At 37.9% G+C, this 144179-nt stretch overlaps 1 long non-coding RNA gene and 1 other non-coding gene across 3 annotated transcripts; both read left to right on the top strand.

The window, feature by feature from the left end:
• The first annotated feature begins 62575 nt into the window (after positions 1-62575).
• Positions 62576-62682, top strand: LOC148044584 (U6 spliceosomal RNA). Its single transcript, XR_015697420.1, has one exon. It is a non-coding gene; the product is annotated as a U6 spliceosomal RNA (small nuclear RNA).
• Positions 62683-77490: 14808 nt separating this feature from the next.
• LOC148044583 (uncharacterized) lies at positions 77491-136650 on the top strand. 2 transcript variants are annotated; one of them, XR_015697383.1, is made up of 3 exons: positions 77491-77651; positions 132320-132533; positions 136060-136650. It is a non-coding gene; the product is annotated as an uncharacterized LOC148044583 (long non-coding RNA). The 2 variants fall into 2 exon arrangements; XR_015697384.1 differs by lacking the exon at positions 77491-77651 and adding an exon at positions 80011-80089.
• Positions 136651-144179: the final 7529 nt, after the last annotated feature.

Below are 144179 nucleotides of genomic sequence, written 5' to 3'. Positions count from 1 at the left end.
CAGGTGTGGATGTGGCCAGTACGTGACATATCCGGTCCTTGGGCTGGGAGTTTGACAGCCCTGCTGTAGATAGTATTGAAGAACGCTGGCCATTTGCACTTTGAGCACAAGCAAAATAAAAACCTCTAAGTCACTGTACCTAGACGTCTGGGTTAGGTTATAGTTCTCCTTGAAACCTGGAAGAATTTTGCCCCACAACCAGGGTGTGATTCTATTACAGACAGCTGCGGCTCCTCAAGCAAACTCAAAGAAAAAGTCTTCAGCAAATTCTTTCCTAGCTGTTTAACCTAAGGGAGAAATAGTGATTTGATTAAAGATAGAAGGAATTAGACTCCAGGTCAGCTGTGAGTACATTCCTGATGTTGTGGCAACTTCTTGAACTTGGATTTCTAGAACGCCCTGCAACAGAGCATTTTCCAGACCGTTTTAACAACTTGTATAGATTCAAATACTTGACTATGTAATTTCTTGACCAACTGCATCATGTGTTTTGACATAGAAATTAGTAACTAGAAATTAGTAGACTAATTCACTGTAGGTTCAAGCAAACGATTTCATGTTACAAAAGAGAACAAACTTTTAATGACTGGATTTATTGTCCTTAAGGTAAATGACAAAGGTAAATAAGATAAGGTAAAGGTTCCCCTCGCTCATATGTGCTAATCGTTCATGACTCTAGGGGGCGGTACTCATGTCCATTTCAAAGCTGAAGAGCCAGCACTGTCCGAAGACATCTCTGTGGTCATGTGGCCGGCCTAACAAAATGCTGAAGGTCCATGGAACACTGTTACCAAAGGTGGTTCTTATTTTTCTACTTGATTTTTTACATGCTTTCTAACTGCTAGGTTGGCAGAAGCTGGGACAAGTAACCGGAACTCACTCCATTGTGCGACGCTAAGGATTTGAACCGCCAAACTGCCAATCTTTCTGATCAACAAGCTCAATGTCTTAGCTACTGGGCCACTGTGTTCCTTGTAAATAAGGTATATATCCTTAAATTATCTGTTTTTATCAGCTTTTCTTCTTTTAAAATGACAGCTGTTGTGAAAAATGAAGCAGAAGCATCTTCCCTTTTCATATTACAAAATAGTGCTGAAAGATATTCTTCATCTTGGCAATAAAAACAAGCATAAAAGACCCTTGCCCTCTTCTGGACTGGGCCTTTAAAAGTGGTAGGTCCTTTATGGTCTTGGAATCTAAAGGAAATTCAAACATTTCTTATTTAGAGAGGACTGAAACTGCTGTTGCCTGTTATTAACTACAATCTGGGAAAGAATGAACAACACCCACAAGCAACCACTGTAATTATTACCCTCATATTTTTATATAAACAATGTTTATGGATAAAATTTTAAGATTAAAACAGTTTTAAAATTCACTGGCATAGTTTCAAATGTACGGAACAATATAAACCTCCCTTGCATAGACAGCCATGTGTGTTGAGGGGGGAAATTGCTTGAATGAAACACAGATGTTCCTTTGGTGATAGAAAAGAGAATTGTCAGAAGACTATTGTAAGCTTTACTGAACCAAAAGCCATTTCTTGGGAGCCAGCATGGTTGGAGAGCAACTTTGGTCTAGTGCAGGGGTGGGGAACTATGGTCATTTATGACCTGTGGACTTCAAGTCCCAGAATTCTTGAGCCAGCATGGCTGGTTCAGAAATTCTGGGAGTTTAAGCCCACAAGTTATAAAGGGGCCATAATTCTCCATTTCTGGTCTAGTGGTTAAGGAATCAGGCTAGAAATTTAGAAACTGTGAGTTCAGTTCGCATCTTAACCATGAAAACCAGTTGGGTCACTCTAAGCCAATCTTTTAGCCCAATCTATCTCATAGGTTTGTTGGAGGGAGAATTGGAAAACAATTGTGTATAAGTATTGCAAAAACACAAATGAGTGGTCAGATCAGGAGACCCATTGGTAGCCTCATATTTCAATGAATAAGGACACACATTTAAATTTGCAGCAGCAAAGGTCATAGGCCATGCAGGTACAAAGATAGCTGGGGAAATGATTGAAACCTGGGAAACAGCCCCTTTATCAGTTAATGGGAGTGCTGAATTACCACCACTTATCAAATGCTTAGGTTGGCTCCTAAGGGCTTGGTAGCACAAGGAAATGACAGCCAATTGCCAGCCATCAAGACACTAATAAGCCAATAGGAAGGCACTACATAAACACGACTCACAGAACAGCCCAAAGCACCTATTTCAGTAGAGAGAAATTCCTTGAAGGTGGGCTCCAGCATGAGTTTGAAAGCTCGGAAGAGTAAATCTCTGGTCCCAGTAACCAACCCAATTCGATCTTGCCGTATTGTGTGTGTTTTCCACATTGTATTATTTGTAAAATAAAATAAAATAAAGGTGGGATATAAATAAATTGCCTGAAGTTGGTGCAATTCAGACTGTAATAGAGAAGGCACCAACTAACTCAAATTTTCAATAAATTCTACACTTGAGAGTTATTCTTCTAAAGCCCAATAATAGGGAACTATGGAATTCTTTATTATTACTATTCCTAATCTAATTCAGAGGTGGGTTACTGCTAGTTTAGCTTGGATTGGCCGAACCGGTAGTAGCGGTGGCACGCCCACACGCCCACACGCTTCTACACATGCCTGTACTGGTAGTAAAATTGGCAACAAACCTCTCATCTAATTAGTTTCTTTGTTTATGTTTTTATATATAAGAATTATACTTTTCATGGATATTCTTTACACTTAAGCCTATAATCCATAAAATTATATATTCAAAGATGATTTTGTTCAATAATTGCCTAGTTGCAAAAGACTGCGCAGCAACTGATGTTTTCTTGATATATTATCTTGAGAGATGGTTTAAAACTTACATTTGGGTCCCTTTGTAATTGTGGATTAAAGTACCCTTCCATTTAAATCATTGCATTGGCAACTTGTTTTGTTTTAAAATTATGTGTGCATATTTTTATTTATTGTTTGTTTGTTCATCAAACATGTACAAGATAACAGGTATAAGTATAAACAGGAAATGGGTACGAATAAATGGGGATAATAGGTCAGGGATGGTAGGCATGCTGGTGCACTTATGCATGGCCCCTTACAGACCTCTTAGGAAAGGGATGAGGTCCACACTAGACTATTTAAGGTTAAAGTTATGGGGGTTTGAGGATGTAACAACAGTAGTGCATTCCAGGTATTGACCTTGCTGATGTCTTATTTTCTGCAATCGAGTTTGGCGCGGTTTACCTTCAGTTTGTATCTCTTATTTGCCAGTGTATTGTTGTGAATTGTGAAGCTTTTGTTGCAACTACAACTCTTGTCAGATGTTCTGGATTTTGTTTTGTTTTTACTTGGTTTATAGATCACTTGGGGTTGGGTGGTAAATAATAGTGATGCACTGAAATGTTTCTCTTCAACTGTTTCCCATAAACTTCCTTTTTCCCCTTTCTTCCTTGCCATGGCATCTGTTTGCCTTTTAAGCTAAACCTCTGCTCTGTATCCCATAGCCTATAGCGGTGTTTTTCCAAGTTGACAACTTTAAGATGTGTGGACTTCAACTCCCAGAATTCCCCAGCCAACAAGATAAAAGTTTCCAACTTTGAAAAAAATATTTTGCTCAATTCTTCTCCTTTAAATAGGTTTTATCTTATATTTCCCTACTCTCTTGGCTCTGTTTTCTTTGCTCTGAATTTGGCTCCATATTTTTATAGCCCCACAGTCTGTCTGACTATCTGCAAGCAACAACCTATTTCTTCTTTTAAACTCTGCCCCCTCACCTCCCACTCCCAGACTCCAGTCTCCTTAATTTTCACAACAGTTGCAACTTTCTGACAAGCCACAGGTAGTTTACTACAGATTGGATTTTTATCAAATATTAACTCTGTGATTCCCAAGCTGTAATAGCCAAGGCTTGCACTCACATTGTTTTGTGGGCTGATTCCTTATCTTTTAACTTTGTCTGTCTGTTTCTTCTTCTGTTCTGTTTTGTTAAATATATTTGCTGCTGATATCTCTTCTTCTCCAGTGGAGTTGAAATCTCACACAGTTGAAATTCCTCGTCTATGGGAATTTACAAATCTGACTTTTAGTGGCCTGTTTTCTAACATATACAGTACTTCCTTATATAAATCTCTGCAGCCTTAATTTGTTCTTAAACTATTTTAGATGGGAAAATATTAATGGCTCAGGAAACTGGTAGTGCCCTTATGATGAGACCCATGCAATCATGACAATACCCAAATGACCAGATTTTCAGATTGGTAAAGAGGGACACCTTTGACCGGAGGGGCGGGGGGAGCTTGATTAAAAATTTTATACGGAGCAACAAAAATTTTCATACAACGCAAAAATAGTATTGTAATATTTTTTTTATTTCAACATAACTACAATTTACAAATATAAATTGTAACTGTTGCCAAACATCAAAATTTTGATCACGTGACCATGAGGATGCTGCAATGGTCGCTAAGTGTGAAAATGGTTGCTAAGTGTGAAAATGGTCATCAGTCACTTTTTTCAATGCCATTGTAACTTTGGTCACTATACCACCTTTCTTGGCACAGTTCTTAAGTGAATAACTGCAGCTGGTATTTTGTATTTTGGATAGAATCTTTTTTTAAATAGTCTAAGACAATTTAAAATAAGAATCCATACAGAATAAAACTATTTTAAAAAATCCTATGCACAATAAATAAAATATTATTTTAAAATACATTAAAAAAATAAAAGAAAAAAACCCAGCTCACTTACCAGCAGGCAGGCACTCCAAGTCAATCCAGAATGATGTAGATGTTAATACAAAGAACTGAGCAAATTAAAATAGTGAAATTAGTCCCAAGGAAATATTTTTCAAAGAAACCTTGATAATGACGAGGAGCCACCATTTTTTCCCACATGAGCCGACCTCCAACCTCAGTGCCCCTCCCAACTCGAAATCCAGGAAGAAACAGTCGCTACTACTCTAGCCAAAGTATTTCCTGCAGCTCTATGGTACTGGGTCATTTTTTCTTATAAAAGGAGGTAAAAGGGAGGTGGGAGTTCCGTTTTCTTGCTTTAACATTTTAATATCTTCAATGAAAGTACTGAGACAGAGAGAGAGGTTAGACAGAGTGTCTTTTGTCTTGCCCCGGTTAGGATTTCTTAAGCAAATCCACTGGGCTTTCAACATGAAGCCAGAAAATCGGGACTTTTTTAAAACGCCCTGGACACGGGACAAATTGTTCGAAATCTTGACTGTCTCGCCAAAATCGGGACGTCTGGTCACCTTACAAATGGTGCCATTCATACTTGCACCCTGACAGGGGGCAAACATTTTGCTACCTCAGAATTACAGGGGTCTATACGTGTCATGACCATTTGTTGGGAAATGAGCCTTAAATTGTACTGGTTACCTATTGAACATAGAAGGAAAAAAATTGGTATGTCAGCCAACAAATAGTGCATACAAGAAAAAAAAATGAGGTCGATGGTGACTCATCTTGGGATCGTACTGGAGGGTCCAAAAATCAGATAGAACCTTGTCATACTAAATTACACCATAAAAATGAGAATTACAAAGTTTAATATTTTTTTTCAAAACAACACTGAATTTAAATTGATATTAACTCGAATTTATTTTTGTGACCATAAAATGCCTATAAATTATTATTTGAAGGTTCAGAATTAAATGTAAGATTATAAATGAATGTTTTAATACCGAGAATTACTATTTGACCAAAGTTTTGCATAACAGCTTCATAATGGTGCAGTAATATTCATTATCGATTTTAGGCATCCATTTGAGCATACTTTCTATGTCATCTTGTTTTGCTTTGGATAGTGTGGGTACCTGTAACTCTGTCTTAGGCACAGGCAATGTAACAGATTCAGCAGGTTGGCGAAGCAGGTTTTCCGCAAACCTTCCTCGTCTTCTTTTCAAAGGCACGGATGGTGACGTGTTCCAATCTTCCGCAGCAAAGGTTGTTTTGAACCTTACTGTAGAATGGATCTGGGTGAATTTGTGATACTTTAGCCTACAGCACATTACTGTACTGAAATTGCTTTGAACACATGGAGTAATTTTTAAAAGGTGTGGACTTCATCTGGATGACTTTGAATGGCTGGCGTCTCTTGGCTTTTTTCAGCAATCTTAAGAAAGAAACTGATGAAAAAATTCTGCTGGTAGCATAACATGTTTAATTATGCCATGCATATTATCCACTTCTTGAATGCAAGTGTAGCTGGTACAGAAAACTTCATTTGAAAGCTTTCAATGTTTGTGTGATTGGGTGACCTTCCTCACTAAAGGCTTATGCCTGCTTAAGCTAATATGCTGGAACATACATACATACAGCCATTCTTATGAATATAGATTATACAGGTCTAACTGCCCTTCAGTGCCCTGAAACATATATATTCTAGTGTGTCTCACAGCCATAATTATTACTAGGATCAAAATGCAGGGCTCCGGGCATGCATTACAATAGCGTTAGTGAATGGTATAGCCTTAAAGCACAGAATACTCGCTTGTTTTCAATTAAAAGTTCCATATCCAATTGGTCATCTTCAGTTTCTGGATCATACTCGGATCCACTCAGTTCATGTAAATCTGAACTTGCTTCCATATTGTGGAAAAGAGACTTTATTTCGGTATTCATGTGTCCTGAAACGGAGGCACTGCAGGCTCCACCCTTGCTCCACACATGGGAGCAGCCAAGCATGTAAATTGGCTGCTGCCAATAGAACCTTGTAGTTCTGAGTTTTCATGCAATAGTGTAGATAGAACCTTATAATTTTGCTATTTGTGGTGAATTTATTTAGAAATTCTGTGAAATAAGTTGTTAAAAAATTAAGTTATGCTATATAGAACTTTGTCACACTCTTAACTCATTTTCGACGAAAATGTCAGATAGAACCCTGTAATTCTGAGGTTGCGATTTGTGGTGATATTTGCATCATGGCAACATCACACAGATGTCATCTTTGCTCCTTCTTGCCACTCCTATGACATTCATAACTCAGACCTATTAGCATAGATCCACATTTCCTTGGAAATTAGATGCATTGTGTTCTACAGAACTGTGCCAAAAATGGAAATATTTTTAAAGGTTAAAAATCTGCATTTTGTCTCCTGAATCAAAATTTGGGGTTTTGTTGTTCTTCTTATAGATCATAATGTCCTTTTAAAGTAATTTTGACACCATTTGGTCAGTAAGACAAATCTTTATTCAAATTCTAACCATTTTGAGTTTTTCTTTTTTTCCAAAAAAGGGCTACAATGAATTTCTACACAACACATTTATGTGTCATACATCTGAAGAGAATCCTACTTGGCTACACACTGTGGAAATCCATTAAAATGCTTGAATGCAAGATCTTTGCATCGCATTTGCTTTGGCTCTAATCAGCAGTCAGAGAAAAGCAATGCACAAAATGTAGCAGAATATAATTTCAGTGAGATAAGGCATATGTATCAAATGTTATGCTTTTTGAAATTCAATTACCCATGTTGATTATGGCATCGGTAGTTCTGTTTCCCCTCTTATGTTTCTGAAGGTTTTGCAGATATGGTTCTGGCACTATTTCCAAATATTTCAGGCTTTGTTCAAAGTGCTAGTCTGTGGCCCCAAACGGGTTTTCTATTGGAAAGTTTTAGCTCTGATTACAATTCTAGCCAAGGGACGTGGTGGCTCAGTGGCTAAGAAGCTGAGCTTGTCGATCAGAAAAGTCGGCAGTTTGGTAGTTCAAATCCCTAACATCACGTAATGGAATGAGCTCCTGTTACTTGCCTCACCTTCTGCCAGCCCAGCAGTTTGAAAGCATGTAAAAATGTAAGTAGAAAAATAGGAACCACCTTTGGTGGGAAGGTAAACAGTGTTACATGCACCTTCGGTGTTTAGTCATGCTGGCCACATGACCATGGAGACATCTTCGGACATGGCTGGCTCTTTGGCTTTGAAACGGAGATGACCCCCCCCCTAGAGTCGGGAACGACTGGCACATATGTGCGAAGGGAACCTTTACCTTACAATTCTAGCCAAATACAGGTAGTCCTCGATTTACAACCAAAATTGAGCCATTTCTGTTGCAAAGTGAACTTTACATCATTTCTTGCCATTGTTGTTAAGCATATCACTGCAGTTGTTACATTATTAACATGGTTGTTAAGTGACTCTGGCTTCCCTATTGACTTTGCTTTTCAGAACGTCGCAAAAGATGATCACATGAACTTGGACATGGTAATGGTTATAAATATAAGTCAGTTGCCAAGCGTCTGAATTTTGATCATGAGATCCTGGGGATCCCTCATAGGTCATCAGTGTGGAAAAACAGTCACAAGTCACTTTCTTCAGTGAGCTTGTAACTTTGAACGGTCACTAAATGAACTGTTGTAAGTTGAAGACCACCTGTGTAGCTGGGCTCTGAGGAAAGGGAGCAGAATTCAGGATCTAGAAATGGAAGTGATTTTAGACTGAACATGATATTGGCCACCAGTAACAATCTGAGTTTTTAACAAAAAAAATAGGGGGGAGGAAAAGCAACATTTTATGATAACATAATGTTCCTTTGGGCAACATAAAGGACTTATTTAATGGCTCTTCATTTTGCATTCTGACTCGGCATACAGATGTCACACAGATATGATGGAGTAGATCAGGGCTGAAGTGCTTGATAGCACTTGTTTTGTAATTCACAATAAATACCCCAAGAACATCCTTAGGAGGAAAAAGGAGTTAAATTTGGCTCACTTTGTAATTTGTGGGGTTTTAAAGCAGAGAAATGAGTTAATTAAGTTTTGAAGAAGTCATAATCATATTCACTTCATGCCTTAAAACAGCCCCAGACCTTCAGAATATGACACTTGGGATTCTGTGTCTACACATGCCCTACAAAACTTGGAGTAACCCTCAGTCCGAAAGAAATTATACATCCTTGTTTATATTCTGCACCTCAAACATAAGCTGGTTTGGCAGATGTATTGCAAATCACTTCAAACTAGTAAATGCCAAAATGAAAATTGTCCAGAGTTGTGCTAACTGGACTAGACAAAGAGATTAAAGTTTAAGGTTGAATCTTCAAAGTATTAGAAGCAGCTCACAATTACCCATTGCAATGTATGGCTTTGAAAGTTGGACTAGAAGAATGGCTGAGTGCCAAAGAATTGAGGCATTTGAACCATGGTGCTGGAGAAGACTCCTGCAAGTCCCTTGGACTGCAAGGCAATCAAACTGGGCAGTCCTAGAGGAGATCAACCCTGACTACTCCTTAGAAGACCAGATACTGAAGATGAAACTCAAAATACTTTGGCCACCTAATGAGAAGGAAGGACTCACTGGAGAAGAGCCTAATGCTGGGAAAGATTGAGGGCAAAAGAAGAAGGGGATGACAGAGAATGAGGTGGCTGGATGGAGTCACTAAAGCAGTAGGTGTGAGCCAGTGATGGGATTCAAATAATTAAACAACCAGTTCTCTGCCCTAATGAGTTCTTTCAACAACCAGTTCACTAAACTGGTAAGAAAGTTAATAACCGGTTCTCCTGAAGTGATGCGAACTGGCTGAATCCCACCACTGGTGTGAGCTTAAATGGACTCCAGAGGATGGTAGAGGACAGAAAGGCCTGGAGTAACATTGTCCATGGGGCGCAATGGATCGGACACAACTTCGCAACTAACAATAACAATTACCCATAAATTGACTTTTTAAAATTCGCATATGTTTTGGCTTGCTTTAACTAAGCCTCTGAGAATTCAGAGATGCCAGGAAACATTTTTGCAAGGAAGGTTCACAAAACAGTCATGGGTGGGAAGTCATAGCAATGTGGAAGATCAGAGGTCCTCTAGACCAGTGATCTCCAACCTTGGCAACTTTAAGACTAGTGGACTTCAACTCCCAGAGTTGAAGTCCACAGGTCTTAAAGTTGCCAAGGTTGGAGACCACTGCTCTAGACTAAAGGACAATAAAACAGCCTAGTAAAGTGACTTGTACATACTGAGTGTAGGGGGTTTTGTTTTTGTTTCGCAAACCAATGGCAGGCCTCCACTAGCCATATAAATGCAAGGAAAAATATTTAACGTGTGTAATCAATTACAAGAAACACATGGACAAAGGTAAAGAATGAGAAGCAATGCCAGGGTATCTCAGAGAACACTGGGGCTGGTGTGCTGCCTGGGAATTAGTCAGATCCATAGCTAGCCTTGTGTACCCACTAAATCACAACCAGACAGTTATGATTACTTACTGATGGTTTTCAAATATAACTTCTAGAATGCTAGAATTCAAACTGAAGAATTATTAAAGAAATCAGAAGGGAAGAATGGCCTCAGGGATGAAAATGAGTTCCTTCATTTTCACTTTTGCTAATTAAGGCTGATTTATTGTTATTATTACTATTACTACTCTGACATGTTTCATGGTCAAAGACTTGCTTGCTTATTTGGAGTGAAGGTTCATGAAGGCTTCTATCTGATACCAAAAACCAAATTCTCTATCGGACATGTAAAACTCAGCCCTTGCTGTTCTGCAGATGTTTTTATCTTGCGGTGGAGATGAAAGAACATAATTAGGATTGAGCTGAGTAGGAAATATATTAACCCTGACTTCCCCAGCTGTAATCTCAATGAAAATGAGCTTCTGTTTTAGCTGTCCATCTTTGAGGGCAGGCTTGTTTGGGGTCCTGGCCTGAATAGACTAAAATATAGCATTAATTTGGTTGTTAATTTTAATTTAATTTTTAAAATTTTATTCTAAATATCAATTGGGTTTTTTGGATACTTTATTTAATGTCCCTTTTAATTTTTGTAATATGTGTTTTCTTTTATGTTGTACGCCGCCCTGAGTCCTTGGGAGAAGGGTGGCATATAAATCCAATAAACCTAAACGTAAACCTAAACCTAATCTTGGACCAGGTCCTCCTTGCTTTAGCAAAAAGACACCCCCTAACCATTTGTGGATGATGTGAATGTATGATATCACACTCTATCTGCTTCAGGTCCACAACATAGCCAGCCTCCAATTTGCTTTTCTTGCTCCTCATCCATGGTGGTGTTTTCTAATTTCTGTCTCCAGAAGAGGTGGTCGGTCTACTGTACTTCATTTCATTGAAGGCAATGGCTCTCTTCCCACCCTTTGTCTCCAGTTATTGGTAGTTGTTCTCCAAGGCCACTTTCTCTAGACTTCTGCCCTCTTCCCTTCAGAAAGCATATTTCCATATAAACTTTGAGCACACTTCACCTTGTGAGACATTATTTCAAGCTTTGTATGGACTCCCTATATTTCTGAAAATATTTGAATTTTAGAACACTGACACATCAATTACCAAGATCAAGAACACTGACAAATCAATTACCAAAATGAGTATATCAAGATCAAGAATTTCAGTGTGTGTCACAGTAATGAATAATAAGACATGTTGAAGAAGGAATAATTGTTATCAATTTTGTATGGGCAATGGAAAGGGCAGCCATTTTTACGCTTTACTTCAGCAGAAAAATGTCTCAGAGTAGCATTATATTCTATTGTCAAATTGCTATTAACTTTCTGTTTAGGAACAAAATACATGGGAATCCCAAGTAATACAAAATGGGAATAAAAAAGGGAGACTTTTTGAGAAAAAAAGGGAGAGAAGTAAATGCTTCACATAGCATAAATTAAACTCTTTGGAAAAGAGTGAGAAGTTCCTGTTTTCGTATATTAAAGGAAAAAAAATACCCTACTGCCTACATGTTTGACATATTCATACATAATGTATAAGCAAATGGTTTATAGCCGTATGTCAGATTAAGAATGGATTTCATCTACTGCCATCAATCATATTAGGTCAATGGATTATATAATTTTTATATATGATTATATGATATATGATTTTTAAAAAAGTGAGTCACTGCCTGATGACCAACAGATAGTTGTTACTCAAAGTAAGAATGACTTCAAATAGAGCAACATTTATATATATCCATTGCTAACAAGAATAACTGGGCCAAATGTTTGCAAATTCTTGGCTGGAAAAAACATTTCAGCTGATGATGTAGTTATTTTTAAATGGGTGTGTTAAAGTAAGGGCAGTAAAGCTTCAAAGTTTTATGAGAATAATTTGCCTAGTTAGGTATTTGCTTTGGAATTAATGCAATCTTACTTGATTTATTTATGTGTTACAGATTATTATTTCTTGCTATTAATAATTGAGACTACATGGTTAAATTGATTGATTTTGGTGCGATGCTGAGGAAGCCAATTGGGTGCAGTTGTTAAGGCACCAGGCTAGGAACTAGGAGATTGTAAGTACTAATCCTGCTTTAAGGACAAAAAATCTCCTGGTTGACTTTGGCCCAGTCACTCACTTTCAGCCTACCACACCTCACTGGTTGTTTTTGTTGGAAAATAGAAGGAGGAAGGAGTATTTGGTATACTTGCTTTGAGTTGTATATGAAAAAAGGTGGAATAAAAATCTAAAAACCTTGAACCTAGGTTTTGTTAGACAATAGTGCTATTTTGCACAATAATTTTCTGGATTGTGATTATGATTATAGAGAGATCAAAATCTGCTTGAACTAATTTTTAAAACATTGAAACATTTTTCTATGAGAATGGGCAGAGGTATTTGATGAAATCATACTGTCAAACATTTTCTGTACAAATAGAATGATAATTGCACAATAAAAATCTATTATCCCAAGAAGTCCCTTATGGGATATTAAGTATCTGGTTCAATGTGGTTTGCTTCACGTATAGGTAACACACAACTTGTATGCAACTCAAAGAAGCCTTCTGTATCATCTCCATTGCTAATACTCATAGTTAGTTGAAGGAAGGAAGGAAGGAAGGAAGGAAGGAAGGAAGGAAGGAAGGAAGGAAGGAAGGAAGGAAGGGAGTGAAGGAGGAAGGGAGGAAAAGCAGCATCACTAATAAGTTCACTAAGGAAAAAGAGAAGGCATTCTTAATGCCCAAGTACATGGGCGTATATGCAGATCTCAATCCATCACATGATGTAGATTTGCTTATTGATGCTTTATGCTGGCACATCCTAGTCAAAAATTGTCCCGCAGTGCTTCTTTGTGAATGCTTCCTAAAATCAACGGAAAAATCATGTTAGATCCAGATGATAGAATACAAAGAATTCCAATAAGCAATTTTAGGAGTTGAGCATTTCACATTGTAGAACTCAATAATCTCTCTCAATTCAATTCAATTCAATTCATTAAATTTATATGCTGCCCTTTTCCCCCGAAGGGGACTCAGGGTGGCGCACAACTCGAACCGGGGAGGGGAATACAGACAAAAAGATTTAAAAGCAACAAGATAATATATAATTTAAAAACTTACAACAGTCATACCATTCGAGACGAGGGCAACAGCTCTTTAGCCCCAGGCCTGTCGGAACAACCAGGTTTTGAGGGCTTTGCGGAAGGCCTGGAGGGTGGTGAGGGTTCGAATCTCCACGGGGAGTTCATTCCAGAGGGTCGGAGCAGCCACAGAGAAGGCTCTCCTCTGGGTAGTCGCCAGTCGACACTGGCCAGCGGATGGGATTCAGAGGAGGCCTAATCTGTGGGATCTAATCGGTCTAGTGGACTATATATGTAAAAGAGAAATATATTTCTTTGGATTCCCATATTCCAGAATAGGAACAATATGTTTTTCATGATTTTTCACTTGATTTAGGTAGGCAGATTAGATAAACTATTGGAGAGCAGAATTTCTGATCCCTCTCATAAATATACTTTTCCATTGATTTCCCTGGCCTTGTCATGTGAAATACTTATATGAAGACATTTCTTGGCTGAGGATTAGCCCATGTTTGTATTTAGTATTAATTTCCATTATTTTAAAAGGAGCAGGATAGTATCCCATTTCAAACAGTATATCTCAAAGCAGGAATGTATTTAGTTTGTTCAGCCCTCTGCCTCTCATACACAACATTTTGGCACAAGTAAAGGAGTTGTTTCTTAAGCTGTCATTTTTGTTGTGGGCAGATCCCCAATTTTAGAACAATTTGACAGGCAATAAAATATTTTCCCCACGTGCTAGTACTGTTAAAATCAGGATTTAAAAAATAATAGAAAGGGAGGAATTATTGTAACATGATAGAGGGTGGAAAGACCCTGATGAGATCCTTCCTTCCTTCCTTCCTTCCTTCCTTCCTTCCTTCCTTCCTTCCTTCCTTCCTTCCTTCCTTCCTGCCTGCCTGCCTGCCTGCCTGCCCGCCCGCCCGCCTGCCCGCCTGCCTGCCTGCCTGCCATCCTGCCATCCTTCCTTCCTTCCTTCTATCCTTCCTTCCTTCCTTCCTTCCTTCCTTTCTTCCATCCATCCATCCATCCATCCATCCATCCATCCATCCATCCGTCCGTCCGTTCTCTTTCTTTTAGTATTTAGTTGGTATTAAGTGGCTGGTAAGCACGCTCAGTCTTGTACTTTGAATATATATTTTTACTCTTAGGATTTTCTCCTGTCCTATAATCATATGCATATTATTACTTTCTTGACTATGGGTGATGCCATTTTGAATTCCATAAGGAATGACATTCGCTTCTGGGGCTCTCTGGGTTGCAAACAAGTTGTGTGTTGCCTATACACATGTGTATTGTGCACCAGTTGTGCCTTTTCCTAAGCTTTGCTCAGGGTCACTCATATTCTGGTCACCTCCCAATTGGATTACAGCAATGCACTGCATATGAGACTTGAAGAATATGTAGAAGCTTAATGTAGTACAAAAAGGAATGGTGCAAATAGTTATGTGTCCAGCAGAAGCGGCAAGCTAAGAGTCCAATCTGCTAAGGAGCTACGCTTGGTGGGATCCAGGAGGCTAGCCTTCTCTATTGTGCTCTGTGTCTTATGGAACATCTTCTCCCCCCCACATTCAAAGTGAAGTTAGCTCCATTCCTGTTGATTTTCTAGAAGTTCCTCAAAATCTGGTTATGTGATCATGCCTGGGGACCCCAGGAGACTAGAAAGTTACTGAGATGGCTCTGTTGTTGTTGACATCTGCTGCTTTTTGGATTTTGATTCCCCCCCCTAAATTAAAAAGAAATGTTTTTATACGTTAACTGTCTGTTGTATGCTGCCTAAAATCACTTTTTCATGAGATTGTGTGTGTGTGTCTGTGTGTTTATAAGTAAAGTAAAAAGTAAAGTAAAGTAAAATAATAACAATTTAAAAATGCAGCACAAGGTGAAATTAACCTACGGAATAACTGCACAACGAAATTAGGGATATTTATTGATGTCCAAGCATAACCAGATTTCCATCAGAATAAACATGACTAAGATTGGATTGCATTATATTTTTCAGAGTTCTAGCTATTTCCTCAAAATGGCAGCCTATCTGATCAGAAACACTGTAGGAACTGTATTTTACAAGGTATCAACATACCAATTTGAGTCCAGGAGGCTCACAAACCAGAAGAGCAAGTATTTAAATTGCTTAACAGCAGAAAAGTTATCCTTAGGGTTCAATTATGAATGTCAAAAAGGCACCATTTGGCTTTGGGGCTCTGACTTGATTGTACAGGCAACATCTTGCAATTAGAAAACTTTTGTCTTGAAAACATCCCTGTGGACCAGTGCCGAGATAGCCTTTGATGTCTTCTCTGCCTGTCTATGCACAGAGAAGTACCAAAATATTTCTTTCACCATTTTTGATAAACCTCTTTTTTACTTAACATAAAAATGTCCATGCATTCTTTTCTATTGGTTTTACATCTTTTCTTTCTGAATTGCTTTTAGACCATGTGATTCCATCTGTATCAGGGGTGGGCAACGATGGCCACTTTACAACATCTGGACTTCAACTCCCAGAATTCCTGAGCCAGTAGGTTGCCCACCTCTGATCTAGGTAGTGTCAGGTTCTCTGTGAAGGTCTATAAGACATGAGAATGTTGCAGGTGGTAGGGGAGGAAAATGGTTAGTCCGTAGTCAGGAGTGAGTGAAGATAGAGCATGGATGAAAATCGCTCTGTTTTCTTTTCTTTTGTCTCATTTTCCTTTCATTACCAGAAGTTTGAAATGATTACTTCCAGGTGTTATTAAAATCAGTTCAACGAGAGTCATACTTCTCATTTCTGCTGAGTCATTTACTGAAACTCTGCCAAAGCAATGACATGCACAAACAGATCTTCACATATCTACACTCAATAGATGTAGATCCTCAATATTCCTTGAGAAGAGGGCTCTGAACTCATAAAGCAGGGTAGAGGCCAATTTGAATTCTATTCACCAAGCTTACATGTACTGGTCTGAATTCAACATTCCTGCCTTTAAAAAGTAACTTCTTTCTTTTCATGTAGCAATGATTTTTTAAAAAGTCATATATAGTGCCCCTGCTTGTTTCTGCGGGATATAAAGCAGAGATCATTTTGTTTTGTATGTACATATTTGTTGGAAATATGTCCAAATATACACAAAGTACAACTACAACATGAATTTTGATGCAGTCATGTTTCCAAGCAAATGTTTTCTCTTGAAAAATAAAGCAATATGTTTCTAGAAACCATTTGAATAGTCTGAAGATTTAACTTAATAAAACATTAACATCCTTGCAACCATGAATATATGATGGATCTGATTAATGTATAATATTTTATTCAGTACTCCACAAAAGGAACAAAACCATCAACTCATAATAAGGTCAATAATGACAAACATAGCTCTGTCTTTTAAAACATGGAGGGAAATATAATCTCTAAAGAGTGGTTAAGTATGAAATGATCACATCACATATCCACCAGGGTGCATCTGGATTACTTTAGCAATCAGAGAACAGAAGCAAAGCATGTGATTTCTTCAGAAGGTCAAAGGACAAAAATGACTGTGATTAGTTTATAATTCAGATGAAATAGGGGCCACAATTCTTTTTTATTTTAAAAGCCTTTGAATGAATTGGATGTTTTTGATCCTCAAATCTTTAGTTGTTCGATTATGTTGGAACAATTTATTTAGATGTTATTTTAATGTAAAATTTGCTTTTTTAATATTTATTTATAATATCATATTTATTATATCTAGTTTTGAATCACCTTAAAACAACATTTAATCTTGCAATTAAGCAAAAGCAGTTGGTAGTTATAGGAAAACATCCTGTTTTTTACAGTGGAAATCGAGATTCTGGAAATAAGAGGACCTGTCTGATAGTATTCTTCCATCCATGCTTCCCAAAAACTGATATTGAGCAATATATTGCCTTAGATGAGTGAAAATAAGCCTAAATTAAATGGCTTTGATGTACCTCTGTGGTGCTTTGGGCTACCAAAGTAATGCAATTATCCTTATCATAACCAAGAGGAGATGGAAGCAGGGAAAGTACACTGAGAAAATAGAATGAAGCAATGTTGCCCTTTCCCTGGCTTTTACTAGCAATGGAGGGATTATATTCCTTCATGAAGCAGCTTCAAGCAGCTTAACTTCCTTTTAAAATTACAGATTCACTTGACTGAGTTGTAGCAAATTCAGTACATTAACTAGGAAGAGCATAATAAAATACTGCACTCTGCTCTTGCATCCCTAAAAGCTGTAGGTCTGAAGCAGTAGCCATGTATAAGAATCATCATAAATATTGACATATAATTTATTTCCAGGAGATGGCGTCTTGGAAACATGATTGCAGTACTGTTGGATTCAGTTGAGGAAAGAGGGGTGGGATACAGCAACTATTCAAAAGAATAAGGATTTGTCTCACTTGATGTACACTCAAGGCAGGTAACAAAATTAAAATCCAACACAGTATATAAAAATATTTAAAGTATACATTGGATTGAACAAAATAAACAAATGTAATAAATATTTGTTTCGCCCCATAACTGCATTAATTTTCTAGTCAACCTAACAATCAGATGGTCTTGATTGTTAGGTTGACTTTTTATAAAACTATGCTATAGCATTTCTCTGATTTAAGTCATAATTCTTGAGAAAGCAGACGTTCCTCATTTTGTTGTTTGAAATGGAAATCCTGGTAGTTGTTCACTTTTTGCTCCTGAAACATGTAAACTGGCCTAGAATATCTTGAAAGAATCTACAAGATAAGGGAAATATAATAATAATTAAGTATACCCTCATATATACTCCACATGGAAAGATTGATTTACAAAAATAGATCTGAGGGATTCTAACAAACTGTTGCCTGCATGAAGGCCATTTGCAACTGGATCATAGGGTCCCTTAAGGACACAGTTTGTTGAGGCCCTTGATCCGGGGATTCATATTTCTATATGATTTACTTCCAACCCTGATACCCTCTGAACAGCTGCTTTTTAAAATACACTTGTCTGATCTCAAAAATTTAATAGGAGTCAGATAAGTTATTTGCCAGATGAAGACCATTAGGAAATCTTGGTTCAGCAGCCAAGACTGGCTCATCAAAAAAATAATAATCCAGGAATAGATTAAGAAAACAAAATGGATATATGTCCATGTGTTATTCAGGAATCAAAGTCAACATGAAGGAGACTTGGTTTTATTTTTAAGTGTGATTACACATAACTGGGAAGTCCTGAATAAAGAACATTCCCAACTGTGATGATCATTTTCTTCCAGCAAGTACACAGCTTTAGGAGGAGAATTCGGGAACTTAAAGGAGAAAAGTGATACATATCTAAGTAGTAGGATCAACCCTATCAAGCAAGATGAGCAATATCACAAACAAATTGATCTTATGTCTAGCATAGTCTGACCCATACATTTAGCTCTTCACATTTCCAGTAAAAGGCTTTTGTGAATAAATCCTATGTATCAACATCAGACTGAATAATTCTAAACATTGCACAAGATACAGAAGGTTTTTGCCTAGTTCACATGATTAAAAAAAGAATAAACTAACCTCTAATGAACTTAGAGAAGTGTAGGAAAGATATGTTTATTAAAAGAGTAAATCTTTTTCCTACTATGTCAACAGCCCATGGGCAAAATGGGTTTCTGAGATGAAAATGGACCATATAGAAATCAGACCTTAATCGTCACTAATTAAAAGTCAATATTCTAGGGAGAAAAAAAAGCCAGACACCTGCCTTCTCCAAGTTTTGGAGATCTTTAACCTGTGCCATATTAAGAGCCATAGTCTGTATGTATATCACCTGGATGGAATTTTTCCTGGAGCTTGAATTCATTACAAAACATCCCTAATCAGGCAAAACTCTGCAAATTAAATTGGATTTGCATCACAAAATACTTACCAAGCTCAGGCATCTAGGAAATGCTGGCAGCAGGATGTGTGTGTGTTTGTGCATGTGGAAATCTGTAGAAAATAGAGTGGGGGGGCCCTCAATCTCAATTAAAGTAAACAACATTAAAAGAAGGATTTGATTAAAGGCTTGATCTTCCTGGAGGCATTTGGCTGACCACTGTTGGAAACAGGATGCTGGACTGATGGATTTTTGCTCTGAAAAGCTCTTACGGTCCTAAATTTAAATGTTTACTCATCGGCCCTGAGGTTACCTGACTGGGACACATAAGAATAAGTTAAATGTCAGAGGAAATAAACAGATTTAAGTACACAATGAGAAAGTGAATATGAAGTTATTACTGTGCGGGATAAAATGACAAGTCACAATGGCATAACCTTGCTGTTTAATAATCTCCATCCTCCACTGCAAAGAAGAAAATTCAATCTCACCTCACAAGAAGGATCTAGTCATAGCTGCCTACAATCGACTAATTTCATTTTCCAGAAATAGTTGAAGCCTTTCTGACTTATGTTATCAAAATATGATTTCTACCTCCACAACATAGAAGTATGTCTACTAAGATCAGTAAATATGGAATTGCTTCCAGATGTTTTCAAGATCGCATCTAGTTAGGGAATACCATTTCAATCCAAGATAATCTTGTGTACACCATAAAGTAAACTGAACCCCTGTTGTAATTTATTAACAATTGGAAAAGAATCCAAGCTTTAAGGCTGGAAAAGTAAAAACGTTAAAGTGAATTCTGCAAAGCCTCACTAGCAACTCCTACGTATCTGCCTTGACGATCAAACAATGTAGGAGAGACCACAACACCATCTCACTGCCCCAGGCTACATCCCACATCACAGATGAGCCTGGAAAGTCCTAACTGCTGTGAGCTATATATAAAATTGAAATGGTTAAGGTGCCAAACCATTTCTCCTGATAACTCCAACTTCTGAAAATAGACCAGTATTATTGAGCTACTTCAGTTACCAAGTAGACCTCTGCTCCCTCACTTTCCTCATCCCAAAGATAAATTAAGAACATGCCATTAAAGAATATAAACCTGGCCTTAGCCAAGAAAATTGAATTGTTGGTATGGTGCCTTGATTTGGATCTTGGCCCAGATTCTGAATTGGAAATGACATTCAAAAGCCTGATGTTTACCAGTTTTGACTTTATTTGCCAATGACATAACTGGATGCAAATGATGGAAAAAGGTCAATTAGGTAATTATGTAAATGATGAAAATTGATGGACATTATGTCAATTACATCAATTGTCTGGTTTGCCTCAGATATTACATACTTCATCTGTTTTGGGGGGGATTGAAATCCAAAGTAGATTTTTGTCCACTGCTTGTGAAGTCCATAAAATGAAAGTCGGGACAATCAAAGTTTCATTGCACAGAACATTATTTTCTTTATCACAATAACTCTCTTGAAAAATATGTAGTGTCAAATTTTAGCACTTACCTTGATATATTAAAGTAACAATTGGAAATCTGTCCATAGCTGAAATTGAAATATATTCTGTGTACATTTGAAGGCTGATTTTTCTAGATTCTAAATTATCTATCAAGAAAATTAAATTAGTCTTTAGGGAGAATGATTGAGCAAGTATGGGAAATATGTTTCTGCAACAATGGTTGTATTTTTCTATTTGCAGAATTTTTGCAAACTCTATTAAAAAAAAGAAGATAAATGATTTAGATTTGCTTCTTTGTGTAATATCAACTCCTGGTATTTTAGAAAGCTTTTAATCTATGTAGAAAACTCTGTCTAAATGAAAACAAAGTTATGGTGGATTCCAAAGGAATCTTGTTGGATGGAACTCACTTGTGAAATGCAAATTTCTAAGAGATAATAGAGATGTCTAGCTAGATTTTATTGGGGCAGAACAGTTTGGGAAGCTATTCTGCTGGTTTTATGCAGACTCTCTTGAAATATGAATGACAGAAATGACTGGATATTGTAACTAAGCTTCATGCATGCTTAGAAGGTAAATGCAGAATTGTTGGAACAAAACATGATACTTGAAGGGCTGTCACAGAGAAGAAAGGGTCAACCTATTAGTCAAAATATCAGAAGGCAGAACAAGAAGATGGAAGATCATTAAAGAGAGCTCCAATCTAGAACTAAGGAGAAATGTCCAAACATGGGAACAACTTGCCTCCAAGTTATGGCTGATCATTCACTGGAGATTTTCGAGAAGAGACTGGATGGCCATTTGTTCAAAATGGTATAGGTTCTTCTGTTTCAGCACAGTTTTTTTCCCAACCCTCTTGTTCTATTTTCTAAACCCTGGATCATTTTCCTATAGGACAAAGCTGTTAGAACTAGTAATCATATCTACTAAGAGTAGGAGATAAACTCCTAGATTTTCAACTGGTCTAAAATTTCTTTCACAGCAATCTGTGAGAATTATAGTTCAAAGTGGTTTTTTCTATCTTTACAATACCTTTAGCCTTTTATCAGATATTTCTTAGCTGAGAATTAACGTCACTACTACTTAGGGCTGCAAAGGCTTTTTGCAAGTTGCAAGTGGCAACCCTTATTCGTCAGAATTTCATATAATATTAGTTTGTATGAATTCCCTAAAGAATAATATCTATTGAATCTCAAAGAGAAAGTGCTTGAGAGTATAAAACCATGTGTGCTATATTAGGCATAGATTATTATTCATAGATCTGTGAACGGACTTTACCAAAACCACAGAGATATATCAAACAGTGGTTCTTATAATCTCAGAACTGAACTGATGTTGTTTCTTAATAAAAATTCATCTGGTTTGTGAGCTGCATCTTGAAATAGTCAAGATGACATCTATTTTTTTTTTAAATTCTGACCCAACCCAATGACATTTGTTTTAAATTAACATCTAAACTTGGAGCCCTTTTCAGGGGGTAACCATATCCTTTGTGGATAAAACTAGTCCAATTTCAGATTAAGAATACAGCCAATTTGTTCAATGACCCTGCAAGGGTTTCTCATATCAATGAAATTTGTTGTTTTTAATAGATTGCAGTAGGTCAGCCAAGAGTGATGCCTGCAAAATTTTGTGGAAAATTTCCACTAACAAATCAAGCAAAATGCAACTGATAACTTTTTTTTGGTGGGGGAGGTACACCTCTCTAAACTCTACTTTCAGCATTACTGAACTGGTTGTAATTATAGCAGTTACTTGGTGACAAAAGTTTGACAATGTGTAATTGGCCAAGGAGAGACAGATGAATTGAAATCAGGTATTTGTAAGGTGTATATAACTTCCTGCCTGAGACCACTAAAGCAAATTATTTTTTTTGTCATCATGCTTCCCTTTAGTATATTCTTTATGCATACACCTCACCTATGGATTTTAGCAATATGAACACAAAGAATATAAGCAATAGAATGGAACTTTGGGGAAAGAGGATCTACAATGTATATCCCATTGTTTAATAACAATGCAAAGAAAAGACACTGTCTGCATTTTCATAAGATGGGTGTACTTTACAATTTTGGAAAGTCTTCTTAAAGTTTTTTGTGAATGTTGCTGTTTAAATATAGGCATGCATGAATCAGAGGTGGGTTGCTACCAGTTCGCACTGGTTCAAGAGAACCAGTAATGGATTGTTGGCCTGGGTCGTAGAACCCGTAGCGACCCAGGCTGGCCATGCCTCCAAACTGGTTCCCCGGTCACCGCAGGATATTTTGGTAGCATTTTTTAATGTTCTGTGCATGTGCAGACCTATTTACAGGCAACTGTGCACACATGCAGAGGTGTAAAGTGCACATGCACTGAAGTGGCAGTAACGCTGGCAGCAACCCATCCCTTGCATATAAGTGTGCACGCATGTGTATATGTGTAAAGCCAAATGTTGCTATTGGACTATAAAAATATCTAAAATAATAAGACAGCATAATAGTATACATATACTACAGATTGTCTTTGACTTATGACCACAATTGAGCCCAATATTTCTGTTGTTGAGCTAAATATTTGTTAAGTGAGTTTTTCCTCTTTTTATGACTTTTCTTGTCACAGTCATTAAGTGAATCACTGAAATTGTTAAGTTAGTAACACAGTTGTTAACTGCATTGGCTTCCCATTGACTTTGCTTGTCATAAGGTCACAGAATATGATCACGTGGCCCCAGGACTCTGTAACCTTGATAAATATGAACCAGTTGTCAAGTACCTGCATTTTGATCACATGACCACAGGGATGCTGCAACATCGTAAGTGTGAAACATGGTCATAAATCAGTTTTTTCAAACCCATTGTAACTTTGAACAGTCACTAAATGAACAGTTGTAAACCGAGGACTATCTGTATACACTTAAAAAGTGAAAGATACAATCTCAGATTATTACTAAAAATGATTGAGGCACTGTCCCTTTGTGCATGCATACAAGCTCATAGCTCATTCACTCACTCACACTCACTCACTCATTCTTTCATTCTATTTATATAGCCACCCATCTGACAAATGTGACTTTAAGCAGCATACAATAAAACAGACTACAAAAAAAAAAAACACCAAGCATTAAAACTATTCTATAATAAAACATTTATGTTATTTTTAAAGATCAGGAGAGAGTATCTTTGTTGTTATATACACTTCTCTGTTTTCCTAGGGTCTTTAAGCCTACTCACTTAGCCACATTTTGAGGGAGACTTTGAGACAGATGAGCCCATCATGCTGTCTTGTCTGCCTTATTGCAGGTCACAATAATAATTGTGTGCACAGCTGAAATGCATTGTGGTCCTAATTGCCTTGGATGGATTTGATCTCAGAATTTCTTAAGCACGGCCTTAACAAAACTGTTATTCCCTATAAAGATTATGTCATTCTTTGGGGGTGGAGAAACATGATCTGCACTCTTTCAACAATACTGAGGTTCTGGTACATGTTAATGGTTGATCATTATATCCTACACTATAAGCACTTGATTCCTTCAAAAGTTCCTTTTAATGAAGTTTTGCAAATTTATACTTACTCTTTGCAGAATGTTTTCAATCACATTAGTCTAAACATAGAGCAGTATTTTAAACATATGTAGGCCATCAACTTCTCTAAACACTATAATTGTTTGGCAGCCCTGTTGCTTACATTTTACATTTAAAGATATAGTGTGTAAGGATCTGTAAAGATAGCAGGCACACACTTTCTGCTATATACCAAGACACAATTTATAGTATGTTGGAGGCCCCTAACTTTCTTCCTGTAAAATCCCTTGGCAACAAACCTCAAACATTCTGTACTGGGTGGACTGAGTGGTGGGGGTCTTCTATTTTACAATATTCATTTTGCTGGATTTGATTGAAGGATGTGGTTTGGACTGTAACCTAGTTCCCTGTCCTCATTAGATTGTGTAAAACAACACAGATATAATATTATGAAGTCCTCAGTTGATATTTTCAAGTTCTTGTGTGGCAGAAAACAAAAGTTTTATATTTTCACATAAGGAAGAAAGGCCAAGAAAGGAGAAATCCATGGCAGATGATGCTTTGTTTGGCTTAAATCTGAATGCTGAACTGGTGTCTTAACTGACAGTATGATGTATAAAGGCTAATATTCACTATACCTGAGTTGAAGAGATAAAAGAGATGTAGAAACAAATTTTTGTCCTTCTGTCTTTTAGGCTTTGTAAGTAAAATGTTTGCTAGCATATTATATACATATACATATATGTATATGTATACATACATGCACACACACACACACACACACACACACAATTGCCTTTCTTTTAGCAAATGCTGCATTTAGCCAATAAAACCACTCTAGCCAAGATGTAGCCCTAAACCAAAGCAAACAAGTGTGTTTTGTGAATGTCTCTCATAAAAGATCACATTTCTTCAAAAATAGTACAGGAGGGTCCATAGAAATGTTTTTTTAAAGACAAGGTGGCAGTTGCAACTATGTAATTAAGCACTTCTCTACTTGTGTTGATGTTGTATGCATATTCAAAAGGCATACCTGATTGGACACAATCACAATTTTGCCTTTTTTTTTTCCACCACTCTCTTTTTCTGTCCCAACAGCATTGTCCTTGCTCTGACCTTGGGCTGTAATGGAATCCAGCCAATTTAATAAATCTTATTTACATTTATTTATTAAAATAAATAAATAACATTGAATGATGGTACAAAGCCAATTGAGAATAGTTATGTGATGACACTATGTCAGCATGGATTTTGATTCATGATTCTTTCCCTCACTGACTAAGATACTTTTAGGTAAAATAAATAGAGCTTTTTAAAAAAGCTATCTAAATCTTAATATTCATAATCATCTAATGCTTGCAACATGAGTTAATGTATGATCTATGACAAGACAAAAACCAAATAAACATTAAAACCACAGAATAATCATTCAAGTTAGCAATAATTATTAATGGTTAATAGTTAATAGTTATTTTAGTCTGGGTTAAAAATTAGTTGGGATTAAAAATTAATAGCTGTTTATAAATTTCATGTTAGGTTATAAAGAAAGGATTTATGAGAATTCTTAGAAAGTGTGTATAAATAAGAGCTTAGATGTTTTCCAGCTCCTACTGTCTATAAATGTTTCTTTTAGCAAAATAGACAATTATTCATTTTGAAACAGACGCAGGCATTTTATTTATTTTAACACTGGCAATGAAGGGATGAGCTCTCCCCAATCTAAATAGTGGGGAGGTGATTAATTCTCCCCCAAATGTGCATCCTCACAAAAACTGCAGAATGCTAGGACACAGCAAGCTATTAGACTGACTGACTGACTGACTAACTGACTGACTGATTGGCTGACAGACAGACTGACATGCTGTGTAACATGTAGTTTGATTGTGAGTGAGCAGATGCAAGTGTTGGAGGCATTAGGTGTTGGGAAGATGCTGTCCTCTTGCTAGTGCTGAATTAAGAGTCAAACATTCTGATTCTGACAAAAAAAAGGCTTTTGGAAGGTTTTAAAAAAATGAAATCTCATGGGGTTATGTGATATTGTTCCTTTAGTTAAGAGAGGCTGGAAGGGTGTTGTCTTCCTTTGCACAATAATTTCTCCAACTCTCCTCATTTTCCCTTGTTTTACATTTTAAAATTGAACCTCTCCCCCCCATCCCCACTGTCTTCTCTCTCTGTCTCTCTGTCTTTCTCTCTCCTCCCTCCCTCCCTCCCTCCCTTTCTCCCTCCCCCCTCTCTCTCACACACACAATCTTTAAGTCAGGAATTCTCCTACTTCAAATGAGGTAGATAGTAATAGCATTTAGACTTACATACACTTCACAGTGCTTTACAGACCCTGCTAAGCAATTTCGAGTCAGCATACTGCCCACAACAATCAAGGTTCTCATTTTACCAACCTCAAAAGGATGGAAAGCTAAGTCAACCTTGAGCTGGTGGTAATCGAACTGCTGAACTGCTGGAAGCCAGCAGTTAGCAGAAGTAGCTTGCAGTACTGCATTCTAACCACTATGCCACCATCTGTAGCAGGACACCAGCATCATCTATCACCTCCTTACAATACTGGAAATCTTAAAAATGATATGGAAAAATAAAAGTGGAATAAAACTTTTGGGGAGGTTAAAGGTGTCATTTAGCCACTTTAAGCTTTCCCCACCCACTTTCTGGCAATATTGTTAAGGCCAAATAATCTTTGACCTATTGAAAAAAAGCAAAGTCATGTGCATATCTGACAGAAAATGGAAAAGTATAAAGTATTCATGCATTTCAAAGAAAAAAGTTTTTTAATTTAACATTCAAAGTATACTAATATAGCCAAAAAATTGTAAGAAACACAACTTTAATCATTTTCCTAATGATAACAGTAGGGAAATTCAGATATTTACAGGAACAATAATTGAAAGACTGGGAAAATAAAAAGAAGGAAGAAATGTGAGCAATATTTTAAACTTCACGTAGAAGTTTAAATCTTGTAGAGCAAGACATGTATAGCCTTCAAATATACTTTGGGTAAAGGACAAAAATCATGCTACTTAATAAGAAATGCCAATATTGAGTATGTGTTGATGTGACATCCCCCATATATAAATGTCCAGAAAATGCTCTTGTTAATTCATCCTATCTACCCTCAGTTTCTCCTGCCTTGCTTCTGAAGACAATTGGACAGATAAAATAGACTGTGCATTCTTTTTCTCCCCAGTTTTGTTTTGCTTTGCTTTTTTCCTTTTTAGGAACCTCAAGAAACTCTTGGGAAAAGAAAATAGCGATTCCTTGCTCCTGGTCAAATAGAGTTCTTCATTATTTCCCAGAAATCAATTCCTTTGCTCTCCTCCCTTGCCTCACAGCTACTGCTCTGATTTACGTGGGTTGACCTACATCTGCCAAAAATGAACTCCATTAATGACTAGTTGCTCTTGGCCAGCTGTCTGAGTGATAGAGGAGACCTCACTTTGAGAAATAGAAACCACCTCCCACAGTTTATTATTCTCCGGACAAAATTCATTTAATATTTCAAACTTAGCCAAGAGGGTGTTGGTTTACCTTGTGCTCTTTCTCCTATGTTGAAAAAGATGAAGTGTTTTTTTAGGGACCTGTGATTCAATATTGATCGTGGCTCTGTCCGTCTTTAGGCACAATCAGGTAAGGAATAGGTATGAAAATTCACACCATCATCTCTCATTTGCTCTGGCTGTTAAATTTAGAATGTTTACCCAAGTTACTGAAACTGTTTTTTTTTTCTTTTACAGAATATTTGCCCAAAACATAGGAGGTGCAAACTGTTGTTTTTGGAACCTCTGTTGGACTCCCTGTTAATCTGATATTTAAAAATTAAAAGTGAATGTTAAGAGCTTAGAAATGGTGTCTCCCAAGGACAAATATGAAGAATGTATGTATGTGGAGATGGGTGTAAAACACTCACATACCGCACATGCTTACTTTAAGTCTTCCAGCTCCCTGGTTTAGCTGAGTTTTGATACATATGAGATTTATGCACAGTAATGCTTGATGTTTAGAATAGTGATTCTGTAAGACTTCTCCTTGCCATTGTTTAAAAAGAGATTTAACTGACTAATGGGATGCTACAAAACAAAAAATGCATCAGTCTCTAAAAATATTTTTTTAAATTTTCAAACATGCCTTTAGATAGGCTCTACCTCCTAAGAAATGAACCATTAAACCCCTTATTAGATCAGGGGATTCTGCTCATAATTACTCATACCCTAATCACCCTTCCCCCCCCCCCCCGGATTGGATTACTGTAAAACGTCTTACATGAAATTCAAACGGTTGACAATTGGTTAATATTTATGTTGATTGCAAAGTCCTAGGGTCATGTGATCATCTTCTGACAAGCAAAATCAATGGGGTAGTCAGATCCACTTAACAGCAGTGTCCCTAGCTTAATAACTTCAGTGATTCACTTAACAAAAATTCACTTAGCAAAAAAGTTATAAAATGGGGAAAATCTCACTTATCAATGGTCTTGCTTTTGGGCTCAGTGGCCAAGACACTGAGCTTGTCAATCAGAAAGATCGGCAGTTCGGCGGTTCGAATCCCTAGTGCCGCATAACAGAGTGAGCTCCCATTACTTGTCCCAGCTTCTGCCAACCTAGCAGTTCGAAAGAATGTAAAAATGCAAGTAGAAAAATAAGGACCACCTTTGGTGGGAAGGTAACAGTATTCCATGTGCCTTCGGCATTTAGTCATGCCAGCCACATGACCATGGAGACGTCTCCAGACAGTGCTGGCTCTTCAGCTTTGAAATGGAGATGAGCACCACCCCCTAGAGTCAGGAACGACTAGCACATATGTGCAAGGGGAACCTTTACCTTATGATCATAAGTTACATGCAGGATCATAAGAACCTGCGTTAGATCAGGAATGGTGGGTTTGCATAATATTGAGTTACAGTGTGATGATTGATATGAGGCATTTTATTTTCATAACTGAGAAATAGCATTTCTGTGGCAAAATATGAATATGTAATAGAAAAAAACTGTAATATGTAATTAGCAAGACTCTCTAGTATTGCTAATTGTTTTTAATGAAAGATGGTAGGGCAGATTGTGGTTTCTTCTTCCCTTAAAGCTCATTAATTTGAGATAGATTTAGCATCCCTCCCTGACCATCGTTAAACTTGATTTTTGCTTTCCATTTTCCTGCTTCTCCCTTGTGGATTTGGCTGACTTTTACATCTTTACCAATCAACAATGATTGAGTGTAGTAATATCACTGTAAAGGTTACGGAATCTTGTTTCTGCAGTTCTGGGGGCTATGGAAAGGTGAACAGATTTTTAATATACCTATTGTTGCTGAAGAGCATCTCCCAGAAGCTTTAGCCTCCAGGGGAAATGTGAGGAATGTGAGGGTCTGTCCTTCAACACCATCTGGTGAGCTATAGGTTCCCACCCTGCCAATAAAGATACACATTTAAAGAAACTCAAGATACTCCAACTCATTTTTGAATAAACAAGCAAAATTTTGGGCTGCCAAGGAACTGCATGAATGTTTATTTTGATAGCCAATACTTAGCATCCTGCCTGAGATGCATTATATGGGTTTATGACAACTCATCATAGCCAACTTCTCCTGGCCAACTTGCTAAGGCCAACTCATTGCGGCTGCTTGCTATGGTCAACTTGCTACAGGACAATTCAACCTGGGATTAGTTCCTTTTATCAAAGCATTACAAAAGCTGATGGGCATAGGAATGTTTTTCTTTGATACAAGAGACAAAAACTTGGTCAACAAAAATAAATGGAACTAAGTGAATCCACGGTGAGATATCCGGTGGCAAGTTGGCCATGGTGAGTTGTTCCATTGACATATACCTTTAAGTAGGGAGGCACACAAGTGCAAACTGAGCACCAACAGCAAAATATAAAAAGTATAGCATGATGTTTCAGAATGCCTATAGCTTTTTATGGATATTTTTCAGAGTAAAAAAGAACAACATTATATTATATTGGGTTACATATTGCCTAAGTAGATCCTCATTGTCACTCATTACTCAATGCAGAGTCATTTGTTGATATGGGCAGCCAAATAAATTGGGTAAATAAAAAAATAAAATACTGGGTTGTAATATAAAATTGCAATATTTTTACAGACCATTTCCACAGGGTTCCTGTGAATATATTTCCTTGGGAGTGAACATTTGTGAATTCATTTTCAGCAATATTATTTTGTACACCAAACAAAATTTCCCCTTTCTCTTACCTTCATTGTGAAGGAGCTGTACAATGTATCACCCAAGAGGAAAACACATTAGCACTGGAATTTTATATGAGCCCTGATTATAAAAGGTAAAAATAATCTAATCTATGGAATAGATACATGAAATTATTTCATATTACAGTTTGCCATCTTTTGATGGCATGTTCCTCCCTCTAAAAAAAGGGTTATCTGAAAAGAAAAAAAATGTTATTTTGTTGAGGTAATTTGCATATGAAAATTCCAAGTGAATGCATTGAAAAGTGATGATGTGATACACTGATAAAATATGCTGAACCCAGATTACATCTATGACTAATTCAGAAAATTTTCATTGGTTATTTATTTCTGAACTTCCTTCCTTCCTTCCTTCCTCCCTCCCTCCCTCCCTCCCTCCCTCCCTCCCTCCTTCCTTCCTTCCTTCCTTCCTTCCTTCCTTCCTTCCTTCCCCTTTTTGGAAATATGTAACTTTCTCAATCAATAGTTATTGTGGCCAGTGATCATCATCACAAGGATTGTTTGGTGTTGCAATCCTCAAACTCTAAAAGGTACCAGTTTGGTGAAGACTGATTTATCAGTTTGCTTCAGTGGCTAAGTCAAATCTTCATTCCAGATTAAGGTTGTCTTAGCAAAAAACTCTTTCTTCATCAAAAGAAAAGGCAGGCAAAGTTGAAGTGTTATGCATTACTGCTTGGTGTTATGTGTTGCATATAACACATTGAATAGGTGGAATGTCATATATATACTTAATGCTTAGTGTTGCTTGTTGCTTGGTCATTTTTCTGGGATAATTGATCCCTAGGCCACAACAACGCTGTCAAGCACTGTCAAGCAAAAGCTTTTGGCCGCTCCGGCAGTATGTCTGCCATTAAAATGGCCAATTAATGGATTAAGATCTCTTGAATTAGATGGGATCCCTAATAGAGGGCAGCTGCCGCAAAGAACAGGCAAATTTCAATTTAAACCCACCGGGTTTCCCTCAAGCGGGAATTCTCATCTTTGCCTGTCCTAATTCAGACACTTTCCTTTCCTTTTTGGATCACATTCTCTTCAGCCAATCAAGAGGCATGCTGGGAATCAAACCCAGTTTGGGGCTGAGGAAAAAAAGCGCCGGTCATCCTCGCCAATCCCTCATGGCTGCTGATCCCAGAATCACCAGATCAAAGCCCCGCATCCGCAGCCCTGGGATCCTCTGCTTCAAGATCTCCCTCACAAGCTTCAGCAGCCCCAATGACAGCTCAGCACACTTCTTCTTCTCCGCACGCCCCCCTCCCCTCCATTCTTTTCCTCAGTTCCCACGCCCCGGCGGGTCTGCACAGGTTCCTCTCCTAGTTAAGCACACCTTGGATCCCAGCCCCAGGGCACCTTTCCATGGTTGGCGAAGCTCCTGCTCTCCCCGCAAAAGGCAGCCTCGCCGCTGCCTCTCTCTATTCCCTTTGCCTGCTGTCGGTTAAGAACAAAGCCCACGGTGGGGAAGCTGCTTGTTTGTCTGTCTGGGATTCTTTGGTGTGTGTGTGTGTGTGTGTGTGTGTGTGTGTGTGTGTGTATGGCGGACATACCGCCGGGAGCGGCCAAAAGCCTCTTTCTTGACAGCGGCCAAAAGCCGCTTTCTTTCTTTTTGCCTCACCAGACATAAACCTCACTGCATGTCATTGTGTGTACTGTAGTTAAAGCTTTTTTTCTCAACCGTTCAATTTCAGTACAATCATTTCTTGGTGTTGGTCTTCCTTTTTTGGCTGAATCAAAGCTGTGAAAGAAATAGTTTTATTCAGCATGATTTAGCAGAAAGATTGCTTGGTAAGGCAGTTAACTGTGTTAGCTTTGGTTGGTTAATATCCACCGAATTTTCTGTTCCCTCATACCAAGTGATCACTGCACTCTGTACAAACAGTAATGTTGCTTAACAGATATCAGTCAGACTTAAAATGTCCTCCTGTTATTATTCACAGATAAGAACCTAGATAAATAATCCTGGTGCCATATTGCAAGCTAAATAAATATAATCAATATATTAAAAATGTTTTGACCCTGAAGTCATCACCAGTAGCTGAACCTTCTGTGGTTTTACAAACTATAACATCATGTTGGTATCGCTTTCCTGAGACTCCATCTGTGAAAACAAAAAACTGGGAAACTAAAACTAGACAGAGCAAAAAAAATATATTGATTTCTTAAAGCTTTCTTGTGGTGATGCTGAACATTGCCACATAGGAAGCATGTTTTTTTTATTGATTTAAATATCCAATGTCAAGGGAATAAAGATAATTTTTTGCTTTCTTCCTTAAGACTTCATTCTGAATTAAAAGCATTTTGGACTACTTTGGATAAAATATATGGATTCAGTAGGGAAATCATTAATTCTAGCATTCACCAGTTTGAGTTGAAGGCAATGAATTAAAACAGGATAATGAACTGGAAATTTTCTTTTCCTCTCCAGTTCCACACATCTCAGAAAGCTCTTGGGGGGAGGGGAAAAATGCAAGGTGTATAGTTCTGGTAGCTCCCTGCAAGCTTCACAAGTATAACAAACAGTTGCTTAGCAAAACTGCCAGGGCAATTCAACAATTGCTGCACGATACATTACTCATGAAGATAGCTTTTGTATTAACACAGAAATTGATGGATTATATACTGTATTTATTGAGTCAGATTGCTGTACAACTCTCCTTTGACAAAGTCAGTCCATAAAGACAGCATTGTTACCTATCACCAGTGTGAAAAGGTTTAGGCTAAAGGACACAGCAAATTTCCATCAAGAGGTGATGGATGTGCTATGATAAACATCCTTTGCCACTTAGTCCAGATTTTTTTGGACTATTCTGTGGGAGCCACCCAGAGTTTGTTATAAGGTGGTGGCTATTTAAATGTTTTAATTAAATAAATACACTATGGACAGGGCAGTTCCTATAAACTGAATCAGGAGCCTCCGAGAATGCTGTGCAGTTTATTGATAGTTCCAAACTTCTCTTATTTTAGTTAGATGTTTGTAGGCCTACCCTCCCTGGGTTGTTAAAAAACCTGAATCTTGAGGACAAAGAATTTATTATCTGTGTATCTTTGATGCCATTTGTCATTAATGCAGGCCTGATATGCTAGTCTAGGTATCTTGTCTCTCTCCAGGTGTCTAATAGGTTTAATAGTGCATATCAAACTTCTAATTAATCTTTAAAGCTGTCTGTGGTTTGTCAAATATTTGGGTTTCTAATTCCAGGTACACAAGAAGGAGCAGTGGAATCCCAAAGTTAATGTTTTCTGGTAGTGGACCCTTTTTATGAAGTCATTCCTTCAGCAATTCAGGCCAGGCATATCTTGGCATCATTTTAAAAAGCCTTGAAATCAGCACTCTTCTGCAGAACATTTTAACAATTAAGAATGATTGTGAAGTGCAGAAAGTTTTTACTTAGTACCCCAGAACTTTTTGAAACCCACAGGTATATTAAACAAACACATACATACTTGCATTGACACATAAAAATTTCAATTTTGCAAATGTGAAAGATTTGTGATGAACGTTATCTTTTGCAGATCTATTGCTGTAAAACTAGAAAAAATCTGGGAGGGGGTTTGTGTGTGCTTCATCATCATGAGGCATTTATAATTGTTTGGGTGCTTTTGTGTCAGTCTTGACTCAACTGCAGTTTGGGGGCAAGATTTCAGAAGTGATTTGCCTTTACCTCCATTCTAGAGCTGAGAGGAAATAAATAGCCAAAAATGATTCAGCTGAAGTGTTTGCAATAATACAATCATAAAATTTGTATTATGTACTTTAGGTATTTGTGTTATGCAATGCATATCATTTATTATACAATAATTTACAATAATTCAATAAAGACTTTGCAGTAGAATAATGAATCCACATTTTAAAAGCATCATATATTATATAGAATTTCTAGCAGTGGTGAAATTCATTTTTTTTTTACTTCCAGTTCTGTGGGCGTGGCTTGGTGGCATGGCAGGGGAAGGATACTGCAAATCTCCATTCCCACCCTACTCTGGGGCTACTCCGAACTACTCAAAATTTCCGCTACCAGTTCTCCAGAACCTGTCAGAACCTGCTGAATTTCACCCTGGATTTCTAAAATGTGTGTTTTAAGGTGACCAGATTTTAACATTGGTAAAGCGGGACACCATTGACCGTGTGTGTGTGTGTGTGTGTGTGTGTGTGTGTGTGTGTGTGTGTGTGTGTGTGTGTGTTCTTGATTAAAAATTTTCTATATGGTCACAAGAGACTCTACGTAGGTTAAAGACAAAGTATTTCTCCATTATCTACACCGTCCGCTCCTCCCTTTGTGGTCTCCCTTTGTGGGAAGCTCAGCTGCATCACGGCACGGTTCCCTGTGCAGCGCCGGCTTGGCTTGCATCCCAAAGCCGTTCCGCTTGGACTGGGAAAGCAAATGCTGATAAAAGGACAAGGCATCCACCCCACTCATTTAAAAGCTTCCTTCCCTTTTCTCCCTTATCTTGCCAGACCAACGGTGACAACCTGAGACCCGGGAACAAAGGCGACTCCCAGAAATCAGCTTTTCGCACACTCCCTGGCCCTGGGCTTCTCCCTAAGAGTGGAACATCCCCTGCATGCAAGCAAGGTGCTGAATTCACCTCTGGTCCTGGTCAGACGGGAAAGAACCAGTCTTAATCTGCTTGGCCGTGGGGAGGGAAAGCACTTTGCACACATTCAGAAGTGCCATCTACGCTTCCACAGAGGCTTCAAAGCGGAACCTCGGGCCGAAAAGGACTCTCTCTCTCTCTCTCTCTCTCTCTCTCTCTCTCTCTCTCTCTCTCTCTCTCTCTCTCTCTCTCTCTCTCTCTCTCTCTCTCTCCCTCCCTCCCTCCCTCCCTCCCTCCCTCCCTTTCTCTCTCTCTCACCTGGAGAAGCAATGGAAGGAGGCGTGGGGCTGGTTTGCAATTGCGCGTGGGAGTCAAAGAGGAAGGAAAGAGCCAAAGTTTTACATATGTGTTGTGTGAGGGATAGACGCAGGAGCCATGGATCAGAGAGTAAGATGTTTATTAGTAGGTGACAAGCGATTCAGAATGTGTTACAACTGTCACAGTATTTATACTCTCAGGTACCAACTGTCATTTAACTGTCATTACAACCACCAATCACAGGCTGTGCTTCGCCCGACCAATTAGAACGCAGCACAGGGCTATTGTGTTATAGCCCAGGCTGTTGCTGGGCTATAACACAAAGGATAAGTTTTCAGGATGCGGAACAATTCGGCGGGTGGGGTGGGGGTGGGGATGATGCCTAAGACATCCAGAAACACCCTCCTCCCAGCCCAGGTAAGAGTAATCACCGGCATACTTACCCTGAAATCATCCCCACTGACTCCATTGTTTCTCCTAAAAGAAGGAACAAGCCTGCTTCTGGATTCTGACAAGGTGTCGGAGCGGGTCGGGGAAGGACCAAACAGCCCAGTCTGTGACAGCGTTACTCTTTAAAAAAAGATTTGGGAAGTCTTCACAGCCTTATTTGGATCATCCCAGCCTGTCAAGGTTACTCTCTGGTCCAACAACATCTTGTGGGGAACACCTGAAACCCAGTTTTAATCAGGAAAGTGGCTTCAGTCCCTGAGGAAGAAATGGTTCCGGGTCAGCGAAAGCGGTAGCCGACCTGTCGCACTTGGGGGCTGCGGAACTTTGGAGAAGCCGGCGAAAGGGACAGTCCGGGGAAATCTGGTGGCTCTCCCAGATTGAGGCCGGGGAAGGGGTGTGCGCATACGCAGAGATGGGAGCTCTGGTGTCTCCCGCCATTCCCTAGCTTGTCGTGCATAAATCGGGACTTTTTTAAAACACCGCGGGAGATGGGACAAATTGTTAGAAATCAGGACTGTCCCGCCAAAAGCAGAACGTCTGGTCACTATACCTCCTAGCTACCAAATACTATGATGTAGACCCAAGAATGAATTATTTTTATTAAATTGTTAATAAATTAAATTAACTCTGATTTATACTGTCAACTCCTTTAATAACAACGTATTCAAATTCCAACTTCAGAAAAAGCAAAGTCTCTCCCTTAAAGTAATTGATAATATTACTAAAGTATGGTCAGATATCATAATAGTACATATTATCACTAATACTTTTAGTATATATTAAAACTGCAGTCTTAGCTGTTGAACAGCAAAATATTAAAAAAGAAAGAAAATCTAATTGAGAACTGAAAAAGATCCTTATTGAAATGTATATAAAAGTTGCCTTATGCCCACCAAATTAAATTTTAACAAATAAGCTTTTAATGCTTCCCATGTATGGGCATTTAAATATCACAGGGGAGGAGTAATATGATCCAAATAAAGGATGTAGAACCTGATTTAAATCTTCAGCTATAATTATTTACCATAATTATCTGTCACCTTAAGTTTAACTGTAGAGCTAAAATGTTTTTGATTTATTACCCGATGCAAATCACTCAATATGTTTCTTTGGGAGGCAAAGTGGGATCTGTGGTGAACACCATGAAAAACATCTTGGTTTTCTCTTTAAGTACTTAAGCAGCTGATGACCTGAGAGCTATTGTGCTGAAATAAATCAACTAAGTGGGGTGAAAAACATCTGAACTGCTACAGATGGTGGAAACTTGACAAAGCCTTTACTGGCATTATTCAAAAATAGCATGATATATGAGTCAACTATTTCAAAATTATTTTCAACACTTCACCTTTAAAAACCTGATATCCCTAAATACGCCATGCCTCAGAAGCTTTCTGATATAAAGGCATCACAAAGCACACTCATACAGCTCCCCGCCACTTCAGATCAAATAAATAAATGTTCAGGTTCTAAAAAGACATTGTGGATATGTGTATGTTTGTACCAATTAAAAGGATAGCTACTTGGCATAACTTAGAAGAGTGATGGTGAACCTTTTCAGTACTGTGTGCTGAAAAGGGAGCGCATGCGTGTGTCAGAGATGTGACCTAGAAGAGGAACTACCCGGTGTGCATGTTTGTGCTGGAAGCAGGAACTTCCAGTTTCTGCCATGTGCATGTGTACCTGGCAGCTCCTCTTCCGGTTTCTAGTGCACAACCGTGCACGCTGATCAGCCGGAATGTGTGCATGCACACATGGAAACCAGAAGCCCAGCTCTTCCAGGCCAGCTGATCGTTGTGAGCACATGTGTGCCAGAAATCTGGAGGAGCAGCAGGCGAGGCCACGTGTGCCAGGCGAATGGCTCTGCACGTCACTTCAAGCATGCATGCCATAGGTTCGCCATCACGGGCTTAGAAGTTTCTACAACTTATCAGGGAACTTTATTCAAAAGCTTCCTAAAATCTTCTTAGAGAATGGTTGTGGGGGTGGGAATCTCTGGAATTCAACATAACACTGCAAGGACCTAAAAACCAGATAAAAGTTTTCTGTGAAAACTGCATTTTGTAGATTGCTTAATTTTTTTTCTATTATGGTTTCTACCTGTTGCCAGAAAAATGACAAAAGGACCCAAAATATCCATAATGAGCTATTCTTGAATCAGTTTTACTGAAATTAAGTGTGACTAATGTCTTATTAATTGATATGGGTCTAGACTAAGAGGGATTTTGTTGGATTAAGTACATCAATGTATACATCCTGTATAGATGGAGAGGTACCTTCAATCTTTGCATTTCATTAGAGAACCGTGCTTTATGATTTGCAATTCAAAATTCCAGCTCACATGAAATTTGTAACACTGTGTCATTTTCATCCTGATTTTAAGAAAGTCACCTCTCATTCTGAATTCCTTGGGACATAATCTTGATTCTTCCATTTTAGAACTATGAGTAACAATACTCATTATACAGAGTAGGGGAGAAGCAGACAAAGAGGAACTTGAATGATTATAGATCCTGCTACCACTGAATGTCTATGGAGATTCTCAGTCATCCAGGCCATGATTGTCCCAAAAGTGCTTTTTCAAAAGGCAACTGCACTTTCATTGTTTTCACTTGAAGACATTTCTAAAGAAGCGAAGAAGCTTCTTGGATGAGAAGCAAAACATCTTCAAGCAAAAAGAAAGAAAATACAGTTGCCTTTTGAAAAAGCACCTTTGGGACCTGCTATCATTAGCTAAATTGGCATGTAGATATTAAAAGGCTAATCATTTTCTGCCTGCTTCTACATTTAGTCCATGTTCATACATTCTTCTGAATCTAGGATTGAAGGAAGCCACAAAACTCATTATTCCAGTCCTTAAATGGTTTTATTTTTATATAAATACATTCTTACACTAAAAATTTATACTGAAGATGCAATAGTATTTTATCCTGAACTGATGCGATTCAGTGATTAGTTTTCAGAAAAATCTTGCAATAATGTTGCAGTCCACAAAGTGGCTGGTGACTGAAACACAGAAAGGCAGTATTTATGGATTACCTTGCCTCCATTCTCCTGAAGTCCTTTAGATGAAGTTACATTTCCACCAACTGCTTGAGCAGGAGAAGAGTTCTCAGTCATTTCTTCCATATCTTTTCACACAACCTAGCAGCAAATGGATATGATTCATATTTGTGTTGCTTGCTTATATTTCCACTGTTGGGAAGGAAGGAAGGAAGGAAGGAAGGAAGGAAGGAAGGAAGGAAGGAAGGAAGGAAGGAAGGAAGGAAGGAAGGGAAGGAAGGAAGGAAGGAAGGAAAGAAAGAAGGAAGGAAAAAAGCAACAGAAGTACTTCTGGTTTCTAGATTGTAAAAAAAATGTTGCTTCATTTGTATTTAGAGAGTAGAGATGAGATGTTATATAGCGGCTAGTTCTATGATACAAGTTGTGCTGAACTTGGCTTCAGGAGGCCTTCATAGAATAACAGAGTTGGAAGGGACCTTGGAGGTCTTCTAGTCCAAGCCCCAGCTTAGGCAGGAAGCCCTGTACCATTTCAGACAGATGGCTATCCAACATCTTCTTAAAGGCTTCCTGTGTTGTGGCATTCACAACTTCTGGAGGCAAGCTGTTCCACTGATTAATTGTTCTAACTGTCAGGAAATTTCTCACCAGTTCTAAGTTGCTTCTCTCCTTGACCAGTTTCCACCCATTGCTTCTGGTTCTACCCTCGGGTGCTTTGGATAATAGTTGACTCCCTCTTCTTTGTGGCAGCCCCTGAGATATTGGAAGACTGCTGTCATGTCTCCCTTAGTCCTTCTTTTCATTAAATTAGACATACCCAGTTCCGTTCTTCATGTGTTTCAGTCCCCTAATCATCTTTGTTGCTCTTCTCTGCACTCTTTCTAGAGTCTCCACATATTTTTTACACTGTGGCAATCAAAACTGGATGCAGTATTCCAAGTGTGGGCATAGCAAGGCATTATAAAGTGGTATTAACACTTCATGTGATCTTGATTCTATCCCTCTGTTATGCAGCCTAGAACTGTGTTGGCTTTTTTGGTCACTGCTGCACACTGTTGGCTCATATTTAAATGGTTGTCCACTAGGACCTTGGTCAGGTCCCTGCTGGGGCTGAGTTTCATCTGGCTGGGGCATTGGTGCTCCAATCATTGAAGAAAACACTGTTAATTTCCAAACAACTCTACATATGAGAAGTTGTGAGAAATCAGAAGAGGCCCAGAGCATCACTTGAGGAGAGAGACATAGAGGTAAAATAGGGAGACCAACTTTGGCATGAACAGCTGCTATTCAATGATATGGTTCTCCCTCCACTCTCCCTGATAATTGCTCAAGAGTAACAAGCAGTTATCAAGGCCCAACACCTAAATTGGAATATCCTACACTGACCATCCAACTCCTATTATTAACAACCAGTAAAGGCACCTTTTATTTCTTCATTCTGAAATATAGTCTTACTCTAATTTCCTTTTGCATGTGAAGGGGGAAAGATTCCAGATTATAATTGAGTTTGTGGTTTGAAACTATTATTGATTATGCTTTGAGTCAGGAAATATTAAGTATGTGCTGATGAAAAAGCAGAGCAAGAAGTCCATGAAATCCAATAGCCACATGGGAAAAATATTTAATTTCATTAGCTGGATGAAAATCAAAGCAGGATTGTAATATTACAGCTATTCAAAGGCAACCCCCCCCCCCATCCTCATGAAATACTACGAACTCTTAAATGAAAAGCCACAAGACATTTTTAAACCTGACTTTCATATAGAGGATTAACCATTTTAATAATCTCTAAAATATGTTTTGTGCATTGCTTTTCAATTAATAGTCATTTATATTGCAAGTCAATATCTGCTTACTTGGAAGGAAGCTTCAATGAATTCTATATGCTTACCTCTGAATAAAGTAAAGGTTTCAGATATAATAAAATTAGCCAAATTTTAACTTTATATTCCAAAGTTAAGTCTGGACAAGGCTATTAATATCAATGAGCTACAGCATGTTAAGTGGGAGCTCACCTTTCGTTGAGATGAGACTACACTAAATGGTATTGGTCATTATATCATTTGGATCTGGCTTTCTTGGAAGAGCGATCTGTCTAGACAGTTGGAAAAGCACATGAAAAATCTATGAGTTTATATTTATAACCCACACCTCACTTTTCCAACCTCAGTGGCAATGTCTTTCAAAATTCCTCCTCAGGTTCTCCCCTTTGATTTAAAAGAACTCAAATTATCTCCATCCATTTGAGGGAAAGTGTGGAGTTATCTGAATGAATGTATGCCAAGCACCTGGATTGTGGCCTGACCATCTGGTCTGAGGTGGTCAGTCTGGCTGCAAGCTACTTGGCTGTGAATACTTCATGGGTGTCCAATCCTTTTGGCTTGCCTGGGCTGCATTGAATGAAGTAGAATTGTCTTGCCACAAAGGAGGAGTCAAACTATTCTCCAAGGCATCTGAGGGCAGAACAAGAAGCAATGGGTGGAAACTAATCAAGGAGAGAAGCAACTTAGAACCAAGGAGAAATTTCCTGACATTTAGAACAATTAATCAGTGGTACAACTTGCCTCCAGAAGTTGTGAATGCTCCAACACTGGAAGTTTTTAAGAAGATGTTGGATAACCATTTGTCTGAAATGATATAGGGCCCTGATGGCGAACCTATGGCAAGCATGCCACAGGTGGCATGCAGAGCCATTTGTGAGGCCACATGAGGCATTGCCCTGTCAGCTCCAGCGTGCATGCGCGCGCTAGCCAGCTAACTTCGACCTTCTTTTGAGGCTTCAGGTTTGGCTGCACTGCCATTTTTTGCCCTCTGGAGCCTTCAGGAGGCTTTCCTGAAGTCTCCAGAGGGCAAAAAATGACCCTATGAGCAAACATGAAGTGACTTCCAGTTTGGCTGTAAGGGCATTTTTCACCCTCTGGAGCCTTCAGGGAAGCCTCCTGAAAGCTCCAGAGGGCAAAAGAACAGCCCTACGAGCAAACTAGAAGTCTGTTCCCAAATTTCTGGTTTGCCCATTGGGCCAGTTTTTCCCATTCTGGAGGCTTCAGGGAAGTTCCTGAAGCTTCCAGAGGTTCTCCGGGGTGGGGAGGCTCTTTTCACCTTCTCCAGGCTCCTAGAAAGCCTCTGGAGCCCAAGGAAGGCAAAAAAAGAACATCAAAAGCAGGGGAGCGCTGGTCATGCACCCATGTGTGCAGAGGGGGACGCATGCACATGTGTGATATGCCCATGGACAACCCCCCTGTGGTCCCCCACTTTCGGCACATGAGCCAAAAAAGGTTCACCATCACTGGTTTATGGTTTCCTACCTAGGCAGGGGGTTGGATTAGAAAACCTCCAAGGTCCATCCCAACTCTGTTATTCTATTCTATTCTACATGTAAAATATACAACATAAAGTATGTGAATATCATAATGCAGGTAGTCCTTGATTTACAACAGTTTGTTTGTAACTGTTCAAAATTACAAAGGCACTGAAAAAAGTGACTTATGACCATTTTTCACATGATCATTGCAGTATCCCCATGGTCACTTGATCAAAATTCAAACACTTGGCAAGTGACTCATATTTTTAAGAGTTGCAGTGTCCTGGGGGATCCCCTTTTGCAACCTCCTGACAAGTAAAGTCAATAGGGAAGCCAGATTCACTGAACAACTGTGGCCAGTCAGGTTGTAAAATGGGGCCCACTTCACAAAGGTTTTCCTTAGCAACAGAAATTTTGTGTTCAATTGTGATTATAAACTGATGATTACCTTTAATGTTAAAAGTTTATGATGCTGTGAGGTTGCATTGCTAAGTGTCCAGGGCCACATGTGACCCATGGGTCGCAGGTCAGACATGCCTGGTCTACATATTCACAAGTCATACCATGTGAATTTCTTGGTATACACTGTTCCTATTGCTGGTTATTTTGGATAGTATTGTCAACTCTCAAAATGATTCTAGCTGATTCTTGCTTTGTTTTTTAGTTGCCATACTTATGGGGGGGAGGGGGACTTATGGAATGTGGAATGTTCCCTCCAATGTGCCAGACATAACAACCATAAGGCTCCTGAGAATCAAGGTCAAATTAGCATGCACTAGCAATGGCAGGAAAGAATCCTGAGAAGTTCATCACTTGCTTCTGTGGCTAACGTAACCTGTGACACAAGGGGGACAGTATCTATTATTTAATTATACCAAAAATGTGGGAATTATTCAGTGTTGGTTTCACCTTTGACAGTGCTGATATGATGTACCCAATAAACCAGATTTTTGAGGAAGCCAAGGCCTCAGAGTTTTGAATTTGTTGGGAGCATTATCAAAACAATTTCAAGTATTTTGAATGGATTAAAATAGTATTTTTAAATAATTTTTTTTTTGAATAAACACAAACACCTTAAAATCATCCATTACAAATTGTAGAAAGTGTGTCAATTGGTTACAAAGAACTTTCGTGCATCCCTTCCACAGATATCACCTGATTCATATCAAGTTATATATTTTACATCACATATATTTATATATATTGCTATCATCATACCTCATCCTTCATATGACTATAGTTGTTTTAATGTTCCTTAATAACAAACATTCCAAAATTTAAAACAAAACCACATAGTGGCATTCCCTTATCTATTTTCAATATCATCCAGCCACATTATACCTTTATAACACAGAGCCGAGGTGGCGCAGTGGTTAAATGCAGCACTGCAGGCTATTTCAGCTGACTGCAGTTCAGCAGTTGGGCTGTTCAAATCTCACCAGCTCAGGGTTGACTCAACCTTTCATCCTTCCGAAGTGGTAAAATGAGGACCCGGATTGTTGGAAGCGATATGCTGACTCTGTAAACTGCTTAGAGAGGGCTGAAAGCCCTATGAAGCAGTATATAAGTCTAACTGCTATTGCTATTGCTATTGCTAACACATTCAAAATAAAAATTAATTATGTTTAATAAAACTTTTAGACCTCTTTTCTTAATCATTGTTTACAATTTATATCCAATTTCCCTTTTATCATGTCAATACAAATTATTACATTATTATCATTATCAGTCATTTATTTAACAATAGTTTGACTAAGTTTAACTTACTTTCCCCCCCTTTTTACACCATTTAATTTTTTTACCAAATTTCCTCTTATCAAACCAATACATACATACATATGTGCATACACATACACACACACACTGTTATCATTATCAATTATTTATCTAACTTTATCCATTATCACTACATTTTCAACATAATACTCTAATTTTAACTAAATTTAACTAGTGTTTTATTATTGATTTTCATCTCTCAACCTGTGTCTTTCCAGCAATATTGTAGTCCTATTTCTTTTGCCATTTGTGGAATTAGTCTTCTGGTTATTTATCAATTTGTTTGGACTTCTCTTCGCAACTTGTTGCTTGTTACATATCTTGTATAATCTCAAAACCCTTCATCAGCTTCTTTAATCAGCTTATCTTTGGTTATCAGTAGTGTTTTTGTCAAAGTTTCTCTCCTTAAGTCCATCAACTCTTCTTTTTCTTCTTCTATATATTGAAATCTGAAGTAAAACAGCTTTCCATCTATCTTCCCTTTCTTTATTCCACTCTTTCCATCTCCAGCCACACAGTTCACTGTCAATATCCTCGTTATCTTGCCTCTTTGTTCATTTTCCCCTTGGATTTTTAGGACTCTATTCTCCACTTTTTCCATTTGCTGGATATCTTCCATTTTTTCCATCAGGTTTTACCACATTAAAATTTATATTTTCAATATTTTCCCATCTCTTCTCAATTCTCTCTGTTGTTTCTAATAATTTTGGAATTCCAAACATAATCTGTTGTAATGTTATGGTTTCTTTTTGATGCAGTGCCATCCTTTCAATTAATAAACACTACCACTCTAGTTTAAAGACAAATCTTTGTTTTCACTTCTTTCCAGCTACCAACAAGCATTCAGAGAGCACCTGCATAAACAACCCATGTTCTTCTCTATAAACAAGCTGAAGTCTTTGAAGTGCAATGTCAAAATGATCAAAGGGAAAAAAGAAAAAGCAATGTTTCCAAGTCTCAATCTCAAACCTCCAAGTGACAGTGTAACTTCTTTTCCCTCTAAGATTACTACCCTCTTTATATTCCTTTTATATCTTATTTATTTTTCAGGCTTAGAAGAAACAAAATTCTTAAATGAAACAAAATAAAAAGAAAAAATCCATCCCAACCAGTATTGTAAAAATAAAGGAAAATATTTAATCCATAGGTTTAAAAAAGAAACAGAAGAAGAAAATCCGATACTTTCACTTTAAAAAATAAAAAATGTTCACAAAACTTCCATCGATAGAAAAATAAAAAATAAAAAAATATAACACACTGTCCAACAATGCTTTGTTTCGCCGCTTATTTCATTTTCTTCACTAGTTTAATTTAATTTCAATCTTTTTTGGGCAGTCTTTTATAAAAATAAGATTTCCTCACCAGATGGACACACTTTCTCTTTCCGCTTTCCTCCCGTTGCGGAGCTGTCCCAACTTCAGCAGCTTGAGGCTATGCTTTTTGTTGCTGGCTAGAAGAGATTCTCTTGGATCAATCAGGGACTTTGCGATGTCCCTGAGATCAGCAAGACATACTCTTCCCTGTCACCATCTCTTCGGGATGGTTTAGGTCCAGCGGCAAAAGTGTCGACTGCGATCTCGGAGAACCGAGATTGCAGGTCATACCATCGCAATGTCAGCTCTTTTTCCGGATTAAAACAGTTTTGATCTTGGATTCTGATTGACTTGATTTTGTTTTCAGAATGGGACTGGTATATGAGGATCCTTGGCCATCACATTTCAAAAAAGGTGGCATGTTGTTAGAATTTTGAAGCTGATATAATTAAATTTAACATAAATCAGTCACTAAGAGGTTTACCTCGGACATTTTATGATCTAAAGCAGTGCTTCTCAACCTTGGCCCACCAGAAGATGTGTGGATGTTAATCTCAAGAATTCCCCAGCCAGCTCTGCTGGTTGGGGGATTCTGGGAGTTGAAGTCCATGCATCTTCTGGTGACCAAGGTTGAGAAACACTGATTTAAAGAATGCTGCATGTGCCAGGGGTGGGTTTCCCCCCAACATTTTTTTTACTACCGCTTTGGTGGCTGTGGCTAGATGGGGGCATGTGACTGAGTGAGCATGGCCAAGTTGACATCACTCACACACAGTCACATGACTGTGAAAAACGGGCAGAAAAACGGCCTTTTTTTGTAAAGAGAGGGGCATTTTTCCCTTACCCCAGCCCTGCTAAAGCCTGTAGAGTGCTTTTGGAGGCTGGAGGAAGGCAGAAATGCCTCTGGTTTTGCAAAAAATGGCCCGTCTCTGGGACTTCTCTGGGACTGGCATGCGCACACCATTAAAAAAATAATACATTAATTTTTTTCAATGGAGATTATTCTGTGCATGTGCAGAAGAGAAAATAAAGATGGTGGCGCCCAAGATAGAACTGGTATGACACGTGTCTGGCTGAGTTACTACCTATTCGGCTGAACCAGTCCAAACCAGTAGGAACCCACCTCTGGCATGTGCTATACATTTTGTTTGTCACTGTTTCAGACTTGAAACTAAAATCTCCTTCAAACTGAACAATGATGACATTGACATGTCAATTTTGTTTTCTCAGCAGCATTTTGTAATTGGCTTTCCACTGTCTTCTTCTGGAATGTTTTGATCCCCCCGTTTTGTTCTCCATCCTAGAATTTCCTGGTTGGTTTTTCACAACGTAGTCCAATTCTGATCAGTTTTTTGAGCTCAGCCAAGATCAGCTAAGTTGCTGCTACATTCATCTTTGTATTTGGAATGCCCAATTTCACATCCATATGAATTATAACAAAAATAAAAGAAAATACAGAACTACCAAACCAGATTTGTGAATGTTTTAAGATACTTTTTTAAAGTGTTTTTCAGTCCATAGGACCACAAACACACATCTCTTAACCAAGTACTAGTTTGGTGCTGGAGAAGACTCCTGTGAGTCCCTTGGACTGCAAGGGGATCCAACCGGTCAATCCTAAAGGAGATCAATCTTGGCTGCTCTTTAGAAGGCCAGATCCTGAAGATAAAAACTCAAATACTTTAGCCACCTAATGAGAAGAAAGGACTCACTGGAGAAGAGTCTTATGCTGGGAAAGATTGAGGCCAAAAGAAGAAGGGGGTGACAGAGAATGAAGTGGCTGGATGGAGTCACTGAAGCAGTAGACATGAGTTTAAATGGACTCCAGAGGATGGTAGAGGACAGGAAGGCCTGGAGGAATATTGTCTATGGGGTCGCGATCAGAGGTGAGTTGCTCCCAGTTTAGCCCAGATTGGGCAAACTGGTAGTAGCAGGGTGGGAGGCTCTGCCCACCCACCCAGACTCTTCTGTGCACGCACAGAAGCTTCTGTGCATGTGCAGAAGCGTTGCACGTTAGTGCACAAGTGTGACTGAACCAGTAGTAAAAAAATTGGCAACCTACCACTGGTCGCAATGGGTCGGACATGACTTCACAACTAACAACAAGTTTGTTGACATAGAAGAAAGGGCTAACTTTTAAATGTTTAATTAGTTATTTATAAATGAAAATTTATGAATTTATTTATAAATAAATAGATTTTCTTTCCCATTGGAGAAAAAAGCTTTCTTTGACTATGATAAAAAGCCTCCCACTTATTTCCCTGGAATGGACTAAACCCCAGGGAGATCAAACTAAGCCTATCTCAGAAACACTAAGAGGTCCTGTTTGTGAGTTCTTAATATTTGTAGAAGATGGATTATGTGTCATTTTCACAAGTATTTCACAAATAAAATCCAAAAGAGGCAGAGAAAATGGCACAATTGTTTTAAACACACAATGTTTTCCAATGTTCGGCTCCAATTAAAGCAACTGAAAAAATTACAGCAAGGAAGAGTCTATCGAAATCAGAATTGCAACACGTTCAGGAGTTGTATCTTCAACACTTATTAAAAGAACAAAGTATAAATTCAAAAGGAACAACAAAAATAGCTTGACATTATCAGCCGAATAAAAGAATCTTGTAAATCTGCTGCCATCCACTAGGCAGAAAAATATGCCTGAAAAAAAAAGATATGCAGACGACATGCTGTGTGAAGATTGCTTTTACTGAACAGTGCTTAATATTCATAATGTTATTTTAGGTTAATTCCAGTGGCGGGTTGCAAGAGGTACGCCCTGGTACGGGTGTACCGGTGCCTGCCTAAAGCACAGGGTACCATTCCGGTACGGTGCTCCAGAGAGCCCAACCACCCGCCTTCGTTCCTTACCTGTATTTGAAGGAAATGGGCGATCTGCGCACTCACACACAGTGTACAGTGGCTGCGCAATGCTCTGCCGAGCAGCTAGAGCATTGCAGAGGTGTCATGGAGCGTCGCAGAGATGCCGTGGAGCATCGCAGGAGGTAAAGATGCATGCGAGTGCTGCATGTTCATATGGTGGCTGCTGGGCCCCGTTGCATCATACCAGTTGCAATGGGATCCAGAAACCACCACTGGTCAATTCTATTAGCATACTTTATAAGTTCTCATTTTCTTACTTAGTTTTCTTCTGAGTTGCTGATATTCTGGGACCTCTTTTAATGGGGTATTTCTAGCCCTTTACACCTTCCTTTATAAATGCTTAGTAAGACCACACCTGGAATACTGCATCTAGTTTTACTCCCTCCCAAGGATGGTCCAGCTATTCCACCTCTCAGCCTGGGGGGTGAAATTATATGCCCCTCAGAGAGGGTTCGCAATTTGGGAGTCCTCCTGGATCCACAGCTGACACTAGAACATCACTTCTCGGCTGTGACCAGGGGGGCCTTTGCCCAGGTTCGCCTGGTGCACCAATTGCGACCATATCTGGACCGGGAGGCCCTTCGGATGGTCACTCACGGCCTCGTCACCTCAAGACTGGATTACTGTAAGACGGTCTACATGGGGCTGCCCTTGAAGAGTGTTTGAAGACTTCAGTTAGTCCAGAATGCAGCCACGCGAGCGATAGTGGGCGTACCTAGTTACAGCCACGTTACACCTATCCTCCGCCAGCTGCACTGGCTTCCCATTGGTCTCCGGACTTGCTTCAAAGTGCTAGTCATTACTTTTAAAGCCCTACATGGTATCGGACCTGGCTACCTGAGAGACCGCCTCCTGCCAGTTACCTCCCAGAGACCTATAAGATTGCACAGACTAGGCCTCCTCCGGATTCCATCTGCCGGCCAATGTTGGCTGGTAACTCTCCCAGGGAGGGCCTTCTCTGTAGCTGCTCCGGCCCTATGGAACGATCTTCCTGTGGAGATCTGGACCCTTACTACCCTTCCGGCATTCCGCAAAGCGACTAAGACCTGGCTGTTCCGGCAGGCCTGGGGCTGTTGATTTATCCAGCCTCATCCTAAGTTATGAATGCTGTGGAATTTTTAATGTTGTTTTTTTATTTTTTGTATGTCCCCCCTTCCTTTTTTACCTGTAAGCCGCCCTGAGTCTCTTGAGAGTGGGCGGCATACAAACCAATTAAATAAATAAATAAATACAATCACTTTACAAAAAAGATGAGACTTTGGGAAAAGTGCAGAGAAGAGCAATTAAGATGATTAAAGGCCTGGAGATTAAAACATGAAGAAACAGTTGCAGGAATTGGGTATGGTTAGTCAAGAGAAAAGAAGGAATAGAGATGACATGATAACAACATCCCAGTATTTGAGGAGTTGACACACAGACGAGGGAGTCAAGTTATTTTTCAAAGCACGAGAGATCAGGACAAGAAACAATGGATGGAAACTAATCAAGGATAGAAGCAACCTGGAATGAAGGAGAAACTTCCAAACAGTGAGGACAATTAACTGGTGGAAGTGCTTGCTGTGGATCCTTCATCACTGGAAGTATTTAAGAAGAGACAGGACAGCCACTTGTCTAAAATGGTATAGGGTCATGATGGCGAACCTATGGCACATGCGTCAGAGGTGGCATGCAGAGCCCTTTCTGCTGCAATGTGTGCTATTGCCCCGGGTCAGATCTGGCATTCCTTTCAAGAGCTTCTGTTTCCCTCCTCCATATCTGTGCAGTCTATGCATGCAGGCATGTCAGCATGCACACACATGTTGGGGCATGCATGCATTCATGTACGCACCCCTTTCAGTTTGGGCATGGCTGCACGCGGGGTTTGGGCACTTGGTGTCTAAAAGGTTTGCCATCCCTGGTATAGGGTCTCCTACTTGGACTATAAGACCTCCAATGTCCCTTCCTTTCTCAGATCAGCTGGCATATCAGAAACCAGAAACCAACATCCAGAATGCCAAGCCAAAATGAACGAGACAGCTGAGAATCTTTAGAGTTATAGTCTCAGGACCAGGGGTGGGTTCCTGCCAGTTCTAACCTCTTCTATAGAAGAAGTTCCACAAATCTACAGTGCCGTTTAGAACTGGTTCCAGCTCCCTCCCCCTGCCCATCCGTATATCATCAAGATGAAGAACAAGAGGAGGAATTCTGGGAGTTGAAGTGTACAAGTCTTAAAGCTGTCAAGTTTTTTTTCTAAAGGGTTAGGGGTGCAAGGGTCTTGTAACTTGACAGTTTTAAGACTTGCACACTTCAATGCCAGAGTTCCTGAGCCAACATTTTAATTGCTAAGAAAGAACGTTGTTAAGTGAGTTTCACCACATTTTTACAGGTTGGCTACGCCCACCCAGTCACATGGCCGACAAGCCACTCCCACAAAGCAGGCCACACCTACAGAAGAGGTTCTAAAAAATTTTGAAACCCTCAGGACATTTGGGAGGATGACTTTCCATAGACATTGGGCCTTCAGGTTTTTTCAACAGTAATATCTGTATATTATTTACATTTTCAGCTATTTACTTCTGTTCCTCCTGAGCCCATTTTGCTTAATTCTTCTATTTTACCTTACACACACATTCTCTTCTTCTATAATACTTGGTGTTCTAAATTTGACCATTTATGCTTAAAAAAGTGTTTTTAATGTTTTTCTATCCAGTAGTTAAGCATGAATATACAACATTTAAGTCAAAGCAGACATTGAAACTATATAAAAACTTAAAGTAGAGTACCAGTGACATGGCCCTTTCAAATAAACTTTAACACATTGAGTCAATGGATCCTAAGTTCTCCTACAAAATTTGTGGTTTGGCCATACACAAAAGATGAGACAAAACTATACCTAAAAGGTATATATTTACATCCTATGTTTAGGAGTCCCCATGGTGTTTCTTAGGGGGGACTGAAAGGAGAAACATTTTCAGGATAATTTTCAGAGGGAAAAATATCGTATTTCACTACAGTTCATAACATTTTTCTCTTTCCTCCAGTATCTGAGCTTTTCCTCTGGTGCTTAAGGTTTAATAAATTACAAACTGTCAAATGTCTGAAGTTGTGCATTTGTTATTTTCCTCCAGTCCCATCTCAACAGCATGTGTTCCATCAGCTGGGCTTCACAAATGATACCTCTGTAAATATTTACAGCAAATAGTAAGATCCAGATTTAGAGTAATAGTTATGCATACATGATCACATAAACAGGATGGTCACTCTTGCTGGAGGAGAATGAATTGCAAGAACAGAGGCAAAGGACAAAGTCCATAATTCCTAATGATGATCATAAGCGTGAAGTAGTTTGTATTAAGCCTCTTGATTTTATGTGCCAATTAAGAGTGGTGGCTCCTTGCAAACTTTGAAATATCCTGAATTTTCCCTTATTCGGATGTGAATATATCTTTACGAAAGGCTAAATCTCAACTGAGACAGCACAAAAATGATTGAATTGTGATACAAACTTGTAATTAATTTGAACCAACTGTGGTCCATGGTAATTTTTGTGAACATTGGTAGCTTTAAATGTTATGGTAACATTGCCTCTTCACAGTAATCATAACATGTAATAAAGCTGAGACCTGCAGTATGTAATGTTGATTGTACATAGTTTGGTCATCATATGCAATTGTGAGATAAGAATTCAAATAAATTGATAATGTCCTCCATAAGGAAGCCAACCACTATAGTACCAGTGGAGTTGCTATTTATTCACTTTGTATAATTGTATAGTCAACTAAAACAGTCTTTAGCAGATGTCTTTATACAGAAGAAAAAAAATGTAAAGTATAATTAATTTAATTAATTTAACTTAGGATGAATGTTTATCTCCTTTTTCTATGTAAAATTAAAAATCCACATCCTTGCCCTTTTTTTCAGTAATACTTAAGCTAGATCTTCTTGACATCAATGTTTTATCTAAGTTATGTATGTACCTGAAACTAATATTATCAATGAAGAGAACTGGTGAGTCGGTCCTGCTTGAATAAGCTGTTTCTATATATGGATTCCACCCTGCAAATGGAGCAAAGTGGTTGTATACTTACCAACTGACCCTTGCAAATAAGTTTCCTCCCATTTTCTGAAATTCAACAGGAGTGAGTTAACCTAGTCCAGAGTGAGGTCATTTGCAAGGAAAAAAGAAGAAAGGAACCTAGGAAGGGCTGGTCACTTAACCCCTTCCTCTTATTCCTTCCTTGAAATTCTTCCAACTCCAATTAATTACTCTTCTGTTGATATTTCTGAATCTGAAACCAATATTCAAAATGTTCCACCATGTTTGATTATTCTCACATGGGTATTCCTGCCAGGAGAAATAGATCAATGAATCAAGAATCCCCTTCTTTAGTTTACATGTAAATTGAGCTTTCTGGCTTATTTTTTTTCCTAACTACAACTTCTTTTTGGTTTCTGATTCTTCCTCTTTGGGCTAAACAAATCTAGATGTAAATATTCTCAGTCTATTTTAAACTATAGTACTTACCCACAACACTTGGTTCATTAAAAATGCCCCAAAGGTAGCCATTAGTAATGCCTAAAGTTTAGTTGCATGGCTAGTTTAAATTGTTCCAAACATTTTAATTCTTTTATTTTTAAACGATGAGACATATAAACTGGTACTAAGAAGTGAATGTGTGCAGAGCATATGCCAACATTTTGACCGGGGAGACAGTCTTCCCAAGTGTAACTTTGTTTCCATTCTGTGAAGAGAGGAGAAGAAAGGATATTTGATTTGGATTTAGGGAGATTTCTGACATAATAACATGAACAAATGAAGACAGATGAAAAGTGGAGTGAGAATTAGCCTCTGCCTCTTAGAAAACGAACCCATGCCAATGTTTGCATCATTACACATGGCATTCATTTCCCACTTGTAACTAATTGGGAATGATTCTCTTTCCATTTTCTGATATTTTCTTTTTAAAAAGCTTTTGTATTGTCTTGATACACATGAAATGAAGATGCCAGACTACTACTACTATTGTTACTATTGCAACATGGCCAAAGTCATAACAAGAAAGCACTCCTGATTGTTGTAATAAACTATAAAATAAAAATCAAACATGTTGGGAAAGTTGCATCTGTCAAAATAGTATCTTTCATACTTGACCCTTAAATGTGAAACCTTTATTACAATGTGTAATCTTACTGTAGTCAAAGTTGCAGTTGGGTTGTTTTTTGGTCATACCACAGTTCCTGAAAATCATTTTAAATATGTATTTTTTAGGATCTTTTTGAAATAAGTGTCAGTTGTGTTCTTTTTATGAATTTCTCAAGTATTTCCCAAAGTTTAACAGGTAAAAATGTATATGTTTATTTAATCAGTGGTCTATTGCTCATATTTGTCCCAAAACAGTTTCCCAAATAACATTCCATACCTATAAGATTCAACTTTGTCTGTAGCTAGCTATTTGAGAAAGAAATCTGGATAAAGTATAGGACAGTGATGGCAAAACTTTTGGACACCAAGTGCTCAAACTGTGTGTGCACGTATGCACAAACTGAAAGGTGTGTGTGCACACGCATGTGTGGATATGTGTGAACATGTGAACATGCATGGACATATGGCCATGCACAAACATGCACGCATGCATGCACGCACACATGCATGCACATACATGACCATGTGCATATGCACACATGCATGAACATCATGCACGCATGCACAACAGAGACCCAAAGACCATGTGGCTGGTGGGAGGCGGGGCATCCCAACAGTGGCAGCGCAGAAAGAGAGAAGATCTTTTTCTTTCATGATTCATCATTTTCAGGGAAACAGAAGCTCATGAAAGAAACACCACAGAGATCTGACCTGGGACGAAGGCGCACATGACAGCAGAGAGGGCTCTGACATGCATGCCATAGGTTCCCCATCAGGGGTATAGGACATCCATATGAGATTCAAAGAGCTGAGTGGAAACCAATGGCTTGGGCCTTTGAAACATTAGCTGGTAAAATTTGCAGTACCCATATATCATATAAGACAGAGATGTTCTCCAAGTCTGCAGCCATATTCTATAAACTTTTAAAATAAAACAAAACAAATGGTTTTACTGTACAAGAAACAATGTTTAGATATTTCACTCTTTATATTTGCTTCTATCATAAGCTTCCTCCATCTTTTTGAACCATTGCATGCATTTGGAATTTTGAAAACATATTCTCCAAGGCTTGCCATAGTGATTGCGGTCCACCCATATCCAAAAGGCAAACAAACATTGGGTTGCAGCTCTCCGCTATTTATTTTGCAAGAATTCATCTGGGATCCTTGCTTAGTGACCACAATTGAGACCAGTGACTTGGTCATTCAGTGAAGCAATTGCTAAGTGAAACCATGGCTGTGCTTATAATCTTGTTTCAACTTTTGTTTGCTGAATAGACCTGAAATGGTTGTAAATGCAGGTATTAGTCACAGAGTTACTTTTCATTAGTATTATAATTGAGCAGTTTCTGAATGAAACTGTTCCTAAGAAAAGGATCTATTTGCATAGGGCTCAGATCCATTGCTTGAAATGTGTCTGATGCTTTGCTAGTTTCTTATTCATTATTTAAATTGAAATAGTAAACATATAGTACATGTACATCAAGAACTTTGAAGATACCAAGGAACATATTAGTCATCCTAAAGGCACAAGAAAGAAAACACTTTCAATGGTATTCCGTAAGACGCATTCCAAATAAGCAAGGGAATATTTTTCTTCACTCTAGAGGTGCCATAGAGTTACACCCAAATGATGAATATTGCATTTGATTTGCAGGGAACTTCCCTGATGAGAAAAGTAATGGCAAAATAATTTGACACATTGCTCATCAGATACTCAGATCTCAAAATTGCAAAAATATCTTTTAAATACCAATACATAAGGATTCTAACAGGCATCTAGCAGATTCTAGCTCAGTTTCAGAAAACAGTCTAGGGCAGGGGTCTCCAATCTTGGCAACTTTAAGCCTGGCAGACTTCACCTCCCAGAATTCCCCAGCTGCCAGGCTTAAAGTCTGCCAGGCTTAAAGTTGCCAAGGTTGGAGACCCCAGGCTCAGGAAACCTCAGAAAGCTGGATAATTTGTCGTTTAATATATTTGGAAACCACCAGGAGGCACTGCTATGAGCTCTCCTCACCCTTGTACACATGTACAACAGACAATATGTTTCTCTTAATCGTTCTCTCTGCTTATGTTAAAATGATCCATGAGCCCAAGATTTCCAAATCTCTTGTTTCCATTTAATATTTTATTTAAATAAATAGCATAGAGCAATTGAGAAGATGAATAAGATAAGAATGTTAAGCCTTTCGTATTTTTAACACCCTGCAGTCCTCTGGCAAGGCCAACTGAATATAGATAGTCCTCGACTTACAACAGTTTGCTTAGTGACCATTCAAAGTTACAACAGCAGTGAAAAAAGTGATTTATGACCATTTTCCACTATCACATTTCCAGCATCCTCATGATCATATGATCAAAATTCAGATGCTTTGCAACTGCTTCATACTTATCACCATTGCTGTGTCCCAAGGTCACACAATCATCTTCTGTCAAGCAAAGCTAGGCAAACCTCACTTAACGAATGTGTCACTTAGCAGCAGAAATTTTGAGCTCAATTGTGGTCGTAAGTCGAGGACTTCCTGTATTCTATCTGTTCCATTCTTTAGGTTGAAAAAAACCCACAATATATTCAAGTCATACTAATACAGATAGTTCTCGACTTACGACCACAATTGAGCCCAAAATTTCTGTTGTTAAGTGTGACATGTGTTAAGTGAGTTTTACCCCATTTTATGATCTTTCTTGCCACAGATGTTCAGTAAATTACTGAGGTTGTTAAGTTAGTAACCTGGTTGTTAAGGGAATCTAGCTTCCCCATTGACTTTATACAATACAATAGCAGAGTTGAAAGGTACCTTGGAGGTCTTCTAGTCCAACCCCCTGTCTAGGCAGGAAACCCTATTCCATTCCAGACAAATGGCTATCCAACATTTTCTTAAAGACTTCCAGTGTTGGGGCATTCACAACTTCTGGAGGCAAGCTGTTCCACTGATTAATTGTTCTAACTGTCAAGAAATTTCTCCTCAGTTCTAAGTTGCTTCTCTTCTTTGCATGACAAAAGACGATCACGTGACCTTGGGACACAGCAAGTGTCATAAGTATGAACCAGTTGCCAAGCATCTGAATTTTGATCACAAGATCATGGGGAATACTTTTTCCAGTGCCGTTGTAACTTTGAATGGTCACTAAACAAACTGTTTTAAGTCGAGGACTATCTGTATTTCTCTAAGGTTACTAAAATTATTTTTTGCTGATTTGGGAAACTAGACCTCAGAATTCAAATGAGAAAGACCTGATGGACTACTTCTATTAAGATTGGCTATAATAACATCACCTTGCAAGTCTGGTTGTTTTTCATTTTTTTTTCATTTTCCCTTTATTTGTATGCTGCCCTTTTCCCTGGGGGGACGCAGGGCGGCTCACAGTTCAAAAAAGGGGGGGGGGGAGGACAAACACTTTTCCAACATGGAGACAATACAACATATTAAAAAGAAAACACAACAGTCACACAATTCGAGTGGGGTTAGAATCTTAACCCCAGGCCAGCCGGGACACCCAGATCTTTAGAGCGGCGCGGAAGGACTGGAGGGTGGTGAGGGTCCGGATCTCCACGGGGAGTTCATTCCAGAGGGTCGGAGCAGCCACCGAGAAGGCTCTCCTCCGGGTAGTTGCCAGTCTACACTGGCTGGATGATGGAATTCGGAGGAGGCCTAATCTATGCGATCGTATCGGTCTAGTGGAGGTAATTGGCAGTAGGCGGTCTCTCAAGTACCCAGGTCCAGTACCATGAAGGGCTTGAAGGTTGTGCTGAATTAGGGAGGCATCTGCCTGAATCTCTGCCTGAATATTAACCTTTTGTTCTGGACTTAAAACAAACATTTTGTGTTGTAACACTTCCTGAATGTTTTCCCCCAAAATCCTCTTCCTTTCTCTCTGCACTAGGTGGAATTTGAAGCTCATGTTAAAACCTGAAAAATGTCAAGCTGCTTTAACCGGCGGAGAGATGCTATGCAATTCTATACACATCAACACAGAATCATCTATCTATCTATCCGCCTACAATCTTTAAAAAGCTCAACATGATTGCTCTTTTTGGCTAGAAATTCTTCTTACCTCAGATATGAATCGCAGGGTTGACCCTAGCTAATTAAGGGCTATCTGGTGCAAGGGATATGATCTGTGATGGAATGTGAAGCTGAAGGAATTTGGGGGGGGGGGGAGTAACAGCACCATGGAGGCAGGAGACTTTTTCCAGACAGGAGTCCAAAACAAGAGACTGCACAATCCTGAACTGTATTGGGGACGGAGGAAGGGTTTCAGGGGCACCACACCATGTAAATTCTCAGAGCATATCAATTAGGTTAGAAAGTTATAGCTTTAGTCTGGCAAGATCCTATTAAGTGTAAGCAAATAAAGAGCTGGATTCAATTGGATCTCACTGTGTCCTCCTTGGGTTTAGGCCTGTCGCTGTCAGAATATCACATGACCTAATCTGATTGCCCAGTTTCGTCAGTGAGTACAAGTAATTTTAATAAAATGTTAGGGCAACCAACAACATTTTACACAGATAATATTTACAAAATAACTTAGTCATGGATCAAGTCATTTCCAAAAGAATAATAAAAGAAGAGCAGACCATGTAAAAATGTGTTAGATAAAAGCCACTTCAAATAGATGATTTTTAAATGCCTTTTTAAATATTATAACCAGGAGAAACTACTCCACATTGCTGGCCAGAGAATTCTGGGAGTTGAAGTCCACAAGTCTTAAAGTTGCCAAGATTGGAGACTCTGTTTTAAAGGACTCCTTTAAAAACATCCTTCATTTTTTTTTTTTTTACAAGATCATAGATTTTCCTTCTGCTTTGGCCCAAAGTCCTTTTTTTTAAAAAAAAAAAAATCCAGATAGTCTAGTGCACAGGTGTCAAACTCACCATGTACATTGCCATCACATCAGTGGTGGATTCAAATTTTTTACTACCGGTTCTGTGGGCGTGGCTTGGTGGGCGTGGTGTGGCTTGGTGGGCGTGGCTTGGTGGGCGTGGCAGGGGAAGGACAGTGTAAAATCTCCATTCCCTCACCACTCCTGGGGAAGGTTATTGCAAAATCCCCATTTCCTCCCGATCAGCTGGGACTTGGGAGGCAGAGAATAGTTGGGGCCAGTCAGAGGTGATATTTACTGTTTTTCCAAACTACTCAAAATTTCCACTAGCGGTTCTCCAGAACTGGTCAGAACCTGCTGAATACCACCTCTGTATCATGTGACATATTGCAATTTTCCTCTTCAGGGAGCTGGAGTGTGTGTGGTCTACAGGTGATGGATCCGGCCCGCAGGGCAGCAGTTTGACACCCCTGGTGGTGAGTGCTGATAAACTACCTTCCCCAAAGCAATAATGGCACCTCCTTCACTACTGTTGGAGAAATAATGTGTCTGCTTCATAGCCACAAAGCTTGGTTTTCAGACTAAATAAATGAAAAAAATTGAAAAAAAGAGAGAAAAGTCCCCAGTTAGCTTAACAACCTCTGCAATGAAGTGAAAGCATATGTGTTTTGGAGGAGGCGGAAAGGGTAACAAATTAATTTCTGGAAGAGTGTTTGGAAGCTGGAATAGCAAGCAAGAAAACCCTATATCATCTGCTTAGAGGCTGAACTTTAGAAAAGGATTAATGTGTTTTCTTATATGCGCAGGCATAAAGATTATCTTACCATTTTTTAACTTTGGGACTTTTTCTGTGCTTTATGGATTCACAGAATTACCAATAAAACACTTCTGGGAGATGTAAGGTAGACTTGAAGTTCAGCAACAACAGGCTCATTTTTTAATTAAAGGATCTGGGATTCTGGGTTTTGGGTTTTTTTAGGTCTACTTTGGTTGAAACAACTGGAGGTCCAAAACAGACCTCAATTGTTAAGTTGGGGCAGATAGAAGAGGCAGGACACTTATTCTTCAACTAACAAGTCTTTATTCAGTAGATCAGTACACCCAACAACTTGCCTGTCTGACAGCTTGGCCTTTTATAGGGAGGTGTCTGGCAGCTCAATCAATGAAATTCAATCATTTTCCCACCGTAATGGCGGACCTGAGTGAAGCCTTCGTACCTCTGCTTCACTCCCTTGTTAATATTCAACATCAATCTTCCCATCAAGACCTAAAGATCCACATATTTTCTTTAACTCTGTAGCCTTTTTCTCCATGCTGTGAAATAGACTCTAATCCACCTCCAATAGGGCTTTTGATTAGGAATGATGGGAGGTTTTCCCCCCAAAACATCTGGAGAACAGGAGGTTGGAAAAGGCTACCTTAAAGTATCAACCTGCCCTTAATCCAGGATGTCTAACAGTATTATCACAATATTATTGCTGTCTTGCCACATCTCTTAAGTACAAGCAAATAAAATAACTCATAGTGAGTGTGTCTACATGTGCCGATAGGAAATGAGGATGTAGATTCATATGGATGTAATTTTTTTTGTATTTAAGATTAAAAGTTCTCTCCAACTCAACAAAAATATATTCACAGTGCAGTACATTTAGACTGTTTATGCCTTTGCAAGTGAAGTTGTATATTTTATTTATAAAAGTTTCAGTCCCCCTTTTTCAATATTAAAAAACAATTCCAGAGCAGATATAAAATGATCTCCTAAAGTATGAATGAGCCACAATTTCAGCCTTGGGAGCCCACCCATATTGCCAGATTTGCTGCACATCTGCACACATATTTTACAGTCTTTCCTATGCATGACTGTCTACCATACATAAGTTACATATTGAGAAACTTGCAGATGCTTCTATTTTATTTCCTTCCCACTAATTTCCAGCAGGAATGCTAGAAGGAAGAGAAAAAGGACAACACATCCCTCTTCCATTAAACATCTTGCAGATCACTGGTTTCTTCCCATCTTCTTGAAGGAATGTTGCTAAGAAAAAGACTTCCCTTGCTCATTTCCAGTTATATTATTCAAGATTATTATGTTGGTTTTTTAAAAAAAATCTAATTTCACAGAAAACCAACTTTCTCCACTTGGGTTACACTCAACAGCTCACTAAGGACAACTAACAGTGGGGAAATGATGATCTGACCTCCACCACTTAGACAATCAAATGAGATAAGCAGTTCTAAGCTGAAAAATTTCAAATGACAATTAGCTGTTTTGTGTAGTGTAGCTTTTGTGTAGCTTGTTCCTGCCCTCTGTTGGCTGTCTGTTCTGACAGGTTCTTGAGAATCAGTAGCAGAAATTTTGAGTAGTTCAGAGAAACAGCAAATACCACCTCTGGCTGGCCCCAGAGTGGGGTGGGGAATGGAGATTTTGCAATATCCTTCCCCCAGGAGTAGGTAGGGAATGGGGATTTTGCAGTATCTTTCCCTTGGAGTGGGGAGGGAATGGAAATTTTGTAGTATCCTTCCTCTGCCACGCCCACCAAGCCACATCCACAGAACTGGTAGTAAAAAGAATTGAATTTCACCACTGCCCTGGGTATAATACAGCACCCTGTCCACTTTCCAGTTGTTCATCTAGCTAATGGATGCCATGTTGATGTCTCATTGTCTGAAGTTGTTGGTTTCTTTGCTGTCAGATCTGTGCAACACGACCAACAGATAGTTACAAAACAAAATATAGGCACTTTGGGTGCATTCAAATTCAATTTGGCTGTGGTAGTAAGTTAATGATAATTACTTTAGAGCAGGGCTGGCAAACTCGCAACCCTCGGGCCATATGCGTCACATGCTGGCCACACATACACCCAGTTTAGTGAAGGGGGAAAAAGTCACGATACCTTAGGTGACGCCACCATGATGACATAAGTTTGACACCTTTGCTTTAGAGTGTGTAAAGGAAATCCCCACACTTCCCAGTTGTTTGAAAACAAACAACAGCCTTCAGAGCTACTCATCACCCTGAGTTTCCCTGCAGCCAGTGGCTGAAGTTTAATCTGCTTTTTATTACCTATTCAGTTATGAAGAGAATGAGCTGAATTTGCACATTTGAAGGAAAACTATAGAAGCATTTTCCCCCTCTTGCTTTTTCCTTTGTTGTTTATCTCCTACACAGATTCTCAACATAGTAGAAATATTTCATCCTTTCTCTTCCTCCAGTCACAATCTTGAATGGGCCAGTGAGAAAGTAGAGTAAATTTGGATATGGCAGAAGATAGCACACAAGTGCCTATGTGCAATTCACCACACTGAAACCAAGAAGAGATGAAACTATGCCAGTTTCAGTAATAATGTTAATTTTTACCCTAGGCAAGAGAAAACCCCTTCCCATTAGTAGCATTCCTCTTCCTGTTAGTAGTGAATAAAAAGCATCTTGGTAAGTTATCCAAACTTCTACTAACCCAGACATAAAGATTAAGAGTTGAGGTGCATCTTGCATGACACTAAAACATTAACATTCAGAAGAACCCATGTATAAGACATAGCATAGAAAAGACTAAAGAGACAAGGCGTGTGACATTGATTCAAAGCTTTCTTCAATTAAGGATAATTCAAGAGTCTGTTTTAGACTTAAAGGCCAGGAGCAGAATGTTTATTTGTCCTGCCCTGTCCCTTTATTTTTCCACTATTCCATCCTAGGTCAATGTAATTTTCTTTCTCTCCACTGAAATCAGTAGCCAGCAAACAGAGCACAAGAAGAAACCCAAAATATTAAAACCATTCCAAGATTTATATTTTAATAGATTAAATTTAGTGTCATAAATAAATAAAAATAAATAAATATCTACATGTCCACTGTAGCAGTGGTGGGTTTCAATTTTTTTAGAACCTAGATTTGTGGAACCTCTTCTATAGAAGAGGTTAGAACTGGCAGGAATCCACCTGTGCACTGCAGTCATTACTGTTATCCACGCACCCTTCACATCCTACTTACCAATCAAAGCATTGCAAATATTTTTCTTCTTTAACAGCTTTTGATTAGGGGAGAATCAAGTAAAAAATAAATTGGAAGATTTTATTTGAATATGTACCATCAGATCAGAATCTACTAGAAGCGACCAGACAGACAATGTTTTTTCCCCCAAGAAAATTGAAAGAAATAGTCAAGATATATAATGGTGATCAACCGAAAGTGTCATTATCTTGTTTAATTTCTTGTAAAATTCTTGTATAATGCTTCAAAGGTTCACCTAAAAGTGCTACTAATGTTAATTGAAAGGATTGCATGAAAATTTCAATTCCCTGTTTAAAGGCTCCCTGTTCACTGATCATTATATAATTTAGGAAATTAGACAGCTAATGTAAAATGGTTAGTGGAGAGATGAACATCATGCAAATAACAGATTTTCTTTTGCATTATTAATTTAACAAGTCCTTTGAAGGGGTAGATCATATCTTTGCAATGAACAAGAAGCAACTGTATAAGAACTGTGAAGAAGCTAAGAGTCAGAATAATGAAGAGTTAAAGAGAAGAATGCATATTGTTCTCAAAGCTGTATAATATGTGCAGTGAATCTAAGAAAGAAAGCTTTCAAAGAAATGACAGCTGAAATACAAATTGGAAGATGAAAGAGTTATAAATTGAGATAAGCAGACAACATTATTTTGTTAACAGAAAGTAAAGAATTAGGAGACCTCATTATAAAAGTAAAAAATAGAAAATGAAAAATTAGGATTGAAGATAAAAAAAGAAGAAAAGTATAATATTGACATAAATGCTTAGTGAATCCATAGCTGATAGTCAAGAAATGAAGGTGCTTGCTTCGGCAGCACATATACTAAAATTGGAACGATACAGAGAAGATTAGCATGACCCCTGTGCAAGGAATACACGCAAATTCGTGAAGCGTTCCATATTTTTCCCTCAGTTATTTTTGTTAGGCATAATTACTGATTGTACAGTTGTAAAGACTAATCTGATATTGCATTTAATAACTGCAGCTAGTTTGTTGGTGGCGCAATACTGGAAGAAGGAAGATTTGCCTACTATTCAAGAATGGACATTGAAAGTAACAAACCTAGCCGAGATGGCCAAAATATCTGCATATCTTAAGTTTGTGTTTTTTTTTCAAAAATGTTTGATAAAAAAAAAAGAAGGTGGTAGGTTTGCTTTCTTGAGTTTGAGGATAGATGAAAATGGAGAAATAAACATGACATTAATCTTATGGAAGAGGACAGTGACAAATATACACAAACCCATAAACCATGGGGATATTTCTTTAACAACATAGGTCAAAAAAGTTAAAGCAATATTTTTTCTCCAATAGTGATGACTGTGAAACCTAGGTACTGAGAAAAAGGGAAGGGGAATAAAAGCCCTTTGGAGTCCCAAATATGCTTTTTCAAAAGGCAAAGAAAAACTTCTTTGTTTTTCCTTGAGGATGATTCTCTTCTCATCCAAGTAGCGTCTTCAAACTGGAGAATCTTCTTGGATGAGAAGTGAAACGTCTTCAAGGAAAAACAAAGAAAGTCCAGTTACCTTTTGAAAAAGCACCTTTGGGACATGACCTAAATGACTAAGAATCTCCATAGACCAGGGCTGAAACTCAACAAGTTCTGACAGGTTCTGGAGAACCAGTAGTGGAAATTTTGAGTAGTTTGGAGAACTGGCAAATACCACCTCTGGCTGGCCCCAGAATGAAGTGGGAATTGAGATTTTGCAGTATCCTTTCCTTGCCATGCTCACCAAGCCACACCCACAGAACCGGCAGTAAAAAAATTGAATTTTACCACTGCCATAGACATTTGCGCTTTGGAGATTATGAATGTGCAGGTGGTTATAAAGAATACCATGGATTACAATGTCCTGAATGAAATAAAGGGTCTTTTGAGGAGATGATTAGCAAATAGAAGCTCAAAAACTTTGGGCATGTGATACAAGTAGCTGATGACTACAAGAAATAACTATAGTTGACTCTTCAGGGAGCAGACTTCTGGTTTGAGGGGGCTTGCTGGTGGGAGCTGGTCGTTACAGCTCCAGAATCCTGGTCATGTTTATCTGTCGGATGAGCAATCCATCAGCCATCTGACAGCTTGTTTACCTTTTCTTCGGGTCAAGAAGATTAGGTGAGCTAATTGTGCCGGGCAACGTGCCAACTAACTCTCGCAGATCGTCTCTGGGAGTGGGGGAGGCCAGCCGACGGCAGAATTGTCTCCATGCCAGGAATTCCTGCTGCGATTAGCAGCACAAAGCAAACTTCAAATCCTAAGAACAAAATTTGATTTACTGAATCCAAGACGAGCAGACCCTGTACATGTGAACTTTTAATTGTTTGTATTAATCCTTAGCTTCATTTTTTACAAGAATTCCTTCTGATATCTTACTTGCTAAAGAGACATTCAAAATGGTGCCGAGCAGTTTCGTAACACTGTTCGAGCTTTGAATTTCTACGGAGTTTAAAACGTCAAAGGGAAGGAGAGATTTAATACTAAATTAAACAGTAACAGCTGCACAATCGACCAGCACAACTTATTAATTGGTTGAAGAAGATTAAAACTTGGAATGGCTTCTAAGCAAAACCCTATTCAAAAGGTTCCCCCCCCCCCCCGGCTTCAAAAAGTTCGCCTGCCCCGGCACAAAACTACAGTCATTACTTCCTCCCCCCATAGGGGAGCCATTAACTAAAGAAATTTTTCAGAAGGAATTGGCTGAAGCATTTAAAAATCATGTAGTTATGATGGAAACAAAATTTAAGGAGGAGATATCTGTTGTGCATAAAGAACTGTCTGATAAATTTGAGACCCGGGTTCAGAAGATCAGGGATGATATGTTGGGGGTTGTTAATTTGTTAACAGAATATGTCTCAGAAATTGAAGACAGATTAGAAGATCTTAATGATGCCAATACTAATTTGGTATCGAAAATCGATGTGGTACAACAAAAAGTCAGAAATGCTGAAAAAGAAATTATTATGTTACAGTATAGACAAATGGAACTTGCACTAATCATAAGAGGTTTGCGTGAAAACAATCAGGAGAATTTGAAACAGATTCTTTCAGAAGCTTTCGATAGTCTGATGGGAAGGCCAGGGGGAAATTTTGATTGGCAAATTGATAAGGTTTATCGTGCTAACTCCTGGTTGGCGAGACAGAAACAGCTTCCACGGGACATTGTGATTTACTTTACTACAAGAGACATGAGGAATATGATATTGCAAGAGTCCTATAAAACCAAGCTTCAAATTGGGGGTCAAGAAGTGACTGTTCTGAAAGAGATACCACCTCAAATGCTAAGATCCAGGAAAGACTATGCCTTTTTAGTCGAAAAGCTTAAAAATCATCAGCTACAGTTCAGATGGGAGGCACCAGTTGGGCTAACACTCATGTTTGAGGGGCAAAGATACCGTCTTAAATCAGTATGGAAAGCTCGAGATTTTTACCATAATATCTTGAAGGCCGGACATCCCGCCCCACCTGGACCTAGAGAAAGAGAACAAGAAGGACAAGATAGACAGCAAACTACACAATTATCAACAAGGATGGATCATCTTTCTCTCTCAGAAGTACAAGGAGCCAAGGAACCATGTGATTACCAGACGAATGGGTCAACAATTTAAAAAACAACAATCAACTAATTACCAATGATTTGTTTTGTATATTTTGTATATTAGGTTTGACGAGGGGTGTTAGATTTTAATGTAATATGATTCCACATGTACACTGTCTTCTCTTATTTTTTCTTTAAAACTAGGATATGTTAAGTATATTGATATGGAAGCATAAATACCATTAACATAGATTGGAGTATGCTCAGAAGCAGAAATACACCAATGAGAGGAAGAGTGGGAAACAGAAGGGAGAAGAAAGATGGGAAGAGAGGGATAGGAGAGAGGGTAAGGGGGGAAGATGAGGAGGATAAGGAGGAGTGGAATGTAGAGAGAGGAGAAGGAGAAAGGAAGGGGAAGTATAGTAGGAAAAGATGATGGAGGGAAGAAAGGAGGTAGGAGAGAGGTAGAAGAAAGAGGTGTATGGAGAGCAGAAGAGTTAATAATGGGTTTTTATCTTTTTGGGCATTGATGACAAGAGGAACTGATGTAATTACTACTTAATACAATAGGATATCGGCTATGTAATAGTATACATGTGATTGTATGTCATGAAAATGGAAAATAAAAAAGTATATTTCAAAAACAAAGAAATAACTATAGTTGGCAAGATTAAGCAAAGTAGACAAAGGCAACAAATTAGATAGGTGACTGGAAAGTTCATTGAAATATCTGTAAATTGGCACTGGGAATGTGTTAAGATGGAGCACATTTGCAACACAATCACCAGCAGTCAGGTGCAATTTGATGGCACCTAACAAGGTAAAATGTATTTCAACCATTGATTCCAAACATTTGCTTCCCAAAATGGAATTTTTTGTTACTGGAAAATTGGCTGTGAGCATACACAAAAAGCATTCAAGATCCCAACTCAAGCCTTTTCTAGCCCACAAGTCACATTCTTTTAAGTTACATTAGGCTCCTCTACCTGCAGATATTCACCCATGAAGTCACATTGTTCTCCCTCTCTTCAAAGACTGAACATGTTCCTGCACACTGAAGAATTGTGCAGTCTTGAAAAGAAGCACAACAGTGTTTTTTAAGAAAGGGAATGCAGCTGCATTAGACAGTTGCCCTTGGTGTCACAAGAAGTCAGATGTTGCAAACATGTGCAGGAACATGTTTATACATGTTTGTTCAGTTCTTAAATAAAAGCAAGTGTTGAGCTAACCTCCACATGTTGAATACTTTCTAAATATTTGTGTAGCCTCCCAGCCTCCAGCCGCCCTCCCACCCCTGAATTAATCTTTTCCTGGATTTGCTCAAACTACTTCACTCTCATTCTAAGAGATTTATTCAACATTTGATCCCCAATCTACTTTGGCTGCTCTATTACCAGTAACTGCAGTTAGGGTTTTGTTTTTTTGCACAAAGAAGTTCTAACATCATCAGCCATCTTTGTTGTATAGTGTTTCTTAAAAGGCTGGTGCTAAAAGGATTAGTTCAAATAAATGATTTTTCTTTATAAATGAGACTAAGGACGTGGGAATAACTCTCTGGCCCAAGCTTGCCAACAGAGCTTGGACAATCTAATTTGTCTTTCAACCTAATTTGAAGTGCCATTGATCAAAAAAGAAAAAAATCAGACTTCTGGCCAAAGGCAGAAGGCAGCCTGTTACATGAGAAGGAAAAGGGAACATAAAGAGGGAATCAGAATGAGAGGGGGAAAATCAGCATACAAGACAAAGGGGAGAATATTAGAAAGAGAGATAAAAGTTGTCTTCCTTGTATTTTGGATTGATTCCTACATGAATATGTATCTAAGTGTAGAGAAAAATCAATGGTCCCTCTTTGTTCTCAGGTTAAATTTTGTGGCTTTTACTGATAGATGGGTTAATTTATTAACCTGGCCTTTGTTTTTCCCAACAAAAAAGACAAAATATCTCCCAAAACAAGATGGCATTTCTTCATTTATAGCTTCCTTGAATGAGATTTACTTTTCTTGATTTATTTTAGTTTTAGATCAGTGATTTTCCTCCCTCTCCTTAAAAATAGCGGCATGCCTCAGTCACAAAATAATCTGAAGATGTCTGCTGGAAGAAATGTCCATCTGGGTTCAGTTCCAAGTGGGGAAAACTGGAAACATGGAGGCTATTTGGAAAGATGGTTTATTGGTAGACAGGACCACATGGTTTGAGATCCTGGGCAATTTAGCACATGGGGGTGTGTCAGTGGTGGGTTTCAAAAAAATTTAGAACCTCTTCTGTAGGTGTGGTCTGATTTGTGGGAGTGGCTTGCTGGCCATGTGGCTGGGTGGGCGTGGCCAACTTGTAAAATATGGTGAAACTCACTTAACAATGCTCTTGCTTAGCAACCAAAATGTTGGCTCAGAAGCTCTGGCATTGAAGTGTGCAAGTCTTAAAACTGTCAAGTTACAAGACCCTTGCACCCCTAACCCTTTAGAACACCCTGTCAGGGGTGTTCAAACTTGACAGCTTTAAGACTTGTGGACTTCAACTCCCAGAATTCCTCCTCTCACTCTTCATCTTGATGATGGGCGGATGGGCGGAGGGAGGGAGCTGGAACCGGTTCTAAATGGCACTGTAGATTTGTGGAATCTCTTCTATAGAAGAGGTTAGAACTGGCAGGAACCCACCCCTGGTGTGTGTGTGAGAGAGAGAGTGTGTGCGTGAGAGAGAGAGAGAGAGAGAGAGAGAGAGAGAGAGAGAGAGAGAGAGAGAGAGAGAGAGAGAGAGAGAGAGAGAGAGATTGAGATTTATATTCTCTCTTGGGCTTTGAACTTGCTTCCTGTTCCTATGTAAGGAAATGTATACTGATTGATTGTCAGACTCCCATGGGGCTATGCAGAGGTAACTTTGTAGGTTGTCTTGAGTCCCAGGCTTGGTTGAATTTTGCGGGATGATGTAATGAAGGGGCTTTGGGCAATTCTTATTATGGCTGAGGGCTAATTCTACCCTTGTTGGATCTTGGGTGAGGGTATTTGCTTATGAATAGACCTATCCATGTCTTTATCTAAAGTGCAGATATCTGCTGTGGGCTATTGAGGAGGGTGGGGGCTATTAAGAGTGAGTCTGCTTCCTGCCTTTAAAAAACATGTTTCTCCATTTCTCATCCAGGGAAATATAATATTCTGCCTTTTTAATATTTATATAAACTCTTGTTCCCCTTATATTCTGGACTAGCTGAAATTGTGCAAGAGGCATTGCTGGTTTTCATTGCAGGCTCAAAAAGTGCAAAACCAAAAGAGAATTGCATTTCCCCCCCCCCCCCTGCAAATTCCCTCACCAAAGGAAGTAAAAAAAAAAGAGTCAAAATCCTTCTTGAAAAGAGAAAAAGGCTGAGAAACCAGCGGTTGGATGGAGCTGCTGAAATTCTCAAAAAGTGCAAAGTGAGAAGTTTAAGGCAATTCATTTTCACACACTGTAGAAGACAGTTTGCATAGACATAAAGGTATAGAGAAGTATAGTTAATGTGAGGTTGTAAGCAAGTTGTACGTGTGTTTCTTTGGCTGTTGCTTGTTATTTCATGCACCATTCCAATAATTTTAAAAATTGCTTATATATACTGTATACACACACACACACACACACACACACACACACACACACACACACACACACACTGGTCTTGTTGTATTCAAGATTGTCTTGGCAACATTTCGGCGAAGTGTCACTCGCCATCTTCAAGCTGGTGTTTTGGGCTTAAAGCGTGGTCGGAGCTACCGTCTTTATGTGTATATTATATATATATATATATATATATACATATGACGGTAGCTCCGACCACGCTTTAAGCCCAAAACACCAGCCTGAAGATGGCAAGTAAGAGTGTCTGTCTGTCTGTCTGTCTGTCTGTCTGTCTGTCTGTCTGTCTGTCTGTCTGTCTGTCTGTCTATCTATCTATCTATCTATCTATCTATCTATCTATCTATCTATCTATCTATCTATCTATCTATCTATCTACCATCTATCTGGATGGATGGATGGATGGATGGACGGACGGACGGACAGACAGACATCAATTTATATTTGATATATTTATTTTCAAAAGCACCAGAGGGGAGGACAAGAAACAACGGCTGAAACTAATCAAGGAGAAAAGCAGCCTAATTTCCTAACAGTGAGGACAATTACGTTAACTAGTGGATCAGCTTTTCTTCAGAAGGTGTGGAGGCTTCATCACTGGAAGTTTTTTAAGAAAAGACTGGACAGCCACCTGTCTGAACTGGTATAGGATCTCCTGCTTGAGTAGAAGGCTGGACTAGAAGGCTTCCAAGGTCCCTTCTAGCTCTATTCTGATTGATATGACAAAATTGCCTGCAATTCATCTATGGTATGTTGATATTTGATACTCTCCATAACCTGAGGACATGGCATACTGCAAATAATAATGGTTTTAAGTCCTGTTGTATTGGATTACTTTTTAATATTAATACTACCTGTTACTTTTATTTTAATAGCTATATTATTCAGTGATTATTTAATTTGGCTTGTTATGAAATTTTCATGCAATTGTTTTATTATGCTTGTTATGAACTTTGAGAACAACTTTTCATATTTTTTAACAAGAATGGCTTCTATAGGCAACTAATATGTTTAGTCACAATAGCCAATAAAATATAAAATTGGCGACTGAGATAGTTTAAGCACATTTTCAGAATGGGTCCACTTTTGCTACCTATATAAGTTACTGAATTCAGTTTTGGTCGCCACGATGTAGAAAAGATGTGGAGACTCTAGAAAAAGTGCAGAGAAGAGCAACAAAGATGATTAGGGAACTGGAGACTAAAACATATGAAGAACGGTTGCAGGAACTGGGTATGTTTAGTTTAATAGAAAGAAGGACTAAGGGTGACATGATAGGAGTGTTCCAATATCTCAAGGGTTGCCACAAAGAAGAGGGAGTAAAACTATTCTCCAAGGCACATGAGGATAGAACAAGAAGCAATGGGTGAAAACTAATCTAGGAGAGAAGCAACTTAGAACTGAGGAGAAATTTCCTGACAGTTAGAACAATCAATCAGTGGAACAGCTTGCCTCCAGAAGTTGTGAATGCCCTAACACAGGAAGCCTTTAAGAAGATGTTGGATAGCCATCTGTCTGAAATGGTATAGGGTTTCCTGCCTAGGCAGGGGGTTGGACTAGAAGACCTCCAAGGTCCCTTCCAACTCTGCTATTGTATTGTATTGGTGTAAGTCATAAGCAAATTGTGAATTAGAGCCAATGGGATTCCACTTGCCAGCCCTCAAACCCGTCAATAAAAATTCTGATTCTTGAGAAGGTATCTGGCCCCAAATAATAAAGGATTCCCAAATGTGGGATATCACATCTTTCTGACAAAATCCAAACCACTAGGAGAAAAGAGGCCCAAAAAAACTCAACTTTGTCCCATCCAATGGTCTTTCAGAGTCTTGAGCTCTTTACTCTCAGGAAACCTTATTCTTCAGGCCTGAGGTTTGTCTTTCAGACTTGTCCCTGTGAATGATTCATCTGGAGCAAAGTCATGCCCAATATCCTTTTATGCCATGGTGATGCTTAAATTGGACCTTGTTCATCTCCATTCCTGGCTGATAGTCTCCTCTTTTCTTTTCCATCATTTGTCAATGGAGCTGATTCATGTCTCCAAAAGCAAGTCCAGCTGCTAGTTCACAAGCACCCTTCTGGCCTCTGTGCTGTTTTTCCTTGATTGGATTTGATTGAAGTTTAAAGGTTCCAGTTCAGCAGTTCCCTAACCTTGATGCAATATATCATGGCTCATTTTAACTCATCATTAGTCAATTTTTAAAATCAAAAATTGCTATTGCTTACGCTTGTCAGAATTGGCCTTGACATTCCTTAACCTGTGTGGGAAAGGATATAATATTAGTCAAGAACAGTATGATGAATGTTTCAAACCAAGAGCTTAAATTCTGGCTAGATAGACTACCTTTCTATTGGCAAATGGAAGTAAAATTAGTCATAGTCTAAGATGGAGAGTTGGAAAACTGAACAAAAGGAAGGAGCTCGTAAAATTTTGCATCATTTCTGATCTAGGGCTGAGGAATATACAATTCTGAATGTAGTGCAAAAGTTTGTAAAATCTCATTTTTTAAAAAATTTGAAAATGGAACTTCAGTTTCTCTCTTCTCTAACAACACAGTGCATAACCTTTCCAACAAACCTAATTTTTTTAAAAAAATCAGTAAGCATAATTTCTTCTGTTCTTTTTGAACTGCTTTAAGATCCTTGAATCCTACTTCAGTTTATGCTGGTTCTTCTGTTTCTGGTAGCTTTTTCTTTCTTTCTTTTCCTTCTCTTTAGTTTGCATGGCTTACACTGAGGTTTATGGTTATGGTGGTCCTTTGGAAACTATGGATCTACTTCTGCAGGCTCATTCAGTTGTCACTGTTTAATAAATAATCATGTAATGTGATCTATAAAGAGCTATGGCAAAACATCTGGAATAGAGCCAAACTGTTTGAGCCAATATGGCAAATGGCCAAACCATATGAGTCCCTTTTTGTTTTGTTTTTTTGCTCAGCAATGGATTGAATATCAATGTTGCTCTGGTCTTGCGAGTCCCTTTTTGCCTTGTCACTGCCTCAGCAGCCACCCTGAAGGGAAAGAAAGTTATTACACTCTTGGTAAATTGCTCTGAATAAAAACATATGACAGGTGAAAAAAGATTTTTTCCCCCTAATAAAGTTTGTGTCACACCTGCCACAGAACAAAACAATCCTCGACTCCATTTAGCAGTAGCAATAGCACTTAGACTTATATACCACTTCCTAGTGCTTTACAGAGTCAGCCTATTGCCCCCAACTATCTGGGTCCTCATTTTACCCATCTCAGAAGGATGGAAGGCTGAGTCAACCTTGGGCCTAGTGAGATTCAATCTGCCAAACTGCTTGCAGCTAGTGATCAGCAGAAGTAGCCTGCAGTACTGCACTCTAACCACTACACAATCACGGCTCTAATCTTATGTCTTATATGTTGAGAAAGGTATCATTTTATTAGAAATCAAGTGTATTGCACTAATGAAAAACTAGAACTGGGATTTGAGCACCAAAACAGAGGTGCGTTTCTGCTGGTTCGCCCCACATTGGGCAAACTGGTAGTGGCAGCAGCGGGAAGCTCTGCCCACCCACCCGGACGCTTCTGTGCATGCACAGAAGTTTCTGCATATGCACAGAAGCATTGTGTGTGCGCATGCATGAATGAACCGATAGTAAAATAAATTGAAACCCACCACTCCACCAAAACCATTCTACTTCCCCTTCTCCCTTATCTGCCCCTTGCTGCCCATTTCAACTAATCCAGCTAATGCAAGATGTTTTCATAACAATCAGTCTGACCATAGGTTGGTATGCATTTCCTTCCTTCTTCCAGTTGTGTGACCTTGAAGCAGTGTCCTGTGGTGGCACAACTTTTACTTTCATGTCCCCTCAAGCATCTCCCTTCCCATCCAGTTCCTTCTTCCACCAGTTCATAGCAATCTATCATCATCTAGTAGTGAAGAACAAGCAAGCATAAGGTGGCAGTTTCACCAGGGGCACTCCAGGTATAATGCATTGGCATTACTGTTAGAATTCTTACTTCCAATTCTGGGAGTTGGAATTCACACATCTTGAAGTTGCTGAGGTTGACAAACTCAGGTCTAAATTCCCATTAATATATAATGAGGAAGTAAGTGATAAAACGTGTACTTTTAATGGCTCTGTAGTTTTTGCAACTCTCATTAGGATGCAAAAAGAAGACAAGGGTTTTGGGTTTTTTTGTAAAAAAATCTATGAGATGCATTGGGTAACTAGAATTCTCTGAATATTTTTGAGATAAAGAGCAAAAGCATTGCCAAAGTTTTGTGGCTGACACCCGCCTCCAACCAGTTCAGTTTCTTGAGTTCATTAGAATGACCTGAGGATGTAGTATTTTCCCCCTAGAATATAATTATGCATTTTATGTTCTAAAAGCAAATAAAACATTCTTTGGAGTTTTGCCATTCACAACTAGGGAGGTCCCATGCATATGAATCTAGACCAGCTAGTAATTTTTTTGTACATTTTAAAAAATCCATTGCCATTTTGTTGAAAAATATAACAACAGATGGGAATAGCCCTAAAACTTGCAGAAATCATTTGACAGTCCTCCTACATAGGGAATGACTGCATTAACCTAAATTAAAATAAATGTTAACATAATAGCAATTCAATTGCACCAAATTTAGTTTTGTTCTGGCCCCTCTTTGCACAAAGGCCCCCAGCCCTCAATATGAAAAATATGGGAAGTCTTTGCAGTTCTTTGGAAGATTAAAAATAGTATATTTATACATTCATTTACTTTGTCCTGTTCTCATTTCTGGTCAAAATTACATGAATGAGAAATTACCCTCTTCTTAAATTCTTATTTATTTTGGGTCATGGTGGCTTGGTGGGTAAGATGCTGAGCTTGTTGATCAGAAAGGTTGACAGTTCGGTGGTTCAAATCCCTAGCATTCCCGTTACTTGTCCCAGCAGTTCGAAAGCATATAAAAAGGCAAGTAGAAAAATAGGGATCACCTTTCGTGGGAAGGTAACAGCTTTCCGTGCACCTTTGGCATTTAGTCATGCTGGTCACATGATCACGGAGACGTCTTTGGACAGTGCTGCCTCTTTGGCTTTGACATGGAGATGAGCACTGCCCCCTAGAGTCAGGAACGACTAGCACATATGAGCAGGGGGAACCTTTACCTTAATTTCTTATTTAAACTCATTTGTTTCTCAAGGCATTACTTATCCAAATTTTCAGACAGAAAATTTGTAAAGGGAGCAAATCCATCTGTGGGAACTTATTTTCAATTACAGAAAACACCCCAGATGGGTTTTATTGAATACAAAATGAAGAGAGATTTCTAGATGAAAGATTCTTTCTTACAACTGCTTCAGAAAATGATTACACATTATTTAGTTTCTATGCAAAGCCTAACAACATTCATGGGCCATTTCCTATATAAAAAGTTAGGATGAAAACAAATCCACCCAAGTGGATTTCAAGTTGGGTGATTCTCCAGCTATTTCATATATTAAACATAGCTGAGGTTTTTACAAAATTGGGCGAGAACAGAAAAAAACAACAACGAAGGGGAAACTATGCCTATGATAATCTGGAATTTGTTATAGTTCAGTTTGTAGATTTTGGAAATCATCTCAAGAGACCACCCCTAAATAATTTGAAATCCCACTTAGTGGTATTTCTTCAATTTTGTACATATTTATAGTGCGGAGTAAGTGGGGAACATGGAAAACAAAACTGTAATGTTAGATTTTTAAAGAAATCATGTGCCAAAATAGCTGAGCAATATATTGTAAGTATCAGATAAGATGTAGGTTATATTCAGAAACTAGTGATTTCTTCTTTTGACATAAATATATTAGATCTGCAAAGAATTATCTAAATATAGAATCTAGTTCTATCATACATGGGCAAACCATCAATACAAACTCAAGGTAAACTGACTTCAGCAACAGAGTGGTCAATGCCTGGAATCCTCTACCCCAGTGGTCCCCAACCTTTTTATCGCCGCGGACCAGTCAGCCTTTGATAATTTTACCGTGGCCCGCTGAGTGTGCGCAGGGGTGGGGGGGCGTTGTTTGCGGTTTCGGTGGAATACGTCGATGACCAGAGCTAGTAGCGTAGCCTTGCGCAGGCGCAGTTCAGTATGGCTAGCGTAGATAGCGTAGCACAAACTGCGCCTACGCAAGGCTACGCTACTAGCGCTGTCTACGCTAGCCCTACGTAGCTGCGCAGGCGCTCTTAGGTTTTTTTCAGGAATCGGCCAGCGCTGAAGTGCTGAAAAGGAATGAGAAGGGCGGCGCTGGACACAGGGGGGCGGTGGGCCGCTGGTGACGTCAGAGTGCCACCAGCGGTCCAGTAACACCCCTTGTGCCAGTTAGCCCTAATTTGCATACAGAAAGAAACTATGGCCCCCAGCCGCTGCAGCGATCATGGCCCCCGGCCGCTGCAGCGATCATGGCCCCCGGCCGCTGCGCGGCCCGGTGCCAGGTACTCCACGGCCCGGCACCGGTCCGTGGACCGGGGGTTGGGGATCACTGCTCTACCCAACTCTGTGTTACAGCCTCAAACCCTCACAGCTTCAACCTCAAACTGTCTATTGTGAACCTCACCCCATTCCTAAGAGGTGCGTAAAGGGGGCATTCATAAGTGCACCAGCGTGTCTACCATCCCTTTCTTACAGTCCCCATTTATCTGTACTTACTTCCTTTGTTTATGTTTATATGTATACCTACACCTGCTATCTTGTACATGTTTGACAAACAAACAAACAAACAAACAAACAAACAAATTAATTAATTAATAAAATGTAATTTATGGAGGAAATATATTGGCAATTTTGCTACTTCTAAGAATCTTTTCCCACTTGTATGTAATGTCATCTCTTTTTTTCTTCTTAGTTAATAATATTTATTTTTTAGTTTTATTTTGGTTTCTCATTTCTCAACTTCCCATCTTTCTCAAAGACTGCCTTCATCTCAGACCAAATTAAACAGATTTAGAACAATTTGGTGTTAAATAATGTTTACCCATTTAAATTGATAACATTCAATGTTGCTATCATTTGTCTACTATTACAGGTAGTCTTCGCTTAACAACCCAGATTGGGACATTGCTAAATGAATGATTGGAAAATGAGAACTGTCTGTATAGTACACTGGATACTCAATAATGGGTGGCATCAGTGCTTTGGCCATAATAGACTATATGCACATGTCCTTTGCCCTGCTAAACTTTATGAGCAGTGGTGAAGTGATTAAAGTGGAGTACTACAGGGTAATTTTCCCCACAGCCTAGAGTGTGATAGTAATAGCACTCAGACGTATATACCACTTCATAGTGCTTTACAGCCAAAATGGTGGTTTACAGAGTCACCATATTGCCCCCAACAATCTCATTTTGGTCCTCATTTTACTGATCTCAGAAGGATGGAAGGGCTGAATCAATGTTGAGCCATTTGACATATTTTATACATTAGAATTGAACTGCTGGCAGTCAGCAGAATTAGCCTACAATACAGGTACTGCATTCTAATCCCTGTGCCATCATGGCTCTTGACCAGATCAAAATTGACTCAGCTTTCCAGCCTTTCAAGGTTGGTAAAATGAGGACCCAGATTGTAAGGCGAAATAGGCTGACATGTAAACTGTTCAAAGGATGTTGTAAAGCACTATGGAGTGGTACGTACTGTAAGTCTAAGTGCTATTGCTATTGCTAAACTTTGTCACTATACTGCTGTTGACCCCCTGAAGTTTTGGATATAGCAGCATTGTGACAGTAATATATCAAAGTTAGGTAGTAGCACTAGACTGTCCAGCTGCCAGCATTATGTCAATCCTCTCAGTTTGAACTTGGCAGAAGTTTCCCAGACATTCAATATCCTAGAATAAAGCCACTCCAAGTTACATTTTGTGAAAAATGACAGTTCTTTCCTATCTTCACTGCAGTTCAAATCTAGCACTTTGTCTTGCCTTCCCCATTGGTGCTAATTGAAATTGACATCATCAGCCCTCTTGCCTTTCCTCTACTGTATTTCCCCATAATAAGTGCATTAGCACAAGGGGAAAAGAAAAGAAAGAAGCAGTAAAATGATTATTTTATTAATATATTTATTAAATTGATATGCCCTCCTCCCCCCACATCTCACCATCAAGGGATGTTGATGGATGCAAATCACTTCCCAAACAGAGCTTTGAGAAGTTCTGCCTCTATCAAGAAAGAAATGGAAATTCAAGGGGAAAATGTTGTCTGCTGTCTTTGTAACTGCAATCTCTTTTTTGGAGACAGCAGGGAGTGTGGGAAAGGGATGAAGGAAGGAGTCTAATGTTGATGAATATGGCCTGCAGCCAGACTAGTTCCAGGTTTGCCGGGCCATGTTTGATGGGACTTTCCCTTACCTCCTGATAATAGGTGGAGTAGTGAGAACGTCAAGGTGCTTATCACATTCCACAAATGCAAAGTTAGGTGCAGCACCATTCAACAATGAATTAGAAAAACAAAAGAGTAAATGTCACATTAATATGCAATCATTTCCTTTTGACTCAAGCTCTGTATGGGTGGAGAGTACTTGAACTTTGCAGTATGAAAAGAATCTAGTCTTTCCAACTTTTAGCACCCAGAAAGGAGGGAAAGTCGCTTATTATTTTCTTTTGTTATCCATTACTATTCTTTTTTTAAAAAATTACATTTCTTTTTCTTCTGGTTCCAATGGCAGTGAACAAAGGAAAGCAAAGGGAAACAGAGCAGAATGCAATGGCTTTATAAAGGAATGGAGATACATTTAATCTTGCAGAACTAAGGTAATTTCCATTTTTAAGTTCGGCCAAATATTTATTTATGTGTGTTATGCACACAAGTATCCTCAAGTACTTACCTGGGGGTTTTCAGAAATATGTAGGATTTTGCAATTTCAGAAATTGGTTGGAAGCATATAAATTTAATAAATTGTTATTTATCATTATCAACATCCTAATCATCATCCTTTAGGACGTGAATCTTATCTCTGATCTCATAAGGAAGATGACAATCAATACACAGTTGCAAAAATCTTGGAACTGTGTCCTACACCAACAAATTAATTTTATCTCTCTTTGTATGCATTTTCCAGTTAAACATATTTTATACATTACAATCTCTATATAATAAGCATGCAATTGTTGCTAAATGAATGACTTAAAAAGAAAAAACAAATTACTGTATACTCAATAAAAAAGAATCATTATACACATCTTTTTTTTAACATGGATAGTAGTATCAACTAAATTTGGGCAATAGTTTGTTTTTCTCTTCTTTTCAATTTTTCTCATAGTTTTTATTTTAGGGACCCCAATATGCCAATAAAAAGATCAGAAGCCATGCACAGAGAGACATATTTCTGCCTGTTAACTGCCATGGAAAACTGTACTAAATGTATTTGAGTCAGATTTCAAAAAAAGTCTGTTTTTAATTATGGTTGATTGTCATCAAATCCATATGGACTATACAAATGGACTATACCATATCTGTAAAAAGAAACAAAAGTAACCTCTCTTTCTCCTCTTGGGCTTTCTTTCTGCTGGACTACACGCCTTGAAAATTTAGAAAGCATCCTGACCCCATGAAGATCACATTGTTCCTAATTTCCTATCAATAAATGGTACAAGCAACAGAAGTGAAGCTCTAATATCAACATTTCACTTCCTTAATTGCAATAATGGCTATTAATCACTTTTAAAAATGTTAAATCCTTAACATCTTTCTCAGTTTTCTGTGTTTTATTGCCTTATTGTTTGAGAACAGCTTCATTATTCAAGTATGGAATCCATTCTATGGCACTTGTACCAGATTCAATGCCACAGAAAGTAGAATTTTCTGCAGTTTGTACAAATATGTTGTATTCTATATTGGAAAGGACATAGAAATACTTTGCTCACATACCAAAAATTGAATGATTAGAATCCCCTTTCCACTAAGAAAACCATGGATATACTTAAATAGTTCCACTTCTGTTGATAAAAGTGCCTCTTTCCCTTAAAAAATAATTCTGGACAGGTTCTTACTTAGTTGCTTCTCTTCCTTCAGATTATTTTGGCATCATGTGATAAGATAGCCTTATTAGTCTATGATGGCAAAAATATCAAACTCATGATAGAAGTTTTCAGTGACGTGCAGTGAAGTTTATGGCTGGTGAGGCAGTCCTTTCCCCCGGCACTCCACTGATTAAAGCGCTTTCTTTCGCCCGCAGCAGAGCTCAGGCAGGCGAAAGGAAGCGCTTTAATCAGTGGTGTGCGTGCCGGGAGGAGAAGAGAGATTCTCTCCTCTCCTCCCAGCAACCCCCCCTGAAAGCGCTTTAATCAGTGGGGTGCGTGCTGGGAGGAGAGAAGAGAATTCTAAAGAAACCGCTTAAATCAGTGGGGTGCATGCCAGGAGGAGAGGAGCACGCACCCGATTGATTAAAGCACTTTCTTTCGCCCACCTGAGCAGAGCTCTGTCCCACATTTTAAAAAAAGTGCCAGCCCGCGCGCCAGCAGAGGCAGGTAACACACGCACACGCACACACACACACACACACACACAACTTACCATACAATTACTTACAAATTACATTAATTTTGAATTACTCCCCCCTCCATCCGACCCACATACCTTTTCCAGCCATGTCACAGAGGATTTCAACTCTGCTCATTTTCTTGATGAAAATGTAAAAAATGTAAAAAGAAAAAAGCAAGAGCTGCTGCTACCAGAGCCTCCAATGGATGACTCTGCTTAACTGTTTAAAAAAAGCCTCTAAAAAAAGTGCCCTCTGCAGGAAGAGGTGAGAGAACCATGTGCCTCCTTTGCATAAGAAATTTTTCGCCTTTTAACCTTTGCTTAACTCTGCTCAAGTGATCATAAAGATATCTAAAGGAGGCAAGTGGTTGTCTCGCCTCCTTCTGTCGTTAAGCACTAAACAGAGTCATTCACTGTGACTCTGGCAGCAACTATCTCAGCATTTTTCCTTTTCCTTTTTTTTCTTTTCATGATGACAGTGGTGAGGCCCTGCCTCCCCTGTCTCCCCTGGCTGCACATCCCTGGTAGTTTTTCAGAATAACAAATTTTATAAAAGACATAAACTTTCATGGACTGCAGTTCACTTCATCCAACAAATATAACTTGAATTTATACTCCTCAGGATGCTTGAGCTTTTTCATTGGAACATGAAGGAAACAGGTATGACTGCCTACAAATCAACCATATCCCCTTTCCATCCTAAGATTTGGTAAGAGCTCTCTTTTTTGATGTTAAGAATTGACCACCACACTAGACAAGGGCATAAATGGAATTTGCTACCACCAAATTGCAATAGCAAACCATTGTCCAACTCAGCTGAGGAAGATATACATTTACAGTCATAGAAATGTACAGTTGGAAGGGACCACAAAGATAATTCAATATCAAATCCCTGAAAGCTGCAGGACAATCAATTAAACCATCGAGTCTCTCTTTAAAATAATTGTAAATATAAATCATCCGCAAACCGTTCCACTGTTGTACACAATAAACTGTCAAAAAGCTTTTCTATATAAAATTATACATCTGTAGTGTAGAATTTTGTTAGAATAGCAGTCTATCAAATAACATCCTCAGCATTATATTTTATGATGTATTTTTTTTCAACTTTGATATGTAACATCAAAACGGCTCAACCTTTTGGTACTTACATAAAATCAGTCTGAGAAGAATGAAATGATGGTTGTGGGCTTTTATACCCATTTGTTTTTGGCCACTTTTTGGTCTGGCCCTGCATAATTATAGAGTGAGACCTTGGCTTCCAAAATGGTTCCCATCCCCTGATCTAGTGGAACAAAAACAAAAACAAAATAGGACTAGAAAAAAGTTCTCTGTTCTCACTTCTTTTTTATTTAAACATGCTTCAGATTAAATCTAAAAGACAAATGACTGTTGTTTGGTTTACTGTGGGAAGAAAATAGCCTATATTCTTAAAATAACAATCTTCCTTATGTCTATACTAAAGTTGTCTTTTATTGTCCTCACAGTGGGAAAGAAAAAAAAAGACTATAATGGGGGGGAGAAACCTTTCGGTTAAAATACAGGAGGTCTAGTGATGGCGATTCATTGCCACAATCTCATGATCAACCAGCAATAAACACAACAACAGCACAGTTCTTGTTAAAGAAACACCAAACTAGCAGATAACAGCAAGTAGAAATCACATTCCTTGCTTGGAAATCACTTCAAGATTGGATAAATGGAGGTCTGAGGAGCACAGGTAGTATTCAGCCAGTTCTGAGATTCTGGAGAACCGGTAGTGGAAATTTTGAGTGGTTTGGAGAACCGGCAAATAGGCTGGTCCCCGCCCTCTGCCCCAGAGCATCTTCTTTTGTTGCCCTGAACAGGAGAATGGAGCTGGAAAGCAGATTAGTGGGGTGGGGAGGAAATGGGGATTTTGCAGTATCCTTTCCCTGCCACACCCACAAAGCCACACCCACAAAGCCATGCCACACCCACAAAGTCATGCCCACAGAACCGGTAGTAAAAAAATTTGAATCCCACCACTGTAGTATAAATAGTTTTTTAATTATGACCACAGTTGAGCCAAAATTTATGTTGCTAAGTGAGAAATTCGTTAAGTGAGTTTTGCTCCATTTTACGATTTTTCTTGCCACATTTGTTAAATAAATTACTGCAGTTGCTAAATCAGTTACATGGTTGTTAAATCTGGTTTCCCCATTGACTTTGTAAGGGGTGATCATATGACCCAGGGACACTGCAAACATTATAAATGTGAATCTGTTGTCAAGCATCCAAATGTAAATCACATGGTCATGGAGATACTGCAATGGTCTTAAGTGTGGAAAGTGGTCATAAGTCACTTTTTTCAGTGCTGTTGTAACTTTGAGTGGTCACTACGTGGTTAACAGTTGTAAGCCGAGAATTACCTGTAACATAGAATTTAGAGCTTCTATTCAGCCATCATCATATGGACATAATTGAAGAGACATGAGAGTACCCTTAAAAAGTCCAAAAGGGACTGGCTAAAATGCAGAATTTCAGATGCACACAACTATGTTTGGAAAACATTTAACGTCTTTTGTCAGTTATCTGTTAGAAAAACTTCAAGGATAGATTTGAACGAGCTTATTTTTCATTTCTTCATCTCTTTTCCTCTTTCTTAAAAAAATATTTCTGGTTTGCATAATTCCAAACAGTTTTCAGTGTTGTTGTTGGTTTTTTTTAATCTGTTCTTTCCACCTAATTCCCACTGTCTCTGGAAATGCTGTGCTTATGAGTATATGGCATTTCAGTATCCTTTCAATCTTGTTAATAGAGCAAAACAGTTTTGCAAAAAGTTTTTAAAGAAAACGTACCATTAAGACATGCATGCTTTCTATTATAAAAAGCAGTGAAAGGGCCTTGAAATGAAAAAATATGTTGCATGGAAGAGTAAAAAAAGAAACAGGAAAAAAATCTAGGACACAGCTTTTCTCAATTTCTGTAATTTAATGCAACCCTGAATTATTACTGCACATACTCTTTTGAAAGTCAAGCTTTATATTATTCCTGTTTGCTCGATATCTATTTTCAGATGTTCTTGGTACTCTACTTGGTTCTCTTTCCAAACACTTATGCTCTAAGCTGTGGAAGAGAAGTTGAAAGAAAGTTTATCCAAATATTGAAAGGAAATCTAGCCTTTTAGGCAGGCCAGTTAAATATTGGGTTCCATAGGCAGACATGATTTCAGTGCTAAAGGAGAACTGCAGTTCTGATGATCCTCTGGGTTAGAGGATTACTTTCTGTTTCTATTAAAATTGGCATTTTTCACCTCCTTTGATTCACATTTGTTATCGCTTTACAGTGTATATGAAGAACCTAAAGCCCTTAAGATGCTTCTGCCATGCAACTGTTAGCAGCTCCAGTCACTATGAGCAACAGCAGGAGTTGTTCAGAAATAACTGGATCTCAGTGTAACACATTTTAGGGTTCTATTGCTAGTTATTAGGTCTTTGTAAGGCTGGATAATTAATTCAAAAATAATGTTTTGAAAATAATTTTAGAAAGGTGTTTTGGAGTCCAAAACAGTATGAACATAAAATCTGCCTGAAACGCTTTAAAGCAGCTGCATCATTTCTTCTACCCCTTCAACCCTTTTCTCTCAAGTAAAACCAGTATGCATTTTCTTCCAAAAGGGAGGCATCCAATTGGAATTTGGGTCAAAAAATGGGAGGTTTCTGAAAAGGAATTTTGGAATAAACCTCATACCAAAGTTAATCTGCATTTCCTGGATGCAAAATGAATCACATATTGATCTTTAAGCTTTGGAATTAATCCGATTGACTATTAGCTAAATACGAAGCAGGAGTCAGCACCTCACATAAGCTGACTCATCAGAAGCAGAATTATTATTCTTTTCTGATTCAGTCTGTAGACTGACAGACTCTTCAGTCTACTGATCTGTAGACCTGACATGAGGGAACGATAAAATAGTCTGTTGATAAGGAGTTGGATATTTTAATTTTTAACCATCCAGAAAAAAAACAATTGTATACAACAAAAATGATGCTGAGTTAATTCTATTTGCTCTATAGAAAAAGGAGAACGGGACTTAGTGCATTGCAAATATACTGGAAAAATAAGCTCTTCCATTAGATGATGACAAAGATGATTATTAAGGTAGCGGATAAGATTTATAGTACTTGCAACACATTCAAGTGTATGTCTTGAGAAGAGAAAGATACTTCAAGAGAAATTAAGCACTCCTTTAATCACTACTTATGCCTGAAGCAGAAAGTAATAAAAATTCAAAATATTTCATTTTCCAATGGTTGAGTAAGATCATTTGTTGCTGAATTGATATTGGAAAGGAGCTATCCACAAAGCATAAAGTCTTATCTGACTAGTCTGTTCCTCTAATGTGAAAAATACTGGGCGGTTTCTTTAAAAAGAAATTAACATCGGTCAAAGAATGTATTTTTCAAAATGGTCAATCTCCAGTTATGCTTTTACCAAAACATGGCTTCCCACCATCCCCAGATGCTATTCATTTATAAGTAAGTCTGTTTATCTTCTAGCCCAAATAAAACAAATTTGTATATGCAAAATAAAGGGTTCGGATAACTGTTGTTTATGCAAATAGTTTGTTGTCTATAAACACAATTTGTACACTGTGTTTCCAGGATCCATTTTTTCCTTCTTTTTCCTGAAGAATGTGGGACGGTGTTGGCGAGAAATATTATGTAATTCTGAAAAGAATAGGTAAATGATTGGATGTAGGATGGTATAAAACCCAGAGGTGGGTTGCTCCCAGTTCGGCCCTGATTGGGCGAACCAGTAGTAGCGGTGGCTAGAGGCTCTGCCCACCCGCCTGGATGCTTCTGCACATGTGCAGAAGTGTTATGTGCGTGCGGAAGCGTGCCCAAATTGGTAGTAAAAAAAATTGGCAACCCACCATTGTATATAGTGGTATAGAAAAACATAGTGTGTTTTTCCCCCTATTCAGTCATGTCTGATTCCTGGAGACTGCCTGGACAAGTCCCTGAACACTTTTTGGCAAAGTTTTTCAGATGTGGTTGCCATTACATACTTCCTAGGACTGAGAGAAAGTGACTGGCCCAAGATCACCCTGTTGGCTTTGTGCACAAGGTGGGATTAGAACGTACAATCTCCCAGTTTCTAGCCTTAACCTCTACATTAAGCGGACTCTCTAATGTTAATATTATGTTTATATAAAAATATAATAATTATGAGACTAATTCCTAAAATATACTTGATATATTCTGAACTATATATCCTAGAATCAGGAACTTCTGTCAGGCCCAAAGAAGACTCCATTGCAATTACATGTAACAAAACTGCAATTACAATATACCTACAAGTCAAATTGTCTTCATAGGTGTTCCTTGAGTATCAGCAACCATATTAAGTTTTCAGTCCGTTTGCCTGAAAATGCTATTTTTTTCCTGCTTGAATTGCCATTATATTATTAGGTTTTTTTTATTATCATTATTTCTCAGAAAAATTCCTTGGGACTACTTTGATTTTTTTTTATATGTTCCATGCATCAAAAACACCCCAGTAACTTTCATCTGGAAAAATGGCTTTCCAATCTTGGAAAATACATTTAAGTATTTAAAGTAGCCAAATATATTTTGGCTAAGACTTATGCCATTGTATTATTTTTATTTGTCCAGAACAATACAAGAACGTAAGAATAAAATCACAGCACAATATAAAACAATATAAAATGATAAATTTTATTAATATTAGCTAATCCCAGTACTGCCATAATTTAACTGGCATTAGGTTCTGCAATTTTTTTTTAAAAAAGTCCTTCCAACTTCATTAAAAGCTTGAAAAAGAAATGTTTTAAGGGCCTTTTAAAACCACAGATGAGCTCCGAAGCAGAATTAAAGGAGAGCTGATTTTGAAACCAGGAGATAGATTGAAGAAGACTCTATAATGTAAGGTTGCTATTCTGAGATGGGGAGAACTAAAATGATCCTGGCTGAGCTGAGTGCACAGGAATGTGAATTACAATTGAACTATTCAAATAACAGAATGTTCCTGAATGCGTGACCCAGTAAGTCAGCATCAGCAGTTTGGATTGGTAGCACTCCCAAAGATCCTGCCAGTACAAAGGCTGGTGGAAGTAAGAAATAGGACCAAATTGGGAAAGGCCCAGGACAATATGGACCTGAATCAAAATACAGAGAGAAGAGGAAACCTTGCCAGCTGTTAGAAGCTGAGAGGGACAGATGAGGCGTGGAGCAGCTGAGGTAATTAGAACAACTTTATTGTTAACAAAACACAAACCAACTTCAATTATATATACAGTTTAGCACCTTGGCCTGCTTGACAGATATTTATACTAGAGCTGTCAAGCAGGGCAACCAATAAAATCACAGAAACAGCCAACCATGCTTTAGCCAATCAGGCGTGGCTCAACTGTTGCTGGCTGTCATTCACATGTTGAGGACTTGAGGCCGGTCATAAGTCGAGGACTTAAGACCGGTCGCAAGTCGAGGACATAACACTAGCAAACCTCTGCAATAGTCCAAACAAGGCTTCCAGCAAGGCATAAATTACCTGTTTGGCTATATGAATAGGAAGAAATGGCAGGATTCTCCAGATATTCAGAATATGTAGTTGCAAGTTCTTATGTTTTTATTGACAAAAGACTTTATAGAAAACCTTTTTATAACTATACCTTACCTATTCATCATTATCATTCTAGCCATTATCTGTCCACTGCAGGATGAAGCCTCTTCCATATGTTTCCAACCAATTCAATCCTGAGCTTTCTTTTTGCCAATTGGGCCCATAATACTTGCTGATATCATCAATCCATCTTATTTCAGGTCTCTTTTGTGGATTCTTTTTTATCAACTGGGATCCATTCTGTGTCTGCCTTGGTCCACCTGCCATCAGTTCTTCTTGCTATGTGATGAGCCCATTTCCATTTAAATTATTTTACTCTCTTGATGATATTGTATACTTTCATTTATTCTCTAATACCTTACATATCAAAACTTTACCTTACCTATTAAAACCCTGCCAACAAAAGTGCGTATAGTCAAGGCTATGGTTTTCCCAGTTGCAATGTATGGTTGTGAAAGGCTGAGCACCAAAGAATTGAGGCCTTTAAATTATGGTGCTGGGGAAGACTCCTGTGAGTCCCTTGGAGTGCAAGGCAATCAAATCGGTCAGTCCTAGAGAAGATCAGCCCTGACTGCTCTTTAGAAGGTCAGATCCTGAAGATGAAACTCAAATACTTTGGCCACCTAATGAGAAGGAAGGACTCACTGGAGAAGAGCCTAATGCTGGGAAAGACTGAAGGCAAAAGAAGAAGGGGACGACAGAGAATGAAGTGGCTGGATGGAGTCACTGAAGCAGGCTAGAGGAGCAGTTCAGTACAGAGCAGTACAGGAAGGCCTGGAGGAATGTTGTCCATGAGGTTGCGATGGATCGGACATGACTTCATAACTAATGACAACATTAAAACTTCCAAATCTTTTACTACCAGCAATGCTGGCAATGTGTCAATCTTGAAAAATAAAAGAAATAGGAAGAAAACAAGAATGATCAGAATGAATAAGCTCACTCTTGGCTAAATTAATTTCAAGGTGTTGGGAACTGAAAATCTCAGTATGACTGTTGGAGAAAACCGTGGCATAGTAGGCACCATCTATTGCACGTGGATTAAATTTCATTCTTTAATAGTTTTAATTTTACAAGCAATAAAGTTTTCAGAAAACAAATGGCAGAATTCTGAAAACCCATTTCATCTTAAAATGCTACTGCCTGTCTGTAATTTGCACAGCTTATATATTTGTTAATATGTTTTTAAAACTTTAAGGAAGTCTTCTGCTGTTCATATTTAATCCAGAATCATGTTACTTCGTGTTAACTCATACCATGCTGCTAAAGTAACTTCAGTGAGTGAGGAATGAGGGGCAAATGCAGAATAGTGGGTGATGTTCACTGATATTTATTTATTTAGGTATTATATGACTGACCATCATAAGGAACAAAACCCAAAAAACAATAAGCAAAAATCTGGCACCTTAGCCATCCTTCTCAGATGGCGGTAACAGAGCCATCTCTAGGTTCCCATGTCAGCCATTTCCATGCTCAGGTAAAGAGACATCTCTTTGTATCTTTCTGCAAGGCTAAGAGAGTCTGGACAGACCAGAGAAAGGATTTTTTAAGACCAGGAGTTGCTATGGAAAAGGCATACTTTCTAGGTTCTACTCAGGGATGGGCTGCTGGGGGTTCGCAGGGTTTGGGAGAACCTCTAGCTAAGATTCTGTGCAGTTCAGAGAACCTCCAAATCCCACTCCTGACTGGCCCTGCCCACCCCACCCCGTCCCTCCCAACAGTTCCCATGCAGCCTATTTTGGAAAGGCCAGAAATGGCCTCCGGAGCCTGGGGAGATCATTTTTACCCTCCAGGAGGCTCGAGAAAAGCCTCTAGAGCCCAGGGAGGGCAAAAACGCCAACCCCAGCCATGGTGCAGGGGCCGACTAGCCCACGCCCACCATAGCCATGCCCACCCAGCAACCGGGCAGAGAACCCCTTGCTAAAAATTTTAAAGCTCACCCCAACTTCTACTAGATGGAAACATTTAAGGAAAGGGACCTGGAGCATCCCCATTGTATTCAACCAGGTGGAACAGGTAGATACTTTCAGGAAGAAGCAATCCCACAAATAACCTGGACCCACACTACATAGGGCTTTAATGCCAATACCTGGCACCTTGAACTGAATCCAGGAAAATAGCAAACAGTTCAGCTCATGAAACAATGGTATAATACATCCATTTAAAATGTATCATAGCTTCAGGCAATATGCGAGCATAGGCTGTGTTTGAAACAAATAAAACTTTCAAAAAGTTACTTCCTTATTAAAAGCATAGCCATACTTTTACATTATTCTCCTTTTGTGAGTGTTATCCAAGGGATGCATGAAAGAAAGTGAGATCTAACCAGAATGAGGAAAATTGATTATATTTTAAGTACTTATTGACGATTCTCCTAAAACTATATTTTTCTGTATTAATTTTATGCATTTAATTCTAGTGTCCCCCAATAAGCTTGTCAAAGAAAGATAATCTACAAAGAGATGCTATACCAATTTTAGGGAATCCTTAACTCATGTAAGGTGAATAATATTAACATTGTATACATACACACACACACACACACACACACACACACACACACACACAGAGTAATAATAAGGATATAGAATGTTTCAATATAGAATAGAATCTCACAGTTCACAAGTTTGCATAAAATAAAGTTCATCAATCTACAAACAATTAATAATTAATTAGAAATGTCATAACAATTGAAACCAAGCTACTGGTAGATCACCAACTAATCTAACACTACGGCCTGAAGAATGAGATCATAGTTTTGTTCGCGAACACAAATTGACTTCAGAATGTCAGATGAAAAGCATAAGATGGACAGATGTAGCACTCCCAATAAACCTATTTCACAAAAGACAACAGGCCTGAGTTTGTATAGAGGTAAATATGTACATCGGACAACTTATTTCTGAAAAAGGTTCAACCTTTCTAAATACTGCCCTTCCTAATCTGAAGAATTATTTTGATATCAGAAGCATTGTAGTCCTATTTGCCATAATCCTGTGCTGTACTCCTCTCATTCACTTGTATCGGTTTAAAGTGTAAATGACATAAAAAGATACTTATGAAGGAGTTAATGAGAGCAGATGCAAATAAAGTTGCACCTTTAAGGGCCCCCAGACATAGAACTTCTTAAGAAGCTATGACTCATGGGTCCAGCTGAATGCTGTCATACAGCGTAAAACATATGAATAGTGTCACAACAATTTAAACAAAAGTGCAAGTGGGATTTGGGAGGGTTAAAGAAGGAAGATGGTAAAAGAATTGAATAGGGCTTTTTTCCCCCTTGACCTTAGTAGGTACAGTATATTCAACACAGTTTGGATAAATCCAGCATACATTTGGAGAGATTAATGTTTATTAAGTTTACCATATGTTTGCCGCCTAGTTTTTCCTTGCTATATACTTAGGGTCTCTTAAAATAAGTAAAAGACATATATCTATCTGAAGCTGTCTATACCTCTTAGAATGACAGAACCACAGGAAACACCGCTTCTTATAATCTTCCCAGAGACAGGAAATAATCTTATACTAAAACCACCCTTAACATCTGCTTCCCTCTTTCCTTTCCTTTCCTTTCCTTTCCTTTTGCCTCTCTTTTAAAAAGCTTCCATTCAGGGAATGTAAATTCCAAGCTTCTCTGGTCATTTTTGTTCAGTACTCTCTTAATGTATCTTGATGTTCATACTCTATCACAGACTAAACTTCTTGGCGATATGAGCTGACGGCTGCTCTCCAGTTTTTCCAGTTTTCCTTCCTGACAAATAATCCTTTATCTTCAGCTAAATATGCTTGTTTATAAAACCTGCAGAGTGTCCAGATTAAGATTATTAAGCATTCTAGTCAAGTACACATCTTTTAAACAGATCTACAGAGCAGGTCAGTATGAACTGAGACTGGAACCCTTGGTGTCCCCTAACAGGCAATGAAAAAAAGAAGCAATTTAAGATTAAAGATCATTACAAGAACATTTTGTTTTGTTTTCCTACTGCGACAGCAAAAATTGAAGCAAAAAAGAGATAAAAATGAAGATGTTATTAAAGGTCTTAAAAGTAGAATTGTTTACAACTAGCAAAAGGATAAGATAGGCCTGAAGAGATATAATTCTCCAATTTAAGTCAGCATTAACCTTGGGGAAAATACTAAGTAGAAAAGTGCAACTAGTTGACTTCATGTTTTATTTTTGTATTTTGTAATGGACATCTGAAATAAGCTACAGATTTGGCCTTGCTTTACATAGGCTGATGCTGGATCAAATGCCATATCAGAGTTTAGCAGAGGAGAACCAGGGCAAGTGAGAAAGTTGCCTCACATGGACATTTCAAGTAGGTGACAGCAGTGTGTTAAATAAGAAGGCTATGGATCACAAAGTCTGCCTTCCTTTCACACCTAATTAACCTGCTGCCTTCAAGTAAGATGGAATGTATTGTTCTTATCATGAGATTAAAAGAAAAATTAACTACCAGTTTCACAAAGAATGCTTGACAAAAGAAATGATTGCCCTCTCATTTTCTTTCCTGTCATTAAAGCACCTTGTACAAATCTTGATTAGTTTTGAATGTAGAAAACAAAAGACTATTTGCCCCTAAAATACTTGATCATAGTTCCTGAAAGATGTTGTCCCTTTGATGCTAAACCAGATATAGTAGGATCTGCTATCAATTATTTATTTTGTTCCAAACTTTACATCATTTTAGTAATTATTTTTCTGCACCCTTTCAATATATTTGAAACTCTCAGTGAATGAAATGGATCCAAACTGTGTCACATAATTTCAAACAGGAAAACATTGCCAAATTGATGGTTTTCCATTTTAGTGTAAGAAGAATTAGAATTGTATTATGGACAGCAAAAGGTAGAATTAACTAAGAAAGCATTGTACACTCCAGTGTCTGTGAAAAATATGATGCTTCTTTGCACTGTTTTAAAATCACATAAAAAGAGTGTCCTAGTCTTTGTATTATGAATTATATAAGAAGTTTCTTTTGACTGCTTATTAATACAGACACTCAACTTGCCAAGATATGGAATTAAGAAGCAATCATATACTGGTACTCAGACTTTTTAGTGTTTCAAATCCAAATAATATATACAAGATAGAATTGCAGGGAGTAAAGTAAGAAGCATAAAAATGCTCTGGGAAAATTGTGCAAAAATTCATTATAAACCTTCTGACCCCTGCAGGAATTCTTGCTACGTTAACCCCAAAAGATGGCCACTCACCCTTTAGTTAAACATTCTATCAATATGTTTATACATCAAGATGCATGAAACGCTATTACCTTCCCACCACATTTATTGACTTACATTTGCATGCTCATCCTGTTGCACAGTGCTTGAGTCTTGAACCTGGGCTGTCAGGTTTAGCTCAGTATCTTTAACTACTGAGCATAACACCACATTTTCACTGGTCCAATTGTAATCTGTAATTTATACCCCCTTTTCATTATCTGTCTTCCAGAACAATTCTAAACAATTCTGCTGCATCTTTGGCAAGATAACTCTCAGACACAAGACAACTAATTTGTCCTTCTGCCTAGATGTTTTATGTTCTAGGTTCCCCCACCCCCCTTTTTTCATCTTTGTTGCTTTTTTTCTTGATGGGCTTTGATTTCTCAATATGCTTCCAAAAAAACCTGACCCAAGCTAGACCCAATCTTTTGTTCAATGCAGCGGTTCAAATCTCACCGGCTCAGGGTTGACTCAGCCTTCCATTCTTCCGAGGTGGGTAAAATGAGGACCCAGATTGTTGGGGGCAATATGCTGACTCTCTGTAAAACCACTTAGAGAGGGCTGAAAGCCCTATGAAGCGGTATATAAGTCTACTGCTATTGCATATTCTATTCAATAGCTTTGGATTTTCTCAGAAATAAGCCACACAATTATTGGGATCGGTATGGTTCTTCCATTCATTTCAGTGTGTTTGTAGAAGGGGACTCCCTGGCAAATTATGTTCACAGTCATTAGGCTTGGATAGCAGAAATCATTGAATTGTATCCAGGAATGATTCATAACGAAGGAACACTGCTGGCTAATGGACCATTTACTAGATTTCAAATATTTATAAAAGCCAGCCAGTGAAGCCAAAACATATACACTAGCACAGCAATCACATTGATTCTTTTGCATATTTCCAGTCCTCCAATCAGAAAAACGTAGTTGAGAACATTCCTGAAGTTCCTCTTCAGCATTTTTGTTAACTAGGCAAAACATATTTATGACCACATTACATGTTTTAGTTGGATCCTTGCAGGGCCAAATAGAGTTAGCCACGAAAGTTCAAGCAAGGGCAAGAGAATATGGTACATCAATTGTAATAATAATTTTTAATCCAGATTTGGAATGTCACTACCATTTTCCCCCTCAAACCAGACTCTCATGGAATATATAAAAAAAATTTAAAGTTGAGAATTAGCACATCTTTGAATCACCAATTTACTTAGGCTGCAGAGCTTCTGTAGCAAATCAGGCTGGAAAGGAAACATACAGAAAGAAACATAGAGAAGAAAACTTAATTGCTTGTTTTTCTTCAGGAGCAGAGCTAAAGCTATTGTCAGGCCTGCAACCATCTTTTCTTTTGGATCATTGGCCTGCCACACTTTCTATTATTCTATTATGCATTTTCTACTGTGGGAAAATGGAAGGAGTGAATGTACAGAGTTAAATGATATGTAGCCATAACAAAATTCTTTCTAGAAAGCCAAGGTCATCCTTTGTCTTTGAACCTCTGCACCTGACCGGAACTGGATGGGTGGAAGCTGCCAGCATGGCAGTGGATGATTGGACCATGTGATAGACTTGTGGATGTGGGGGCAAGATCTTGCACTTTCAACTGGGTGGGAAAACCGGGAAGCCTTCAGGTTTCCCAGGTTTTCCCAGATGTGCCAACATAGGTCTCTTAATAAATTGGAACTTTGAGCAATATATTACCTTGGACTCTGATTTAATTTTGGATGCTATTTGGAACCCTGACAGCTATCTGAAATAAAAGAAATCAAATTGTGTTTTATAATTGGAATGGGAGGAGCAAATATGTTTTGTTGCCACTTCAGGGCATTTAAAAGTCTTTGGCACAGAATTTTTTAGCAAGAATATCATGACTCTGAAAAGTGCCTCTTCTGTCAATCAGCCAGACTCACACCTCCCAACCTTTACACTTGATCTGTTCCTGATTAATTGTCTCGTACTCTTAAAGGTACTATTCCAGGCATAAGACTGTGGATGACTCCAGCTCTGTGGTCATGTGCAATTGTTTAGTGAATGGAATCTGCTGTATTATATTGACCAACAAAGATATTTCATTTTTATATAAATAAAACAGAAACAACTGCATGAATTTAGTTTACCCAACCCATTGGCCCCTAAATGCACAAAGTTACTACAAGTGGCAAGTGAATTCTAAAACTAAATTCAAACATAGGATGCATACAGTTATATTAGAATCCTAGTTTGTTGCACCTGCTAATTAATTGTGCTTATGCATATAATATCACATTTGTCTCACTCCCAAAATATGTTAGGACTGTTCATATCTTTGAGTGAGTATTTCACTACACCTGCTCCACTATACCTGCTTCTATGGACATTTATGATAGTTGGAAAAGGCCTATGCTCATGAGTTGTATGTATATAGAAGCAGTGACGTGCAGTGAGGTTTATGGCTGGTGAGGCACTGACACAAATTTTTTTAGACTTGTGGACTTCAACTCCCAGTATTCCACAGCCAGGCATGCTCAGTTCCGATTTAAAGCGACGGCATTTGTTTTTCTCCTTTGCGAAATAAGTTTCCTTCTTTCTTTTTCTTCTCCCTTGCCCTCCTTCCTCCCTCTCTCCCTCCCTCCCCCCTTCTCAAACACACACATACACACACAAGTTGGATTGGACTATCTCTCCTACCCCCTTCCCTCTCTCACTCAAAAAAACTCTCTCTCAAACAAGCACACACACATACAAACACAAAGTTGGATTGGAGGGAGTCAGGGAGACCACAGGAGGAGGCAGGAAGCCAGTCAAAAAGCCATACTGGATCACACACACTTTCCCCCAGCCCCGGAAGGATCCAGCCCAGCTTCACTGATTACAGGTTTGAAAATACAACATGGCTCTGCCTGCAATCCAACTACACTTGGGGAGGGAGAGCAATTCCCTCCAGCCTTTGCACAAAGCCCCGCACCAGAGGATGAAGTTTGAATTCCTCCCCCTCCCTCCGACCAACATGTACCTTTTTTTTTTCTTTTCATGATGACAGTGGTGAGGCTCTGCCTCCCCTGACTGCACGTCACTGTATAGAAGTCTCTTCTGCCTATTGCAGTTCTGGAAATTGTGTAGCATGTTTGTCTTACAGAGAAACCCTGAGTTATTTTTGTAGTTCAAAGTACATTATTGAGGTGCGTCAAAAACATGCCTTGAATGCTCTACCAACTCCATTGTTACATCCTCAAACCCCACAGCTTCAACCTTAAATTATCTACCGTGGATGTGACCTGATTCCATAAAAGGGGGGGGGTGCATAAGCACACCAATGTGCATTCCGTCCCTGTCCTACTGTCTCCATTTATTTGTACTCATTTCCCTTGTTCATGTCCATGTTTATACTTATACCTGTTATCTTGTACATGTTTGACAAACTAACTAAATAAAATAAAATAAAGATCCACAACAAATCATGCAAATGCTGCCTTTACATACTAGATCCATGATGACACATGGAGCCATTTCTGAGAGCATGAGAGGTGTTGCCCTGTCAGCTCCAGAGCGCATGCATGCATTGGCCAGCTGATTTTTGGCCTTGATATTTTGGCTGTTTTTCCCTGAAGCTTCTGGAGGGCGAAAAGCAGCCCAACAGGCAGACTGGAAGTTCAGGAATGGACTGCTGGTTTGTGCATTGGGTTGTTTTTCGCTCTCTTGAGACTTCAGGGAAGCCTCCTGAAGCGTAGGGAGGGAGTTTGAAGTTTGAAGTTTTGTTTTATTTATATGCCGCCCTATTCCCTGCAGGGACTCAGGGCGGCGAACAACTCAAACAGGGAAGGGAACATACAAATACAAGACAGATATTTAAAAATAACCAACAACCATACCTGTCGAGAGGGGAAGGGAGCTCATCAACCCCAGGCCTGCCGACACAGCCAGGTTTTAACAGCTTTTCGGAAGGCCGGGAGAGAGGTGAGGGTCCAAATCTCTGCAGGGAGTTTGTTCCAAAGGGCCGGAGCTGCAACAAAGAAGGCCCTCCCCCGGGTCGTAGCCAGATGGCATTGGCTGGTAGACGGGACCCGGAGGAGGCCGACCCTGTGCGATCTAATGGGTCTTTGGGAGGTAATTGGCAGCAGGCGGTCTCTCAAGTACCCAGGTCCAATACCATGAAGGGCTTTATAAGTGATAACTAGCACCTTGAAGCGTATCCGGAGACTGATTGGAAGCCAGTGCAGCTCGCGGAGGATAGGTGTAACGTGATTGTGGGTACACCCACAATCGCTCGCGCAGCTGCATTCTGGACAAGTTGAAGTCTCCGGGAGAAAAATGTCCCAATGGGCAACCCAGAAGCCCATCCCCAAACTTCCAGTTTGTGTGTTGGACTGTTTTTCCACCCTCCTCAAGCTCCTAGAAAGCCTCTGGAGCCTGGGGAGGGTGAAAAATGGCCCACTGGAGGTTGGAAAATGGGTTGTTTCCAGCCTCTGGAGGGCTTCCAGAAGGGCAGGGAGGACATTTTGCACAGGGGGAATGGCATGGGGGGCATTAAATTATGGGGGTGAACATACTTTTGGCACCCGAGGCAAAAAAGGTTCGCCATCTAGACTAATCTGATGTGACTCTATAACCCATGATATTTGCAATATGATTTCATGCATATATTGCGATATGCTCCTCACCCATTCTGTGGACACCTGTATGCACTCTGTAGTTAATAGCAATGGTGTGGAGGAATGGGCTGTGCCTAGAGTTTGGCACTCACTTTATCTTTTGTGTTGTTGATAATTTTTTTCATTAGCTAATATAATATAACCTGTACTTTACTTAAACTTTAAATTCTTGAAACTACATATTACTCCTGAAATTGTACATTCATTCATTCATTCATTCTGTCTGTCTGTCTGTCTGTCTGTCTGTCTGTCTATCTATCTATCTATCTATCTATCTATCTATCTATCTATCTATCTATCTATCATCTATCATCTATCTATCTATCATAAACAAACAAAACAGTTATCATGATTAAAAATAAATGTATAATTTCTGGTAGCTTATGCAGCAGGTTTAGCATAACAGAAAACTATTGGATAATTGGTATGTTAACTCAATTGCTTCTTTCTTATTTAACAAACCTGGTGTCCAGACATTAACTTTTCTCAATGAATGAAGGCAGTTATACCTGTCTTTTCTATAGGTGTCTATATGTAACATTTCTATTTGTGTCTTTACATAACTATATGAGTCTATTGATGTCTATACGTAACTTTTCTCCTGTGACTGAAGCTTGAATTGACTCAAAGTCATTAAAGGTTAAAAACCAAGGTAGATCCTATAACTCTGTTCTAATACTGCAAAAATAAATTTACAAGCAATTTGAACTCTTCTCATGTTATACTTCTCCTAACAAAATATCCAATGTATCAAGAGTCTGGGTAACAAAATTGGATATTTTGCAGAGTTATCACGAATCATTAAGACTTGGGGAAAAAAAGGCATAACAACAATGAGCTATTTTAAAGAGCATAACATTTCCCAGTCTTTCAACTGCTGCGCTACTTTTTGCAGTTGTTGCTTTTTAACATGCAATGGCAGGATAATTGCTAAATGATTCAAAACTCAGAAAGCTCAATCATTTTTTTAAATTAAAAAGTGATCAAAATATTATATCTTGTCCTTGCTCTTATCGTTTCTGGATAAAGACACATAATTACCTGATCATAACTACAGCAAAACCTTGTATTTTCTAGCGTTAATTCCCCTCCCCTTAGGCAGTTTAGTCAATGAAGAGCTGATTTTCATTGCTACAGCTGATTGCAGCAGGTCACTTCACTGCTGATAAACGCAATGTAACAGGTCTTCACTTTTAACTATGTGGCCAATTTAGAGAGGCAACGGGCTGTTCATTATTGTCTTGTTTTGCTCCTGGGTAAATAAAAGTTGGGAATTAGACGTTTATAAAGTTTTGACTATTTGCCCTCTCTAGAAGCATGTATGTAATGGATTGCTAATGTTCCTCTGAAATTTTTTCTTTAAAAAATCCATGTATTTGATTTACAGTTGGAAGTATTTCCTGCTTTTAATGAAGGGGTCAGATATTAGGGGGAAAGAACTTACTATGACCAACATATTAACACTATTATTCTAAACAAATAAAATATCCTTCAAAAGTCAAGAGAGTCAGCTTTGGCTGTAACAAGCATTTGATATTTGCATCTCTGATTTCTAGAATCTGAAAACATTAGAATTCTCAGGTACAGTGTATTAGAACTGTCAACAATCCAACTATCTGGCAGTGCTGATTTTTACCATCATAAAAAGCAACTACAGGAACCCAAGGTCACAGTTCATTATGAAGGGAAACATAAATGCCTGTGTTCAGCCTGAATAGAGTATTTATTTGAACATGGTTAAGGGGCATAGGGCCTGCTCCCTAACTCTCTTACATAGCTCTGAGTGGGGTCCCAGCCATGTTATTTTGAATAAAAGTCTTTTTTTCTCAAATATGGGTTCCATTTCCACAGAGACTTTTATTCACAGAGACCTCTTCCTTCAGTTTTGTTACTCATCAATGAAACTAGAGCCAGAAATGGTGGGGCAGATATACATGGCTTTATGTATTTAAATTCCTGCTCAGCCTGAATATTTAAAAAACTCAAAGGATGTCCATAATTCTCCTAATGTTCCTTTCACAGAAACATTTCTTTCCTTCTTATTTACACTCCTAAGGCGTGTGGTCTAGTTTTCCTGTGATTACTAGCTTCCTGATTTTAGGCTATTTCCCAATTTCTTGCCTCGAAGGGACTTTTCAGTCTGGTGAAATGTAGCAGAGGTTGTCATTAAGGAAAAAAAGAATATAAAACTACATGTTCCCCTTCATTGAAGAATGTCCTGGATAAATATTATGTCCCCACTAATCAGTCTGCTTGAGTTTCTGAACTTCCCTGCTCAGGCCTGATGATTAGTTTTTTTTTAAAAAAAAAACCTATGGATAAGATTTAAGTATTTCCAGACTTAATTGTTCTTTAATGCTTAGCATGTAAGCATTTTCATGATGTTGTCTATCTAAAAGTTTGGAGGAAATGGGAAAGGTCTGAAAAGATGAAAGGAAAACTAGTAGCCTGTAGCTGCTTCATATAAATTTGGATAGTGTCAGAGAAAAGACAAGTAATTTTCCCCCTACCAACTGGTTCTGCTTGAATTTGTGTGTGACCATTATCTGCAATCTACAGATGTAAGATAGCAATACATGAATTGACCTTGGAAAAGCTGCTTAGGAATTAAATATTTCTTTTTTAACTATTCTGGAATCTGCTCAGGGGTGAAATGCTCTGAACTCTGCTACCGGTTCACTTCGCTACCGGTTCGCTATTTGTGCATGCACACCAAACATGCACTTTGCACACATAGTGAATTTCGCTACCACACAGTGGAGAAAAAGGAGGATTAAGAAGCCTTTTCTGAGTCTGCAAAGGTAAGTAGAACAGCAAAGTAGGGAAACAGCTGTGCCACACAATTTAGATTCGCTAGAAAGCAGGATTTATTTTACTAAAAAGTAGCATTTTTTACTACCGGTTCAGGCGAACTGGCCCAAACTGGTAGCATTTCACCCCTGAATCTGCTCCTACATAATAGATCCAGGGGTGGGTTCCGGCTGCTGCTACTGTTGGTTTGCTCAGGGACGCACTGTGCATGCATGCACAGTATTTTAAAAGATGCTTCTGTGCATGCGCAGAAGCCAAAAACAAGATGGTGCCACTGAGAGAACTGGTTCAGGGGCATGCAGGCCAAGTTACTACCTATTTGGCTGAACCCGTCTGAACCGGTAAGAATCCACCTCTAAATAGATCTTAGTAAATGCTGGCAACCCCATTCTCTCCCCATTCTGCTGCAGAGGTTAAGAAAAAAAGCAGACAATGAAGTTTTAGTGGATTGAGTAAATATTTAAAATTAGATTTTTAAAATAATCTTACAGATCAGGATTTATTCTTTTTATGACTAATGAAAGTATTCCTTCAGTTTTAACCATTCATTTGCAAGGCGTGGTACCTAATGGTTGATTGAACAGATTTCCACAAACAAAATAAGTTATTTGACCTTTAGCATTATGCAAAGCTGACTTTATTTAAATATTGACACCTACATAAATAACTTAAATCCAAGAGTTCTGGGTGGTTTTTTTTCTCCTTTTAAAGAGAAAGATTGATTTCTCCATTTTTACATTACTAAACTTGGCAGAAACTCAAATCTGAAAGAAAATGATGTCATCTGGTTGGCCTTTTCCCATTGTGAATAGTAAATCTTGAATCTGCAAAGAGTTTTTATTTGCTTGTTCATTTTCTACTGCAGCAAGGGGTTATAACATGAGTGCCTGGAATCATTAAAGGCATCTGGAAGAGAGGTATATATTGCTTCAAGGTAAGTACTTGAGAGTGAAGATTTTCATCCTTAAAGTTACACCATCTATTTCCCCTCACTTTACTTGTCTTGCCAGCCCTATTCCTATGTCTTGGAAATATTTTCAAGCAGCTTTATGTCGATGGAGATTCTCAGTCATCCAGGTTGTCCGAAAGGTCCTTTTTCAAGAGGCAACTGGACTTTCTGGTTTTTCTTTGAAAACATTTCACTTCTCATCCAAGAAGCTTCTTTATCTCTGACTAAATGATGGGGAATGGAAGGATGTGTACTGAGAGCTGGTCATTTGCATTCTTTTAGTGAGTCGTTAAGTTCACCTGGAGTCTGTCATCAGACAAAGCAGCTATCAAGCAGCTCTTTTTTAACTTTTTTTTTTACTTCTGAGATATGATATTTGTCATTTTGGCTTTGGGGACTGATGTGTAAACTCAAGGTTATTGTGACAAAACCCACAGTCCTTAAAAATGGCTCATCAGAAGCCAACAAAGTATATTGCATAATGACATACCAATTTCCTATCCCACAAGATGAGGGTCTTAGCATGTGATGTCTCCTTGAGCTGTTCTATTTGGATGCTTTCCTAACTCTCAAAGCTTTACTTTGTACTAGCCAAATCATATTTACATTGCGGATGTTGACAGGGTCTGGTCCTGTTTGTCTCTCAACTGTTTTTCTTGCATAATGTTTCAATTAGGCTGTTAACTTCTCTGAGTGTTCATTTATTGTCAAGGCACTGTATTTTATACAAACCTTTTTATTATATATTCTCAGTTATGTTTGGAAATGTGGACATAAACATTTACTAATTCCTATTAAAAGAATAATTACTTGCAATTTATGGGAATCACTTACTGATCAGCAGTATTCTGGTTTGTTCATAGAATTACACAGTCATTTCTCTGCCTTTTAAAATTCCTCATGGAATTTTATTTGGAGCAGCTTCCTCTTGTGATGATACCTTTAATATCCTTAACAACATCTACCTATCACAGATCCTTGCAGAGGATTCATTAGGTAAATTAAAAAATGCCAATCCAGTATAAACATCTAGCTGACTGTGCCACAAACCATAATCTTAGACACTACATTAATAATTCTTAGGTCCTTGGTTAGGAATTGAATTATTACATTTTCTCCAGTCTTAGGTTGTGAATCTAATAGTAGATTATCCATATAACATATATATACTAAGTCCTAAGATCCTCATTCTCAACTTTAATTGCTACCCTACTTTAAGCTGGTTCTGAATCAACACTTTGACAGAGGTGGGTTGCTCCTGGTTTGGCCTGGTTCGGGCTAACCGGTAGTGGCAGTGGCAGGATGCTCTGCCCACCCACCCGGATGCTTCTGCACATGCACAGAAGCATCATGTGCACCCACGAGCATGAGCGAGCTGGAAGCACCAGGATTTGCAACCCACATCTGCACTTTAATGACTACTCTGTATTTACCCCATTGCTTTGACAGTGTTATTAAGTATTTCCCTTCTTTCAGAGTTAATATAGAAAACAAAACAGTTCCAAAAATTGGGTATGTCTAGTTTAATGGAAAGAAGGACTAGGGGTGACACACTAGCAGTGTTTCAATATCTAAGGGGCTGCCACAAAGAAGAGGGGATCAACCTATTCTTCAAAACACTTGAAGGCAGAATAAGAAGTAATGAATGGAAACTAATCAAGGAGAGAACTAAAGAGAACTTTCTTGACACTTAGAACAATTAATCAGTGGAATGATTTGTCTCCAGAATTTGTAGGAACTCCAACCACTTCTCCAAGAGCAGATTGGACAAACATTTGTCTGAAATGATATAGGGTTTCTTGCTTTAACAGGGTATTGGACTAGAAGACCACCATGGTCCTTTCCAATTCTGTTATTCAGTTAACATACATAAGCACCTGTTTTGCTATGTATAAATGTTGGATGAAGATTAGAGAGACTCAGGTGCAAGTCCATCCTCCACCATGGAAGCTCACTGGGGAACTGGCTTAACCAGGGTTGTTGCTGTGGGGAAATCTAAGTGGAAAAAGTATTGCATGTCTACTTTAAGATCTTGAAGGAAAGTCCAAGTGTAAACCTACCAAGTAAATAAATATTGAGGTTTTTCTTCTTTAGAAAGGTAGCATGAATAGCCCATCTGATCCTAAGGATAGGTCTCCAAAAACTAAACTTTTACACTTCACATTTGGGTGTATATATGTGTTGAGATGTACTGTAAGTGTGTGTAAATATAAAGTTATGGCACTAGAAATTAAAATAGTGATTGTAAAAGAGCAAGAGGTAGTAGAGAGAAAAAAAGCAGTGGAACAAGATTGCTGGACTTCTGGAAGCAATAGATTTCTCACAGTGGAAAACAAAACATAATGCTGTGTTTTTTATGGCTGGTTCATAAAATATTTCACACCTCCTTCTCTTTTTATGCATATGCTCACCACACTAAAATCAAATGTGCCCACATAGATTTTTTTCATGGGAAAAGTCATGCATAAGTACAAGCTGTAATGCTTTAATATGCTTAAATAATGGTAAAATCAGGGTTTTGTGTTGCTTATGTCACAGCAGCAGGTGTTCTTCAGACAACTGGCATGAAGTATGAGATTGCTTCAATAATCATGAATTTCTGACCCTAAAGGGACATCAGGGTCAGAAGCTGTGTGAAACGTGCATGTATCTGTGCTTGATGATGCTGTACAAGAGTCATTTATGCTCAGGGCAAACAGATCTTAGCTTCTTTTCGGTAAATATTTCTCTTGAGGAAAAGAATGAGACAAGAGTTTGACAGTCTTGTGAGAGATGTACCAAGAACTCCTGACAGAGTTTACAAAGGTAGTGCCAGTGGAAATTGCACAGCAGCTAGTAGCGGTGTTTGATATGTAAACATTGGGAGAGTACACAAATCCCACCTTGGTGTGTTTGAAAATACTTTGAGTGCCATGTCACCACGACAAACATTCTGTCTGCAAAATGATGAACTGTGTCAGTGAGGGCAGTGCTGTTACTGGAAATATTCTAACTGGATGAGATTTCTAGGATGGGGCAGGCCTAGCTGGTTGACTCTACATAGATATTTTGGGTTTCAATTCTCATTCACCCAAGTCAGCAAGACAATAACAAAAAAATAATGGGAGCTTTAGTTACAATGACTAAAAATATCTCAAGATCAGTGGTGGGATTTAAATTTTTTTACTACTGGTTCTGTGGGTGTGGCTTGATGGGCATGGCAGGGGAAGAATACTGTAAAATCTCCATTCCCACCCCACTCCAGGGGAAGGTTACTGCAAAATCCCCATTTCCTCCTGATCAGCTAGGACTGAGGAGGCAGAGAATAAATGGGGGTGGGGCCAGTCAGAGGTGGCATTTACCAGTTTTCCGAATTACTCAAAATTTCTGCTACCAATTTTCCAGAACTGGTCAGAACCTGATGAATACCACCTCTGACTCCAAGATACTTGTATGACTTTGAATTAAAATATATCCACAGGGGACAACCTCAGTTATAAAGAATTTATTTACCAAATTCTTCCAACCTTTCTCTACCTTTACTTTTTTTTCAGGACAGGTAGTCATATCTTCATTTAAAGCTACAAAGAGAAGCTTTGAAATGAGTCTAAATTGTGAGCACTGGAAAACTTTGTGAACATCTTATAGGGTTCAGAATGTAATTTGAGTCACATGATCCAGTTGGATCAATGGGGGAAATCTGCAAGTGTGTTATTTCAGACCATGAATGTGGCAGAGCTTAGAAATTCCAACCAGAATTTCAGGGTGGAAGATGACTTTGTAGAAATGTCACACGACCTATTTTCCCTTCCCCTAGAAGTCTAGAATTAGGGAAGACTTTTGCATGTGAGGGCATATCTGTTGTGGTTCTCAGATTACTTGACAATTATCTTGTGAAAAAATTCTGTACATTTCTAATTTACTCTCCAGATACTATTCTATTATGGTTACCCTTCAAGTCTATGGAGATTCTCAGTCATCTAGGTTGCAGTTGTCCCAAAGGTGCTTTTTCAAGGGAGATCTAAAGAAGTTTCTTGGATAAGAAGCGAAATGTCTTCAAAGAAAAGCAAGAAAATCCAGTTTCCTCTTTAAACTTTGGGTTACTCTTCAAGCTTATGGAACCCATTGGGGGTCAGAGGCATTTGTACAAATCAAAATGATGTTGGATGCTGATTCTTTCTTGGTAACATTATACCTTCACAGCTCTTTTATATCAAACTTTTTTTTCATGTTAGAAGTTGGGATAGGAAACCTTGATAAAGTCAGTAAAAGTATATCTAAATACATTATAATTTGGGGAACACCATACTGAAAATCCAGCTTCTCCGAATATGCATTGGGGTCATATGAAATTGTCTGGAATGGAACTGGACTATTTGTTAACATCTTAGCAACATCTCCCCTCAAATTTTTGTCAGTGGTTGATAATCTGGGGAATTCTGGCATCAAGGTAAAAGGTAAAGTTTTCCTACAGACATATGTGCTAGTTGTTCCTGACTCTAGGGAGTGGTGCTCATCTCCGTTTCAAAACTGAAGAGCCAGCACTGTCCAAAGATTCTCTGTGGCCATGTGACCGGCATGACCAAAGATGGTTCCTATTTTTCTACTTGCATTTTTTGTGTGCTTTCAAGCTTCTAGGTTGGCAGAAGCTGAGACAAGTAATGGGAGTTCACTCTGTTACACGGCGCTAGGGATTAGAACCACTAAACTGCCGACAAGCTCAGCATCTTAGCCACTGAGCCAGTTTGTAATTTTGAATCCAGTCCTATAGTGGCTTCAGTGACTTTTACTCAGACAACAAATAGTTACTTTATTCTTTGGCATTTTTAGCCTTAAATTGATCATTTCCATACTCTCATTGTCTGCAGCATGCAAAAGAGGAATGATTCATTGTAAAAATCTGTACTGCCAACAAATACCTTTCAAAAAATTGCACCTGCTCAGCCAAAAGGAGTATGTTTCCAATATACATCAAATGTGTAATTCATTATCAGGTGGTGTTTCAGGGTATGAATTCGTAAATGTTCCCAAGGAAATTCATAAAAAAAAAATCTCATGTCAACCACATAAATCAGGAAGGAAGTACTTCATTGTTCATTTTCCCCCTGCATGATGGATGCTACACTGTTTAAAGAGAGCGTGGACTGTGTGTCTATTCTGACAATATACTTTTTTTCATTAATTCTATAAAGTTTCAGCACTATAGATTCTTGCTTGTCATTAGCCTAGAATACAGCTTTATAACAAAAAGGAAACATGCTCTTCATCCATACAACCACTACTTGGAAATATCTATTTTCATTAAAAAGTTGGCTTAACCTAATTCTGACTCTGCATTCTTATATATTCACTCATTTGTTTCCCTGATTATTGCTTTCCAGCCCTTTCTCTATTGTTGCTTCCATAATAAAAATCAAAACTGACAATGTTAAGTTTTTTATATTTTTTAAATAAAAAAATGTAGCATAAAACCCTTGAGATCCCCAAATAAAGTTTCTCATTATTATTATACAATTGTATCACAGCGGCCAGTTGTTTCACCAGATTTGGCATTGGTTACTAGTCGGGCCCCACCCAGGGGCCTAGGACATTGTAACATATTTTCGTAATATGCATGCAGATCCAAGCAGTGCGGCTTTTTGCATTTGACTGATGGTGATTTTGTCAATTTTTAACTGTTTTAAATGTAATTCCAGTGCTTTTGGAATAGCACCCAGTGTGCTGATTACCACTGGAATTACCACTGCTGGTTTGTGCCATAGTCATTGAATTTCAATTTTTAAGTCCTGGTATTTTGCGATTTTTTCATGTTCCTTCTCGGCGACCCTGCTATCACCTGGTATTGCGATGTCTATGATTGTAACCTTGTTTTTCTCAACCAGTGTGATGTCTGGTGTATTATGTGCCAGTATTTTGTCCGTTTGTATACGGAAATTCCACAAGATCTTGACCATCTGATTTTCGGTGACTTTTTCAGGCTGATGTTCCCACCAGTTTGTTGCTGTTTTAATATTATAATTTTTGCACAAATTCCAATGGATCATTTGTGCTACTGAATTGTGCCGCAATTTATAATCAGTCTGCGCAATTTTTTTACAGCAGCTGAGTATGTGATCAACAGTTTCATCAGGTTCTTTGCATAGTCTGCATTTGGCATCATCAGAGGATTTTTCTATTTTGGCCTTAATGGCATTTGTGCGGATAGCTTGTTCTTGCGCAGCCAGGATTAGTGACTCTGTTTCTTTCTTTAATGTACCTGCTGTTAACCATAACCAAGTTTGTTCACTGTCCACTTTATCTTTTATTTTTTCCAGAAATTGGCCATGCAGTGCTTTGTTCTGCCAACTCTCCATTCTTGATTTTATCACATCTTTTCTGTCTTCTTGTTTCATCTGTTGGACCTTCAGTAGATTTTTGTTCTTTACTTCGATTAATAGATGTTCTTGACTTTCTTTTAAATAATCAGCCAGTGCATGTTTTTCTTCTTCAACTATTTGCTTCACTTGTAATAATCCTCTGCCACCTGATTTTCGGGGCAGGTATAATCTATCAGTAAGAGCCAAGGTGGCGCAGTGGTTAAATGCAGCACTGCAGGCTACTGCTAGATCAGCAGTTCAGCGGTTCAAATCTCACCGGCTCAGGGTTGACTCAGCCTTCCATCCTTCCGAGGTGGGTAAAATGAGGACCCAGATTGTTGGGGGCAATATGCTGACTCTCTGTAAACCGCTTAGAGAGGGCTGAAAGCCCTATGAAGCGGTATATAAGTCTACTGCTATTTGATTTTTGATTTTTTTGATTTTATTAACATTTGTAGGCCGCCCTTTTCCCTGAGGGGACTCAGGGCGGCTCACATAAAATCAGGGAGGGGAAATACAACAAAGACATAGACACATATAATAAAAATGATAAGCAACATACATTCATCATTCGGGAGGGGCAACTATCCTTGTCCCCAGGCCTGATAGCTATTGCTATCAGTATCACCATGTGGATGTAAACTGTAGTGCATTGCCATTAGTTTCCTGGTTTTTCGGTCCAAAATGTCCAAATCAGCTTGTGTCCAGTTAACTATACCAGCTGTGTATCTTATAACTGGTATTGCCCAGGTATTTATGGCTTTGATTCAATTTAGATTTCAAAATTTTCCTAACTCTGTTGGTGTACTCTCGCCTGACAATAGTTTTTACTTCTCCATGCTTGATGTTATCCAACTGCAGAATGCCTAAATATTTGTAGGCTATATTTTTGTTGCATTTAATTAGTTTGCCATTGGGCATTTTAATTCCCACACATTCTGTGATTTTGCCCCTTTTTATGGATGCAGTGGCGTATTTTTTCATGATCTTGACCATCTGATTTTCGGTGACCTTTTTAGGCTGATGTTATGTCTATGATTGTCACCTTATTTTTCTCAACCAGTGTTTGTTTGTTTGTTTGTTTGTTTGTTTATTATTTACTTTATTCATCAAACATGAAACTTAGTCAACTGAACATTTAAAAATCTATCACAAATATCATTGACTGGTGCTAATAATTGATACAGGTTGCTGCCAGTCTTAGGTATCTTCTTAAAATATATGATGTTCCTATTAGTGCTGTTTTTTTGCAGTTCTGCTGGTGTTATTGCAGGAAGCTGCAATTTCTTGATGTGTTTTGTAAAATTCTTGGACATGGTACCAAGTTCCCCTATAATAATGAGTATTACTGTTACATGTTTCATCCATAACAGTGTAGTTTCGATGGCCAAGTCACAATATTTTGTGATTTCTTCCAGTTTTTTTTCTTCGACTCTGGCATCGATACAGCGATATCAATAAACTGTTGTTGTTATTGTTGTTGTTAGAAAAAACCCTGTTTCCTTCTGGAACAGCCTGTAATTTGACAAAGCTCCATGCAGAATGATATGCTCAAAAAAAAGGGGGGGGGAGGAAAGAAAAGAAGACCAAAAAAAAAAAAATGTGTATTCTCATAACTTCATCTTTCTTTCTAGCTTGCTGCTGCTTAAAAGCAACACTGAGAAACAGAAAAAGAAATACTGTTTCACAAAATAATTATTTCCTCTTTGACAGGTTTTGAAATTACTGCATTCCCTGCTAGGAAAAGTGTTTACTTACATGTATGCAAACCTATGTGTACACACAAAGGCATAACCTGATGGGCCCAAAAAGTTACCTTCTCTTGTATGCCCCAACCTTTATTCTAGGCCTTTTCCATGTGGTTGAGGAATGAACAAACTGGGGAGCATTTAGGAATTTCTTAAGTGTACACGCTATTGGCAATTAATGGGCCTTTAATTCCTGTATTTCCCCCACACCAATTTCCCTTGCTAATATATCTTATGGCTCAAAATGTTTTTTCTCATGGAAAAGAAACATTGCAGTCTCTTACTTTAATCCATTATGTCAGTAAATAATTAGATGTGGACAAATACAGTGAATAAAATCTTCCATAGCTGAGTCCGATTGAAGCACAGACTTGTACATCTTGGGAACGTTCAATCCTTTCCAGAATGCCGACATTTGGAGCTATTAAAGACCAGATCTTCTCTGATTTATACTGGCACAGCATCTTTGGCTGAAAATAACAAAAGATATGGTATCTGACCTTAAGAAAATCAATAGAGATTTTGCTGTACAGAGAGCCATGAAAATTAAATGCTGGCAGACACATAAATAGCAGAATAACAGTAAAATGCAAGACTTGGAAAAACTCTGACAATTTGCTAGAGTTTGTTTTTGGCTGAGGAAGGATACTACAAAGGCATTCTGTACAACCCAAATACTTTTATATGCTTGATTAAGATTTTGGCATGCTTGTTCAACTAACACTTCAGTTTTTCAGCATGGTTTTAAGTATCTCATCATCTCTATTTTTAATTTCAAATAGTTCAAGCTGGATTTCTTTTTAACTTAACTTTTTTTAAAAGCTTAGCTTTACTCCTTGTTAACAGCATATTAAAGCAGAAAAAGCTATTATAACTTTCTTTCTTTGCCTCTTTCCTTAAAAACTAAATTTACCAGTCATTACAAAATGGCCATTATTGCTGGACTTTTACATTAAAACAGTCTCTTGCATCTGTTGAGGAAGAAACTAGAAATATCACCAAACAATAATCTATGGAAGAGTTTATAGTTTACTTTTTCACGGTCCACAGAGGGGCTAATTACAACCATATGTTAATATGTATTCAAATGAAATTTAAAAAATAAAAAATAAAAACCAGCTTCAGAAAAGATTGAGTTATAATGGAGAAATGACAAGCTGTATTCTGTACTGAAACTATTTTTTGTACAATCTGTCAAAGACCAAAGGTTTGACAGGGACAATACCAATTCTGCTTTCTCCCCTCCCAAAATTGTAATGTGAAAATTTGTGAAAATATGAAAAGTTTGGAGTTCATAAAAATCTTTTAATGCATGTGATATAATTATTAATTAGGATATATTGTGCCTCAGTGAATGAGAAAACCAACACTTGTAATTATGACCATGTGTTAAATATGGCTTTTATATTCTTCATTTTCCATTGACACAATTGGCACTCCTTGAAATGTTCCATCATTGGTAATTTTCATACTCAAATAAAAAAAATAGAAATATTTGTTTACAAAAAGAAAGAGTGATTTTTCTCTCTGAATGATCTAATTTTTATTTTATTTTTTAAAAAATTAATAGATATAATTAAGTGTAAACATGGACATGAACAAGACAAATGAGTACAAATAAATGGGAACAGTAGGACAGGAACAGAAGGCACACTGGTGCGCTTATGCACGCCCCCTTTACTGACCTCTTAGGAATGGGGTGAGGTCCACGGTAGACAGTTGAAGGTGGAAGCTATGGGGGTTTGACGATGTAACAATGGAGTCAGGTAGAACATTCCTGGTGTTGACCACTCCGTTGCTGAAGTCGTGTTTTCAGCAATCGAGTTTGCAGCGGTTTACCTGGAGTTTGTATCTATTGTTTGCCCAAGTATTATTGAAGTTGAAGCTGAAGTAATCATTGACAGGTAGGATGTTGTAGCAGACAAAAGTTATGTTTTTCAACTGTTAATCATGAGCATACACAAAATATACTGTGGTATCTTGGTACTCAACTGCTTTAAAAATTCGTTGAATTTAGTACATTTTGATATGAAATTTTTTGGTTTTTGTTTGATACTCAATGCACAAGCTAGACTTGTCAGTGTTGGTTGCCTTATGACTCACTACATTAATCGCTATAAGAAAATTTGTTTGGTTGTATACAAGATTAAGGCACTTATTAACATACCACAAAGCAAGGTAAACACAACCACTTACAGCCTGGCTTTTAAGGGGGATTGAATGCTTTACAAGTATCACAAATCAGCAAATGTACAAAAAGGGGTGAGATAGAAATCAATAGTTTTTTCTTTGTTATAGCAGTTATGATTATTGTTTCCTTTTCTCTTTTTTCTTTACTGTTTAGGTATTTTAATTTTTATTAAATTTGTTTTGTTTATTTCTTATTTTCTTTTTATCAATATATAAATGCACACACATATAAATATATTTACGTACTAGGTAATAATACAATGGAGATCTTAATATTAAGCAATTATTGAAACTACTGCTACATAGCTAGTGCTTTAATAGGAATTGCAGCAGGTTTTTAAAAATGTCATATTTAACATTGGATGAAACATCAAATAATGTTATGTCTATAATATTGATATTCTAAACTGCAATTAATACTGATTGAATATTAATTTTTTTTAATCTTCAATAATTCAACCTTTCTAAATAAATGGTATACTTCCACTCAGTGACATGCGGTGAGGCTTATGGCTGGTGAGGCAGCATTTTTTTTAGACTTGTTGACTTCAACTCCCAGAATTCTACAACCAAGCATGCTCAGTTCTGATTTAAAGTGACAGCATTTGTTTTTCTCCTTTGCTAAATAAATTTCCTTCTTTCTTTTTCTTATTCTTCTCCCTTCCCCTCTTTCCTCCCTCTCTCCCTCCCTCCCCCCTCTCTCAAATACACACAGACACACACACACACACACACACACACACAAAGTTGCAACAGGATTCAGAAAATTTAGGTTTTCCTCCTCAGCCCATGTTAGTAAGGAAGGAGGAAGAGGCAGGAGAATCTACTTCAGGAATTTTTCGGCTTTTAACCCTTGCTTAACTCTGCTGGAGTGATCATAAAACACCAGACTAGATGAGGCACGTCGTTCTCCTGCCGCCTCCTATAGAGGGCACTTTTTTAGAGGCTTTTTTAAACAGTTAAGCACTAAGCGGAGTCATCCATGGTGATTCTGGCAGCAACTAGCTCAGCCTGACCTCAGCTCTTGCCCTTTTCCTTTTACATTTTTTTTCTTTTCATGATGACAGTGGTAAGACTCTGCCTCCCCTGACTGCATGTCCCTGCTTCCACTTCTAAAATCACTTTCACTATAGGCAAGCAGCAATATCATTTCTTATGGGCATTCCTTCCCATTGCCCAAGGACAGCCAAACTGAGCCGAGGTGGCGCAGTGGTTAAATTCAGCACTGCAGTTCAGCAGTTTGGCTGTTCAAATCCCACCAGGCTCAAGGTTGACTCAGCCTTCCATCCTTCCGAGGTGGGTAAAATGAGGACCCAGATTGTTGTTGGGGGCAATATGCTGACTCTGTAAACCGCTTAGAGAGGGCTAAAAGCCCTATGAAGCGGTATATAAGCCTAACTATTGCTAACTATTGCTAACTCTTCCTGTAATTTCTGAAATATTACTCTAAATTTTTTTATCATATTCTGTCTCAAAATAATAAAATTAAAGAATGTCTAAATCATTGAGATTTTTTAACATATAGGACCTAAAAAGATTTTGCACTGATTTTGATGGATTTTGGAATGTTCTAAAAATCTAGCTGCCCTGAAAATTCCACATACTATTGAAAAGCAAAAGAGTTATAGTTATTTTACTTTTCTTCATGGCAGATGGCCAAACATTTTCCTAAATTTTGCTTTAAGTCCCAGCTTTGAATTGCACCATAATTGTCAGAATAAACTGGTTCAGGCTATTATTTCTATAGCTCTAGAAAAGGCCTCTGTATTAGACACTTTTCACAGTTATCCTTGGATGCTGAACCTTATTTGTTACAAAACAGAGACAGCATAGGAAACAACAAAGAAAGGTTTTAATTTAGAATTTATAAACCAAATTTACAATGAATTCAGAAACGTTTTGAAATTTGGTTTACATTTTTAAAAGGAACCCTTTGAACTTTTTCAAAAATCCCATTTGAAATGAAGGAAACAAAGATATAAGAATATGCTGTACTCTCACCCTTCTAAAGATGTTGGAAGCAACACATTGACTGCTGCCAGAGGCAGAACATGTACTTGTTTAATCTATTTAAATATCAGTTTGTTCCATGTTTCTGCTTCCTTAGAGTTCCAATTGCATTTTCCACTGAGCCCTCAAAATTCTTTCCTGACCTTGTATAGCCCTCAACTGGATACACAAGGGTAAATACAATCCTAGACCTATAAAATGTTAATTCCTAGAGATAGCTGGAAATGCCGAAGATTGAACAAGGCACTTCTCTGCTCAAATCATGCAATTGTGTGCTTGTAATCATTAAGATGTGGCAGATGTTCTGAAGATCAATTGTGAATATGGCTTTATATCTATCAATGCATCATATTTCATTCAAGAGTTACAATCAATGACAGATCTGGGAAATTTGGCTTGCCTAAAAAAAAAGCTAAACTAAGGAAGTGAACTTAGTGAGGAAAACCCATTAAGAAATACCAGGTCTGTAAGTTAAAATGGGAAATTTTTAAAAACCATATTCAACTAAATCTACATTGTTGCCAAAAAAAATTACAGGTAGTCCTCAACTTATGACCACAATTGAGCCCAACATTTATATTGCTAAGCAAGACATTTGTTAAGTAAGTTTTGCTCCATGTTACGACCGTTGTCACACTTGTTAAATGAATCATTACAGTTGTTAAGTTAGTAACACGGTTCTAAGTGAAGTTGATTAATCTATTGATTTTGCTTGTCAGAAGGTCTCAAAGTGGGATCACATGATCCCAGGACAGTACAACAGTCATAAATGTGAGACAATCTGAATTTTGATCACATGACCATGGGGATGCTATCACAGTTGTAAGTGTGAAAAATGGACATGTCATTTTTTTCAGTGATGTTGTAATTTTGAACTGTCACTAAATGAACTGTTGTAAGTCAAGGATTACCTGTTATGGATATGCTCATGAAGCCACCAAGAGTTGAGTTCCACACAGAAAATTGTAGATATTTATATTGATTTATTTCCAGACCCTCTACTATAAGCATACAAGCTTTATCTGTGTTTTATCACAAAGAATAAACTCCATTCAGTATTCTGCACTGAATTGTATATATAACTAGGTCATAAATAACTAGATAAACTATGTGTATTTATTTTTACAAAGTCCCCCTATGGTGGATATCAAATTTTGTCAAAACTTTAATTGATTGTTGTACTGCATTTCTGTGAGAATCCTTCCAGAAATTGTGGCAAGGAAGATAAATGCAAGAGGGGAGCCTTTCCCAGTTCAACAAACATGCTGTTTCATAAATTCTTTATAATTTACAAAACTGACACACGGTGGTAAATTATCATATAAAATTAAAAGGTGCAGACAGCCATGCAATAGGCTTAGTGGTCTCTGAGCTTGGTTGTTTTCTTTAAGATGTTTCATCACCAAACTAAGTAACATCATCAGTTTTAATCATCAGCATCTAGCACTGATGATATTATCTAGTTAGGTGACAAAATATCTGCAAGTAAACAACCAAGGTCCCCTCATTTCAACTCCAGCTACAAATATGATAAGCTTTTTAATTTAATATGGCTAAAGCTTATTGATTACTTCAATGTTAGCATACTGAACCAATGCAGAGATAAGTTTACTTTTCTGTGTAAAAGATATTTAAATAGTTTCTCTTCAATATCCAGTTCAAATTGTGAAACACAACAGGTCCATGTGAAAACAATTGTAGATTGGCGATTGGCTCACCAGGTACTATAAGCCCATTATCTTTTCCCCTCTAATTGCAACTAAAACTGTTTAAATAATGAAAAGCACAGACAAATGGCAAAGATGGCAAAGAACAGACTTCATATTGATTAATAATAGCCATAATTCTTATGTTATCATGTATATTGGGCAGTCACCGCTAAAAGCTCTCACTGCAACTTTCTATTTATTTAAATAATCCATTTTTTTTTTCAGAGATGAAAGCAGCAAGAGCTATATGTACTCTGATATCACTTTGTTATTTCCATTTTCACCTTGTTTTCAATTGATAACTGAAATGAAGGATGGATTTCAACTGTGGGTCATTCAGAGAGGGATTCATGAACAAATTTGAGAATGGTTACACATTTTTTAGGCTTGCATACTCAAGAGCAAATCCAGACAGAAACATTGTCTGATAAGCTTCAGCTACATTCAGTCCACTTACGCCAGCCATCGCCCTACAAACAGCACATGCTTACTGGCTACAAGCCTCTTGTTTACAACCCGGTCTATGTTTCCAGTTATGCAGCCTCCTTTGGCTACAAATTTAAAATATTTATTGCAGTCATAAATCTTTAAGCACGTTGCAGTTGAAACTATCCTGCCTAGAAAAAAGATCCCCCAAAGCTTCTTTTTGCAAACAATCCAGAGAAACAAATTTCAAGTTTAGGGATGAACCAAAAATTGTGAATCTTTAGAAGATTTCCAAAGGCAGCATGGAGATCCAAGCATGTCTCCAAAAGAGCAGAGACAATAGCCACAGCAAGTAGGCCACTCTTCAGAAGCTTTCCAGATAAGGAAAGGACAGAAAATTAACCAGTTGTGTTCAAGGGGATCACTCCTCATGAGAACAACACAGGATGGTAGTCTCTTTTGGGTTTCTTTGCTGTGAGATGAAAAGATTAGCCATCATGAGTTCAAGCGTAGAAATGTCTTTAAAAAGATACTGGTTTCATTAACTTCATTTTCTAATTACTTTCAGAAATTGCTTATTTAACCACCTTAAAACTAACAACAAGACTGAAAAACCACTGGCTTGATCAAAAGAAAAGCCACTTGCTTGAACAAAGAAAAACTAACTGTGAATTTAAGAATTTAAAGAATTGGAAATCAATTGAAAAAAAAGTAAAGTAAATCAGCAATATGAAAGCTGGATGAAACAATATTTTAAATACTCATTTGGAAAAATAGTACACACTATTTCTGAAGAAAAATGCAATGGTGAATATACCAATTTCATGTAAATACTATGTTTTCAAATTCTTATTTGCTTGGTAAATTCTATTTTGTGAATCTTAATCATTTTCTGCAAAACTCTGCACTCATTAACAATATTTTCCTTCTAAAGCATAGAAATGAGTCAATTATTCACAAAGTTCAAAATAGCTTCATTATTTCTTTTGCAAGAAAATCTCATTTACCAAATTATGCTATTTCCTATTAAAGTATTTTTGCAAGGGAACAAGAAAAATGGCAAAATACCAGGTCATAGAATAACAAATAATTAAACTATAAATCAATAATATAATTTAAAGAATAATAATAGATAAATGATCCATTTAGCTTACATCCTTAGGCATTTTTCTATAATATTCAATTGCCAATCTGTAACAGTGACACGGAGTACAATGTAAGTAGACATTTCTCACAGATGTAGCCATTTTGAATTTTATGTAATTGCAATAGCACATCAGAAAAGAGTTTCCTGGAAAACAAAATGGTACCCTCTGATTCTCTCCTCCTAAATTCATAGCAAACTGCAGATGCAGTGAGAAAGAGAAATAAAAGACAATTTGGAGGTGTCTGGAATATCTGGAAAAGGTCTTTCTCAAAAGGCATAGAGCACAAACAAATAATGCAGGATACTGATAAGTGCTCTGTATTTAAATATCTAAATTTCAAAGAGAAAGTAGCTCTTTGTCACAAACACAGTTCATCATTAGATACATCAGAAGGAATTGAAGTTGGAACATACAGTTCTTCTTCAGACCTTCATTTTCATATAGCATTAAGTAGTAAGAAAACTGAATAATGTGTAGCTGAAATCCCACTGAAAACAAATAGCAGCTGTCTTTTGAAACATGTACCCAACGCTCCTTGAACATTGAAGACAACTAGAGAGAAAAGGCAATCTATGGATGCAGTTGGCTGATCAGTTCAGAATGAGAAATCGTGTTTTGTAATCTCTCATTTGGAAACCTGCCATGAGAAGTCAGGAAAAGAAATAAATCAATGAGTAGGAAGTTTGCATCACATTGCTTTTCTCTCTCTGTCTCTGCATAACCATCATCTATGAGATTTTCAAACTTTAAGAAATCAGCGCACCAAGGGTAACAGAGACTCAGAATCTTACAATAGAGATCATTGAGAAAGCTAAGTGAGTAACCTCAAAGGAGAGACTCTGCGCAGCACAGGGAATCCTCAGTGTAGTTGTAGTGCAGCTGCAAATACACTGTCTCACTCCAAAAACCTGGAGAGAATTATATAGAAGTTGAGTCTCCTTTTATATGAAGCCACTTCCTCTCAAAAGCAGCCTTTAACTCCATGGCTTTAAGGGACACTATCAATGATATAATGCTACTTTTGTTTCCCTTTCTCAAATCCTTCTTTTTCAAGTTGTTGCAGCTTCTTTGTTCTGGTTTAAGTTAGCATCAATGGACTGGCTCTGAAAGAAGGCGGAGATGGAACTAAAACCCCAGTGAAAAGCTAGAGTTCTTGGCCTAAAGTGTTGAATACTAATCCCAGTGATGATCATTTGAAATACTAAAGAGAAAAAATGCTACAATTGAAAGATTTACTCACTGTTTACTATTGTTTGCATGATATTCCAGCAAGCAATAGAAAACTGCACCTGCTGATCTTCAGATGTTCTGCTCTGAGTTATGTGTTGGAAGATGTTTTCTGGAATATCCTCCATAGTCTCATTTTCAATCTCACAGTCTTTCTTTCATTGGCTTCTCAAATTATACCAAATGTGGTCCAGTTCTGTTCAGTTTTGGAAGAGCTTTCCAGCAGATGGACAAAAAGATAGACAGACACCCCTTTCCGGCCCGCTTCACAAATTTTCGTTCCAACATTTGGAAAGAACAAAATGTAAAACCATGTCAGAAAGAAATAGGTTGTGAGAAAGTTTAACTCTTGTTTGTGTCATAACTAAGGTGACCAGATTTCCAGATTGGTAAAGAGGGACACCATTGACCGGGGGGGGGGGGGGGGGGCTTGATTACAAATTTTATATTTTGTCAAACATGACCCCAGGACACTGAAACCATCATAAATATGAATCTGTTGCAAAACATCAAAATTTTGATCACGTGACCATGAGGATGCTGCAACAGTCGCTAAGTGTGAAAATGGTCGCTAAGTGTGAAAATGGTCATCAAACACTTTTTTCAATGCCATTGTAACTTTGGTCACTAAATGAACTGTTTGAAAGTTAAGGCTAGCTTGCATTATAATGCCTTATGCTAGCTTACATTTTCAAGAGAGAGAAGATAAACTCCTTGTTAGAATTGAAATAGGAATGAATAGAGTAGAGTAAAATAGAATAGAATAGTTTATTAGCCAAGTGTGATTGGACACACAAGGAATTTGTCTTTGGTGAATATGCTCTCAGTGTACATAAAGAAAAATAAAATAGTAAGATAGTGGGATCCTTGCTGCACCAAGCCTTCACTACTCTTCTCACTTTCATCAGAAAAAGTGAAAATCAATCATGCTTTTTTATTTCTATTTATTATTTTGCTATGGCCACATATGAATATATATGCACATTCCAAACAGATTTTCTTACTAAACAGCCACCATTCTCATCCATGCCACTAAATGCCTCACCAACCTTTTCTGTATTCTTTCATTTCCTTCCATCCATTTTATTTATTTAACACAGAGTAGATTAGGCTGTCAGCCTTAGTCATTCTTCTAACATGACAACAATTCTTACCAACAAGGACGTTATTGCCACAATTTAGCTAATGCAACCTAAACATAACCAAAGCCTATTTCACTTCAAGTATGCTAACTTTATTCTATGCCTTCCCACGCATTACATGGCTTGAACATTCGCGGATCGCCACCAAATTGCACAGGTGATTGTTCTACCAGATGGACATCCTTACTTTTTCTCGAAAACGGGAGAGAGGCTGGCTTTCCTAGTCTAGCCCCGTAACAACAACCCTACGGGGTAGGCTGGGTTTTAAAAAATGCGAGTGTCGGGGAATTCTGCGACTGCACCACCACCTTCGCTACTCTCGCTTCCCAGGGAGCCCCCTTTCCTCTCGCCGAGCAGCCCATTCTCGGAACAAAACGGAGAGGCTCAGAGGTGGATATGCCTGGCAGTCAGTGGGGATGGTGCCGAGAGGGGCTTGCGCTAGGAAAGGGAGCTTGCACGGTCTCCCACATGCCGGGCGTGATTCAGGCGAAGGAAAGGACTTTTCTTTCGCCAGCATCAGAGTTCGGGCGAACAAAAGCAAGTATTTTAATCAATGGGCTGTGCACAGGGACGAATATATCCCCTCTTCCCTGCACGCATCCACTAATTAAAGTGCTTCCTCTGGCCTGCCCGATCTCTGCTGAGGGCGAAAGGGAGCTTGGAGGACAGGAGATTCCTCCCTGCATGTGAAAGCGCTTTAGTCAGTGGGGTGCGTGCTGGGAGGAATCTCTCTTCTCCCTGCACGCACCCCACTGGTGCCTGCATCAGAGCTCGGGCATGATTCAGGCGAAGGAAAGGACTTTTCTTTCGCCAGCATCAGAGCTCAGGTGACCCCTTTTCTTCCTACCTCCTTCCCTCTTTTCTCCCTCCCTTCTTCTTTTTCTTCCTTTCTTTTTCCATCTTCTTCCTTCTCCTTCCATTCTTTCTCCTTCCTTCCATCTTTTCTCCTTCCATCTTCTCCCCCCTCCCTTCTTCTTTTCCTTCCCCCCTCCCTCCTTCCTTCCTCTCCTTCCCACTCCTTGCAACTGCAATCAGAACCGCAGACAGGGAAGAAGAAGAGGAGGAAGCGGTGGCTGAGCCGAATTCTTTTGAGAGGGGAACGGGCATGACCTGGGAGACACAGGGAAACTCCACAAAGGGGGAGAAGGAGAGGAGGTCCATCTCCTCCCCCCAGCACCTCCCGATTCCGACTGGTACCTTTACTTACCAGTTAAGCTGCAGCAAGCAAAAGACGAAATGAAATGGAGACTCGAGCGGTAAGCTAAGCGGACTCCAGCCAATCAGTGAGCTGGCTGGGATGGAAAACTGCGTGCTTAAAGTTTTCCATCCCAGCCAGCTCACTGATTGGCTGGAGTCCAGGCCAATCAGTGAGCGGCAGGCTGGGCTAGCTTAGATTTTTAGTGTAGATAGAACGGAACGAGCGAGCAAGCTAGCAGCTGATGGGCGGGGGAGCGAGGGAGCTGCGAGCGCCAAAATAAAGCGGTTTTTTTTTAAGAACAGCCCGGGACGCGGGAAAAATTATGAAAATGCGTGCCTGTCCCGCCAAATACGGGACGTCTGGTCACACTAGTCATAACTAATGTTCTTCAAAATGCCTGCAGTTTAGATTGCCATCTTCCCTTCATTCTCTGGACTTGAACTTCTTTCTGTAAAGTATTGCTGCTGTCAATTATTGAAAGCACATTCATGTGGAAACCAACAGGTGGCAAGAGACTTAATTGTAAGAATGATTCAAACAAAGCACAATTCATTGCCTGCACTATGGAGAGCCATACATCTGTATAGTACTTGGATTATTCTTTTTAGCAACTTTGCTTCAGACAGTGCAGATGCTGTGAATATAATCGAAAGAACGCAATCCGGATTAGGATGCCCATTTAATCACAGAGTATGAACTTGGATACCATTATGTCCACTATTTCCCAGAAAAAAGAAATGGTACACATTTCCAAATGGAAAGCATCACCTATGCCAGTCTTTCCCTTGCATAATGGCCATTGACACAAAACCTGCTTTATTTTATTTTACTTTTTGTTCCAAGTGAAGATTTGGTAGAGGAAACTAAATCTGTTTCCAGTTATATGACCCAGGGTTTCAATATCTCTACTTCCTTTGCTTATCTTGCCTTTGGCTCTAGTTAAGCAAGCCCAGATATCATAATGTCTATGATTGCAACCTAACACAATAATAGCACACAATATTGTAATATTTGCACAGCTGCTGTTAAGATTGTACTGCCCAAGTCTGTCTCCTGTGAGTGTTCTATACCCTGGAAAAGAAAAATAAGAGTTTCTAGCTGCATGTAAGCTGATTTTGTTTCATGTTTTTGGTTTGCAATTTTCAATATGCTACATGGTTTAATAAATGGAGCCCTTGTAAAGATTTAAAAAGAAAGATAGATAGATGATAGAAAGTTAGCTAACTAAATAGCTAGATGATAGATAGATAGATAGATAGATAGATAGATAGATAGATAGATAGATAGATAGATAGATAGATATGGATGGATGGATGGATGGATGGATGGATGGATGGATGGATGGATGGATGCACGCACTAATTTTAAAACTTATTTTAATTTTTTCTAGGTTATCCCATTTAATGAATTGAATTATTGTAGGGCCTATGTTCATCCAATAAAATTGTAAGACAATAATTAATTCCTTAATAATATCGTGTCCTTAGAATTTATAGAATTCTAGTAAACATAGCTACTCTTTCAACAAGTTTGGGCAATGTTTGCTGACATTCCTATGCTAAATATTATTGTAAACATTAGATTAGCAAATGTCAATCTTATACTGTATTTACAACCATCCTATAAAGTACATTTATAAGTCACTGTACATTAAGAAATTATCTCAGGTCTAATTGGAATCCAGCATTTTAATTTCAGGCTTTCAGACCAATCAACCGATACTGTATAATCAAACTATATACTTTTTAAAATCTGCAAATAGTAGATTATCGTTTAACATCTCCTCCCAGAAAATCTCTGAAATGATTACTCCCAATGTGACTGTTATGCTTCAACCAAACTGAATCCTTTAGAAGTTTTATAATAAATATAAGTATTTATTATATAAGTATTAAATTAACTATTGCAATATGAATATTTATTTATTTATTTCTTTATTTCTTTATTTATTTATTTATTTGTTTATTTTACTTACATGCTGCCCATCGTGCCACAGGTAACCCTAGGTGTCTTACAAGCATTCAATTAAAATACAATCTAAAGCATTAAAACAATACATGGAGATCTTAAGATAAAATTCCATTAAAATAAAATTGAGCAAGGTAGAGATAAAGGAAGAAAAATGTATGTGGAGGAGGAGGTGCAGTGTTATATAATCCATTGGTCACCTTCAAAATTCCACATCCAATTTAATGGCACTGTTTACATTAACATAATGTTTCACAATTGGATATATATATTCTTACTGAGGAATTTTTGAATTGTCATCCTGAAGATAATCAGATTAATTAGAGCATGGGTGTCAAACTCACATTGTCATGGCAGCATCATGTGACATTTCACAACTCCCCCCCTTCACTAAACTGGATGTGGGCATGGCCAGCACATGACGCATCCAGCCCATGGGCCTCGAGTTTGACACCCCTAGATTAGAACATTTATTATCCCTGAAGTTCAGGCAAAATGAGTTGACAAGATATAATAAAAGTAACTCCCACAAGATTACAGGGAAAAGAGATAAAGTACAAAAGAAAGAAGCGAAAAACAAGCAACCAACCAACCAATTAGCATAAGGCACCCATTCTTAAAACGGTATCTTGGTTTTCATGTTAATCATTTTGAGGAGATATAGATCTAGGATAGAAGGAAGCCAATAGAGAAAAATCACTGAATTGCTTCCCATTGATCCACTTCTCCTTCTGAAATAGTTGAGGGAGGGAGAAAAAGAGAGAGGGGGAGAAGAAAGAATGAAGCTTTGGGGTTTTGTTAGATGGAAGCATTTTTATTAAGTGACCACTGAGGAAAAGACAAACTAATGGCCCTCAGCCCCTAGCCAAGCTGACATGCTGCGTTTTATACTTCTACCTCTCCAGAAGCCATATAGAATGGCTATTCTTCATTTTATTGATTTATTATATTTATTTATCTCGCAGTTCAAACAACTCTCATTGGCTCTTAAACAGGTAGTCCAGTGTCAGTGTCATTTAGGATACGCTAACAGCTGTTTCACATGGAGAAAATGTCTGTGACAGTTTGGATTTTAGTGCTCAGCACAGTTGTGACACTAATAGTACTAGAAGCAATAGCTATTGCAATATCTAAATCACATAGCACCTTAAAGACTAGAAGAATGATCATAACATACATATCTTTATATTATAGATCACATCATCATACAAAAGAGCTAAACAACAAAGTTAGCATAACGCATTTATATAAATAGAATAAGACACACAATGTTTACAAATGAAATGAAAAAATCTATTTGTATCTGAAAAAATGTATTTTTCTATGTGTGTCTATATCTTTCTCTCTTTTTTCTCAAAAGTTGAATAAGCCAAATATTCTAACTTTCAATAATAATAAAAATAATAATAATAATAACTCCGCCGTTGCCGGTCCCAAGCCCGGATGAGAAAGGAGGAGGGTTGGGGTCAGGTTGGCAACTGGCCCCATAAAAAAACCCCACCAACCCATACAATATGGTGAAAGAAACGAATAAATTTTTTATACACATTGGTCGTTGCGTGGGTTAACAAGGGCCGCGACAGATGTTGGGGTCCCTGGACATCCATCGACAAGTGGGCTACAAGTGGACCAGCCAACGTAATGACAAAAATATAGTGCAGATGAAAACCGTGCCATAATGGCCTGTTACTACAACTCAGAGCCAGAAAAAAGAGGTTATTTAAAGCGAATGTATGAATTATGGAAAGAACAAGATCCAGATTCAAATATTAGTGAACAACGACTAGCAGATCAAAGGCGATTTATTATACAGAATAAAGTGTTTAGTGAAGTTGAACTTGAGGAAATTCAGGCAAATTGCAAAACCCAAAAAACAATATCACAAGCAGAAATAACTGATATTCAAGACACCACTACAGATATTAAAGTAGAACTCCCAGAAGAAGCTCTCGGGGAGGAAATAACACCACCACCACTAGAACCAGATATCACTGAACCAACTGATGAACTAACTCAAAAACAAAAAGAATTAAAGGATAAGATCATGGAGCATTTTCTGCTTAATGAGGGAAAGCAGCATTTACCATCACTAAAAACTGTGCCTAAGAAAATTTTGGCCCCTATCATGAAAATGGTTAATGCAGTGTTTTCAACAATTGAATCGGGATCCATCTTGGAAACGAACCGGTTAATGTACAGCGCAGCTGTAATAGTTACTAATGAACTAGGCATTAAAATCAAAGTACCTAGTCACACAACAGAAAAAGCATCAAAGCCAAAGTGGAAAATCCGATTAGAACAAAAAGTCAAAAAATTAAGGGCAGATGCTAGTATCTTAAACAACATGCATGAGCAATGGCTTAAAAACAACAAAACCATAGATCGGCTAATCAGAAGATATAGATTGGATACAAGAAACATCAATGAAGCTGTAGAGATTGTAAAACAGCAGATAACAGCAATAGCTAGAAAAATTGAAAGGTATGAGGCACGAATCATCCAATATAAACAAAATCAGCAATTTCAATCAGACAAATGGTGTTTTTATCAAAGTCTTAATGTGAATGGTGACACCAAAAGTGAAAAACCAGAAAAGCAGGCCACAGTTGAATTCTGGAAAAAATTGGGGGAAAATGCAAAGGACTGCAATAAGGAAGCAAAGGGGATACATGACTTTAAGAAAAGCATTGGCAACAAACAAATGCAAGTATTAGAAATAACAACTGAGATGGTCAAAAATCGAGTTAAAAAGGTAAAGAATTGGAGATCACCTGGAAAGGACCAATTACATGGTTTCTGGCTCAAATATCTGACCAGTTTACATGCAATATTGGCCAGGCAACTGAATGAAATTTTACAAAAGGGCCAAATTGATGAATGGTTGACAACTGGAAAAACATACTTGATTCAGAAAGATGCAACTAAAGGAACAACACCTAAAAACTACAGACCAATAACATGCTTGCCAACAACCTTCAAATTACTCACAGGCATTATTGCAGATAACATGATGGGTTATTTGGAAACAAACAACATCTTGCCAATAGAGCAAAAAGGCAACAAAAGAAGGAGCAGGGGCACAAAAGATCAGCTCCTAATTGATAAAATGATATTAGAAAATTGTAAGAACAGAAAAATGAACTTGAATATGGTCTGGATTGATTACAAAAAGGCATTTGACTCACTGCCACATAGTTGGATCATAAAATGCTTAGAAACAACTGGCATTAGCAGAAATATTACATCCTTTACTGAAAAGGCGATGAAACAATGGAGAACTGAGTTGGCAGTAGGGAATGAGATCTACGGAATGGTTAATATCAAGCGAGGAATTTTCCAGGGTGATTCACTTTCACCTCTTCTCTTCATCATCACAATGATCCCACTATCAGTAATCTTAAAAAAAATGAAATTAGGCTACCAAACAGCCAAAGAAGCTGAAAAAATTTCGCATTTACTATATATGGATGATTTGAAACTCTATGGAAAGTCAGAAATAGAAATCCAATCATTGACAAACACAGTCCGAGTATTCAGCACTGATATTTCAATGCAGTTTGGCATAGAAAAATGTGCCACTGTATCCATAAAAAGAGGCAAAATCACTGTTTGTGAGGGAATTGAAATGCCTAATGGCCAACTAATTAAATGCAACGAAAATGAAGCCTACAAATACTTAGGCATTCTGCAGTTGGATAACATCAAGCATGGAGGAGTAAAAACTATTGTCAGGCGAGAGTACACCAACAGAGTTATGAAAATTTTGAAATCTAAATTGAATGGTGGAAATACAATCAAGGCCATAAATACCTGGGCAATACCAGTTATAAGATACACAGCTGGTATAGTTAACTGGACACAAGCTGATTTGGACCTTTTGGACCGAAAAACCAGGAAACTAATGACAATGCACTACAGTTTACATCCACATGGTGACACTGATAGACTTTACCTGCCCCAAAAATCAGGTGGCAGAGGATTATTACAAGTGAAGCAAATAGTTGAAGAAGAAAAACATGCACTGGCTGATTATTTAAGAGAAAGTCAAGAACATCTATTAATCGAAGTAAAGAATAAAAATCTACTGAAGGTCCAACAGATGAAACAAGAATACAGAAAAGATGTGATAAAATCAAGAATGGAGAATTGGCAGAACAAAGCATTGCATGGCCAATTTCTGGGAAAAAATAAAAGATAAAGTGGATAGTGAAAAAACTTGGTTATGCTTGACAACAGGTACATTAAAGAAAGAAACAGAGTCACTAATGCTGGTTGTGCAAGAACAAGCTATCCGCCCAAATGCTATTAAGGCCAAAATCGAAAAATCCTCTGATGATGCCAAATGCAGACTTTGCAAAGAAGTTGATGAAACTGTTGATCACATATTCAGCTGCTGTAAAAAAAACCGCATAGACTGATTATAAATTGTGGCACAATTCAGTAGCAGAAATGATCCACTGGAATTTGTTCAAAAATTATAATATTAAAACAACAACAAATTGGTGGGAACATAAGTCTGAAAAGTCACTGAAAATCAGATGGTCAAGATCTTATGGGATTTTCGTATACAAACGTACAAAATACTGGAACATAATACACCAGACATCACACTGGTTGAGAAAAATAAGGTCACAATCATAGACATTGCAATACCAGGTGATAGCAGGGCCACCGAAAAGGAACATGAAAAAATTGCAAAATACCAGGACTTAAAAATCAAAATTCAACGACTATGGCACAAACCAGCAGTGGTAATTCCAGTGGTAATTGGCACACTAGGTGCTATTCCAAAAGCACTGGAATTACATTTAAAACAGTTAAAAATTGACAAAATCACCATCAGTCAAATTCAAAAAGCCGCACTGCTTGGATCCGCATGCATATTACGAAAATATTTAACAACGTCCTAGGCCCCTGGGTGGGACCCGACTAGTAATCAATGCCAAATCCGGCAAAACAACTGGCCGCTGTGATATAATTGTGATAATAATGTTTGTATGAAGAAATGTTTAAATAGTGCCACAAAAATAGAATGTGCTGTAAAGGGTGTTTCTAACATGTAGGAATGCTTAGCTGTCAATGCCATTGTTGCTTTAAAACTCCAGAAAGAATCTTCCAGGGCTGCCATTGGGGTTTTATTCTCAAGTACCAAGATAAATGAATTCTTCAAAGGACAAACTTCCCATTTTTCATTTCAGCCATCCATCATTGGGGAAAGTTAAATTTCTAAGTATACCATTAGGCTTCACACGTGTTCCTGATGTTTCATGGCAGTTCACAAGGTCTGGACAGTTTGATTTAACCAGCTGCCTGGAAGAGGGGTGGGGTGTGCATTCATGTCAATAAACAAACCTCTTTGGGATGACAGCCTCCTTCGAGGATCTTGTGGTTTTTTTTAGAAATTCTTTTATGTATGCCAGTCTTTTTTTAAAGAAACAAAACAGGCAAAACTTGTCTAATGTCGAGGAAAGTTCCATCTAAATTTCAGGTTTGGTCTCGGGTGGAATCTACTGCCAGAGAGCAAAACAACAGGATGTACATAATTTTTTCTTCTTTTGGAACACATGTTATGTAATAAACGATAGTTTACCTTCCAGCTGCACCCACCAAATATAATTTATTTTCCTATATCAGGTGCTCAGGCCCTCTCAGAGTGGTAGAAAAGCTTGGGATATTTCTAATTTTGGAAGCTTCTGGCTTTAATAAAATGTAACCATGTTAGCATATGAAAAGAAAAGAAGGAGTCATAATTTATATATTTTTTAAATTAAAAAACAATTGGCCCTTTTAGGTTTTGACCTCAGCTATGAGTGTGCATCTGTCTCTGCCCTCTCCCTCCCTTATTTTTCTTTGACTACTTGGCTAGATGTGGAGATGGAGGGGTTGAATAGCACAGCTCAACCTCTGTCCCAATTCAGTCAGGAGAAGCATCTTTGCAGTTTCAAGTCATTATTTGCTTGATAAAATACTGCTGAACCTTTAAAAACACCTAAAAATATTTTAAGGCATTTGTGTTTATGTGTCCTTATTATTAGTGTACTCCAGTAGAAGCCATCCCATCAACTGCACATCATGACCTCATCATACAGATGCCAGAGTTATGTAATTTGGGTCCATTGGTCATGATGCAATGGATTATGTGACAACTATGGCCCCATTATCACCTGTAGATGGCTCTGGAATTCTGGGAGTTAAAGTCCACAGGTTGTAAAGAGACTATAGTTGCCTAGTTTTGCTATGTGATTTGCTTCAGTTCTTCAAGATAGCAAGATGCACATAAAGGAAGTTTGTCGGGTGTTTATATACCTATTGTTCATCCACTGTTTCTAATGATGTGCTGAGATTGCAAATAGCAAGACTACTGGTACAACATGGTTACCTTAGGGGAATTTAAAGTTCAGAAGTTTGTGATGATCTCTTATGGACATTTAGGATTCCATTGCTGTAAAGTTTCAAGAATGCATCTACTTGAGTTATGCTGAGGACTCCATATTGTTTTGGGACTACCCTATGTTGATGAGCTTCTATTTATTTGTTTAACTTAATACTGGCTTGAGGTCTGGTTGACTTTGGGTGTGTGAATGTGTTTCTTCTTGTTCTTGGTGATTTATGAATTTTTTAGAATATATTTTGCTTGCCAGTTGATCCTGGGACATTCTAAAAACTAGTAATCCTTTTGCCAGTAACACAAAAGTTATAGATAGATACTACATTTGGCTCCAATGTGGTAATTTTAACAGTGTTTGGAAGCAATTTAAAAACAAACAAAAAACCATAGCAGCAAAAGTATAGTTTCATAAACTGGTATTTTCTTCCCAAGAAAGGCTGTTAAGGTATGATAAGTCTGAGCTGGTATTATTACTATAGTTGGGGCTTACAGAAAAAAAAATGTCAGTAAGAGATTAGAGAGTAAGAGTTTTCTGTAATTGGCTAAGTGCTTCAGGAGATTTCTTGAATGTATTTAAAAACTGAAAAAGTGAGAATCCTGTCAATCAATCAATAAATGTATCAATCATTGATTTGGTTGTATCCTAAGGGGTGCTTTATGGCGTTTTAAAATAATTTCAAAATCAACCCATTTACAATTTTTTATGCAACTTGGGTGTCTGGTAGTAGTTAGCACTGCCTTGCTTGTTCTCAACCTCCCTATTTTTGTTCTTCCAGAAAAGAAAGTATGTTGTTTTAAATATCATTCCATTGGAAGAAGTTAGTTTGGTAATGTGGATTCTTTGTTCTGAGATCAAAAGGAAATGCATTTTCTGTTTCTAGTACAATCCTCCAAATGGTTGCAACACTTTACTTTTCAATCAACTCCGATAACATATTCAAGCAAAAAATCAAAACTTTCAAATTTCAAGATATTGATAAAAATTTTGAATGAATGTAACCCATTTTATGGGAACCAAATTTGATGTCAAATTTGAGACAGATGTGCCGGTTGGCTTTGGACTGCAGTTTGAAGTGCTGTTATCAATTTTAAAGTCCTACATGTTTTGGGATCCAGATATCTCCAAGACTTCCTTCTCTGAGTTCAATCTGCCTGTGTAACTAAAGAAGGTTTGCTTAGTGTCTCAAATGCAAGGGAAGGCCATCTACAGAGACCTCAAGCTTTTTCAGTGATATCCCCTTGCCAGAGGTGGGTTCCTATACTGGTTTGCTGCTTGCTTTGCTCATGCGTGCACCGACCATGTGTTGCTGGTGCATGTGCAGTTGACTAAATATTGTTCTGCGCATGTGCAGAAACATGCCAGCAATAGCATAAGAGATCAGTGAACTAGTTTGGGGTGTGGCGATCCTGGGTCGCTGCCAATTCTGCAACCCAGGCCACAATTCCATTACTGGTTCAGCCAAACCAGGCTAAATCAGGAGCAGCCCACCTCTGCCCCTTGCCTCTGGAATAGTTTATTCCTGATTATTCTACCTATTATACAAGCTGAAAAAAACATGCTTTTTCAGATCTCACTGGCCAAATATACCAGGACCTTCTTACTGTTACCTTAAATTGTTGTTTTTATAAATATTACTCCCTCCCCTCTTCTCTCTTCTCAGTCGTCTGACCCAGAAAGAAGCTGTTATTAAGAGATAGGAAACAATTCTAGAAGTTGTGTTTTGAATATTTTCCCTAACTTAGCTTAATTAGAATCAAGTCACATTAATGATGAAGCCTGCCATTTGGTTCTTTGCACCTGGACTTATTTTATCTTTGCTGTGTCAAGACATTTATTTATTAAGTAAATTGATATTCTGCCGCAACAACAAATAGAGTCTAGCTGGCTAACAAAACAGCTATAAGAAAACATACTGTGTGCAAGTCATCTCTCCAATTATCTAGAATCCAGTTAGTGTAATTTATGAAGATAAATATAATTAATCTTATAATAATATCCAATGCTTCCTATTCTATGGACAAGAAATAGATCAGAGAAAATTGAACGCTAAAGCCAGGTTTATCAAGATTCTGTTTTATATATCGTTCATGGTTGCCCTGCATTATTCCCCATGTGCCTGGTTTTAAATAAAGTGGTAAGAATATTGTTTCTCATTTACCCCAGTGAAAATCAGTTTCCTATAAGTCAGTTCCTATGAGTCAGTTAAGAAATGAGAAGTGCATTCCTTAAGCTATGTTTTAATTTAATCCCACATCATATTTAAGTAAGGATGTGGTCTATTTTCTCCCCAAAAGAATTACTTCTGATCATTTTGAGTTTGAAGTCTTTGAACATTCTCGTTATTTTAAGGCTATTAATTTTGAAGGAACATATGATCCACACCTGAAAATATGCAACTTTGAAACACAATGTTTAATAAACTTTGTTGAGAAATTGAGGGTTAAAGATCGAAAAGAAATTTATAGGATTCCCCCCCCCCCTGGTTGTTTATATTCCCTTAAGTTTCTTTGGAGATTTTTGAATCCAGTGGGCAGTGTTGATAAGATCAGCCACTGACCATCTGAGTTTTGCTTAACTGATTGTGTATTATTTTGAAAGAAACATGAACCAGAGTTTACTTTCTTTGTCTCCCATTTAATGTTGAAATAAATTAAATGCATGTGATATTTCAAGTCACAATAAATATTGTCAATTAATATAAAAGAGTATATGTAAATATAAAAGGTAAGTATATTGCACAAGTAAAACAAGTTTCTTTCTAAGAAGGATGGTTGTGCAACATGATTTTATTCATATTTTTAATATCCTCTGAGGTAATTAATTTAATGTTATCTATAGAGTGATTAGTTTAAGACATGCAGCCATTAACATTATATGTATGATAATTTATCTTCCTATAAAGAAAAAAAAATCTAGATGTAGAAATAGCCTTTCTATAAATAACACTTAGGCCCTCTGTGTTTGAAACCTAAACCAGAAGTCTCCAACCTTGGCAACTTTAAGCCTGGCGGACTTCAATTCCCAGAATTCCCCAGCCAGTAGGCTGGGGAATTCTTGGAGTTGAAGTCCGCCAGGCTTAAAGTTGCCAAGGTTAGAGAGCCCCTAGACCAGTGGTAGTCAACCTGGTCCCTACCACCCACTAGTGGGCGTTCCAGCTTTCATGGTGGGCAGTAGGGATTTGCTGTAACTCTGCTTTATAAATTTTATAAAGTAAAGTTGCTTCGCTACTTTATAAATCACCATTACTGTGGAATTGGTGGACAGTTAGAAAATTTTACTACTAACAGAAATACAAAAGTGGGCAGTAGGTATAAAAAGGTTGACTACCCCTGCCCTAGAACTATCAATCTCATATACAAGGTGGGGTTTGTCTGTTTTTTAATTTAACAAACTTGATCTCAAAGCAATGCCTCTATCCTGATTAGGGCTGAAAGGGAACTCTTTTCCAACTCCCTAGAAAGGGCAAAATAAATAAAATAAACCACCTTTGGCTGTGAACAGAAAACGGTTTTATTATGTGATTATTATCCAAACAGCTTTATACAAATACTGTAAAACAATGAAATACAATTTTCTGGTATAGTTCCCTCTGGTATAGTGATTTGACTCTGGACTAAAAGCAAATTTAAATCCTATTAAAAAACAATGTGGTGCACTTCTCTTTCTGCTTACCGTTAGGGCAGTGTTTCTCAACCTTGGCAACTTGAAGATGTCCGGACTTCAACTCCCAGAATTCCCCAGCCAGCATCTGGCTGGGGAATTCTGGGAGTTGAAGTCCGGACATCTTCAAGTTGCCAAGGTTGAGAAACACTGCATTAGGGGATTGTGCCGAAGACTTTTATAAGAAGACCAGCATCTTCTCTAGTACCCAAGTGCATGTCTGAGCAGACAGACACTTTCAAAAGAGGCATTTCCCACAGAGACATTTTGACTTCTCTCTGAGAGGACTTGACTCTCTAGTGAAGTCTTCTTTAGGATAAACCCAGGGGAGGGAGGAGGCATGTTCAGAGCTGCATGGTCTGCCTATTATTCTAACTCTGTAATAAAAGTACGTTTAGTCATCATGACTTGGCTGTTCAAACATGGTCTACCTTGAAGGATTGATGACTACTGGTAGTCCTTGACTTATGGCCACAAATGAACTCAAAATTTCTGTTAAGTGAGTCATTTGTTAAGTGAGTATTGCCCCATGTTACGCTCTTTCTTGCCACAGTTATTAAATGAATCACTGCAGTTGATAAAGTTAGTAGCACAGTTGTTAAGTGAAACTGGCTTCCTCATTGATTATGCTGGTCAAAAGGTTGCAAAAGATTATCATATGACCTTGGGACACAGCAACGGTCATAAGTATGAACCTGTTGCCAAGCATTTGAATTTTGATCACAGGATCATGGAGCTGCTACAAAGGTTGTAAGTGTGAAACATAATCACCGGCTCATGGTTGACTCAGCCTTCCATCCTTCTGAGGTCAGTAAAATGAGGAGTCAGATTGTTGGGGGCAATAGGCTGACTTTGTAAACCACTTAGAGCAGGCTGTAAAGCATTGTGAAGTGGTATATAAGTCTAAGTACTAAGTGCTATTCCTATGTAGGTTTATTCTTGCTCTGGTACTTCCATATCCTCCTACTGATTATACTTGAATACAATATTTCATTCTCCAGCTAAAGCCTGATTCGTGAAATAATTGTTCAGATGTGATAAACTTGCTATTAGGCCTTAGAGCAGCAAAGCAGCCCTTCCCAAAAAGTAGGTCACAGCAGTAAATATATAAATAAATCAAATGTTTATTTAACCCTAGCTTTGCATGCCATTCACATAGCACGACACCTAAATGATGCCAACTCATGATTAAAGCTTCTCTGTTGCATGTGTTTCCCTTAGTGAAAATATCCAAATACTCTAAAACACTTTCCTTTCCCGGAGGACATTGGTTGAATTAAAATTTCCCCATATTTTCCCCTTCCCATTTTTCACAGCTCTCTAAATCCTTGCCAATTCATTTCTATCAGCTGCAGAGTTAGTAAATCCCTCAGTTGATCTTTGTTCTTTCCAGCATTCCAGCCCATTCAAAGATTATGAAAGTTCCTTTTGAAAGCACTTCTGTGTGACAACAGTGAACTCATTCATTCCTATTTCCCTGTCCACCTTACTGATTTAAGGGCAGCAGATTGGAAGACTGGCTTATCATTTTTGCACTACCATCATTAACTTTGATATTTTATCACATTTCAGCAGGTTACAATATCCTGGTATGGAAAAGCAAAGCAAAACACAAGAAAAAGGAATGATTTCAGCTATAGTGCTCTAACTACTTGCAACAACTTCCTTTCTAAATGACCACTGGTGGACTCCATTGCTTCGTGATTAACTATTTGCAATGGTTGAGGGACAATTAATCCACATCTTCTTACAGCTTGATTTGGGAAGAAAAAAGGTGCTAGTGAAGGTATACATTTTTATAACTTGTTCCTATCTGCAGGGGATTAAAAATATTTTTAAAATAAGAGCAGATAAATGGAATCTTCAAACTATTCCTGGGCAAGTCCACTCTATTTATCCAATAGGATAAAAATTTCCAGTCAAATTAAAAAAAAATGTTTTTTTTTACTGGGCTTTAATAGTTGGCTGCAAGACAGCATTTTTTGGATAATATAATTAGCAAATATCTTGATATTCCCTAATTACAGAAGTAGATAGAACATAAGAATATTGAGAGTTTGCATGAATGGACATTGAGATGCTATTTTAGATGTAAATTTTTAATTAATTCACTCAAAATTATGTGTACGGCTGCCGATCTTAAAACAATTCGGGCCAACTCACAGCAATGAAATGCAATCTCTAGGCTTGCAAAATAGCATGAAAAGACTGTCTGCAAAATATTTATAAACTGGCTGCGCAAAGACACTTTTAATTGTAATGTCTTTGTCATTCTTTCAACATAATGTCATAGTGATAAAACATCCCCAAGCATTCTGTCTGGGTTACATGAACTAAGGACTGCCATTATTTGAACATATACTTAATCTCTATAATAGTAAAAATTAAGATATTCATGGCTTCATATCAGTAGGAGTTAAAATATTGTGAATGTTATATATTCTATTTCATCTGATTTTGAATAACCCACAGATAATGGTGTGTTTAATTATGAACCAATATGTCTAATCACTTTTAAAATAATAGCTGATTTTTGTAGTTTGATTCAGCGAAATGAAAGTCGTTCATTCTTTTTAGTTTCACCTTTTTGTGTACAAGCAAATGCCACTCAATTTTCATACTGAGGTTTAAACAAAAGACAAGATTACTTAGATGATGATAATTGGTTTAGAATTTTCTTGATAGTGATATTAAACATTTCACTGAGCTCATTGTTAGTGTGCACCATTCTCGGTGCAGAAGTGTGATCTTTCTTGTTATAGCCGCAAAATATGAAGTTTTTAAAATTTAATTATGCAATGAGAATTGTTTGGGATTGTAGAGTGTCCCACAGAAATAAATAAGTATTGCTATAATCATTATTTCAGTTTTTCATATGCATTGGATTACAACTTCTGTAATTCAGGCTATAATTTCCAGCCTGAAATTTTTAATGTGCCATTGATCAGAAAAGAGCTTGTGCTGAATTTTATCTGCCCGTCATAAAGTTAAGCTATGATTGTATGAAAATATTTCAAAACAGCTAGTCTCATCCATCTATGAATTTCTTTTTTGGGACTGAAAAAGCTTGTTTTTCAAAAGGATTAAAAGCAGGGAAGGAAAAGTTTAAGACTTTTATTTATTTATTTTCACACTTCATAAACTAAATAGCTTTTAGTTGCAGCTAGTACATTTCACAATTTGTTGGAAACAATAGAATTCAATTTACAAATCTATCACTGTCTAGTCAAAAAAGAAATAGTAGTTTGTCACTTAGTAAAATCTATAAGCATTTTGTTATGTATACAAGCAAATACGTTTTCAGATAATATTAGTGTACAGAGTGTCTGCTTTTCAACCTGAGTATCATGTTGTTGTGGTGGTGGCTTTTTTTTTTCTTTTAAGACAAAACAAGATTGTGTCACTTGGGTGAGGGAGGAACTTGATATTACTACATCAACCAGCTCTTAGTACACTGCATAATATGTATGTTTGTATTGGAAGAGCACTTATATATTAATTTTAATAGTATAATATTGTGTTTCCCCGAAATTAAGACACAGTCTTATTTTCTTTTGACCCCTGAAATAAGCACGGCCTTATTTTCGGCGAGATCTTATTATTTTTGAGGTACAGGAGGCACCGAACATCTGACTCTCCCGAGCTCCAATGTTCCTGGCAGAGGCACCGCGGACTAGTCCTTCGCTGTTTCCAGAGTGGCCCCATGGGTCAGATCTAAGAACCCCACAGGCCGGATCTGGGACCTGGGCCTTGGATTATATCTTATTGACAATCATTAAAAATGGCTCATGTTATGTTTCTCCTGAAACAAAAATAGAAATTATCACTGAGTAGATTATACTGTTCAACTTGATTAATACCATTTATATTAATAATGCAGAATAATTAGTTACAATTGGTTTTGACAACTATTAATTAATTGGTCCTCCTTTTTTGCACCTGCAAAGAAATGTAGCCTGTTACTTTAACATTCTTGAAGGTTTTATCAGCAGTTTAAACTATACATGGGTTCTTCCACCCTTCCAGTTTGGCTTCTCTCTTTTCCTTTAATATCTACTGCTGCTTCCCTGACCAATGGGAAATCGACTGATGATGTCATGGAATGCTGTTATATGTTTCTGCTAAATGGGCAGATGTGATATTTTAAATGAATGATGCATTAGAATGAAAAGGAAATGTAATAATTCCCTCTAATTCCATCCTTTTAAATACGAAGTCAGTATTTGAACTTGCCTCTGGATAAATAAAATATGTGTATTTTCTGGAAATAGAAACTAGAGCATATTGGATGCAGCATCTGCTTAACAATGTCTCCCACCCTCTTCATCCTGCTAGCAATTAGCCCCAGATTTCAATTACACAAATATCTTCCAACTGCATGGAATCCAACTGTTGCATGGTTAACATTTGATAATATTTAAAAAATGGTAATCAGTCAAAGCAATTTATTTTGTTTATCACTTGAAATGAATGTATTTTGATTTAGCAATGGCGTTTAAAACAGGACTTATTGATATTTCTTATTTGGTAATAATACAGCCACTGCTTTGTATCTTTGTTTATATATTGTTAGAGAAGCATCTGATCAATCATAATTGAGAGCAAGGTAAGCTGTCCATCTGCAGGAGTGCAAATTCCTTCTAAAACCCTCAAATTTATTAGCATTGGCACAGATAACACATGTTGGCCTTAACTGAATAATATGGAACATACATGCAAAAAAACAGTGTAAAAAGTAAGTTTTACTTTAATTGTGGCATCTTCTGAGTAACATCAATGCAATATATGCAGTTGCATTATATGTGGACCTTGAAATGATATTTTGAACCAAATTAAGGTTCTTACTGGAACTGGATAGGTTCAAATAAATGAAAGAACAGCAAACTTTCTTGATTGCTTTATACCTTTCTAGACCATTTCATACAAGATAAGAATCCATTTAATTAAACTTTTTAGGTGAATAAAGCCTTGGTGAAATATTTCAAACAACTGATATCAATGCTTCTTATATTAGCCATAATTAATTTAGCTTAGATTAATTCTCAGTTAAATTAATTATAACGGTTGTATAATTATTATTCTTTTTCGATCATACAAATTAGACTGGAATGATTTGCTTTGGTTAATAACATACTCCCAAATACTTTGAAAATAAGTTATTTATTTTCCTTTGAAAAGGAGTTTTCAAGGAAAGGGTTGTGACACCTAAGAAGAAATCATAGTTCATTTCCAGTTCAAGTTTTTCTATTCTTTTCTGCTAAGAATATTCACAGGAGATAACATCTGATGTGTTCTCAACATTTGTCTCTCAGGCAAAGGAAGAAACAGGTCAACCAGTATCTGCGACTGACGCACAGGATGGAATAAAAGTCATCATGGTTGATAATGCTTCCTTGAACCCATCCACACAAAAATATACCGTAGTTTATGAATTTGCAATACAAGCAATACAAGTTTAATACACTACCTTTGTTATTAGCCAAAAGGCCAAGATGTGAGAAGCCAAGTTTAATAAGGCATTTCAATTTCATACAACTAGAGGATACTTTTGACTATTTCAGAGCTATTTGTAATGATGTCACAGATGAACAGAAGAGAAGAGAAGAGAACGGAATGGAACAGAACAGAACAGAATGGAGCAGAACAGAACAGAATTTTGTATTGGCCAAGTGTGATTGGACACACAAGGAATTTGTCTCTGGTGCATAAGCTCACAGTGTACATACAGAGTGTACAACAACAAAATGAAAGGTCATGGATCATACTTACCTCAACATATTACCTCAAAATACTTATGGTCTTAATTCCCCCCCCCCCAAAGTGTCATTCTTGTTTCATAAATTTAATTTTGAGTACTAAAGTTAAAATATGTCCTAAATGGATAGCCGACACCCAGGGGAAGAATATTCAAACACCAACGTATGATGTAATTGGTAATTTCAGTATAAAATTAATGTCCTCTCAAGTTTTATTCTCTCCCTAAAACTCTGAAACCATGAATTAAAACTACTTAAACCTCCAGTGTCACTTGTAAATCATACCCTGTGTGAATTGTTGCAGATATACTCTTTCCTGAAACACTATATTGTGAATGACACAGTTTACTGATTTTGAGGAAATACGTATATATCGTTCAGGGTTGAAAACACTGTTGATTTTTGCACCCACATGTGTAAGTGTTTGACATGCAATGTCAATTGACTTTTACAAATTTGGACAGAGTGGCACTTTGCATTTAAAGTATATACATCTTCAAAATACAGAAAAAGTTTATTTTGAGCAGTTTTTTTTCCCCCAGCTCATTAAAAAAAAAAGTGTTCCTGAGTTAACACAACAAAGCATTTGGGGCCAAAATAGATCCAGTCTTTGGCCCTAGTGGACCAGTTTTACTTAGATTAACTTCATTAATTTAGCTAACTTTCTTGAGATAAAATTTGATTTCCAGAATATAAAATCAGGCTATAAACTAACGGACATTTCCTTTGAAATGGGAAAAATGCCACCATACAAATAACTTTTGTAGGATTCCTGGATTAATTTCTTTTCTTCCCCACCGGAACTGGATGAATAACCTACTTATTGATTTCCAGTTAGTCCTATGACCCGACTGAAAGATATCACAATATCCTCTGCTTTTGAGGAAGGATGGGGATAATTTTTAGGGCCCAAATAGGCATAATATACTATGTTTGTCCTCCTCCCAATAAAGATGGTGAAAAATTTAAAAACCTAACTTCCTCACATCCAGTCTACTGTAGCATCATAGCCCATTTTCCATCATTGATCTTTTCAAGAATGTCTCGAAAAGGGAAGAGGGCCTGTAAAAAAAAACAAGATTACAATTGCAAACTTGATAGTTTTTACCTTATCTCCATTGATAACCCCGGCACTTTCACTACAATCATTGTTTCTTTGTTGTCCCTCCCACTTTTAGCATTAACAACCTGGTTACTGCTAAAAGGTAGCCCACAATTATTTATGATCCCTAGACCTTGTCTACATGATAAAATCTTGTTCACATTTTAAGACATAAAATTTTAGATGAGAATTTTATCCAGGCAGGTTTTTAAAGTTTAGTGGTGTCTTGATATGCTCAAACTCCCCACTGTTCCCTTTTTAATATGTTTTTTTATATATGGATGGGGTGGGTGGTATTTTATTCTGTATTATTAGAGAGATTATGTTTTATTTTACTGGTTGTTTCCCCCCCCCCCCCCCAATCATCATTGAAGACTCTGATAATTACATTGGCAGTATAGAACAAAAGGCCTTGCAGATCTTACCATAAATATCCCCCAGTCTTTTACATTTTATTTTTTTCTTACAGTGAATACTGAAAGGATTTGCCAGCATTTTCATTTTAACTTGTGCAAATGCAGTAAAGATAGTTATTTACTTAGGATTCAGTCCATAACATAAATATTCATGTAGATTAAGGTGACCAGATTTTCAGATTGGTAAAGAGAGACACCTTTGACGGGGGGGGAGGGGTTGATTAAAAATTTTATACGGAGCAACAAATATTTTCATATAACGCAAAAATAGTATTGTAATTTTTTTTATTTCAACATAACTACAATTTACAAATATAAATTGTAACTGTTGCCAAACATCAACATTTTGATCGCGTGACCATGAGGATTCTGCAACGGTGGCTAAGTGTGAAAATGGTTGCTAAGTGTGAAAATGGTCATCAGTCACTTTTTTCAATGCCATTGTAACTTTGGTCACTAAGCCCATTATACCACCTTTCTTGCCACAGTTCTTAAGTGAATCTGGTTTCCCCATCTGACTTTGTCAAAAGGTGATTATATGACCCCAGGACACTGAAACCATCATAAATATGAATCTGTTGCCAAACATCAAAATTTTGATCGCGTGACCATGAGGATGCTGCAACGGTCACTAAGTGTGAAAATGGTCGCTAAGTGTGAAAAATGGTCATCAGTCACTTTTTTCAATGCCATTCTTCCCACAGTTCTTAAGTGAATAACTGCAGCTGATCAGTTAGTAACATAAGTCACTTTTTTCAATGCCATTGTAACTTTGGTCACTAAACCCATTATACCACCTTTCTTGCCACAGTTCTTAAGTGAATAACTGCAGCTGGTATTTTGTATTTTGGATAGAATCTTTTTTTAAATAGTCTAAGACAATTTAAAAAAGAATCCACACAGAATAAATTGAAGTAAAACATTTCAAATTATTCTTTCTATGCACAATATATTTCAAAGTATTGTGCATAGAATTTTTAAAAATGGTTTCACTTAAATTTATTTTGGATAGAATCTTTTTTTAAATAGTCTAAGACAATTTAAAAAAGAATCCACACAGAATAAAACTATTTTAAAAAATCCTATGCACAATAAATAAAATATTATTTTAAAATACATTAAAAAATAAAAGAAGAAAACCCAGCTCACTTACCAGCAGGCACAAGTGAGCACTCCAAGTCAATCCAGAATGATGTAGATGCTAATACAAAGAACTGAGCAAATTAAAATGGTGAAATTAGTCAGGAAATATTTTTCAAAGAAACTTTGCCACCATTTTTCCCACACGAGCCGACCTCCAACATCCGTGCCCCTCCCCTCCGGAAAATCCAGGAAGGAACACTCGCGGCTTCTCTAGCCAAGTATTTCCTGGAGCTCTATGGTACTTGATCATTTTTTCTTATAAAATGAGGTAAAAGGGGTCCGGGGGGCTGGGGTCCATTTTGTTGCTTTAACGTTTTAATATCTTCAATGAAAGTACTGAGACATAGAGAGGGATTAGACAGGGTGTCTTTTGTCTTGCCCCGGTTAGGATTTCTTAAGCAAATCCACTGGGCTTTCAACATGAAGCCAGAAAATTGGGACTTTTTAAAAAACACCCTGGGACACTGGACAAATTGTTATAAATCATGACTGTCCCGCTGAAAGCGGGACGTCTGTTCACCTTAATGTAGACATTTCTACAGGTGGCGAAGTGGTTAAATGCAGCACTGCAGGCTACTGCTAGATCAGCAGTTCAGCGGTTCAAATCTCACCGGCTCAGGGTTGACTCAGCCTTCCATCCTTCCGAGGTGGGTAAAATGAGGACCCAGATTGTTGGGGGCAATATGCTGACTCTCTGTAAACCGCTTAGAGAGGGCTGAAAGCCCTATGAAGCAGTATATAAGTCTACTGCTATTGCTATTGTACGTTCAAAAATGTCAAGATTTAATTTTTATTTAATCATGAAATTTGGAGACCAATGGTGGCCACGATGACACAATCAAAATTCTGCCTGTTTCATATACATGTTGCAGAGAAAAAAGGTGAACCTTGATCTCATTACCATCTTGATTTTTTTTAACTGCATCCTAAAGATACCCTGCCTCCATATATCAATAGGTATGAAACTATTATTTTTCCACCTAAACAACAATAGCTAGAGTATATAAAAAGAGTAAGAAATACCCTTGAATGCAATGAAATCAAACACCTGGGTTAAGAAAAAGAAAAGAAAGCCTACTAAAAATAATAAACACCAATATTTGATGATTTTAAAAAGATTATAGAAAAATGGAAGCAATGCTATAATCATAGAGCAATTTATATTCATACTTGCAACTGCTGTAAAAGAAAGTAGGAAGTCACTTCTTCATAATCTTTTTGTTTTCTTTGATTTCTGCACTCATTTCTTTTTTCTTTCTTCATTCTAAATATCAGTTTTTGTTAGTTTTTGTTCTCTTTTAAAATTCTAATAGTTTATTTAAAATATCAATTTATATGCAGTGTTGCCTTTTGTTATTTAAATTTCTCTTTTCTCTCTCTTTTCAAGGGTCCTATCAACAACACCACAACCATATATTTTTCTAATATTCCTGCATCTCTCAACCTTATTACTCACATACTCATGTTGCAATTTGATCTTCATTTATTCTTTCTACATGATGAGACCACATAATGTACTGATTTTGAAGTAGTCAGTTATGTTTGTTTTTAATTCACATTCGTGCCATAGCTATTCTTTCTAAATTCTATCCCTTCTCCTTTTACCACAAACATTTCATAAGTAATTTATTCCCATAATGTGGAACTTACCCATCTGTCATTTACATATAACAACCTATTTTTCAATGATTTGGCAATTATTTATTTCTCTCCACAATACTACCTACTACCTTTATACCAGTATTTGGTATTCTTAAATTTTTCCCATTATTCTCTCATTTTTAGTAAACATTACTAAGTTATAAAATTCAGCTACTTGTCCTATTTTTATTTGTTTTGCAATTGATGTATAATTTGAAATATCCACTCCATTTTATCTATTCAACACAGCTACTATGTTTTTTGGTGCATTAGTTTTCAGATCTGAACTAACTTCTAGCTTCACACTACTTAATTTTTGCTACAAATCACCCTGATTCTTAGTCAAGACACAAAATTATCAGTGCACAAAAGTACAGTTTTATTCACAATCCAGCCAACACACACCTCTAATCTTTCCAGACAAATTCCACGTTCCTTTATCTAGAAATACATTAAACAAGCACAGGGATTTTATACACTCTTATCTTACTACTTAGTGAAGGTTCAGCTATTTACTAAGCATTTCACTTAACTCCCAGGCATGCCTTGCTTCCATCCTGTACCACTTTTATTGAATTCTGCCACCCTGCTTCAACTACATAGTAAAACATTCCTTAATTCAAGATTATTTGTTTTATGCTTTCTTTAAATTAACAAAGAGTACAATAAATTTTCTCATATTTGAAAGCCATTTTCAGTTTTTTTAAAAATCTGTTCTCACACACCCCTGCCTGGCATAAACCATCATTGCGCGTGACAAATTATGCTCACTTTCACTTCTTTAACTTTTAAAATCAGAATTCTGCCAGACATATTTAACAAACATGTAGTTTTTGGTTTTTACTTTCGATATCTATCATTTGTATAGCGAAACTGGAACAGCATCTTTTTAATCATCAGGCACTGACATAATTAACAGTATGTGCAGCTCTAAGCAAACACGTCCATATTTTAATTTTGCATTATACTTTCTGCACCTGTAGTCTTCAATTTATTTTTCAACATTCTCACAGGACATCTGATATTTTTCATAATTTCCCCTTGTGTCCTAATTTTTATAGTATTCATTTCAACTTCCCTCTTTGACATATCATTATCATTCTCATATTGACCCTCCAAATCTCTAAAATACTTCTTTCTAGCATTATTTTATTTCAGTTTCATCTTGGAGCAATTCTACTCTTATATTCTGAATTTCATTCACTTTGTGAGACTTTTTGTTTAGATTTCTTCAATCCTTTACAAAATAAGTGTTTAATTATATTACAATTGTTCTACATTTTCCATCTTTTTAACTACTCTAATTCTTTACAACTGTCTTCTTCTTGGTCTACATATTATGCAATATCTTTCATCCTCCTTTTTTTTTTCAGCGAACATATTTTTATGTTCATCTTTCCCATCCATGGATAACAATGCTATTTATTCGGTTCAATTATACTTTCTATTCTCCAGTGACATTAATCATTCTTTTAATATTTTTATACAGTACGTGCTATTTGCTTTGTACTATCATTATCATTTCATTCCTTCTTTTCTTTTCTTCCATGTTTATTTTCCAAAGTCCACTTTGACACTCCCCCCAAAAATCCTTTTATCACCCTCATTAAGTCTTTCAATATTTCATATTAAGGAATCAAAACAAGTACACTTTTATATTTATTCTATTGCCATGGGAACATAGAGATAGATTTATGCTTAAAGCGCATATTCAAAACATAGACATTTTTCCAAGAATATACTCACCAAACCATTACCTTTCTAAATCATTCTTGGATCTCTGAATCATTCAATCTCTTTTTCTAGATTTCTTTTTTCATTCCCACTTATTAATTCATATCCATGAGAAGAATATTTCCCAATGCCCCTCTCTGGATTGTAGTTATACCTAGAATACAGTTTCACTTTATATGATTTGCTCCATTAAAAATGTCTCCCTTTGTATTAAAAAGTATAATTTGTTAATAACTTTTTAAAAGTCTTAAAGATTACAAGATTCTCTTTCTCTCTCTTCAATTTTCTAAACAATAATGGTAAAAGATCAAATAAAGGAGTCTCCGCAGATTTTACTCAGCTAGTCATTGCCAACTATAGGGGTTGGTGCTCATCTCCATTTCAAGGCCGTTGAGTTAGCACTGTCTGAAGACATTTTTGTAGCCATGTGGCCAGCATGATGCCATAAAGCCCTTTTACCTTCCCAACAAAATTGTAGCTATTTATCTACTTGTCTTTATATGCTTTCAAAATGCTAGGTTGGCAGGAGCAGGGGTCAGGATGGGAACTCACCTTGTCATGTGGTGCTCGGGTCTTGAACTGGATTCCTGGCTTCCCAGCCAACAAGCCCAGTGTCTTAATTACTGAGCCACCGTGTTGCTCAAACAATCCTTGAGATCAAATAAAATTGATCTCTGAATCAGTTGGACATGAGACATGGCACAGACACATAGTGTCAGCCTCTGTTTTGCTGCTTGCTTTTCTGCTGCCATTGAAATGGGGAGGGAGGGCATGGTATTTGGGTGAGAGAAATAATCTGTACAGGAGGACTGTTAATTGGGTTCTCACCATTCGTTTGTGCATGTGGAAGGAGGGGAGTTTCCCGCCAAGGCCAACTGTCCGGCATACCAACCTGATGATGCTTTTTGAAGATGTCTCCCACCTGACAGCTGTGGTGATATACGATTGGACTATGGACTGGGGTACCAAGGGGACGGGGATGAATCCTATATTGATATCTAAAGCTTTTGCGCCTTTTTACTCAGATCCAGCTTGGCTTAGCTTCTCATTACTTATAATCAGTAAAAGTACACTTAATTCTGCAAAATGTGGTTTCTTTCTTGGTTATTAAGTGAAGGAGCCATGACACATAGGTCATATTTTAAAGCTGGCATGATGAATACAAGTTTGATGCATAATTGTCCACATTATACCACTTTCATAATTAAACCTATCTCTTTACTTCCCTGCACATATCCATCAGCACAGTTCTCCAACATTAGGCTATTTTCATTTGCATCTATTACATTATATTTTTCTTTCTTTTAATTTCACAGACATAAAAATCATATATTCATTTCATTTCATTTCACTTGCTAAGTCATGTTATTTACTGTTAGATATCAGTTCTAACTACAGTGGTTTTCACCAAGGTCCTCTGTTCCGGTAGGAACAGAGGTTTAATCCTATTGGTTGAAGGTTCTGAGAGCTCCCTATAAAAGGGCTGCTGTCAGACTCAACCTTCGCTGGATTGTTCTCACTTGTTGTATTCAATAAAGAGCTATTGTTACCATTAAGCCTGTGTGTACCTATCCATTACCCAATCTAACACTGGCAACAAAGGTGGGATTGGAAGGCAACTAGGCGAACCAAAAAGAGCG

This window comes from Thamnophis sirtalis, unplaced genomic scaffold (genome assembly GCF_051295495.1).
Source record: "Thamnophis sirtalis isolate CommonGarterSnake01/CBP01778 unplaced genomic scaffold, rThaSir2_p1.2 scaffold_7, whole genome shotgun sequence".
Classification (NCBI taxonomy): Eukaryota; Metazoa; Chordata; class Lepidosauria; order Squamata; family Natricidae; genus Thamnophis; species Thamnophis sirtalis.
The sequence above is the reverse complement of the archived record's forward strand: the minus strand, read 5'-3'. Positions and strand labels throughout refer to the sequence as shown.